At 54.9% G+C, this 140,310-nt stretch overlaps 4 protein-coding genes across 7 annotated transcripts in view; 3 read left to right on the forward strand and 1 right to left on the reverse strand.

Moving 5' to 3' along the window:
• Window positions 1-1,105: 1,105 nt before the first annotated feature.
• Window positions 1,106-2,409, forward strand: POU4F3 (POU class 4 homeobox 3; the record flags this gene model as incomplete). Its single annotated transcript, XM_084268624.1, has 2 exons — window positions 1,106-1,225; window positions 1,507-2,409. 2 exons carry the CDS (start codon window positions 1,106-1,108, stop codon window positions 2,407-2,409), a joined length of 1,023 nt encoding a protein of 340 aa, XP_084124750.1.
• A 12,547-nt stretch (window positions 2,410-14,956) lies between these two features.
• On the forward strand, window positions 14,957-46,622 carry TCERG1 (transcription elongation regulator 1). 4 transcript variants are annotated; one of them, XM_084268809.1, is made up of 20 exons: window positions 14,957-15,022; window positions 17,130-17,355; window positions 20,692-20,844; window positions 21,039-21,288; window positions 23,793-24,035; window positions 28,889-29,089; window positions 30,325-30,440; window positions 31,552-31,637; window positions 32,978-33,138; window positions 33,609-33,675; window positions 34,705-34,840; window positions 35,774-35,863; window positions 36,242-36,360; window positions 38,301-38,451; window positions 42,398-42,562; window positions 43,073-43,255; window positions 43,706-43,885; window positions 44,744-44,827; window positions 45,051-45,151; window positions 45,536-46,622. In XM_084268809.1, exons 2-20 carry the CDS (start codon window positions 17,131-17,133, stop codon window positions 45,735-45,737), a joined length of 2,913 nt encoding a protein of 970 aa, XP_084124935.1. In that variant the 5' UTR covers window positions 14,957-15,022; window position 17,130; the 3' UTR covers window positions 45,738-46,622. The 4 variants fall into 4 exon arrangements, with proteins under 4 accessions (XP_084124935.1, XP_084124937.1, XP_084124934.1 ...); XM_084268811.1 differs by lacking the exon at window positions 14,957-15,022 and adding an exon at window positions 27,557-27,619 and having other exon boundaries at window positions 31,549-31,637; XM_084268808.1 differs by lacking the exon at window positions 14,957-15,022 and having other exon boundaries at window positions 31,549-31,637.
• Window positions 46,623-48,881: 2,259 nt separating this feature from the next.
• Window positions 48,882-115,539, reverse strand: PPP2R2B (protein phosphatase 2 regulatory subunit Bbeta). Its single transcript, XM_084268729.1, has 9 exons — window positions 115,355-115,539; window positions 64,700-64,797; window positions 63,678-63,843; window positions 62,057-62,169; window positions 53,595-53,772; window positions 52,318-52,482; window positions 50,233-50,402; window positions 49,667-49,758; window positions 48,882-49,226 (listed from the first exon to the last, which is right to left on the reverse strand). Exons 1-9 carry the CDS (start codon window positions 115,428-115,430, stop codon window positions 48,947-48,949), a joined length of 1,338 nt encoding a protein of 445 aa, XP_084124855.1. The 5' UTR covers window positions 115,431-115,539; the 3' UTR covers window positions 48,882-48,946.
• Window positions 115,540-129,599: 14,060 nt separating this feature from the next.
• Window positions 129,600-140,310, forward strand: part of STK32A (serine/threonine kinase 32A) — a gene marked incomplete at both ends in the record, with an annotated part of 17,998 nt that continues 7,287 nt past the window's right edge. The window contains 5 exons of the mRNA XM_084268919.1: window positions 129,600-129,651; window positions 131,184-131,239; window positions 132,310-132,461; window positions 132,889-133,062; window positions 135,965-136,002. Of these exons, the coding sequence (XP_084125045.1) occupies window positions 129,600-129,651; window positions 131,184-131,239; window positions 132,310-132,461; window positions 132,889-133,062; window positions 135,965-136,002 (472 nt within the window). The remainder of the gene's footprint in view (window positions 129,652-131,183; window positions 131,240-132,309; window positions 132,462-132,888; window positions 133,063-135,964; window positions 136,003-140,310) is intronic.

Below are 140,310 nucleotides of genomic sequence, written 5' to 3' on the forward strand. Positions count from 1 at the left end.
GTCCCACCAGCTCAGCCTGCGCCCTGCACCCCGCGGGGAGGGGGCAGCTCTCCAAGCTGTGCCAGACTGGGAGTCTGTCCTTCGGGAGGGACTCCCTTGGCGCTGCATTGCCACCTGCCTTGAGACACAGAGGCGAGGTGCGAGTGTCTTTGGTGCGTGTTTCGTGGCCGAACGGTGTTTTGCGGCACAGGTACCGCTCCGTTCCTCTGGCCACCACATCACAGCCAGGAAACCGAGAGCAGCTCCTCCGGCTCTCTCTCTGCTTCTGTTTTATTTACATTTCTTGGGAAATTTAATTATAGGGGTAGAATTTATTGTTGTTTAACACACAACTTCCCAGCACCGAGCTTTGCTGGCAGCCCTGCCCGCAGCCCCCACCAGCAGATGGGTTTTCCTTCCCAGTCCCATCCCAGCGCATCCCGGCCGGGCGGATGCCCACAGACCCAGGGCTCGGCCCTGCTGCTCTGCTTTCAGCGGGGGTTCCCCCGAGTCAGGCGTGCGGGAAGGATCCCAGCGTGACGGTCAGCCTGGGCGCTGCCCGGTTTAACCCCCGGTGGTTCGGGGGAGCCGGGGCGCTGCCTGCTTTCCCCCGTCCCACCGGGGCGGTGCCGCAGGGTCCGTCAGTCGGGCAGGAGCCACGAGGGCCGTTTTCCCTTCGATGCAGCGCGGCTCGTTTGGGTCCCGACGGTGCGTCCCGCCGCCCCGAGCGCGATGCTGGGGGGCGGCGCTGGGCCGGGCCGGACCGCTGCCCGTGTCCGGAGTGTCCTGCCCGTATTCTGCCCATGCTCTGCCCGTGTCCTGCGTGTCTTGCCCGTGTCCTGCCTGTGTCCTGCCCATCCTGCCCGTGTTCTGCCCACCCTGCCCATCCTTCCCGTGCCCTGCGTGTCCTGCCCGTGCCCTGCCCGCGGCTCCCGGGGCTCAGCACGCGTGCGCGGGCCCGTTGCTGGCAGGCAGCGTGTAAGATGAGTGAAGAAGCGGGGTGGGGGGGGCGAGCGGGCGCGCAGGGGAAGCTCTGCCATCGAAAATCGCTCACTCGGGCAGTGGCGAGGCAGAGAGACAACCCCGAGCCCATGTCCGGGGCTGCCTACCTGCGCGGCGCGCAGAGATGATGGCCACGAACGCCAAGCAGCCGTTCACCGTGCCCGCCGCCCTCCAGGAGCCCAAGTTCTCCAGCCTGCACTCCGGCGCGGAGGCGATGCGCAGAGTTTGCCTCCCGGCCCCGCAGGTATGTAGATGAAGCGTAATTACTGCTTTAAGGCACATTTTCTGACAGGCACCGGCTTAATGTTTTTTTCATGTCGCCAGAACAATCGCGCGTCTCGGAACCTCTCTCCCCCCTCTCCCGCTCCCGTCTCTGATCCGCACGTCTGCGCGAGCAGCGCTGCCGCCTTCGTATTAATTTTTATGACCTGAGCTCCGAGGAGGAACCGCGGTGCCGGGGCAGGTTTTTCATCCGGCGATGACAGTATTCCCCACTGACTCCGCCATGCGCGTTCTTGCTCGCAGCTGCAGGGCAATATATTCGGGAGCTTTGATGAGAGCCTGCTGGCCCGCGCGGAGGCTCTGGCGGCCGTCGACATCGTCCCGCACGCCAAGGGCCACCAGCACCAGCACCACCAGCACCACCAGCACCACCAGCACCCCTTCAAGCCGGACGCCACCTACCCCGCCATGAGCGGCGTGCCCTGCGCCGCCGCCGCGCTCCCGCACCCCGCCGCCCTCGCCGCCCACCCGCACCCGCTCCCGCACCCGGCGCTGGACGGCGGCGACCTGCTGGAGCACCTCTCGCCCTCGCTGGCCGTCGGCGGGCTGGCCGAGCCGCCCGCGCTGCCCGCGCCGCTGCCGCCGCACCCGCTGGCCGCCGCGGGCCCCCTGCCCGTGGGCGTGGGTCCCCCGGGGGGCCCGGCGCCGCCGCCCGCCGCGCCCGAGGCGGAGTCGGACCCGCGGGAGCTGGAGGCCTTCGCCGAGCGCTTCAAGCAGCGGCGCGTCCGGCTCGGGGTGACCCAGGCCGACGTGGGGGCGGCGCTGGCGGCGCTGAAGCTGCCGGGGGTGGGCTCGCTCAGCCAGAGCACGATCTGCCGCTTCGAGTCGCTGACGCTGTCGCACAACAACATGACGGCGCTGCGGCCGGTGCTGCAGGCCTGGCTGGAGGGCGCCGAGGCCGCGCACCGCGACCGCGCCGCCGGCCCCGAGCTGCTGGCGGGCGCCGAGCGCAAGCGCAAGCGGACCTCGATCGCCGCGCCCGAGAAGCGCTCGCTGGAGGCGTACTTCGCGCTGCAGCCGCGGCCCTCCTCCGAGAAGATCGCCGCCATCGCCGAGAAGCTGGACCTCAAGAAGAACGTGGTGCGCGTCTGGTTCTGCAACCAGCGCCAGAAGCAGAAGCGCATGAAGTACTCGGCGGTGCACTGACGGCGCCCGCACCCGCCGCACCCGCCGCACCCGCCGCCCCGGCCCAACGGCGCGGCTGCTGAGGCATCCCGGGACGGGACGGCACGGGCCCGACCCCCGCACCCCGCCGAGGCACCGCGGCCCCGCAGCCGGTGGCGCCGGCCCGTCCTGGGGGGCGGGGGGAGTGGGGGGCCGCCGCGCGTTCCCCGGCTCCGTTCCGCGGCGGGGAGAGCCGCTCTGGGAGCAAGCCCCGGGCAGAGCCGCCGGGCCGGGCTCGGGCCTGGTCCCCTCCGTCGGTCCGTCGGCCCCCCCGCCCCTTCCCGCCGCGCAGAGCTCGGGGCGGGCGCCGCTCCCCCTCTCCCCCCAGCCCCCGTCGGGAATAAAGCTTTATTTTTCAACCCGAAGGGACCTGTCTGTCCGCGCCGGCAGCACCACCGAAAATACTTGCGAGCGCAGAACCAACGAAAAGCCGCCTGCGGGGCGTCCCCCCCCGGAAACGGGGCCAGGCTTCGCCCCGCCGGCCCCCCCGGCACCCGCCGCGCCGCCGCCCCGGCCCCGCTCCGCGCCCGCGCACCGCGGCGGAGGGTAACGCGGCGGCCGAGCCCTTCCCGCCCATCGGACGGAAACCAACAACCCCCCAAGCAGACCCGTCGCGGGTTCGTTTCTAATGCTGTTTAAAAGGGGAAAAGGCTTTTATTTACCATTCCCAGAAGCACCTTAACGATTAAAAATTAATGATCGAAGCGCGAGCCTCCTCTGAATATTTCGCTTCGGCATTTCAATGAGTGACAAACATCAAACCGGGTCCCACCCTCCCCCCGGCGGGGAAGGACCTTACGGAGCCAGCCTTTCACCGCGGGTCTCCGCTCCCTCGCTCCGCGCTTTTCCAATCGGCCCCAATGATTTTTTTCCCCAATCAAATGCCCTTTAATAATAAATGCCCTTATGCCATCGCATTATATTGTGGGCTCTGAAAATTTAAAATACCGGTGATGCAATATTAATCGCCCGCCGTGGTATAAAAGGGGCAGAAGGCAGCTCGGGCGGCTCCTTCTCCGCTGCCCGCTCGGGCTCCGGCAGACGCTCTCGGCCGCACGGCCCCGGTGCCGCCGGGCGCGGGGCTCTGGGAGGGCGGCTTCAACCAGCGGCCAGGTAAGAGGCGAGCTCCCCGCCTCCCAGCCCAGCTGCGGCCGCACGAGGAGGGAGCGGGGCTGGGGTCCGCTGGTGCCCGGCGGAGGGGCCGCGGCCGGTGCCGAGCCGCTCGCCCGGGATGCGCGGACCGCCGGGACCCGCTGCCGCCTCGGCTCGTTGTCGGGCCCGGCCGAGAGGCCCCGTCGCCGGTCGAGAGGCAGCTCCAGCCCGCCGGGAACGGCGCGGAGGCGGCGTCGGTACCGCCGGCCCCGCTCCCCGCCGGGAAGCAGCGGCGGGAGTCGGGGGCGGGGGGGGGGGCGGAAGCGAGCGGGGGCTCCTGCGGGAGCGGCGGGGCCGGGGGCCGGTGCACACCGGTGGGCAACGAGCTGCTCCTGCGGGGCTCGCCCGGTGGGTCCGCAACCGCGTCCGGGGGTGTCCCCTCGGTGACATCCCGGGTGTCCCGTCTGGCACACCGCACGCAGAGGCGGAGAGAGCCCCGCTCCGAGCAGCCGGAGCGCCGGGCGGCGCCGGGGCGGCGGGGCAGGGCGCACGCCGCTTCTTGGGGCTTCACGGTGCGACGGCAACGAGCCGAGCCCCTCGCCGCTGCCCTGGGACCGGAGGAGCCCCTCCCGGTGTGCTCTAAGCCGGCTTAGGCTGCGCTTCGCTCAGCGTTGTCCCCCGAGACAGCCCCGCGGCTGCCGGGGCCGTACCCTCCTGCCCCGTCTCGTCCGGAGAACGCAGCCCCCACCGCCCCACAAAGCCAACGCAGAGGCTGGTCTGGCTGCAGTCGGGCGCTGCGAAGTGTTTCTGACTGCTGCTTTAAACAGCAAGATCTGTCTTACGGTGCCGGGGCTTTTGTTGGAGGGCTGGGGGCCGGCAGGTCTCTGGGACCTGGGGCCGTTAATTCCTTACCAGCCCCAAATCCAAACTCAAACCCACGTCCTGCAAGTAAACCAAGAAACATGGGCCACACCTGCTGATAAACTGAATTCCCTTTTGGGGACAGCCAGGGGTACAGGGAAAGGGGAACCTGTGGAACCCAGAGACGGGCAGGGGATGCCAGGAGAGCTGCCTGCACGTGCAGAGGTGCAGCAGGCAACCCCCTGCCTCTGCTTTCTGAATCACTAACAATTGATCATTTCTTTCTTCTCCCCCCCCCCCATTCCGTGCCTGTTCCTTAATATCCTGCTCTCTGTCTCCCAGGGACGGCGCACAGGAGATGAAAGCGCAGAAAACCAAAGAAGCCATTGGCACTGCTCACTCAATTGATTTTTACACAAAATTTGCCTTCATGCACGAAGGATGGAAAAATGATCCCATTAATAATGAATAACGCAAACAAACGCAGGGAGGAAATCAATAGAAGCACATCTGACACCACGGGAGCTGCGGGGGGCGGGGAGCTGTGTGGGACGGGAAGGGGGGCTGGGGGGCGAGGGCCTCGGGACAGGGCACGCGGGGACACCGGCGCTGGTGGCTGGGGGGTGTTGGGGCTGGGGGGACAAAGCAGCAGGGAGCGGGTCCCAGCTTGCCCGGAGGGGGGAAAGGCACCCACATCCCGTGGGAGCTGCAGGTGCCCACCGAGGATCCCGGCTGCTCCTGCGAACTGCAGAGCAGCACACGAACCCTCGGGGTGGCCGTGGCGGGTGGAGGCAGCTGCTGCCAAGCAGAGCACAACCTGGAGCTGGGGCTGTGGTTATTTCCCAGAGAAAACTGCTGATTTTCAGCTGCACAAATCCGAATTTCCAGCCCTTTTTCCTTCCGCTCTCCCCCCACCACAAGGTTTCACTGCTCCCAAGGTTCTCCATCCGTGGGAGACAGGGCTGGTCTGGGATCAAAGATGTTCCTGAGGAAAGCAGCTTCCACGGGTCCCGTGCTGAGCCCAGCGCCCACCTCGGCTCCAGGACCCCGACACGGGGCTGCAGTTCACATGGCTGGAGCCAGGATCGGCATCTGCACCTCGAGATGTGGGATGTCAGGGTGGGATCCCACCACGGCGCTGGGGCCAGAGGACTGGGAGTCCCAGCAGCCCAGGCAGCCCAGCCCAGCCCAGCTCAGAGCAGCTCCAGGACAGTCACCCGCATCAGATCCATGCACCCTGCGAAGGGAGCTCCCCCTGGGCAGCCTGGCCGGTCCCTGCTGCCCCCACCACTGTGGCCCATCGTCACCCCACTGTCACCTCCATCACCCACTGGTGCAGCTGGACCAGCCCGGCAGGCAAAGGGCGAGTGGCCACGGGCTCTGGGGGGCTTTTACAGCAGAGACCAGAGCTCTGTGGGGGCTCGGACCCGAAGGAAACGCGAAGCAGAGGGGATGCACTCCAGCTGTGCAGCCTCCCCAGCTATTTTCAGAACAGACTCTTTTAAAGCAATTAAGCGAGTTTGTCTTTAACGATGCCAGTTGTGCTTTGCAGCTTGCCTGGAAGTGTTAGACCCGAATTCATCCCACCACCGAGCCATGGTTTCCACTCTGTTTCCCTCAAGAAGCTGGGAGCTGCACGGGGAGGTACATGTCACTGTGTTTGCAACAGAGCAGAGCGATGCACAGAGGGAAATGAAACGCTTTGACTGCTTTTAAATCCAAAGAGAATTAGAAATGTGCAATAACACCACGTAAATCTAGATCAGCTGCTGTAAAACAGCCCTGAGGAGCTAAATGACTTCAACCTGCGTGGTGGGAAAGACACTCCTCATCACAGAGTGTAAAGCAGAGCCGGTCCCAGAACTGCTGAACTCCCCCATCCCACTCGCAGGAGGGGAGTTGGTGGGTGCTCCGAGCCAGCTCGGTGCCCGGCTGCCACCGTGCATGGACCAGGAAGGCCAGTGCTGGGCTCAGACCAGGGACTGTGGCCACAGCATGGGCTGGCTGCATGGAAAGGACCTGTGGTCACTGCAGATGTGCTGCCTTTGCCGTCAGGGCCCTGCTGAGGATTAATTAGATGCTTCTGGGACACAAATGTAGGAGAGAGAAATTCAGGGCCAAGTAGCAGTTAGCAGGTGCCCTGCTGTGCCACCGGGGAGAGCGAGGGTCCCCACAGCCCTTCTGTGTAGCAGGAAATGCCACGGGGCTGGATGCCGAGGGCGGGGGGCTCTGGGCAGCGCCGGGGCAGCGGCTGGGGCACCTGGGCTCTGCCCTCCCCGTCGGGGATGCTCCAGTGCCTCCAGCACGTGTCTCTGAGGTTTAAAGCATTTCGTGTTCTCCTTCTCTCCAGGTGCCCGAGGAGCCGATGGCCGGCACAAGCCGGGTCACCAGCCCTCTGGGGAGCCTGGGGGGCGAGCGGGGGGCAGCATCCAGCGCTGTGCTGCTCCCGGGACCAGACCCCAGCACCGCCCCCCACCCTGCCTGCTCTGGGGCTGCAGAGCCTGGCCCAGCGTGGGTTATTATTTATACATGATGGAGGAGCGTGCTCTCTCCATTTACTCACTGTCATAACGCAGGGGCTGGGAGGGAAACCGAGCCATCACCCGCCGAAGGAGCAAAGCATTTGGGCGGTGTGAGGGCACTAAATAATTCATCACCTGTTTGAAAGTGCAGCGTTTTGTAATTCCAGTGGAACCACCCCGGTCTGGCTCCCCACAGCCTGCGCTCGCAGGGGATGCTCCCACCAGGCAGGTGAGCGGAGCCGCTCTCTCCAGGGCAGGGGGGAGAAGCTGGTTAATCACACTGTCAGCAGTTACATGCTTTTTAAACTTGCATGAGTTTGGAGATCAAAATGGAGAGGAGATGTAGGGCAGGTGGATTTGCAGGGAGCCCTTTGATTTCTCTCCTCCTGAGGCAGCTGTGCCTCTGCGGGTTTAACCGGAGCCCTTGTTTACAGAGGGCGCGCTCTGCTGCCAGATCCCAAAAGCACTGGGGATGCTGAGGACAGAGGACTGCCATACTGGGGACACACATCCCCCGTCCCTGCTCTGGCAGGTGCCTGGGTGAGAAGCACCCTAGGACCTGGCTCAGCTCCCCCAGCATCCCAGCATCCCCAAACTGGGAGGGTGCAGTGGTGGTGGTGGGTGTGACAGCAGGGGCCACCTTGGGACCCCGTCGCTATTGCCCTCAGAGCTGCCTTTGCCCCTGCCAGTGTGAGCCAGCATCTTCTGCTGCAGAGCGTGCTCAGGAAAGCAGGCGCTTCCCAGAAGGAGAAGGGGGAATGGGCACTGCAGGGCTGGTGTGTGACCCTGCCGTGCTGATCCCCCTGGCAGCATGGGAAGCTGTCCCGTGATGCTCTGCACCCACAGGAGCACTGGGGGGCTGCTCCCATGCTGCTGGGGGGATGCTCCTTGGTCTGCCCAGGTGCAGAACCCCGGCCTCGCAGCCAGGGCTCCCACCAGCTGCATGTTTGTGCCTTGACATTGAGCAGCAGGAGCCATTCTTTGGCCAGAGGAGCAGCAGGATGGGGCTGGCACGGGGAGCACGGGGAGTATGCAGCCAGGGTCTGGTCTCCAGCAAGCACCACTCCCCAGGACACCCCTGCAGCACACGGCTGGGCTCTGCCAGGGCTTTGATGTCTTCAGGCTTGGCTGTGCTACAGGTGCTGGGAGGGGATAAGGAAGGATGGTGGCTGGTCACGCTGCTCACATGCGCAGCGAGCAGGGCCACGCGTGGAGCTGAGCAGTTCTGGCTCGCAGAGAGCATCCCTTTCATCTCCTGGAAATGCTGCTCCGGAGCTCCCTGCGGGACAGCGCTGCAGAGCTCTGTGTACTGGCACAGCACCAGCTGCCTGGAAGGATGCTGGGCCTGGAAGGCAAGTGCACCGAGACATCGGGAAGTGGTCTGGGGGGGGTTGCACCTTGAAGCCTCACCGAGCGCCCCGGGTCAGGTGTCATTTGCTGCAGTGTTCCTGGCAGAGCTCTCCTTTCCCTGGGGCACCAGCCCCTCCCCGCGGCTCCTCTGGAGCAGCCTGGAGCCAGCACCAGCAGGTCCCTGAGCGGAGCCTGAGCCCTGTGTCAGCCCTGGCTCCTCCGGCTGGTTTCTCTCAGAACCTGGTCCCAGTGGGGTGCCGGTCACGCTGCCCTGGGCGAGGGGCTGAGCCCAGCCCCAGCCCCAGCCCGCTCTGATGGAGCCAGGTTCCTCCAGCAGCTCTGTGAGCAGGAACAGACCGTGCTGAGGGTCTGAGTTAGACAGAGGGTTAAAGTTTGATACCCAGCTGTTTGTGAAGACCTCTGTTTCTCCCCAGATGCCAGAGCAGATCAGTCTGCCAGTGTTACCACCGAGTTACAGCCTGAGTGCAGTTCTCTACTGACAAAAAAGAAGCAGAGCTCAGAGAAGCCCCTTGAGGTGATGCCCTGAGGACATATAAACACATCTGAACCAACATCCCAACCCGGGTGTGCTGCTTGGCCGGTTTTACCCCCACAACACCCCAGCCGGCCGATGGCTGCGCAGAGGCACAGGCACCTGCGCCCACTCTCCCTGCAACATGGACCCTCCAGAGGTGCCTGGCTGCCTGTGGAGAGGGTCTCCTCCTGCCCAGCTCCTGCCCCTCCACCCCTCACCTTCCTCAGCTGGTCCCCTCTCCCCAAGCACCCTGTCCCTGCACAGCAGAGGAGGGAGCACATGGCTCTCCTGGGGGTAGCGATGGGATGGGAGGTTGGGGTGATTCCGACTGGGCAGCAGGGTTGGGGTGGAGATGGAGGGGGGCTGGGTGTCTCTGAGGGGGCACCAGGGAGAAGTTTTGACCAAGTGCTGGTGCTGCCAGCAGGGTTGAAATGCCTCAACCCAAAATAACTGGAGCCTAAAGTCAGAAGGAAACATTTAGGGAAAATTTTGACCTTTCTCTAAGCACTGGACTTTCCAAAGAGAGATGTTGTGCTTTTTTCAGTAGCTTTTTAAGGGGGAGGCAGTGCAGACACCTGAAATATTTTGGACAGAGCAAGCGTTGTCCTAGTCAGAGGATGCTGGGGTGGGAGGAGTTGTTTGCTCCCTCCTTTAATGGGGAACCCTGAAGTGTTGTGAATTCGGGGTCAGCCCAGGCCAGGCAGTTTGGAGGAGCAGAGAGGCGGTGCCGCCCGCAGCCCCGTCCCCCCGCCAGCGGGCACGTGAGCCAGTCATGTAGTATTAGCGGCTCCACGTTGCAGACGGGCTGGGTGCCACGTGCAGGCACGTTAACATGGAAAACACATTAGCCCCCGCCGAGGAAACCTGAGCAAACTGGCCTGGAGACGGGGCGCGCTGGGACTGCGCATCGGGGCCGCGCCCGGGATGCCGCGGCGCAGCGGGTTCAGCGCAGGCCCAGGCAGCCACGCGAACACGGGCGGCACGGATCCCCTCACCCCACGGCCCTGCGCTTCAGCCCCCAAGCAGGGGCTGCTGTGGGTGGCTGTGGGTGCCATGGCCCTGGCCTCTGCCAGCCCCACGGACACCGTCCCGGTGGCTCTGTGACCCTCCCAGAGCGCAGCGGGAGCGGGAGAGCACGTCCGCCCTGTCCCTCGGCAGCAGCTCCTGTCCTAGAACCACCTCGTTAAATATTAACCCGGAGCTGGAGCATCTCTGGTCTCCCCGGGAGGAGGCACTTCTCCTTCCCCCGACACCCCTCATGCGTGCTTGCACAAGGCTGGCACGTGCCCGCCCCAGCCTGCAGTCCCACTGGGAAGGGCCACGGGGCCACTGCCAGGCTGTCCCTTTGGCTGACCCTGCGGTGACTGCCCATGGCCACCCTGACCCTGTTCTCCTGGGGTGGCTCTGGGGAGCTTCACGGGGGCACTTCTGAGGTTGGGCAGCCCCCAGTCAGCACCCTCTGCCAAATCGTGCCTGGACCCTGGGCTCTGCTCCCTGCAGCACACTCCCTGTGCTCTGAGGCTGGGAGGGAAGCAGCCTGCAGGAGACACCGGGCTGGAGAAGGCGCGTGGGGCCAAGCAGAAGTCACTGTCAGGAGCAGGAGGAGCAGAGCAGCATGCAGGGCATCTCCGTGTCCATGTAACCCCCCAGCCATGCCAGCCTAGAGCCCAGGCCTGCGCCCCAGCCAGGGGACAGAGCTGCTCGGCAGCAGGGCACCACGCTCGGCTCTGCCGTGGGGACACTCCGGGGACTGGGGCCCTCCGTCCTCCCCCGGGGCATCGCCTGGCAGCAGCTGGTCCCAAAACCGTGTGGGTCCAGCAAGGCTACAGCAGCGGGAGCAGCAGCAGAGGAAACGAGAGAGCAGCAGCACCTAGACACATCAATAATGCATTGAATGCCAGCAGCAAGGAAGGGAGAGAGGGACCAGGAGCAGGAGAAGGGAATATCACAGAGCTTTTTAATGGTCTTTTCCTATTAGTGTCACTGTGTGGCTGCTCCAGGCAGGGGAGGTCTCCTTGGACACCCCCAGAATCTCGGGCAGGGGCTGAGCCTCAGCAGTGGCTGATGGAGGCCACGGGTCTCCCATGCTTTCAGGACCCATGGGGACGGGTGGCAGAGCCCCGGCCAAGGAGCTGTGGGAGCTGGCTGAGCTGGGCTGCTCCTGCTGGGGATCAGCATCTCCAAGGGATGCCCAGACCCAGCGCTGCGTTCCCTCTGCCAGAGCCGTGCCGTGCTTTTCCTGAGGCTGGCAGTTGGACTGGGCTGGGATCTGGATGATCCCGGGGCCGGGTCCCTGCTGGGACCTTCCCTCCCCGGGGACCTGCCCCAGGCCCTGAGCATCCCTGGGGCGGTCAAGCAGGAGGCTGGGCAGGGGGCTGGGGAAGCGAAGCTCTGCTGCCCGGTGCCAGCTCGGGGTCCGACACGGGACCCGGGGGTCTCCCTGGCAGATGCTGGCACTGCAGCAGCCAGCAGGCCCTGCAGACAGCCCAGGGCAAAATTTTTAATTCAGCAACACACTTCAGCCTGAAATCTGAACAAAATTAAGGAGTGACAAGATGTCAGCGTCTCCGAGACTGCACAACAGAGCAGCTCACGGCAGCCACATGGCCCAGGGTGCTGGGCAGGGGCAGCTCTGGGGGTTGTGTGGGGCACCTGCCCTCCCGGGAGCCCATGGCAGCTCCAGGGCTGTGACAGTCTCTGCTGGAGGAAGCCAAAGGTCAGTGCCACAACTCGGGACCTGTGGAGCCTGGGCAGATTTGGGAGGGAGGACCAAGCGTGGCATGTCAGGCATCCTCCACGTATGCCTGGCACAGAGCTGGACCACGTAAGAAGAAGCCCCGTAGAACTCTGGGAGGTCTCAGGTTTGCTGTTTAAGAGTTGCCTTGGAGAAGGGTGGGGCAGCTCCGCACTGCTGTGCGGCAGAGCAGAGCCAGCAGCTTCCCAGCCAGCCTGGGGCAGCCAGCCTGGGGCAGGGGCTGAGGGGAGAGGGGAGCCCAGGCACTGCGGGGCTCTGGCTGTGGGGCTCCGACAAGCTCCCTGACACCCGGCCGGCCTGAAAGACCTCACACGTGTGCTGTGGCACCAGCAGCCCCAGGAGTGCAGTGGTCAGTGCTGGCTGGGGTCTCCCCTGGGGGGATCTGCCCCCCAACCACGGCCAGCGGTTGCAGATGCCCAGCTCCATGTCCTCTCCCCCTGCAGAGCTGAGACAGGCACTTTGGATCTCACCATCGGGGCAGAGCCAGTGGTTGGTTAGGCTACCAGCTCCTTCCCACGGCTCCTCGGAGGGGCCACGGCAGCAGGAGGACCCCCAGCCCCCCGAGCTGCTGCCGCCTGGGTTTGGGTCCAGGCCAGGCTGGGGCACGTGCACACTTGGGGAGCTCCAGCCACCCGCCGAGCTGTCAAAACCCCTCCCAGCAGCAGCTTCAAGCAAAACACATGAATAAAGAAACTGAGCAGCTAAATCAAAGCGTGTGGGAATCTCTAGCACAGCTCCATCAAGAGGTCCCTCAGTACTGCTGATTATTTTTATTATTTAAGAAAAGACAGCTCTTTCTTTGACAGGAAGAGAGGAATGGGAAAAGAGGGATCACAAAATCAAAGCAGTTAGAGATGGGAAGATGGCTCAGCAAGGCTCAGCATCCTCCCTGCAGCTGGAGGGCAGAGATGTGGCCCTGCAGCAGCGGGGGGAGATCTGCTTCCCTCTTGTTCTGGGTTTTCTCCTTGTGAAACGTGCCATTCGGGTGCAGGAGACTTCTCAACAGAATATTTTGTGTCTCATTAAGTCTCAGGCGCAGCAGCAGCGTCACAGCAGAGCTCCCCGTCTCCACAGTGGGTTACTGCAGGCGTCACCCATAACTGGGGGTGTTCTCAGAGTTCACCTCAAGAGCCAGGGCTGCCGAGGCTTTCAGGGGAGTAACGTGATCTCCCACGGGCGCCCAGCACGTCAGTTCCACAGGCATGACACATTTTACACAGTGAGGCTGAGGGAGCCCTGGGACAGGCTGCCCAGGGGTGTGGAGTCTCCATCTCTGGAGAGATTCCAGCCCCGTCTGGACACCCCCCTGTGCAATATGAGCTGGGGAGCTGCTTGGGCAGGGGGTTGGACCCGATGATCTCTCCAGGTCCCTTCCCACCCCTGTGATCCTGTGATTGTGCGATAAGCTGAGGGCAGCGCTGGGGAGCGTGCTTCCCCACACTGTGTGATTTCTCCTGTCTGTTACTCAGACCTGGTGAGTCCTCTGCTCATCACCTGCCAGCCCGGCCAGCCCCAAGTCACGTCCCAGGGGATCCTGCCTGGCTGGGGCTGCGGGCCTGGCCCTGCTGTGGCTGTCTCCCTGGGGGTCCTCTGCCCCCAACGGGGCTCCCATCTCCCCAGGGCAGTGAGAACCCACTCGTGTCCTGCTGCAAACAGTCCCACAAGCACTCTCCAGTTCCTGACCAGCCGAGCGCTTCATCCATCTCCTGCTCCGTGCCAGCCCGGACCCCCCTGGGCCGGCAGCCCCCCGCAGGCGTCTGGCCACCTGGCAGACACGGGGGGCCAGGGAGGACCGGGGCTGGGCTGGGCAGGGCAGGGCTGGTGGGCTGGGCAGGGCTGGGCTGGACTAGGCTGAGCTGGGCTGGTGGGCTGGGCAGGGCTGGGCTGGGCTGGGCTGGGCTGGGCGGGGCTGGGCTGGGGCTGGGCAGGGCTGGGGCTGGGCAGGGCAGGGTTGGGCAGGGCAGGGCTGGGCTGGGCAGGGCTGGGCTGGGCTGGGGCTGGGCAGGGCTGGGCTGGGCAGGGCAGGGCTGGGCTGGACTAGGCTGAGCTGGGCTGGTGGGCTGGGCAGGGCTGGGCTGGGCTGGGCTGGGCTGGGCTGGGCTGGGCAGGGCTGGGCTGGGCAGGGCAGGGCTGGGCTGGGCTGGGCTGGGCTGAGCTGGGCGCCTCCCGCGGGCGCTGGGCGGGTCGCCCCGGGCGCCACCGCAGTAAATCAACCCCGGCAGCGGGAAGCAGCCGCCGCCGCCGGAGCCAGGGCTTCACGGGCACGGCTGCGTCTCCAAGGGGCTCCCGCCAGCGCGCCGTGCCTGCCGGACGCCTTTTACCGGCCTCGGGGCTTCGGTGGCGGCGCGGGGGCAGCCGCAGGACGTGGTCCCGGCCTGGCGCCCGCCGGCACACCCACGGCCGGCTGGCCGGGCAGGGCCGCCGCCCCCAGCGCCCGCAGAGCGCGGCCCGGGCACAGCCCACGGCGGGCGCTCGGCCGGCAGCGGAGGAGGGCGGCCCGTCCCGGGACCCCTCCCGCCGCCAGGGACCCAGCGGCCAAGGCTGCGGCGGCGCCGGGGAACAGCCGGGGGCTGCCCGGGGCCCTTCAAGAGCCCTTGGGAGCCTCTCGGAACCGCCCGGGACCGCGCGGGGCGTGCTGGGACCCCGGGAGCGCTCTGGACACCGCTGCACTGCCGGAGACCCCGGGAGGCCCCTCGGGGCCGCGTGGGAGCGCTCGGGACTCCTGGGGAACGGCCGGGACGGGCGACCCCGACCCCGACCCCGACCCCGACCCCGGCCCCGGCCCCGGCCCCGGCCCCGGCCCCGGCCCGGGCGCTGGGCAGCGCCGCCCCGCTAGCGGCAGAGCGCTATTACCGAGCCCGCGCCAGCTCCCCATTGGCCGCCGGCCCCCCGCTCTGCGCCTGCTCATTGGCTGCCGCCCGCTAACGCTGGCTCCCGGGCGGTCGCCCCACCCTCACGCCCCGCCGCTGAGCGCTGCCCGAGCCCCGCCCCGGGTGGTGCAACGGGGCGGGACTCTTCTGATTCGGCTTCTCTGGTTGGGAGCTTGCAGCCGGCTGCGGGTTCTGATTGGCGCACGGGGTTCCGCCCGCTGATTGGACGTAGCTCCCGTCCCTTTCACACTCCCGCCCCCCCTCCCCTCCTCCCCATTTACGGCCTTTTCCCTCTTACGCGAGGCCAGTTCCGTTTCCTTCCCCGGGTCGCGCCTCACCTCACGCCCGCGCTCAGCCAATCCGGGCGCGCCTGCCTACCCCTATTCAAATCCGGCGGGCTCAGCAGCCAATCCCCGGGCGCGCCCGCTCCCCCGCGTCCCCTGACCGACGTGCGCCTCAGCCAATGAGGAGCGGCGGGGCCTGGCCGGGGCGGCAGCGGCGCTTGCGAGGCGGCGATGGCGGAGCGGGGCGGCGGCGGTGGGAGTGCTGGGGCCGGCGGCGGCGAGGGGGAGGCGGCAGCGGCGGCGGAGCGCTACGGCAGCGACCTCAGGTAAGGCGCGGCTGCGGCCCTAGGCTCTCCGGGGTGGTGGAAGCGGCGGCCGGAGCGGCCCCGGCCCCCGGCTCGCCCGCCGCGGCCTTCTCGCGGCCCCGCGCCGGGGCCGCGAGAAGGCCGCGGCGGGCGAGCCGGGGGCCGGGGCCGCTCCGGCCGCCTCCGTCTTCCGCCCCCGTGTTCTCTCGGGCCCCTCTGGGTGTCCCAGCCGCCTGGAGAGCTTCCGTGGAGCTGCAGGGGAGGCGTCCCCCGTGCCACGCTCCCGCCGGGCAGCGCTCGCCCCGCGCCGGTTGTAGGCCGGGTCGCTGCCGGCTGCCCCTCGGCTGCTCGTAACCTTTACGTCTCCTTCGGGGTTTGGAGTCGTTTTCTCTTCGGATCGTGTAACATCTCACCGCGTTTGGCTAAAGAGTTACGGGGAGAGAGGGACGCTGAGTTGGTACGCGGTCTTGGGGAGGCCGCAGCCCGGGTGCTGGGTCCAGTTCTGGGCTCCTCACCGTAAGAAGGACGATGAGGGCCTGGAGTGAGTCCAGAGAAGGGCAGCCAGGCTGGGGAAGGGGCTGGAGGGCGGCAAACCTTCCCAGAAGCGGCTGAGGGAGCTGGGGGTGTTCACCCTGGGGAAGAGGAGGCTGAGGGGAGACCTTCTCCCCACCTCCACTGCCCTGCCAGGAGGGTGCAGAGAGGTGGGCGATGGTCTCTTCAGCCAGGGGACAGGAGATGGGACAAGGGGCAATGGGCTCAAGCTGTGCCAGGACATGGTCAGCTCAGATGTGAGGGAAAAGTTCTTCCCTGGATGAGTTGTCAGAACCTGGAAAAGGCTGTCCCGGGAGGGGGCTGAGTCACCATCACTGGATAGGTTGGTAGGTGGATGATTGGTAGATCAGGTACTTACAGATATGGTTTAGCATAGGACAGGGACGGCTGGACTCGATCTTAAAGGTCTTTTCCAACCTGGTCATTCTGTGGTTGTGCCAGTACTGGTATTGCACTGGCACTAAGTGGTGGGCAAAATTGTTTCCCTGAGAGCAGCAGGAGAGCGTTTGCTTGTTCTGAAGGTGAATGCTTTTTTTTCTCCCCTCTGTATATACACACTTACGAGGCTCCCCATGTAGAGGGTCTGGTGGCACAGTGGGCTTAGTGCAATGGCTGGAGTTCAGATCACAGAATCACAGGGGTTGGAAGGGACCTCCAGAGCCCATGGGGTCCAACCCCCTGCCCAAGCAGGGTCCCTAGGACAGGGCACACAGGTCGGTGTCCAGACAGGGCTGGAATCTCTCCAGGGAAGGAGACTCCACACCCCCTGGGCAGCCTGTCCCAGGGCTCGCTCACCGGGAAGAAGTTCTTCCCCAAATTGGTGCTGAACTCCCTGTGCTGCAACTTGAGGCCATCGCCCCTTGTCCTGTCCCTACAGACACTGAGAAGAGGCTGGCCATGTCCCCCTGTGACCCACACTTCAGATATTGACAACCATTGATCAGATTCCCTCTCAGGCTCCTTTTCTCAAGGCCAAACAGACCCAGTTTCTTCAGCCTTTCCTCACAGGGGAGATGCTCCAGGACCTTCATCCCCTTCGTACTGCTCCGCTGGACTCTCTCCTGGAGAGATCCCTGTCTTTTTTTATACCAGGGAGTCCAGAACTGGACACAGTACTCCAGGTGGGGCCTGACCAGGGCAGATCCTACCACCAGTCACAAGCATGGAGGATGCAGACAGTCCTGACAGATGCTCGAGCTGGAGAAACATTAAAACCCTCGGCAGGGCTGACAGTCCCTGTGTGAGCAGCCGACATGCAGATGGGAGCCAGTTGTGGGCCGTGTTAAAGGAGCTTTGGCAAAGCTGGTTGTGGTCCCACAACCCCTGGCTGCCCTGATCCCAGCTGTAGGTTGCTCATTTCCACGGGTAAAAATTAGCATTGAGGTCTGATAAACTTGAATTGCGAAGGGGCAAAACCCCTGCTGAGGCAGTTGCAGGCTGAACTTTGCTTACCCACCCCTGGCATTTTTCCCCACCCTTTCAATTTTTATTTAGAGTTTTTCCCTGTTTGTTGTAAAAATCCGTTTTCCTGCAGCAGGTGGAAATAAACTGTGTTTCCCTTTGGCCTTGCCCGCAGGATGGCGCAGCAGCAAGCTCTGAGATTCCGTGGCCCGGCTCCCCCGCCGAACGCAGTGATGAGAGGCCCCCCGCCCCTCATGCGGCCGCCTCCGCCTTTCGGGATGATGCGAGGGCCCCCGCCGCCCCCTCGCCCCCCTTTCGGGCGGCCCCCGTTCGATCCAAACATGCCCCCGATGCCGCCTCCGGGGGGGATTCCTCCGCCCATGGGGCCTCCCCATTTACAGGTAACGGATGGGGATGCCCTTGCTTTGCTGAGTTGGGATCCAGGGGGTTTTCTTGTTTGTTGTCACGTGTGGAAATGATAAGAGGAGGGACAGTAAAACAGCAAAAAAAAGATGTCAGGGCATGATGAAGCTGTGAGGCTTGTTCATGGTTTATAAAACCTGTGCCTACCTGTGGTATGTAAACACAACTTGCGTTGGGCTCCTCGAGGCAGTTCTAGATGAACTGTGCTGTGAGGCTGCACTCACCAGCAGAGCTTTACTGAAACCTGGCTTGGTGCTGGTGCCCTGTGGCGGTGCAGAGCGCAGGATCCGGCTGCGCTCGGGTTCCTGAGCGCCTTGGAGCGGGCACGAGGAGTGCACACCAGTCTCCTGGGGCTGTCCTCCTTCAGCCTGCGCTCCCTTGGTGAGGTAATGCAGGGAAGGTGCAGCTGAATTCCACACAGATTCTAGTGTGAGCCTGCTGCTGCTTGGAGGGGTTTGTGGTTACCGATCACCTAGGGGTTGGTTAGGTGGGTAGTAGCAGCTGTGAGTAGATACATCATTGGTGATGAGCTGCGTTTCGTTTCAGTGCTGTGGCCAGGAGAGCACGTTGTTAGTAGTGCACCAGGAGTTGTCAGCACACTGACAAAGGGAAACTTGGCATTTGGGGAAAAACCAAAGAGTAGTGTCAGTATCTGACTGGAGCAGGCGGCCTCTGTGCTGACTGAAGTTTTCTCTTGGCAGAGGGAGAAGGCTTGTTATCACAAGTGGTATGGGTGGGAAGGGACTTCAAAGCCCCCCCAGTACTCCCTTTGCCATGGGCAGGGATGCTCTCCACCAGCCCAGGGTGCCTGAAGCCCCATCCGATCTGGCCTTGAACCCTGCCAGGGATCCTGGGGCAGCCCCAGCTCCTCTGTTGTTGGAGGTGGTGGTGTTCTTTAAACTTGCAGCGTTCATAGCCCCCACAGCCTGCTGGGCACAAGTGAGGTGGGTTTCTGTCTGTATCTGAAGTGGTGTCCATGCAAGTTGTGTCCCTGCTCTTCAGAGGCTCTGATAATTTGAAAGGTACAACACGTCTGGGAATGAGAAACGTATCATTTTAGTGGTGGTGCTGGGCAGTGCCCTCGCTCTGTGGGACTGCAGGCGGCCTCTGAGGAGGTGAAGGTGGTTTAAATTTGCTGTGTTAGAGTGGTGACAGCTTTAGTGGTGTGAAATGTCCTGTAAAAGGCAGGGATGAGGGCAAGGCGTGGGAAAGAACCTGCCAACATGGGTTATTTCATGGTATTTCAGGCCCCACTTCACGTATGGGTTTTGGTCGCAGGGCTCCAGGAGCTCTTATCCGGCTGCTCAGCGCAGGTTGTTTGGCAGTGTTGCTCTGCAGAGAGCTCGGTGTGGAATGGGGGAGCAAAGAAGTGAGAGGAGGAGCAAGGGCCCAAGCTGGACTCATCTGAAACAACCTGACATCAAACTGCAGCTTCACTTTGTGTACTGTTGTCATCCCAGGCGTGGTGTTTCAAGAAGAAATCAGTGTGTGTTACAGTAGCAGTTCCTGAGCACAAAGCGTGTGCTGCACAGGGGGCAGCTATTCATCTCATGGAGACATCCTCAGCTGATCAGAAGCCCTGTGGAACCGCAGACTGAAACAGTGTGTTTGAGGGACAGGAACGGCCCCAGTCACCTCATTAAGTGTCATCTTTTTGCTCTGTTCAGTACCAGGGCTGGTGTGTTCTGTGGTGTGTCTTCATGTTCAAGACAATTTCCCCCTACTGCACCTTTTGTTCTGGTGCTCTGTGATCCCCTTTTCCCTCCTGGTGTGACACTGGGGTGCCCTATGCTACCTTGGGAGCAGTGAAGGGTGTCAGAGCGCGCAGTGGAGCCCAGACTGAGGGGAGAACCCCACCTTGCTCCCTTCTTGCAGTTTCACCAGTCAGCCAGAGTTAATGTGAAGCCCTGAGCCTGGCTGCTGATAGGCTTCCTGGGTTTAGATTCTGAACATGCGTGAGCCCTGAGCTGTTCCGTCACGGCTGTTTTGTCATGCCATGCAGCAAGTCTCTCTCCTGCAGCTCATTACTGCCCAGGTCTGAATTTTTCATGCCGTGCCAGCGCTGCGCTCTGCTGTGTGCCACATGTTTGGGCTCAGCTGCTGGTTCTGCTTGTGCTGCAAGGGGAGACACGATGGTGCACGGGCCAGCGCTGGAAGTGGAGGAGGGGTCTGCTTGGAGTGGAGCTGAGGGGCAGCTGGCTGTGCCCCTGGCACCCCCTCCTCGCTCCTGCCCTGGAGCCCCCTAAGCCCTTTGGGGGAAGCTGCAACAGTGGGCAAGAGGTGAGCTGTACTGGGTTCCTCTCAGGAGAAGATGCTGGACGAGCTGTGGGGAGGGAGGGAAGGCTGCAGTGACCTCCATGGCTTTTGCTGTGTCTGCAGGGCTGGGTTTCCTGCTCCGGGCCAGCTTCATCAGAGCTCCAGTCTGCCTGCTCTGGGGTGTCAGCTAGTGCAGCACAAGCTCTTTCTTACCAGGAGCTGCCTTGGTGCAGCTGTTGTGAACAGAAAGTCCTTTGCATCATGAGTTCAGCTGGAGCTGGAGTGATGGAGTTAATTAGGTCACTTGTAGGTGTATGCAGGAGAAGTTAAATAACTTGGTGGATTTCGCTGACTTTCTCTGTAGTGGGGGAGCATTCACCCTGCTTGTTGGGCAATGGAAACTGCAAATAGACAAGGAGAATAAAAACTTAAGGTGCCTTGCCTTGGAGAGCAGGGCAGTTCTGGATTTCCTATGGCAGTGCAATAATGAACATTAATTTGATGTTGTTTTTAATTTTATCTTTAATTAACACTTGTTAGAATTCTCGTTAATGGGCAATCAAGAAGTATAGTGGATTGTAAGAAAATCCACTGCTTTGCTGTGCCAATAAGTTGTATGATTGCTTGTAATTGTTTCTACTGCTTCACTGGGAGGGTCATTGTGTGACTGTTCTGTGGTCACTGCCCACAGTCTGAGTGGCAGTTACTACTCAAACAGCTCTTCCATTCTTTCTCCTTGCACTGGGGTATTTTTGCTCTTCCTGGGGAGGAGTTTTCTCTCGCCCCACTTCTTTTCATGCTACTTTTTTCTGGTGCACTGTATTTATGCCAGCATCCCGAGGTGAAGTGCTCGCTGCAGCTGCTCTGCCGTGGGTGGTGGCTTGTCAGGAGGCATTCTCAGAGCTGGTAGTGCTGGGTGGCTGAAGAAGCTCTCAGGAGCTCTTAGGTTAACCTTCCGACAGTTGTGCTGCCTGCTGGTGCTCTAACAAAGGAAAACTCTGCTCGAAAATGGTGTTGTTGTTGTTATAATCACCATTGTTGTTGTTATATACCTTTAGAGACCGCCGTTTATGCCTCCTCCCATGGGTAGCATGCCACCGCCTCCTGGCATGATGTTCCCTCCAGGAATGCCGCCTGTCACTGCCCCAGGAACACCAGCAATGCCCCCGGCTGAGGAGATCTGGGTAGAAAACAAAACTCCAGACGGCAAGGTGAGATGGGCACCAGAAACAGCCAGAAACAGGCCTTGGCTGCTCCTGCGAGCACCTTGTCACACGCAGTCTTGCTCTGTGGTAAATCCTGCGCTCTCCTCTGTCCTCTGGTTCTGGAACAGGAGGCGCTGGGCCACTCTCAGGCGCTGCTCTGCAGACGGGCAGCGTCTGACCGTGCCGCTCTCTGCTCGCAGGTGTATTTCTATAACGCGCGCACCCGCGAGTCGGCCTGGACGAAGCCGGACGGGGTCAAAGTCATCCAGCAGTCGGAGCTGACGCCCATGCTGGCTGCACAGGCACAGGCGCAGGCACAGGCAGTTGGTGCCTCCACACCCACCACCAGTAGCCCTGCGTCTGCGGCGTCTCCGTCCACGTCCTCGAGTACTCAGTCATCCACAACCTCCACCACAACCACAGCCACTTCGGTTTCCCAGACGATTTCCAGTGAGTACCTGAGGGTTTCTTTGGTGGTGGGGAGCAGGTGGTGGGGATGCAGCTTTGGGAGTTACTGCAGCAGAAACTTGCTGTTTGGGGGGAAGTTCTTTCAACACTAAGCAGAGGATGGGTTTAAAGTACAATATTTAATCCAGAAGAACTTTGCACGTGAACTATTTTTCTTATTTTTTAATCTTCCCCAAAGTGAAAGACTTCAGGAGATTAATACCAGATCAGCTCCTTTCCTGTAGGTCTTTGAATAGTTTTCTTCTGCTGTTATCACATCATCTCAAAGCTATTATGCATGCATTTCCTTTTGGCTGTAAATAGATTGTTTCTGAAAGTTACCTCACGGAAGAAGTTATTTGAGCTCAGAGTTACAGTTGTAGCAATTTCTTCCCTGTTTCCAAAATGGTATCTGTTGCTTTGAGAGGCTGGATCTTGGAGGGCTGCTCCTGGGCTGCAGGGATGTGGTTGATGGCAGAGCAGAGCTCCTTCTGGTGTGTGACTTTTAGTGTTATTCTTCTGACTAAGCCTCCCAAGTTCCCAGGTGCTAGTTGCACAGAAAAGGGAGAGGAGAGTCCTTGGAGCTATTACCGTTTGCTCAAGAGCTTTGAATAATAGTCTGAAGGCTCCTGTTGTTTCCATGGGCCCAGCCTTTGCTTGTAAGGGGGTTTTTTGAGGAAGCCTCAAGGGGAAATGGGACTGAATTTAGGCAACATGCACAGAATGCGTGTTTATACATAGTAACTGCATATAAGGTAAATGGTATGAGCTATACTGTCCTGTGCATATGTATGCTACCAGGGGCCTCCAGTGCAGCATCTGTAGAGATGTGCCTTGTGCTGCTTGCAGGTGAGCAGGCAGTGAGTGAGATGGGCTGGCGGGAGCAGGTCGGGTGGTGTCACCACCGCACGCAAAGCACGGTGCTGCTCATCAGGAGCACTGTTGTTTGGCAGCCTGGGGCACAGTAGCTGCACTGGCAGAGACAGGCGCTCTTCTAACTCCATCTGTAGAGTAGAGTTGCAGCCCCTGGATTTATTTCATCTTTTCCCTGTAGCGGGTGAGACGGGTCAAGCTTAACTCGCCCCCTGACCAACCTTTGGAGATCTGTGTGTGAAAGGGAGTCAGATTAGAGCAACCCTCAAATTAGGCCTTCAGGTAGCGCTGGAGGGAAGACAGATCATTAGAGCAGCAAATGATTTGTATCACTCAAAGCATTTTAGGGCCTTTGCTTAACTTGAAAGGTAGCATAGTACTGCGAATTACGGTCTACTCTGATTTGCTGAGTAGCAAGAACCAGGAGCTGAATGCTAGCTTCCAGCTAACCCAGGCTTTGGAGAACTGATCCTGACTCCTGGAGTAGCACCTCCTGCACCTTCTCGGAAGCAGAATTTCCTCATACTGAATGCTGAGAGTCTGTTCCACTTCTACCTGTTCTACCTGCTAAACTTTGTCTTTGCTTTCAAGAACTGTTACTGTTGGTGTCTGTGCCGAGGTGATAAATATTTATTTAGTTTAAAATAATTTTGTAAAAAAAGCCTGTGACTTCTGGCTGAATTTTGCTCCTGTCTAGGACTGATTTGACTTAGGCCTTAAAATAAATCACATACTGACTGTCTCCTCTGTTTCCCTGAATATTAGTGAATGCTGAGAACTTTCTGAAACAGTTAACAACAGTATTATTTAAATATGCAAATCCTGGTGTGTTCCTGGGAATGCTGTTAGTCATTAAACAATGCACAGTATGCCCATATGTAATACAGTCCTAAGCTGGTGTGGTTTCTTTTTAATGATCTCATTACTACAACAGATTCCCCACCCCCAAATCTTACGGTGTGAGTTTGCAAGGCTGGTCAGTGAGTTTCATCAGCCTTGTCCCTGGTTCTGTTGGGTAGCACCTGGAGATGCAGCACTGCTTGTTCTGGGTCACGCTGCGAGGATCACTGGTGTGCTGCTGGTGTGTTTTCCCACTGGGAGGCACTGAAGACCAGCAAAGTTCTTGCAGCTTCTGAACAGAAGTACTTTCCTTGCCCTGGCTTGTTTACACACTTTGTAATTGCTGTTTCCCCAGTCTTGGCTCACACCTCAGCAAAGGTAGTTTCAGAGGGGCTGCTGTCCTGCTCCGGGCACTGCCGCTGTTCCAGGGCAGAGCCCCTGTGTGTTGGGAGGAAGAATGACCTTTTCCCATTTGAAACTCTGTAACTCTCCCATTCTGCTTTTCCCATCAGGCATACAGCAGCTCTGTCTGTCCTCTGGTGCACCCTTGCTGCTGCTAGGAGACTTGTCAGGCATAAAGAATGGGACAAAGTAAAATCCAAAATTGACTTTCTTTGTGAATGTTTCATGTTACAGAGCAGGCAAAGGGGTTTTTGGTCACAGAGTGTCTTCCTGCTGATGGAATCTGAGCATATCTGCTTGTGTAATGTCTTGGGAAACAGAGAGCCAGTATGTTTGCAGCAAATATATTGTAGTGTCTGAGATACAAGGTGTTCTTTGTTTTTCTTTATCAGCACCTACCACACAAGACCAGACCCCGAGTTCGGGTGTTTCAGTTGCCACACCATCAGTCAGTGTTTCAACCTCTGCTCCTTCTGCTACACCTGTGCAGACTGTACCCCAGCCAGTCCCACAGACATTGCCTCCTGCAGTTCCTCATGCAGTGCCTCAACCAACTGCAGCAATTCCTGCTTTTCCGCCAGTAATGGTACCTCCATTTCGTGTCCCCCTTCCTGGCATGCCTATTCCACTTCCAGGTAAATTGGCAAACTGTAATTGTCTTGTCTGCTACATGTCCATGTTGTCGATTTGTTTGCACTCATGTGTCCACTGTGTATGGAACTTGCCTGAATCCTCTCCGCTCAGAGTACTTTTGAAAGAATTCAGGGTTAGCAGACAGACTTTTTAATTAACAAAGAACGTGACATTTTTTGACTTCCAGTTCTTTGATACACATTTCAGCTGCATTAAAACCTGTCAACCTTTTTCTTTTAGATGGTAGGAAGGTACAAGAATGGCACTAACTGCTTTGTCATCTCAAGGCACGTGTCTATCTTGACCTACTCAAAAAAACCTCCTGGACACAATCCATATGTGACTGCTAATTGCTATAATTTTTTTCTACTTGCTTGATTCAGACCTTAAGTCTTGTGCATAAGTACTTGGATTATAGCCAAAGGAAATTAAAAGGAAATATTATATTTATGAGCAAAAAAAAAAAATACTGTTTAAATGCATCACCCTTGAATGATGTGAAGTGTTTCCAGTTCTCTTGGTTTGCTGCTCAGGCACGATGCTGAGCACACACACAAAACATTGAGGTTTAAACTGAGGACTGTAAGGAAGGCGTTGGAGATGCTAGGGTGTTACAGGCTGTCGGTGTGAGGTCTGCTGAGAGGAAATCTTAGAGGCAGCCCACTGGTTCCAGGGTAAATCTATCATCCTAAGCTTTTGTGAAATACTTGGGTGCTGCAGGGGTCCTCCTGAGAGGTGGCAAAAGCCACTGATTGCTTAAATACCGTGTTGGTTTGCATGGGTAGAGCAGAGTTCCTGTTCCAGTGCAGTAGTAACTCAGGTGTCCTCAGTGGGCAGGAGCTGATGATTTCCTGCTGCACAGGAAGGTTGGAGGCTGCAGTCAGATCAGAGTTAGGCTCTGATCAAGAGTTACAAAGCTGCAGCTCTGGGCAGCATCCTCGTGCACTGGGCTCTACAAGCTGAGTGAGGTGACTCCCCTGCTGTCCTCATAACAGCTCATACGAAGGGAGGCCTCTGCCTTCCCTCGCCTCAGCTGGGTGAGAAGCCATCCTTCAGAATGCTTCTTTGATAAAGGATATAGGCATCAGCATAGTTAGCATGGGTATTAGTATGAACCAGAAGACAGGACCAGTTTTTAGTTGCTTCTGCTTTTAGGACAGTCTCCTGAAATAACAGGGAAGGTGCTTGGGCTGTAATGTGCTCACAGGAAATCGCAGCACTGTGACCTTTGCTTTGAGACAGGGCCATGCTGTTTGAGGTGGGGCAAAGCGTGGGTGAAGGACAGAGGGTGCATTCTGCTACCTCTGTGTTTGTGGGTTTGGAGGAACAATGATAAGGGTTGAGCCTTGAAGGTGGTCAGCTGAATATTCCTGACTGCCATTTCTGATGCTGCCAGCGAGGCATCAACTGAGCAGGGTGCCAGTGAAATGGCACTGCAGGGTGTGCTTGGCTTGGGCTCCCTTAAGCTCTCAGTCACAGAGTTCTGGGGTAGTGTGATACAGAAGGGAAGAGCAAGAACACCAATCTTGTTCTTAAACTCATTTTTGAGAAGTATTTTTTTCAGAACTTCCCTGGTAGCAAGTCTTAGATCTGGCCTCTCGTGAGAGCCAGAGGAGCCTTTTGGGTGGAACCCACGGGTACATAGGAAGGATACAGAGCAGCAAAGTGCCTGCTTCTGCTAATGAGTCTTCATTTGTCATTTTGCCTGATTACAGAGTACAATCAGTCTACTTTCAGCTAGTTCTAGCTTGAATTGGTTGTAATAGTTTATCAACACTGTAAGAGAAAAGGAAACCTTTAAAATACTTTACAGAAACAAGAAACAGAAGTCGAAATTCCTTCATGGCAGTGAAAGGTGAAGTCAGAAAGGCTTCTGGAGCTGCCCTGTGTAGGTGTTTGGGGCTTTCAGCACGATCTGCACTGGCAGCCACGTTGCTCTCACCTTACAGAGACCGAACAATACCCTTGTCGAGTGATTTCAGAGTTGATCTCTGTATTACACTGTAGTAATACAGAACAGTGGAAGAGCTGATTAGCGGTATCTCCTAATCTGAGATCTTAAAAAGTAAGTCTGCTTTCTCTTAATTCATATGTTTAAAGTCAGTTGTATGTTTGAGAATTAACTGGGCAGAGGAACCAGCTTGGGTATTTGCTACGTCTTATCTGCGCTGCAGTACCTGTCCTTCCAGCGGTCCCGCAGATGGCATTATTTATACTGACCCAGCTCTAAGACATGCTGTAACTTCCTTAACAAAACGAATTTTCAGATTAATTTTCAAGTACATAACATGAACCCTCCCAGAACTCAGGCAAACACTTCATTCAGTGCTGTTTGAGTCAATGTTTTTGTGTCTCAATTCATACTTTTTTTTACAAAACTAGCTTTGGATTCTTTCATTGAAATTATGATTAAAGAGCATTACAGTTCTGTCTTAAATATTCTTTAAAAATAAATTGGCAGCATTTTAGTAATGAAGAAAAATAGAAATTACTTTGATTGTAAACACAGGGGTTTAATTTCACTTTGTGCTGGAGTATTTCCAACCTCAAGTGATGGAATTGAAGTTTCTGAAGTATTTCAGTTTGAGTGTCCAGACTGGACCAGTGTAGAGACAACCCCCACAGTTTCCTTCTGCACCCTAAAATGAAGGTTTTCGGAAGTGCATCCCCTTGCCCCTGTCTAACTTCCTGCTGAATTTTGCATCTAACTGAAGAGGATGAGATGCTCTCCTCTTTGTGGCCTTTCTGTCATTCCTTAATGAGCTGGAGAGAGAACAGTGCATGAGGCTACCTTTTTGAGGGCTAGTTGTGCTGCTTCTGGAGCCGTTTTTGGCTCATGACATTCCCAGTGACAAAACCTGACGCAGACACTGGCTGCCACCAACCCAGTGCAGCTTTGTGTACCCCTGTCTGCAGCTTCACTGCTTCAATTTCTCCCCTGTCCCCTTCTCCACTCCAGCCTTGCCATAGTGACTCTCATCACTTCAGTGTTCCCTCTGGGTTGAATTTGGCTTTCACCCCGCCACGCCTTGCTAACCTGACCCGTTTAAGTCTGTCCTCCTCCTCTTACCACGGCAGGCTGACAGGAGCCCAGGCCGTTAGTTTGGCTTCACCACTGCTCCCCGATGCAGCTCTGGGAGCAGAGGCTGCTGGTGGGGCACAGCACCATCAAACAGGGTATTTTCCCCTGGTACCACCCTACAAAGAGAGCAGAGTTCCCCTTTGAATGAACTTAAACCCCTGAGTCTTCTTTGAAATGCGTTTTAATTACACCCCAATCATTTGCTGAAACAGCTGGTTTAACGTAGGCAGAAACTGTCGCTGCAGCTTAAAATCAGCTTTATATTTGATCTGGCATAAAATGTTGGAGCAAAACTGATGGAGGTTTTCTTGCTGGGAGGCTCCCCCTTTGCCAGCTGAAGTGGCATTCCAAATTGTGTCAGGAGACCTGTAGCAGCCAGACCCCCGTGGTAGCTGACACGCCATGGCAGCTTTCCAACATGCTTGCTTGTCCCTTTTACAGGTGTAGCAATGATGCAAATAGTCAGCTGCCCGTATGTAAAGACAGTCGCTACCACCAAGACCGGTAATTTTCAAACCCATCTTAGTTCGTTTTGTCTGTAAGTTGGCATGGTAGTGAATGTTGTTGTTTATCTTTCATTTATTTATTTGCTTCCCCAAGTGAATGAATATATATACTTTATTTTCAAAACCAGTATAAATGCAAATATCTCATTTGGCCAGGAAACAACTTTCCCAATGAACTGTTAGTGTTAGCTTATTTGATGCCAAAAGCCCAGTCCAGTTTTCTGTAATCATTGAGTTCTGTAGTTACTGTGAATCTCTTCATGCCCATACTTCTTAGTTATTAGTTTCTTGTGTGTGGATTTTTGTTTTCCTACCTCCACATGTGTAGTGACATGGTTGTGCTGGCATGTTGGTGTGTGTGTACGTGCGTCTTAGCATCGATTTTCATTTTCAAATTGTAAGAAAAGCCACTTCCTGAGTCTGAATTACAGCAGTGTGTGCTTTCCCCTTCTGGAAAACACTACACCCTGTTCATAGGAACGTTAAAGGCTCAAAACTTGTTCTAGCCCTGTCCAATTTGGCTTTTCCTAGAACTTGTCATTCAAAAGATCCTCAGCTTATCCGTTTTGTTGGGATGAGTAGAGAAATAAGGGGACAGTGTAGCACTCTGGCTTGCTTTGGGGTTTTACCTGCCATTCTGCTTCTGCATGGGAATCAAATGTCTTTTCCAATCGGTCTCCTGTACTAAACCAAACTGTCACATGATCGGATATTATTCCATGCTCATCAGTTTCCATCCAAGGGTCTGAATTAACCTTAACTTCTTTTAAGTCAGGATTTAAGATTTCTCAGAGTTCTGCTCCATATTGTATGGCTCAAATTCAAGCCAGTGTTTTTCAAGCCACTCTTCTTGTTCAAGGGCAGTGGGATTGTCTATTGAAATGACAGCATGATTAAACACTGGAGCAGATTTTTAAAAATCTTAAGTATTTGCTATGGCGATCTAATAAAGACTTTTTTTAATAAACAGAGCACTTAATTTTGAAATATTAAAGCAAATGTCTAAAAGCTAACAGGCTTTGTGCTGTACAGAATTGCACATTAATGAGAAGGCTGTCTGATTTGCCTGGTAGTACAGGCATTGCTGATTGTAAAGCACAAGGAGGAAGTTTGATAATGATGCATTGCTTTCCACTTTAGTTCTCAAAACAGTCTTTGTGTTTATTTACATAGGTTGAGTATTTGTAAACAAAGTCAGTAACCTGCTAGGATTTGTGTTGTCACTTACTGTTTTCTTTCCTCTTTCCCTTTCCCCTCCTGTGTGCAGGTGTCTTGCCAGGCATGGCTCCCCCCATCGTCCCCATGATCCACCCCCAGGTGGCTATTGCTGCCTCCCCCGCTACCTTGGCTGGAGCCACTGCCGTCTCCGAGTGGACAGAGTACAAAACAGCTGATGGAAAGACCTACTATTACAACAACAGGACTTTGGAGTCAACCTGGGAAAAACCCCAAGAACTGAAAGAAAAAGGTACTTTATTTTTTGGTAAATAGATGTATACTAGCCAAAATTCCATAGGCTGTTAATGGCTGTGTCTGAAAATGTGAACGAGAATATTTCTAATCCTTTATTTCCCTTAAGAATATTTTGAAATCCTGATTATAAGTATCTATTTGAGTTGCTGTTGAGTCTGAAAGTTACAGTCTGATTGTTTCCCTCTCTATTGTAAGAGTATTTGGTTCTGGAGTTGCTTCCAAATCCCGGGACACCTGGGTAAATGCGTGTTTCCGCTCCAGTAGAAAGTAAGTACTTCATGTACTCACGTCTTTGGGGAGACCCCAGTTGTAGATAGACAGTGAGGGGAAAACCCAGTTATTCTCAAGACTGTAAAGCAGGGAGAATGAAGATCATTGAAATGCTAAATTTTGGAGCCTCAAAATCTCAATATAGAAACAGATTTGGGATATGAGAAAACTGGAAATTAGTTCCCCCTGTCCACACCCCTGAGTCGTACCGTAGCCTGTGTTTGTCTGAACCCAGTCTGTCCATGGGTGGTGTTACATGGGTGTTATTCCTTGGAAATGAGGAAGGAAAGGCAAAAAATCCTGGGGCTTTTATTCAGTTTATAAATTAGGAAGACAAATCCAGTTGGACCTTGTACTGTCTCATGAATTTTTCCGTGACAAGAAATCTTTGTTGAGTAAAATTCAGAACCCTCCCACAGTTAGTGGGTTTAGTACCCATCTTTCTAGTAATCCAGGTTAAAATTAAAGGTGGTCTTTTTACTGAGTTGAAATCATCCAAGACAGCAGAGTTCAATTTTTCTTAGTAAAGATGATAGATTTTAAAATTCAAGAGGCTACAGAGCAATCCTCAGAGGATTCTCCAGAATTTTCTCTGATATTTTTTTTGTCAACAGCATTTTAAACCTGAAAGTAGCCCTCAGCACTGCACTCTTGGTTGCAGCTGCTGGCTGGTGGTTTTATTGGTGTTTCAGCTATTGCTGTTGGTATGCTTAGTTGGCTCTTTCCTATAAGGGGCTACGTCACAGGATTTTTCAGTCCCAAGTTGATCTTGGTGCAGGAGATAATGACATTTTTATACACAGACACTGTAAAGCCCAAGAAGGACCAAAAGTGGTGAAAATACATGAAAAACAAGCTTTGTTTTGCCATTGTGTTTGGAAAACCATATTGATAAATAATGCTGTTGTGGTTCTATAATGGTTTCTTAATCATACTAAGGGAAATTCTGTCTTTATTTAGAAAAAATGGAGGAGAAGATTAAGGAACCAATTAAAGAACCTACGGAGGAGCCTTTACCAATGGAGACAGAAGAAGAAGAGCCAAAAGAAGAACCTATAAAAGAACTTATAAAGGAGGTAAAAGACCTTGCAAACCACGTAGTCAGTATCAGCACTTTGAATCCTACATTAACAGGTGTGGATGCATCTGTAGACCAGGCATATTGACAGGGGACATGGTTAGGAATTGAGTTCTGATGATCCTGGGGTGACTGAAAGCCTTCCTTTTGGGGGTCTTAGCTTTTTTTTCCCTTTTTACATAATGGACAAAGGACATTTAAAAGAAAAATACAGAGTGAGTTAAGAAATTAGCAAGAACATGGGGAAAAAAGCTAGGTAATTACATAGATGAGTGTTCTGCTGATGATTTTAAGGTGCTCAGAGGAATTAAACTTGTCCTGACTGTTCTAAATCTTTAAATGAACAGCTTTTTCTTGATTTCTTTACTTCACTTGGAACAGTTTTGAAGCAAAGCTCACGTGTTCTCCATGCACTGTAACCTGTGAGTTGCCTCTTAGGAGGATGCATCCTAGAAAATGTCTGTAGTGTTTATGCTGCAGTAAACACAATTAAACCTTGCTCTCATAAGGCACTTTGTCGTGCTGAGGAAGTGCTTCAGGAAGGTGCTGGGTAACAGTTGGAGCTTTTGTATGGATTCCTGTGAACTTCAGTGTAGCTCAGTAGGCAAAAGCACAGAATTCATGTGTGGGTTTTACTGCCAGTCTGCCCTGTTCACTGGTGAGAGAGCTGCTGGTTTGCTTATCTCTGTCACAAATGTTACTGCAGATTTTGGACTGGCTTGTTCTATGTCTCACTTTCAAGGATTAATTTTAGGAAAATAAATAATTATCTGACTTTCTTTGTGAGAAACTTCACCCTCACCCCTGTGTTCATGCCTTGATTCAGGGGTTCCTGCAGATCTGGGAAGGCATTTGGAGCAGCTTTCATTGTGGTCAAAGCTAAGCAAACACTCTGAGATTTCTGAATTGACATTTTTTGGAGAGCAGCTACTGTCCACATGTTGGAATTCCAGGGCTCCCGTTCTAAGCAGGGGTGAAGCCTCACTGAGCTGTTTGTTAGCATTGTTCCAGAATGCACTGTCTGACGTAAAACAGGTTAATTACTTTATTACAAATAATGAGCTAGCTGTCATTGCCTGAATCCCATAACTTGTTTTTCCCTTGAGGAGCCTAAAGAGGAAGAAATGACTGAAGAAGAAAAAGCCGCTCAGAAGGCCAAGCCGGTTGCAACCACTCCAATCCCAGGAACCCCCTGGTAGGTACCGGTTTCCCTACAGCCTGGTGCTGCCGGGGAGGTTGCTGCTGGGTAGGTAGAACAGGGAGTAGTCTGTGAGGATCCTGTTCTTGGTGCCCTTCTGTCTCAGTGACGTTGGGTTCCTCCAGCCAGCACGGTGCCGGCACACAGTGCTCAGCACGGGGTCCCTAGCCTTCCACACGCTACCTGCAGTCCCTGAAGGATGCTGCCAGTACAGATTTCACCTCCCAGCCCCCATTGCCCACCACTCACGTACCAGATGCTGGCTGAACATCTCCTCTGTGGAGCCAGTGGGGCGCCTGCTGGCCAGAGCAACCCTTCTTTTTCTCTTCTCTTTTCCTTGGCACAGCTGCTCACCAGGTGCCTCTGTGTATAATGTCGTGATGAGGTTACTCTTGCTGTCATACAGTTAAGTCATCTGTGTCTTTATAGAATCACAGAGTCCTGTGGTTGGAAGAGACCTTTAAGTTCCCGAGCGCAGCCGGTAACCTCACACTGCCCAGCCCACTGCTCACCACTGTCCCCAAGCACCACGTCTACACATCCCTCAGTCCCCTCAAGGATGGTGACACCCCACCCTGCCCTGGGCAGCCTGGTCCAGTGCCTGATGACCCTTTGGGTGAAGACACTTCCCAACCTAAACCTCACTGCTGCAATAAGGCTGTGACCTCTTGTCCTATTGCTTCTTACCTGGGAGAGAGACCAACCCCCACATCACTACACCCTTCCTTCCAGGGAGCTACAGAGAGTGAGCAGGTCTCCCCTCTGCCTCCTTTCCTCCAGGCTAAATCCCCCAGTTCCCTCAGCTGCTCCTCACAAGATTTGGATGACCAACTTAAAAATCCTACTGATGGGAAAAAGATATTATTTGAATTTTTGCTATTTAGCCATTGATGCTTTAAAAATTATTATTACTGTTTGGTATTTAAACCTGCCTCTCTTCAAATTTTCTTTGTGTTTTTTCCATCCCATCACTTACAAAACTCTGACAAGATCATAGGTTGCTTTTTCTCCTATTCTGCGGGCCTCTGAAGGGATGAGGACTGTTTTATCTCAAAATCTGGTTCTTGCTGTCTAAAACATTTTCCTAGAGAAGGACTGAGGATACTGCAGCTCCTGATCAATAGCATTTTAAAAGTGACATTTCCAATCTGCTAGCAGAGCAGAGGAGTAATTCAGTGTCCCGTGGGGATGCAGGAATGCCTAGTAGCTGTGCAGTAAACCTGACCTGGATCTATCTGTGAGCGTTAGGCTTGCTGCGGGCCTGGGATCTGGTACGAGGTAATGGAGTGAACAAGGGCAAAGATGATGCAGGACCTTGTGTCTGACTTGCTTCCTAGGTGTGTGGTGTGGACTGGCGATGAGCGTGTTTTCTTCTACAACCCTACCACTCGTCTCTCTATGTGGGACCGACCGGACGACCTCATTGGAAGAGCTGATGTGGACAAGATTATTCAAGAACCTCCTCACAAAAAAGGAATGGAAGAAGGAAAAAAACTCAGTAAGAGCAATCTTATTGCCTTCTTAAGTAGTCTGGATATAATTTATCACTTATTTTGTGTTGACTTCCAAAGCTAGTAACATTTAAAGAAGAGAAATGTGAGGCCATACTGAAAAATGTCTGTAGCTTTGGAATTTAAGAGATGAGACTTCTTTCTGCCACGAGTTGTAGTAAATGATCCTGGGGCAACATGTGGCCGTGGTATTTGGAGAGCAAAGTGCAAGTAGGGTAGTCAGGAGATCCAGATCTGCTCTGTTCGGCTGTTTGGACTGAGGATTTTCCCCCTGCAAATCAAGGGTCAGTGTGTGTCATTTGAAAACTGAAGTTGGCCACAAGTCCGTTAGTCTGCCACCAAACCCCTGTGTCCTTGTCAGAATACAGCATCGCTGCACACGTCGTCTGGGTTTGGCACAAGGTTTGGGACTTAATCTCTGCATAAAAATCTGAAGTGGTGTTGATGTCTGTTGCAGTGAGAGAAGAGCATGAATCTACAGAGGAAGCGAACGAAGACGAGCCCATTAAAATCAAAAAGCGCAAGTAAGTTTGTGTCAGTGCTGAGTGGGCTGTGGATGTAAAATGACGGAGCTTTTCATCCCAGCGGCATCCCTGCTGCTGTGTTCTGCAGAGCAGCAACAGTGGTGGGACTGGTGAACACAATCATCAGCTTCCTGCTCGTTTGCTTTGGCAGCTCAAGAATTTGATGTTTCTCTGAGGTAGCTGAGATTCATTTATAGAGGAAACAGCATCTCCTTTGGAAATTATTTGAAATGGGAACAAATGGTCTGAGTTACTCAATGAATCCAAGGAATATTTTCAGTGCAGTTTACCTTTAAGGAGTTTACTCCTGTCACTTGTTTATCCAGCTTGGTAATTTCTGTCCATAAGGTTTTGTTGCCAGAAACCCAGCCATCTAGATTTTGCTCTGGTTTCACTCTGTCGGAAAGGTGTAAGGGTTTTGCTTAGGTCTGTTTTGTCTATTGGAAGTGATACATGTCACTTCACTCTGAATTGCATGCGCACCCCATTTTAAAAGCAGCTTTACCCTTGTGGTTTGTGTACTGGTAGGGATGATTGTAAAGTCCTTAGCAGTTAGGGCTCTTAGTAAACAGCCATCACCAAACAGCAGGCTTCTTTCCAGCAGTGCTTCCCTGGGTGCCAGGACACACAGGCGCGGTACAGCGCTTCCTGCTGTAACGATGGAAGGTGTTCTCCATTGGAACTGCTCCTGTAGCCACAGTCTTCTCCCAGGGCCTCACAGTCATGATCAGGGGGTAAGAACAGAAGTACAGTTAGTCTAAAATCTGTGCCAGATTTTTTGGGCCAGACCACTGAACACAGCCCGTTCCAGCTTCTGGGGGTCGTGTGTTGGCACTGAAGTTACTGAGAGTGCCCTGGTTCTCGAGCTGGGTCAGCATGAAAGTGTCGTGCCAAGCCTCAGAGGACAGCGTTCGTGGTTGTCAGCCTGCACTTCCCAGGCAGGTGGTTCTGTCCCGCTGTCGTTCAGTCCTGCCCTGCACCACTGCCCTGTTAGTTCTCAAGTTAAGCTCTGTGCTTGATGTTTTTCAGGAAAGATGATAACAAAGACATTGATTCGGAGAAGGAGGCTGCCATGGAAGCCGAAATCAAAGCTGCTCGCGAGAGAGCCATTGTCCCTCTGGAGGCTCGGATGAAGCAGTTCAAGGACATGCTGCTAGAGAGAGGGGTCAGGAACCAGCCTGTCTGTGTGTCTGTGTGTGGGGAGGGGAGGGAGGGAAAGACGGGGTGGCACAGGCGGATTCAGAACCTACCTATGGTGCCTTGGCATAAGCAAAACAGTCTCATCCTTCCTCTGATCAATGGATGTGTTTGGTACAAGACTCTGTGTGTCAAAGGATTTTACAATTATTGCAACATTTTTATTTCTAAGTAACTGAAATTAATCAGTATCAAGACTACTTTTTTTACTTTTTTCCCAAGTGAAGTTATTACCTAATTGAAAGCTGCCATTGAAAATAAATAGGGGACAGAACTGGACACATCCTTAATGTTTTTGGAAATGTTCCTACATGAGAAAAACAGTAAGTTCCACTTGTACCCTTAAATGGCAAACTTCTTGCTTTCAGTTAACTAACTTTGAAATCTGCTTGACACCAACCAGTTTTGATAATAAATTGGGCTATTAGAACATAAATTTATACACTAACTTTAAAAAATGAAAGTGGTTCCAGCTGCCTGTGCAGCTTTTGTTTATTTTAATAACTGGATTTTGTGGGATAGTTTTAATAAAACTTACTTAAGATGAGCTCAAATGTGGTTAAATCAATCTCTCTTGTAGCAGAACTGTTCACACTCACAACATTTAGAAAGGGCTTAGAGCAGGCATGGGATAACAAAGAGTCTCCAGGCTTTCTTCTGATGTGCTTTTTATTTTAATGTCACACTGTCAGTGATTAGGTGTGTGTTAGAACTACTTTTCAGAGCCAGTTAGTGTTGGAACTTGCTGTGGTAGTCTCCACCACCTGTTAGTGGTGATGCTTCAGGATGAGTTTGTTTCATCAGGTGGCCCGATGTTTTTTTCAAGCAAAACTGCACCATTTCTGTCTATTGGAGGAAATATAACCACTGGTTAAAATCTGACTTTTTCTTTTCATTAAAGGTCTCTGCTTTTTCAACGTGGGAGAAAGAGCTACACAAGATAGTTTTTGATCCTCGTTACTTACTTCTCAACCCAAAAGAAAGAAAACAGGTAAAGCAGAAGTGGAACTTACTCCCCATCCAGGCACAGCTACCACAGACTTTATATCGACATGTGCAGTCTACTGGTTTGGCTCCTGCTAACCTAACAAACTAACCAGTGTTGCAAGGGATTTTTCTTATGGTTAGGGCTTGTCTGGAGACAGAAGAAGCCAGCAAGAAAAGAAGTGAGTTCATAGCAGTGAGTGTATAGCGGATTGGGGTAATTTGCATATCCAAATACAAAGTGTCCCTGACCCTTCTTTCTACCTCCTCTGTGTTTGCTCTGTGGTGAGAGGAAAGGATATAGGAGAAAATGAAAGAAATGGGGTTTTCCCTCCCTCTTGCATAGAGGTTACGTGCCTCAGGGGTGTGACTGGTGTTTCTGTAGGTCTTTGATCAGTATGTGAAAACCCGAGCAGAAGAGGAGCGCAAGGAGAAGAAGAACAAAATCATGCAGGCCAAGGAGGACTTCAAGAAAATGATGGAAGAAGCAAAGATTAATCCAAGGTAGGAGCTGCTTGCTTGTTCGTAAGCATAAACTGTATTAGCACAATGTTGGGTGGGTTTAGGTAGATTAATCTAGTTCAGAATGGACAAAGAGGAGAAAAATCATCAGATACTGTTGTCATTTTCTTTTGTCTGCTTCTATTCACCTAACCCATGGAGTAATAGAACTTGTGATATATAACAATGTACGCATTTTAAGTCTGTCTGAAGAAGCACCCAGCTTGCTGTCTGGGCTGCAGGAGGCCTCCTGATCCACCACTGGCTTTCTTTAATAGCCCTGCTTCTTCCTGAGTGCATCAGCAGCCTCTGGGAAGTACCTGGGAGGTCTCCTCGGTTTGGAGGGGCCAAAGGGGTGTTTTTCTGGTGACAAAGTCTGTTGTTAATAAGGTGGCAGAATGTTCTGGTTGCTTTAATACAGGAAGGAGTGCATCCCCCTGAGGTCAGACCTGCTTGCAGTGGTACTGGCGAGGTGATGACAGTGTGTGTACCAACGTTCCAGTTTGTGTGGCTAGAATTGTTTGTTTCACAGCTTTCTCACATAGAGTTCAGGAAATATGTGCTTATGTCATCAGATGAGCTCTAAAGCGTTCTCTTTCAGCATCTCTTGGCTTATCTGGCATTAATTCTTCTACAGTGAAATAACAACTCATTTGTTTCACTTCAGCTTTATTTTTTTCCAGTGACCTGATCTGGAAATCTGGTGGGAGCCAGTGTTATGTTAACTTCTCAGTTACTTCAACTCTGATAATCACTCTCACTTAGAACACCTACCTGGTCATTACAAAGGTAGTTGTTTGGGCAGTTGTAGGCTGGGAAGAACGGAGGCATGGAAATATTTTAAGCAGAAGTTCATTGGTGATAATTCAGACCCAACATGGACTGTTATCTTAGCTTTAGTATCCTCAGACTCCAGGATGTGTCAGGACTGACTCTTACCTGGTTATGGGGTGGGGTGGGAAGGAGCTGAAGTATTGTCCTGTTTAATCTTATCCTTTGTCTTCTGGTTTCAGTGTTTGTCTAAAGATATTGCTGTACTTCTGTGAGTGCCAGACTGTTTTTATCATCTCTCTCTCAGTCCAACATGCTCAAGAGTTGGTGTTCCACTTCACTTAAACAGCTCTTGTTCTTCAATATAGCTGTACATTCACCTTCTAATCTTTTTGAATAAGCTACCAAATTTTCTTCTTGTTTCAATTTACCCTACAGCAACAGTAGGCTGGATTTTCCAAGTCTAATTATTTCCATGCTGTGATGAAAGCATTCGTATGATTTAAGTGTCTCACGTATTCTTGGGGCCAGATTTGCATCAGAGCTTGGAAAAAGCACAGTAGTGTTTTTTTTCGAGGTAAGTGGCAGGACTGTACCCACTGCACAGGTTGGAATCTGGCCCTGGAGGTGAGAGAATGGTCAGGGAGAGGCTGTGGGGAGCGTGGGTCGAAAGCCCACAGCGTTGGGAGTCTTCCAGCTCCGTGCAGCTTAGGACGGGGCCACATGGTGCTCGCTGCAGGAGGAGGGCTGACTCAGCCAGGCTTCTGCTGTGAACAATGCCAAAAGCCCATTTTCTTGGTGAACTCTTAGCGTGGTTTGGCTGCAAGTGAATGTGCCCAGACAGAGTGGTGGCTGAACTGCTCACCCACACAAAGAAGGGCTGTGTAGATGAGGCTTTCTTCCATTTCTCTTGGCTGCATTGCAGTCCCGCTTCCTACCCTGCGCTCTCTGCAGGTAGCTGTGTTCACACAAACACTCCCACCCCGCAAGCCTGACAGTACCTGAACCTGATGCCTTCCTGTGTAGTTCACTGATGGAGTGTTTCTATAGTGAGACCATGGGATGTTCCTTTTTGGTTTTGGCATGTATTGTAGCAGAAGTAGCTCTCTGCTGAGCCTGTCCCCCAGCAAAGACAGCTCTGCCAAATGAGTTCGCTTGCCATTTTGTTGCAGAACTACTTTTAGTGAATTTGCAGCCAAGCATGCTAAAGACTCCAGGTTCAAGGCAATTGAAAAGATGAAAGATCGAGAGGCCTTGTTTAATGAGTTTATCACAGCGGCAAGAAAGAAGGAGAAAGAAGACTCGAAGACCAGAGGCGAGAAGGTAAGACGGCTTTTCCTCGTTCCAGCAGTGTGTGTGGTGTGAGTCTGCCTGAGACGGGACGAGGCCAGTGCTTGGCTCCCCGGGAGCCCTCCCAGATGTGGTCCTTCTCTTGCTTAGGGGTGTACAATGTCCCTTTGCTCTTTCTGAACCACCCGGTGTAAGTTTGCAGGTACAGTGACTCTTGGAGCTTTGATTCGTGGGGCTGAGTTCACTTAGACGGGCTTTTGATTTTGGGGTGGGGTTTGTTTCTGTTGTATACTTAACTGAACAATCCCTGGGTTTGTGGGGGCTTTTTGAAAGTTTCCTTATCTGGAAGCATTAAGAGGAAAAGGATTCTTGTCCTGTTTGGCTGGAAGCCCCAGAACTGGCCATTGCCCCTCTCAGTGGAGGCACCAAGAATTTGAAATTCTCTGTAGGATACTGCGTTTACATTTCAAACAGCTTCCCTGTCTTCTCTTCCCATCTAAAGCTAGCTTTAGTGACTTTTTAATCTCTTGGTAAATATATCTTACGTATAAACTGCTACTCATTAGAATTAAAGGTCAGCTATTAAAGATTAATGAGTTCCAAATGTCACTTGACCGCGCTGCCAGTGGTAGGAGCAGGCTTGGGCTGCTGGGGAGGCATCGTCAAACACTGGCATCAGACTGCGCAGCCACTACCCCAACGTCCCGGTGTGTGGTGTGAGTGGAGAAGGGCACCTCTGAAGCATAACCATTTCTTGACATTTTAAAGGCTGCAATATGTGGTTTGGGGTGTGGAGTCACTGCACATTCCACCTGCTAAGAGTGTGTGCAGGAGAGAAACATGGATTAACAGGATTGGGTTTGAGGACAGTCTGGCTGGGGAGCAGCCAGTGTGTTTTCTGTGGGCACTGCTCTAGTTCAATTCCTGCTCCATGTTTGGCAATGCCCACTTACTGCTGATACTGTCAATAAATGATTGTGCCTTCAGAGGAGAAGGGATGCTGTTCAAACTAGGCTTCTACGTGCTGTGTGTCGATGTTGAGCGTGGGGTTTAAAGCATCCCTGCAGCTCGGGGCGGGTCGAGACGTGCAGTGGTTCCTTGTTCTGCTCTTGCATGATTGTTCTAAAGCTGGGAAGTTAAGAACAGCGATTGTGTTTGTTTGCTTTTGAATAATGTTTTTTTTTTCTCCAAAAGCCTTTTGTAACCATTTTATGTATTCTGTTTTATAACAAGTGGATAGACTTTACAGTTATGTGCTGTGCGGCCTGTCAATCAGTTCAGTCTGACAGCTGTCAATCACTGACACGCAAATATTATGGGATTCCCTAGTGAGGAAAGAATTGGTATCTCTGTGTGGTGCCTTTAGCCTCCCGCAGTTCCGGTACTTTACATTTTTTTAGTTTTTTTCCTTGTGAAGTGATGAGAGTTGTACCTGCAATGTGTTAACTGCCAAAAAAAAAGCCTTCTAAATACACCTGAGATATTTTCAGTCTTATTTTCCTTTGATTTTGAAAGTGCTTAAAACATAAAAGAAAATTTAAGGCATTTAACCTGAAGCTTTCTCAGTCTGTCTTAAAAGTCCAAAATCTATTTAAGGATGATCAACTTGACAGAAATCTCTAACGTAAGGGTTCCAGTTACACAGTGTTGGGATTTGACTTTGTGGAGCTGCGGCTTGTTGGAGCAGCCAGCTCTTCAGGTGGTGGGTTTTATCCCTGCAGCTAAATCCAGTGAGCCCAGTGGGTTTGAGGGGATCAGGGAGGACCAAGGCGCTCATGTGCTGTCCTGGCTGAAGAGCCTGATGTCACTTGATGCAGACCTCCCACAAGTTCACCTGCCAGCAGCCTGCAGCCCGCTGTGCTGGTGTCTGTCTCACCAGTCATCTATCCTGTCAGGCCCTCAGCACTTCTCTTACACAGCATTCTTCCTAGCTGAGCTGGCTCCTGTGTGTAGCTAACGCTAAGCTCGCAGCACCCTGGAGCTGTGCTCTGAAAAGCTTAGTCCTTGGTGAGGCTTTTTGACTCAAGTTTTGGAGAAGTTTTCACTTTTTGTCTTTTATTTCCCCAATTGGAAACCCAATTGCACAGCTTGCTGTCCCTGCCTGCCAGGTGGCTGGGGCTGGACCCATGCTTTGAGAGCATTGGGGTCAGGACACATCACTCATTGTGGCATGGTGCCTGTCCCAGGGAGCTGCAGCAGATGTCCCAGCTCCCTGGGACAGTCACCATGCCATGTGCCATTCTTCCTGCAGGCTCTGGTGCTGTGGTGCTGGGCTCAAGTGCTGTATCACCCGTTCCACAACATGCCCAGCACCGCTGCGGGATGCAGCTTTTATCCCACACAACACCTGTGAGCTGCACAGAACCTCCAGTGCACCCTTACTTTACAGACTTCTGTAGTAACATCTGGGAATTCCTTGATTTTTAACAAGTATTTCGAATGCCATGGCTTAGAAAGCTTCATCTTTGGTACTGCATGCATGTTTTAAGATGTGTTGAAACGACATTCGTAATTGTACAGTGAATAAACGGTTTGCTTAGCGTTTTGTTCAGATACCTTAAGAACAAGTGATAGAGCTGTAGATGTAGAGCAACGTCCCACTGACACTAACCAGCTGTTTGCTAATCCCTGCTTACTATCTTAATATCACCTCTGATGAGGTAGTAAGAAAAACTGCCTATAAAGCCTTTTATGTTTATGTATTGATACTGTGAAGAGCTCAGATTATTGGGGTGCAAGGCTGCAGAGCATCAGTTCTGCTCCTCCCTCCTGTCCTTGTGCCCTGTAACTAAACACGCTGTGAGAGGATGAGGATGCAGCTCGCCTGCCCCTCCGCTCGCTTCCCCCAAGAACCTCAGTGCTTTGCAGCTAAACTGCTTTGGCTGGGTTTCCTTTAAAGGCACAAGGTAGGGAGATAAGTAGCCAAAAATTGAATAGCCAGCGCCCCTCTTCGGCTTGTGGGGGTTAATTAGTGTGCCATGAAGACAGACTCTGTGCTGTGGAGCGGTAGGGCTTGGGATGCTGCGAAGGCAGCGTGCTCCGTCCTGCCTCTGCATCCCTGGAGCCGTCCCCTGGCACCCCACCCCTCACCTCGGCTTCGGGGAGGTGGAGGCTTAAATGCCAGACTGACCCCTGAGGCATGAGGCAGTGCAAATAAAGAGAGAGCATACCCAGTGCCTGCAGTGCAGCAGGAAGAGGAAGGTGTCTGCCCCAGGAAAAGGCGGTGCAGTAAAGGCACAGTAGCTGCTCTCCCAACTTCTGGTTCTGGGAGTTGGGGTGAGAGGTGCTGCTGCTTGTCCCGATAAAAACCACTAACATGACTGAGCCTCTGCCAGCCCTTTGGATGGCTGTTGTCATGGCAGTGATGTGCCCCTTCTCATTGAAAAAGTAGGCTAAAACATTTCCTTGAACGTTGGTATATGTGTGTATCCACCTTAAGTGTAATTTGCTTAATTGCCATTCCTTGTTGGTGAGATCCATCTTAGACATTGCTCTCCCTCAGCAGATCCAAGTACTTCCCTATGTTCACCCACACTTGGAGCATGAATCCATGAATACTCAATTTGTCTAGAGCCCAGTATAACACTGCCCAGCCTCTGTGGTGTTACTGTCCCAGTGCTGTAATGGGGAAGCAGTACTTGTTACTTTGAGAGATAAATATATCAAAAAGCTTAAATCGGAGCAAAATAATAAAAACTCTCTTGATGAATCATTCTTTAAAGAACATAGTTCATCTTGGATGTAGCAGATCTTGTTAATGTATCTGCTTTAGCAAAATTGTCCCAAGGGGAAGGGAATTTTAGACACAGTTGTGCCTGAATTCAGAGTTGTAATGATTTCTCTGAATTGCCATGGTATGTAATGTTAGTGTGCTTCCCTCTGTCGGAGGTAAGTTGACTCCTTTTTTCATAAGAGCAAACTGTTGGGTATCAAGGTGTCTTTCTCAAGCACTGTCTTTCTGTTTCTGTCTGTAAATTAGATCAAAATGGACTTCTTTGAGCTGCTGGCTAATCACCACCTGGACAGTCAGTCTCGCTGGAGCAAAGTGAAGGACAAAGTAGAGACTGACCCCCGATACAAAGCGGTGGATAGCTCCTCGCAGAGGGAAGACCTTTTTAAACAGTACATAGAAAAGATAGCTAAGGTATGTGTGAGCTTGGGTGTTCTGGTCGTGTTGCTGTTAGGGTGAGGTGACTGGCTAGAGGATGGAAAAGATGGGCTGCAGTTCCACACTGGGTAGGGTTCTACACCACAGTTACTGGGGAATATCTGTGGTTCACACACTGTCCCTTCCCTGGTTCTTCTCTTAATCCAGTTTCCTTCCAGGCAGTTTAGTGCCTGGGATGTTAAACTGGGCCAACAAGTAGGGATAGTGCTCTCCCTCTGCCCCCCTGTGCACAAGCACTGTGCTCTGGAGAGGAGTTGTGCTGTGGTCAGCGTTGTGACCAAACCTCTCTCCCCACCACCTCAACCCTGTCCTGCTTCAGCAGAGCTGTGGAAGCCAAACTTTGTGTCCCTTAGATCTCAGATCAGCTGGGTGTGTTTTGTTCCACGAGGCCTTTGGCTGATAAGCCTTTCATTAGGCAGCTCAGTAAAATAGACTGTGCAAGGTGTGTGGTGTTTCTGTTGAGAAAGGCTTGTTCTTGTGTTTCAGAACTTGGATTCTGAGAAAGAAAAGGAGCTGGAGAGACAGGCTCGCATCGAGGCGAGCTTGCGGGAGCGGGAGCGGGAGGTGCAGAAGGCTCGCTCGGAGCAGACCAAGGAGATCGACAGGGAGCGGGAGCAGCACAAACGGGAGGAGGCCATACAGAACTTCAAAGCGCTTCTGTCTGACATGGTGAGGCGTGGACACGCTTTCCCAGCACTCTTCTTCTACTTGTTGGGTGATGTAAAAGCTTCTGGGCACTTGTAGTTAAGTTTATATGGAAACAGAATTCTGCCACCTTCCCCTCGCTGCCCTCCTGTCCCTAGTGGGAGGGTTGGGGTGCCTGGAGGAGAAGGCTTTGTGTTTGGGTTCCTGTTCTGGTGCCTTGCCCAGGGAGTTACTGGACAGCATTATCATTGCTGCATCTCTGGAGTCTGGAGGTGCTGGCACGTTTTCAGGCATGTTCCCATAAACTTCTGCCTGTGGAGCAGTAGGACAAGTCGTCTTGCTTCTGTGTTCTCATCCTTGTGCTTCAAACCCAGCGCCTTTGTCTCACTGTTACCTTGAAACAAGAGAGATAAATCATAAATGTCAGTGACCTGTAGAAAAGATGTTTTCAAAAGTAATCCTGTTCTGGCTCAGGTGCGTTCTTCAGACGTGTCGTGGTCTGATACCAGGAGGACTCTACGCAAAGATCACCGATGGGAGTCTGGCTCCTTGTTAGAAAGAGAAGAGAAAGAGAAGCTCTTTAATGAGCACATTGAAGCACTTACCAAAAAGAAGAGGGAACACTTTAGGCAACTTCTGGATGAGACTTCAGCGGTAAGAGCTGCACACCTTCAATCTCCGTGTCTTTGCCAGCCCAGTGTGAGCTCTTTTTGCACTCTCTGTCATGCAGTCTGATGTCTTTGGGTTTGTTTCTAGGGCCCCTTTCCCTCACCACAATCTTTCCTTCTTCGAAACAGCATTGTGCACTGTGCTCCCTTACCTGTCTGAGTGCTGTTTGGTTTGACACACACTTTGCCTGCATTTAAGCGGTTAATCGCTGATCTCTCTATCTCCTGCAGGATGTTCTGTTTCTTCACCACTGAGCTTTTGATGCTCTTTACTAGACGGTGTTTTGCTCTCTGAAATGTCCAGTGTGTTTGTTGTAACGAGTATCAGTGTGTAGCTGTGCCAGGTTCATCACTTTGATTTCTCCTGCTGTATCTCCTGCTGCTGAGCCTGTTGTCCCGTGTAATGCTGTGGAAGCCTGACACCAGTTCTGTGTACAGGGGGGTTAGTGAGCTTTGCTGTCTTTTAGTTAAGGCTTGGCACATCCTTTAACCCAAAAGGGTTAACCTCTTTATTTAATGCCTGACATAGAATGAAATGTCAGAGACACAGCTCAGAAACAAGTTTTCTGCAGGTAATTTCTAATATGACATTTGTATCCATAAATATGGGCCAGGAAAAGCCTTTGGGGTGTAAATTATGACGATCTGAGAATGGCACCTCGGAGTACTGAAGACAAGTAAACACAAGGAGCCCATTACAAATACAAATGTAGCAGTATAGACGAAACCTGGCGCTTCACTGGACTCGGGGGATAATGAACACACCAGCTGTAGGAATACACACGTCCTGTATTCTTGGAATCTAATTTTCTTTTACTTTAACTATTTTTGCTTCTTTTGAAAGATAACTTTAACATCAACGTGGAAAGAAGTGAAAAAAATCATTAAGGAAGATCCGAGGTGCATTAAGTTCTCTTCGAGTGACAGGGTAAGCGGTTGATCACGTGCTGGCTGCGTGGCTGTGGAGGAAGGGAGTCCCTGGCTGTGGAGGGGTTCCTGCTTTAGTGATCACAGTGTTGCTGTTTACATAAGGGCTTTTTAAAAATTGAAAATGTAAAAGATACGGGAAAAATATAATTGATGTGTAATTATTGCTCATGCTGAGCATGTCACATACGTCATCCAGCGTTTCAGCTTCTCTTCTCTTTCAGAAAAAGCAAAGGGAGTTTGAGGAGTACATCAGAGACAAATACATCACTGCCAAAGCCGACTTCCGGACGCTGTTGAAAGAGACCAAATTCATAACGTACAGGTGGGTAGTGTCCTGTGCCACAGGACTCCTCTTTGGGGTTATTTTTGGTCTGTGCTAGGTGTCAGCATTTGTATAGATGGCAGGGTGCTGTGCAGAGCCCCTGCAGCCAGGTGCGAGTCTCCGTGGTGCTTCATTAGCCTAGCACAGACACAAGCAGCACGCTGCGTTTCCTGTGCGTGGAGCACTGCTGGTGTGCCGGCTCCTGACCCACAGCGGCATCTCTAGCTGAGGAGACAGCCAGGTCTCTGTGCCTGTCCCCTGCTTTGCCTCTCCCTGGGCTGTGGGCGGCTGCTCACAGCTCCTCGGGGTCAGAGTGCGGGATTCCCGGGAGTGCTGAGCACACCCTGGGCCACGCTTGGGGGTAACGCGTGCACCTGCTTTCAGATCCAAAAAGCTGATCCAGGAGTCAGATCAGCACCTGAAGGATGTAGAGAAGATACTACAGAACGACAAGCGCTACCTGGTACTCGACTGTGTACCAGAGGAGAGACGTAAGCTCATCGTGTCCTATGTAGACGACCTGGACCGCCGAGGCCCACCCCCACCTCCCACCGCGTCAGAGCCCACACGGCGAACAACAAAGTAGTTACAGGATCCTCCTAACCAAGGGTAACTCAACTCAAACGCTTGCATGAGCCATCTGTCAGGTCTATACATACACATTGCCGTGAATCCATTGCAGAACCATCTGAGGAGCAGAGGAAGAAGCAGCATTTGTGAACATGAAATGGTCTCTGGGGGCGGCGGGGGGGCCCAGCTCCAAGAAGTCCCTGTGCGGGGTGTTTCTGAGTCTCTGTGGGGTGGGACTGACAGGAACCTGCACGGGTGGGCTGTGTGGGGCCAGTTCAGCTCTGGAGCAGTGCCTGTGTGTGAGGGGTGGAGGCTGGGCGCTCCAGGCTTTGTCTCAGCAGCACTACACACCTGAGGTGATGGTGCCTGTGGCTGGAACCCCGCATGTGCTCCCCGCTGTCCCCTCTTGTCCTGGCGTAGGAGGGGAATTGCTGCCTGATAGTGTCAATGGAAGTGCAAGCCCCAGTTGCTTCCACCCTCGTAAATGGAGCTAAACCCTTGAAAGCCAGAGTTAGAACTGAGAGAGGAGAATCAGAGACCAGGCTACGCTTGTTCACAGGTTGCTTTGTTCCTTACCCAGTCCATGAATTAGAAGCAAAATCAGGTTGCTCTGTCCAAGTGCAGATTTGTCAGAATTTTTACTCAAAGTTGGAAACACTTGTGCAGTAACAGTGGTTACCAGAGCAGAACAGGACGGTTGTACAAACACATTTTTATTTACAATAAAGTGATCTTTACATACTTCTGGATTAGACTGTGGATTCTCCCTCTGGGCAATTCTTGTAAACTATACTCCTGTTTTGAATGTTAAACTTGTGTTTCTAAAGTTTAATTTTGAAATGTTGGGATTGTTCAGTTTATGTATTTGAACTACAATAAACCAACCCTTTTTATATATGGACTGTACAGGCCTCATCCTGCTTTTTGTTGGATTCTGTTGGACTTATGCCTCTGCGAGCAAAGTGCTGAAGCTGCATCACCTACATTCTTGGCTGTGTTTGGCAAAGGAGCACCTGTGGCACTCTGCAAGGTCGGGTTCTGCCTCAGCAGCAGCCTCGGGGGCAGCTTGGTGGGCACCAAGCAGAGCTATTTTCTAGCTTAGTTCCTTAGTCTCTTGTCTGAGCTGGTGGGATGGTGATGCTGAAGCATTTCCTGCTCTCTCTCCTGTAAGTATGTGGATCGCTTCCTGAGTTGAGGGGTGGGGAAGGGTTGATTCTTCCATGAGAAATCAGCACGAGCCCTCCCCACCTGGCCACCAAATGCATCCTGGGCTGCACAGGGCCACAGAGACATCAAACCACTGGGGTGGGCTCCACATCCCTGGCTTTCCAAACTGCTGCCCACACACTGCCCAGTCCCTGTGGATCACCCCTCGCCACGGTGCACCCAGCTGGTGGGGGGGGGGCTGTGCTCTTGCTCCCCCATCTCCAATGCACCCACCAGCCTGGGACCTGTACCCACAGTGAGGATGCAGAATCCCTGGGGGCTATAGGACACCCCCCAGTCACCCCTTGTTATGAGAGACCACCCCTGTCCCCAGCAGGCAAGAGGCAGGACAAGCAGCACACAGAGACACAGTTGGGACAACTTTACTTCTGAGGCTGGAGTGCAGGCTTGCTTTACAGGAACAGAAGAAGGTTTCTTTTAGAAAAATGCTTCAGTTACTCTTGCTATTTATTTTTTTTACCATTTCATTTTTTTAAAAAAAAAGTGACTCCTGAAAGCCATGATGGGTGGGAAAAGGCTGAGCCAGTGCACTTGGGTTTCCCTCTGCCCTCCCATGCCTCAGGGGTGCACAGCTGGGGCTCCCCGCAGCTCCTGTTGCCCCAGGCAGGGTCATCCCCCCCCTCAGATGACAGTGGGGATCCCAAGGGAGCTGTGGGCCCCGTGCCCACCGGCCCTGCAAGGATGTGGGCACAGGGGGATGCCCAGGGCTGTACAGCAGCGTCACCCTGAAGGAGCCACTTCCAAAGTGGCAGCTCTGATATTTTTAATTGACTCTATTGCCTCATTTGCTCTTTGCTGCAGGCGCAGTGGCCAGGTCAGTGGTACCACAGTGCTGCTGTGTTTTCCTCATTGAACAATTGCTCAAGTAAAAGAGTAACCTGCCCCATCACTGGGGCAGCAGGGTCAGCTGGGCCATGCAAGAGACAGAGTTACTGCTGCTATTATTATTATTATAATGATGACATAGGGCCAGAGCCAGCCTCTGGCTGAAGTGCTCAGGTGCTGACAGCACGATGTGGTTGGATTCTTTTTTAGAAGGGCATAAATTAGCAATGTACTTATCCTTTAGAAAAAAAGAATAAATAAATAAACTAGTTAAAAAAAAAAGAGAGAGAGAGAGAGCACCGGTTGAGTCAGACCATGCAAGAGCTCACAACAGAACAAGTGAAAATGACCAAAGCAGAAGACAAGAAAGGTGGAAGAAAAGCCCAGGGCCGGGTGGTTCCATCACTGCAGTTCGGAAGCATCGTATTGGTATTTCATATACCAAAAAAAGGCACCACAGTATCTACACAGCCAAATCCTCAGGAGTGTCTGGGGTGGGGGAGCCGGCAGCAGCCTGGCTACAGCAGCCCCAGCGTGGGGCGCAGCACAGCCCCACCTTCCAGCTTGTCCACTGCAACGCTGACCTGTGCTGGTTCAGGTTTGGTTTTGCTGTGTCTGTTGGTAAAAACACAAAATCATAACAAGAGACAAATACGGAACCGGGGAAAGGGACGACGACCTGACCTTGCAGTGCAACGGGGAGGGGGGACGGGGACAGGGACGTTCCTGGGCTGACATGTAAAACCATCAGAGCGGGGCTGTGGTAACTGAACCGCCGAGGGTGCGCCCCCCCCCCCCCCCCCCCCCCCCGCCCCCCGCACACCCTCCTGCTCCCAGTGCAGCAACCCCTGCCCCCACCCCCCCCACACCCATGGGTGTCAGCCCAGTGCTGCCTGGGCACAGCAAATGCCCAGCGCCACCCTGACCACCCCATGCTCCAGCTTCACTCTCAAGGCAGAACTACAGAGAAATGTGGTGTCTGCTGGGTGTGCCCACCGCCCTAGTGCCGGGTGCAGGAGGGCTCCTCCGCATGGCCGCTCCCTGCAGAACAGGAACTGCACAGGAGGAAGAAGGAAAAGGGGAGAGAAAAAAAGAAATCAATAAAAGAAACATTTGAAATCTTGTGTTTACTAGTATTCAGTACATGGGACTCCTAAAGAACAACTTGTCCTCCTAGTTAACCTTGTCCTGGAATATATACAGGTTATTTGTTGCTGCCACGGCGATGATATTCTCGGAGGGGTGCCAAGCTGTGTGCAGGATCTTTTTGCTAAAGTCCAGACTGTCCACGCTAATTTCGTCTTTCCTCCGCTTGCCGCCCACGCAGACCTTGCGGGGCTTGAGGATGGCGCGGGGTTTGCTGTTCTCCCGCGACGCCTCCAGCGTCACGTCCCGCTTGGTGTTGCGGTCGAACATGCGGAAGAAGTTGTTGTAGGAGCCGGTCATGATGACACTGTGGGGGGGGGGAAGGATGGGTCACCGCGCGCAGCACCGGCCCCCACCACCCCTACCCAGCCCTGCCACCCACCCCAGACTTGCCCAGCATGGGCAGCACAGGGCACGGCCGCTCATGCCCCATCCTGAGACAAAAGGCTCAGACTTGGCTCAGAAGCCACATGTCCTTCTCCTGCTGAGCCCAGGGAACAACACACACAGAGCTCAGGCCTTATGGCAGATTTAGCTGACCCAATGGTTTCCTCAGTCTCTCAGGGGCAGATTGCGGTGTGACAGGGCAGACTGGGTGTCCAGAGCCATATGGAGACCTGGACTCGATCTGGAATTGGGCTCAGGCCCAGTTGTACCTCCCATAGCCCATTCCTCAGCCCATCCTGCAGCCTGTCCCGCCAGGGCCGAGCTTGGCACCCACAGGGTGGGTGCCACCGCCCCACTCACCTGTCAGAGCCGTTCCAGACGCACTCGAACTTGTCGAAGATGCAGTCGTTCTCGTAGAGCGAGCACAGCTTGCTCCGCAGGTAGTCGTGAACCTGCGGGCAGGGAGGGACTTGGCATGAGGGCCCCGCACCGCGGCACTGCCTGACCCCCACACCAGTGGGCACACACCAGCCTGGTGCTCCTCAGGAGCTGCCAGACACGGCCCAGTCCCACACTCCCTGCATGTTATGGCGTGTCCTTGGCCACAGCTCCCTTTCCACTGGAAGAAGCAGCCCCAGCACCATGGCTTGGTGGCACCGAGACAGGTCCCCTGGCAGAGGGTGGCAAGGACCGCTCTGCCCAGCACCCGCTAACCAGCAAGGGCTGGAGCATCCCCTCTGCACCCACAGCCAGCGGGGATGGGGTACAGGTCAGACGCCGCTCGAGCCAGCACTGAGTCCTTCGCTGTCCTTCCCCCCCCTTCATGGCAGAGCACTCTGGCTGTCCCTGCCCCGCTGCTGCCAGCTCCACAGCACGGCTCGGGCAGGAGCACGGCCGTGCCCAGGGCTCCGGGTGCCCACACTCACCTGGTAGGTCTCGATGGGCCGGTTCTCCATGTTCAGGTCCCACACCTTGACGGTGAGATAGTCCCGGGTCATGATGTACCTCCCACTGTGGCTGAATTTGACATCGGAGATTGAGGAGATGATCTCAGAAAAAAATGACCGGTTACTTGGGTCTTCGGGCTCTTCAAAAACTGTGCAAGAGAACAGGAGAGGCACCACCATCAGCTGAGGCAGGAGCTCCCCTACCCCTGCCCAGGGACCTGCCCCCCTGCCCAAGCATGGCAGGATGCTCCTGGGAGGAGCAGGAATTGCTGGAGCCATGCTGCCACACGGCAAACAGGCTCTGCTGAGGCTCTGGAGACCTACAGTGAGCTGGGTGAGCGCTCCCCTCTTCTGGGTTTGGCTTAGACCACACAAATACCTGCGTTTTAAGGACCTGACTTGGCCCAGTTGGAGGTTCTTTGTTTTTATGGTGTGCAGGAAGCAGGAGGGATCATTGGAGACCAATCTATCAGCAGCAGCACAGACACAGAGCCCCACTCCCCTTTCTGCTCCTGAGAATCAATGTGCAGCGTAACCGAAAGTCAATGTAAATGTTTTATAGCTGCTGCAACCTACAGATTTAATCCTATCAGCCTCTGAATAAATCACAGTCTGAACGGTTTGAAGGAGACCGATGAAGCCCCAAATCAAATCTATTTACAAATTCGATTTCAAAGTAAAATCAGCCGGGCACGTGTGGCTTTACCAAAGCCACGCTCGAGATGTGTCAGAAGAGGTGACATCTGCCCAGCCTGCGCTCTCCACCTCTGCCGACAGCTCTCCTGCCCAGCAGGATCCCTGCTGCCGGGTAATGTGGGACAGCTCACACGGCTCCACGTTTCTTTGGGAGGAAGATGTGGTTCCCGACCCTCATCCCAGTGCTGAGGCTCCTCCACAAACCCCCTAAAGCAGCAGCAGCCGCCAGTGGCGCCGACCCACCGGTGCCAGAGCTGGGGATGTGATAGGAGGCAGCACTGTGCCCCAAGGCAGCGTGGCCAGCACAGCTCATCACTCAGCACGGTGCTGTGGCCAGCACACGCTGGCTCGGGTTCACCGTCCCTGCGTGGAACCCTGGGGCACCAACGCCCAGGAGTGTGTCAGGGGAATGCCTGCCACCAGCCCCTGGGACTCTGCACAACCTCTGCAGCGTGCCGGCTCACCAGGGACTGGCACTGGGAGCGGCAGGGGCTCAGTGGGACAGGGGTCTTGACACCGGGTGGTGCCACACGTCCCTGCAGCCCAGCAGAGCGGGCTCAGGACCAGAGCGGGTGTCTGGGCAGGGCGTGGGCAGGGAGGGAGCTATTTTTGCTTCCTGGCCAAAGGCTTTTGTGCAGCTTTGCTCCTGCTGCAGGAGCAGATCTGGGCTGCTGAGCTCATGGGAAGGATTTCTGAGCATTAACTCCGTTACGCAACATCCCTGTTTTCCCCTGATGCTGAGCAGGAGGGGTCCCCCTGCACCAGCCCCTCTGCTGCCGAGCCCGAGGCGCCAGGGGACCAGCAGCATCTCCAGCACACGCACCAAAATCAGCAACAAAGCAGAGCTCAAGCAGGGCTACCCCAAAACGGGTCTGGGACAGTGCTGCCCACCCCGGTATGGGGCTCTGGGCACACGGGCACTGCCAACGGGCACAACCTGTGTGACATCCTTACAACGCTGCTCTGCGCACCCACCGGTCTCCAGCAAAGAGCCAACGTCAGGCAGCGCTGCTGCCACAACAGAGGCAACACGACAAGAAGCAAGGCTGTCCCTTGGGGAAATCGTGCCCAGGAGTTCGCCAGGTACAACGTGCCCCCCATAAAGAGAGCGGGGAGCCCAGTGCCCTCAGGGGGACACAGCTGCAGGAACCCCAGCGAGGTTCCTGCCTTCCCAGAGCAGGGCTGCTCTTGCCAGTGTTACAGCCACTCCAAGATCCCGACGCCCTTTGACTTCCTGTGGTGATTTCTCTGTGCGCGGAGGGCACGGGGACAGGCAGACCTGAGCCCGGGTCAGCCCCCATGCTCCGTGTTTTGGGCTCTTTCCACCCAAAGTCGGACCCGTCCCGCCCCGTGGCCATGTGTACTCACACTTGGCGTGGCGGTCGCAGAGGGCGGAGGTGCGCATGTCGCACAGCCGGATGGTGCCTTTGCTGCTGCTGTAGACGAAGGTGTTGCAGTGATGGGGGTGGAACTCGGCGGCTGTGATCACCTCCGTCAGCTCCTCCATGTTGGCCGGCTTGATGTCCACGATGTCTGGCAAGGCGAGTCAAGGAGCCACAGGTGAGCTGGTACAGATACCCCCCTCCCACTGCCCCCTCCTGCGGAATCTGGGCATCCAGCTGCCCCCTCCAAGCAAACCAGGTGTCCCTGGAGAGCAGCACAGTCCTGGGACAGGACCGCAGCACCGAGCCAGGACCAGCCAGTCCCAGTGCAGGGCAAGGCCACCTCCCAACCTGTTTTCCGCTGAGCCGGGGACCGCAGCTCCAGCATGTCAGCCTGGAGCCCCCCTGCGCAGCTCAAGCTCCCCGGTCACAGGCCCACAACTGCTGCAATTCTCTCCAGCTGCCTGAACGCGCCCCATGCCCCGGGGATTTCTGAGCAGCAATGGCTGTATAAATACCCCGTGATTAGTGCCCCATCGTTATTATTTCTGATGCAGCTGTTACAAGGGTGACTGGCACGACCTCATTTACGCGGCTGTGACTGGCAGCCTGTCACCCCGCTGCCGGCTGTGATGGAGACGGCACCATTAGTACTTCTTCTCTCCACCTTCCCCAAGGCATCTGTCTCCTCCATCACCCGCAGACCCCCTCCCTCCTGCCACCCCGCGCAGATGCTGCAGGCGAGATTCAGAAGCGTGTCGCCTGCAGCAGGAGGCGGCTGTCATGGTGTCACCAGCTGATCCCTGTGTGGAGGGAGCAGCTTGGTGCCACAGCCGAACACACCCACTGGACTCAGCCCAGCATCCCACCAGCACAGCCCGGGCAGGGGTGAGAGGGGAGCGCCCTGGGAATGACACACAAGAACGGGGCCTTGGGTGCTTGGCAGCCAGGTGCAAGGACAACAGCACTGTGCCCAGGCCCGAGGGGCCCCCCGTGTCAACCCCGTGAGGGGGCTGGGGCATGAGGCCAGGTGCTGCATCACCGTCACCACAGATACAGGCACAGCACTGCTGCTTCCCACAGAGCCGAAACACACAGGGTCACCCCTCTGCCACCCACCTTCACCAGGACCCGTGTCCCATCCAGCTTCCTCATCCTGCCACTGGCGCTCGGTTGTGCCTGGGCTCAGAGGGCTCTTACACCTGCTCTTTGGCCACGGCACCCCCTTTACACCCCCCTTGTTCCTCTCACATCAAAGGATACTAAAGCTTTGATTGGTGATCTCAAAGTTCCACAGGTTTATCCTCAGGTCGTCTGCAGACATGTAGGTCTCGTAGTCGCTGTTGACAGAGATGGAGTTGATGTGGTAGGTGTGAGCATTGGCGAACACCCGCCGGGGGGTGGCCTCCACCATCAGGTCCATGGGCCGGAGCACTGGCACCTGCAGGACGGGAAGCAAACGTCAGCATCCAGGAACAGGGTCCAGCCATCCCACCCAGCACACGCCAGCGCCCGACATGGTGTCCCATCCAGATCTGCCTCCTGAGGGACTCTCATCACGGAACCCTGACGCCTTTCTACCTGTGTGAACTGAAGGACAAACAGGCGTTAAAGCCTCTCACATTTGGAAGAGGCACCAGCATGGTATGACAGCTGTGAGGCAGTGAGAGCCTCCTAAACCATGCCTGAGCCCCCAATGTGGCCCCCTTCTACCTTTGAAAAACCATAAACCCCACCTGTGCCGTGTCCCATCCCCGCTCGTGCCGTGTCCCATCCCGCAGGCCGGGACCCGACATTCCCAGTGCGTCTCTAACAGAAATACACTTCTCAAGAGCTGGGTCAGCACTGACTCTTCTCTTACCTTTCACACCCTTGTTTCCCAGAGAAGCGACAGAGTAAGAGATGCAAGATAGGGGAAAGGGAGCGCATAGGGTGGGGACGGATGTGGGGCAGGGACAGGGACATACCCATGTGCCTTTAGATTAAAGAGTGTAACTCCTGTGAACACGGGGGATGGAGAGACACGAGAGCAGCCTGTGCAAGGAGCCCTGTGAGTAGTAACTACAGGTAGAATGCACTTACGGCTGCTAATACACCAGTGAGGTGCAGCTCTGCTCCCTGCCTGCAGCAAGCTGCTCCCTCAAGCTACTTCATTACCTTGTGTATTATCTGCGTGCTGCCCGAAGAGATTTCCCCTGGCAGCGGAGGTGGGGACGGCAGCCTGACAGCCAGCTCGAGTGACACGAGCGCGCAGGGACTGCCAGCTCCGAGCCTGAGCTTAATGTGACGAGCCTGCCTGCTAATCCAGGCTGACACGGGCAATGATGCATCGCCTGCCGCTGCAGGACTCTGCGCAGCCATCTGGGGACGGCGGCTCGCATCCTCGCAGCGGTGACGGGAGCCGGGCTGTCACTCAGGCCGTGCACAGGGAAGGGGCTCAGCAGTTACGCCAGGCCTCGCGGGCCACAAAAATAACCAGCTAAGGTTTGGCACAGGATTTAACTCGGGGAGATGATGCTGCGTGGCCGGACCGCACCTCACAGTCAAACCCAGGCCAGTCCCCGGCCCTGCCCTGGTCCCTGGCAGGAGCCCTGCAGCGCAGCACGAAGCAACCAGGACACCCCAGGTGTGAGCCAGGCAGTGTGCCATCCGCAGCCTCCAGCGCCCGGCACAGTTCCCTACCCAGTTTCATACGGCAGCTACTCACAATCACAGAGCTAAGATGAACTCTCCAGCAGGAAATTTCTCCACATGCCACTTCAGAGCCAAGTTCTGGGAAGGTTTTGTAAGTCTGGAACTTGGGCTGTCACCAGGTAAAACCCCACGAGAGGCACGAACCGGGTCATCCCTGTGTGCTTCCTTAAGGAAGGAATTCTTTTATCTGCTAAAGCATCACAAATCTGCCCCGGAATATGGAAAGCAGCCAATGTCTGCAGCCCTTCCTTTGCCATGCTGCAGGGGGTTGCCTGAGGGTGTCAACCAGACCCACTAAACACTGACGGGAGTTCCAGTGGCAGGAGTGGCCAGCAGCCGGCGCTGGCTGGGGGATCTCCCCCCACGGCAGCAGAAGTCCTGCAGCAGAAGGCAAACCCCACCCGGGACTGGCAGGGAGGGCAGCTGCGGGTGCAGGCAGGGTGGTCCTAGGGAAGACCCCCAGACTGTCGCCCCGAGGCACCGGGACCAGGGCAGCGGCGGTCAGGGATGTCAGAGAAGGCTCTAAGGGACGGGCATCTGACACCACTGAAACTTGGTCTCTTGGGCGGTCTCTTTGAAGCACAGAGTCCAAGCTGGTGTCTGCCCCATGTGCCAGGTCCCCCAGCACTGCCACAGCAATACACAACAGCAGGGAGCTCCTCAGGGCACCCCTCCTTCAGCCACGGAGCCAACCTGCAGGCAGACTGGTATCATATAGACCCATTATTAAAGGGTAATTCAGTGTAACAAACCGCATCAAGTACATAGAAAGGCTGTCAAATAAAATAAACTGCTAATAAATTAAATTACTTCCTGTTTTCAGGAAGTGGGGGATGCCAGTCATTTTTCATTTAGAAGAAAATATGTCTTAATTTTTCTTCCTGCCTCCAGCAGGCACTCCCTGCAGTGGAGCCAGCTCCACGCAATCGAAGCACATGAAATGCTCAACTCCTCTCTCTGGCCTGGCCAGGGCTTCCCCTTCCCGAGCTGATGAGGCACCAATCCCCCCTCCAGCTGCAAAATCCATCTCCTCCTGCCCGGGGGTGGGGGCAGCTGCCGTGCCCCGGCCCCTTCCCACCGTGGGTGCTGCGCATCCTCCTGTCACCTCCCGCCACACAGCGAAGGACCACGACACAGGTACAGTGACATCAGCCACTGCTGCTGCTCTGCTCTGCCCCTTCCCATCAGGTTTCCCTCCTTCATCATCTGCCATGTCAGCTGTCTCCACACGCTCCCTGCTCCTGCGGGAAAGCTCCTGACTCATGGAGCTGTGACAGACACGGCCCCAAGAGATGCAGAGACCCAGCGTTCCTCCAGAAAACCCTGTCCCGTGCCCCGAGGTGCCCTACGGTCACAGTGCTCCCAGACCACAAGTCCCAGAAGAAGGGATGGAGGCCACAGCTCCTGGGACAACGTGAGCACACAGCTGAGCACGAGTCCCGCTCCTGCCTGCCCCTGCTCCTCACAGCGCTGCCGGGTGCGTGCTTTGCCCCGCAGCCCGGTGCGGCCCCTGCGCGCTGGCAGGAGCTGGCAGGAGCTGGCCAAAATGGATTAGTCACAGCCCAAACCCAGATTAACCCCAGCCTCAGGTCTGCAAGAAGGAAGATGTAATCCAGCTCCTGGCAAAGCAAAGAGCAGAGCTAGCTGCTTGGGGATGAACCTGGCCCTTCATCCGCTCCAGCAGCCGAGCTCCCCTGAATGGCTCCCCGGGGTTTATTTCTTACCTCCAAGGCCATTCCCTGGAGCTGAGAGCCAAATGCTGCCTGCAGATTAACATTTCTGCAGACAAGACACACATCAAGCGCTATGTTCATGGCAGACTGACAATTCCCTGCTCCTTGGGGTTTTGCCTCGTTGCACCTTCCCCTGTGAAGCGTGGAAGGAACCGTCCTGTGGGAGGATGAACCCCGATCTCATTACCTGCCTGTGCAGCCGACCGAGCTCCTGGTTTCATCTCTTTTCCCCTGACATTTCCCTGGCAAGCCCCACTCGAACACCGGTCCTTGCTGCCCGCTCCTGTCCCTTTCCTCACACCCAAAGGCAGACACGGCCCATCCACCAGCTCGTGTGCAGGGCCCAAAGGAGCCATTTGTCCCAGCAGGGTCTGGGGCCCTGCAGTGCTGGAGCCGCAGCGTGTGCTCCTGGCACAGCCAGAGCCACATCCAGCCCCTCAATGACCACTCCACCACGGAGGATGCTGCATGCAGACCGCAGGGCGCTGGCACCGTCAGGCACTCAGCACCTGCCCATGGGGCAGGAGAGGGACAAGGTGTGACACCGGAGCAGCTGTGTGCCAAAACCTCATGGCACCAAGGGAGCGGGCAAAGGTGGCAGGTCCCTGCCCCATGTGCTCCCTGGAGCCCCCAGCCCTGTTGCAGGGCAGAAGCGGGGCTACCGTCCGTCTGCCCCCACATCGGCACCCAGCAGGAGCCAACCAGGGCCACTCATGGGCAGAGGGTCCCAGCTGTGATGGGGCCAGGGTGTGGGAGCTGAGTTAAATCCCTCAGGTTGGTCAGTGTGGGACATCAGTGAGGGTCACCAACACAAACACCCACGCCCCAAAAACAGGGCCAGTTCACAATGGGTGTTCAGCAGAAGGCTGAGCACCGACTGCAAGTGTCGCTCCACACACAGCCCCAATCAGTCCAGATTTCCAACTCTTTGTGTATTTTTACAACATGAAAAGGGTTTTTTTTGTTTGTAACTGAGAATTCGTCCTAGTTCAGCTATTACACGCCAGGACTGCTCCCACCATCTGCACCCCAGCTCTGAAAGAAGTCTGCAGAAGCCTCAAAGAACGAACAGAAGACGATGCTTATTTGCAGTTAAAAATCCTGACATTGTCCTGCCAACCGCCTCCAAATCACATCCCCTCACAGACTGTTTGCGAAGACACCCCTCAGCTGAGGAAGAGCCGATGCCAGCACAGCCCCACCAGGCCGTTCGGGCACGTTCCCCACTGTTCCAGGGGCAGCGTGGGGATCGCAGCTGCAGCACCACACCAGCCCCAAGCCCCCCAGCCCGCCTGGGATTCTGCCCCGCATGGCACCTCTACAGCACCTCTGGGCACAGGCACCGGCGCTGCCATCGCTGTGGGAAGAGATGGGAGAAATACCTGAGAGGTCAGTGCTGGGCACCAGCGTTTCAGGGAGAGCTGACAAGCATTAAAAGGATAATGAGTTTGCACCAGAAAAGAAAGAATTCAACTCATGACCTGGGAAAAGCAGAGAGGAGAAAAGCGTCAGCAAAGCAGCTCCTCCAGTGTGGTGGTGAGCACAGTGCCCGTGCTGGGGGCCAGGATACCCAGAGGGGCTTTGAGCCCAGCTTGTGTGCAGGCACCACACATTGAGCTGCTCTAGGGCAACGTGACTAATGAAAACGGGAAAATCCTTCTTTCTTTCTTAATTTCTGTGGCAACGGTTTGATGATGATCGTTCCACATTGGTTAGTTCTGCCGCGTGCATTTTATGGCCCCACAAGCCATGCGGCTCACAGTTCCTCGTCATTTAAATGATAATGGTTTGGAGAACACAGAGAAGGGAAAGCAGCATCTCTGTGCTGTGGCAGAGAGGCAGCAGCAGAGCAGTTCTTCAAAGTGTCCCCCACCTCTGTCCCCCTGCTGCAACCCAGCCCCACTCCAGGGCTGCCCGTCAGGCACTGTGGGAACGCAGCACGGTGTCCCCAGGAAACCACACCAGGGACCAGGAGACCCCGGAGCTTCGGCAAAACCAGAGATATAAAACCAGAGACCTCCCAGAGAGCCCCGACCAAAGCCCTGTCAGGCCCAGGGAGTGCTGTTGCTCCAGAGCCCTGGTCCAGCTCAGGAAGGCACAGAACATCCTCCTGCCCAGCAGACCAGGAGGTGGGAGGGCATCCCTGGGCACTTCGGACCAGGGCCATACCATCAGCACAGCCTGCCAAGATCAGCCCCTCTCGGTCGGGGAGCAGTTCCAGAGCTGCCCCTCCGCAGGCTGCTCCCCCAGCTTTGTGCAGTGATGGCACAGACAGTGTCTGGCTGCACTCAGCACCCACCACTCAGCATCTGCCTCCTGCAGCATCCTCCCACAGAGGAGTCAGTACCGGTGGGGACACACATGTAGGCGTCTCACCGCTGCACAGGATCAAAGTAAGCCCATTCTCTGTCTGCAAAGATTTAAGCCCTGGATAATATTTGGGTTAATTACTTCCCCCAAACATCCCAGGTTGTAGCTAGGGCTGTACATCAGCACGCAAGACTCGCAGAGGGCTGAACCAGGCTGAAGGCCTGTAGCTGTCACACTGGGGGCTGTCCAAGTAAGTGGAGCTTAAATGACAGCAAACACCCTGCTTTACAGTCTGAGCAGAGTTAAGTACTCCTTTTGCAGTATGTGGGTTAGGAACTCCTTAGGGAACAACGATCATTAAGCATCTTTAAAGTGGCATGCTGAATGGCTAGGAGATTGCACCAAGGTGGGTTAAAGACCCTTTTTGCTTGTCTGTAGTTGAAAATTAAACTGTGGATGGATGTGCCTTTACTCCAAGGTGTGAGCATCACAGGACAATTATACACCAAAGATACACCAAGCTGCAGCGGAATGGTTACAGCTATGTAAATATCCATCTAAGTAAAACCATCAAAACATGAGATCAAACTGGGGCTGGCAGAAGACTCCTCAATCTTCTGTCCTCAGGGACAGCAGGCATCACACAGGCAGACACTAATCCCCCAACGCTGAGCACTTACATGTGTTTTACCTCTCCCTGCTGTCATCAGCCGTGCGTTCCTGCCGGGCTGCTCGCCAGGAGCAGGGACTCGCAGCACCTACCTCACAACACGGTGGAGGATGCTGAGGGAGGAAGCAGCCCTGTGGCACCGAGCTGCTGCCAGGATAAATGGACCGAAAGCACAACGAACTCTTGAGGCAGACACAGAGCTCCAGCAAACAGTGCCCACTATTCAGAAGGACTTTCTGCAGGCAGAAATCACAGCTCCCTCCTTCCCCAACAACCTCCATCAGCTGCTGTCTCCATCCCCCCCAAACCATGCAGGGGTGAGCAGGGATGTGGCAGGGGAGTTCGGGGTGGGATGGGCTGGCTGCCCCTGCCCACACACAACCCTGTACATTGCAGGTCTGGCCCATGTCCATGGGAAGCCCCCAGCACTGCACTGCCCAGGGCCAGACCCCACTCCAGCCACACTGACAGCACCTCTGCAGCCCTGCCTCTCCTTGGGCTGAGCGCTTGCAGAAACACCTGGGGTGATGTTCGGCTCCACTGCAGCACTGTGGGCTCCAATTCAAGCTCCAGGATGTGGTCAAATGCAATCAGCTCATGCCCACAATCAATAGCAAAGATAAGCACGGTGATTGTTTATTTACTTCCTTAACCACGTCCCCTGAGCCCAGCCCAGGCATCCTTATCCTCACCACAGGCCCCAACCCATCAATTCGTGTTGGAAAAGAGACACAGGGGTCACACCCCCGACTCCTGACTTGCTTTGCTTCCCCCAGGAATTCCGTGTTCTTAACGAATACACCAGATATAAACCCAAACCCACCAGACACAAACCCAAACCGACCCTCAGGAGCTGCTCCCTTGAGCATGCTGACTGTCTCTTTGCTGCCCTGTGGCTTCCAGCAGCGTGCTGGGGTGCTCAGGGGGTCCCTGCACATGGGACTGACCCTGACTCAGCAAAGGGGCTGAGAGGGCCCATCTGGGTGAAATCCTGCCTGCCCCATGTGTCCTCAGCAAGCCCAGGGCTCTCCTAGCGTGTTCAGCCAGAAAGAGGAAAGCTGGAGACACCCCTCTACACCCCTACAGCACCGTCTATGGGGCACCTGCCTCCCCCTGCACAGGGTCAATACCCCACCCCAACACCAGCTGTCTGGGTAACCACAAATGAGGTGGGAAACACTGCCTGACACACACACCACAGATACAACTATACACAAAATCACGTTTTCTTGTTCTGTAAAGAAAAATGCCAGCCAGCTGCCCAGAGCAACTTGGCATGGCTACAGGAATGAGCTACCTGACTGGGGTCCAACAGCTCTGCAGCGCAGTCAGTGCCCACAGAAGCGAGCCATGGGCAGTCACAGCCACACCTCCACATGCAGAAATGTAACACCACCCCCCCCCCACCCCACCACACCACAACCCTCCCTACCTCCCGAGCCCTCAGAATGCCAACTCTGGCAGCACGTTGGTAATTCGCACGTTGGTTCATCACATCCCTGGCGTTTCCTGGCCTGGGGGTTAAAGGCATCACTGCCTGTTCCTGCTCTGGTATCAGGTGGGGAGTGCAGCTCGTCCCCGCAGCAGAGGGGTGCCCCGCTCACGGCTGGAGCCCACACGCTGGGGTACCTCTGATTGAACAAACAGGACGCTGCCTCAGGCCAGAGCCAGCTCTTTAAATGCAAATTAAAGATCATAACCAGCTACCCCAGGGCAGCATGGGGGGCACATCTGTGAGCGTTGCTCGTGCCCTCAGTCTCGGGGCGGCAAAGCCATGCCCAGCAGCCAGGCACTGCCTTACCCACGTGTCTCCCCTTGCCAGCCTTCCCAGGATGGCAGCTTAATGGGGTCTGAGCATCCATCCCCCCGCAGTAAATGGAAAACGTAGCCCCAGGTGCTTGCAGCTGATTCGGGAGGGCGGTTTTAATCTCCTTACGCTGGGAGAAAAACTCATTTAGAGAAGGTACTTACAGTCCTGCTCCCGCAGCAGAAGTTGTGCAGCAAGAAGGGAGGGCTCATTAACTGCCTCCTCACCAGCACGGGCACACAGGGTGCAGCAGCACCGCGGCTCCGGCACCCGGCACGAGACAAAACGAGGTGCACATGGCACCCCTGCCCAGAGCTGGCACAGCCCCAGAACCGCTCCACTCCTTCCCACGCCCAACTGGCCTGGGAAACACAGAGCACCTGCCCATCCTCCCACATCAACATGCCACGTCCTGCCAGCATTACCAGTGCTGTGGTGACACCGCTGGGGACCGTCACAGGAGAGCCCAAAGCGAAAGGCTGCTTGGCAGCCTCAGTCCCTCCGCACTCACCCGCAACATGGTGATCATGGAGGGGTCTCGGAGACGGCCATCCTCATCCTTCAGGTTGTATCCCTCTGGCCTCTTGTCCCGCTCGCTGACCTTCCACAGCTTCACAGTCTTATCTGGGGGCAGGAGAGAGAGGGGAGCATTAGGGCTGGCTGCTCCCACCCACTCGAGGCCATGGCAGTGGGTGTATCCGTCAAGGTCTGCTGCATCCCTGCCTGCAGCCAGGGGAGACAGATGCAGAAGAGGGACCTGTCACCACTGCACCCTGTCCCCAAAGCCCCAGCTCTCCTGTCCCTGATGGAGACACAGGGACACGTCTGAACCAAATGACTGGATTAAGCAGAAGGTAACAGGAGGAGCAATTTCCCAGGGCTCAGAGGCTGAGCTGCCCCCTGGGGAGGTGATGAGGTGCTGGTAGCTCAGGGTGGCTGACCCCGAGGCCTGGGTGATGGGCTGGCTCTGCTCCTCCCTGCCTTCAAGGTGTGCCTTCACTTCAAGGTGCCCTGCCTTCACTTGTGTGCAGTGAAACGGTGCCTGCAACACCTGGAAACCCACCCTGACCTTTCACTCCCAGCCACCATGCAGAGCACAGCATCTGCAGGGACTGGAGGCAGCTCCTAGCCCCTCCCAGCCCCCCGTCCCCTCCTGGCATCCCACCCACCCTGGGTCATGGAGCCCAGGAATGGATCCCCAGGAGCGTGTGGGTTTGTTCTGAGTGATGGTGTTTCCCTTCCTCTCTCTGCACAGACACTCTATCAGTAGTTTATCATCACTTCCACTGCGTTTCATACACAACCATATCATCCATCTTCATTTTCTCCTTTACATGCCAATTCCAATGGAGTGCCATTAATTTTGGGTTTATTAACCCACTTTACTTCAGGGGGCTTCTGTGTCTAATGTTCACTGAATAAGGATGAGAAGGAACAGCCTAACACAGGAGTGTTTCCAAAAGAATCACTCTGATAACCTGCTGGCATACCAACACCCTCCCAAATGGAAAGATAATATCCCTGTTAATCAAAAAACTATTTAAAAACTCAATTAACAGAACATTATGCTCTATAATTAATCTTCATTGCATTTCAATGATTCTCTCCCCAAATGAGTTTAGTAAGTCTTTGAATTTTATTACAATGATCAATAGAGTCAATTCTATAATACAAAGTAAGTTGGTTACGGAAGATAATTAGACCCCTCCTCTTCCCCTGAAGTAATTAAGTCACATCCATCTTAAGGTCCCATTCATCCCAAGTAATATTCCTGGATTCTCCTGGTATTTATCTTCACATAACATGGAACTGCAGAGCTGATGGCAGCTGCAAATTGAAACAAATCAGCTGCAGGTTTCTATTTAAATAAAGAAAAGTTTAAAAAAAGAAATTCCCAAGATCAAAAAAAAAACCCTCCATAAGAAAAGTTGTCTGTGGGGGAAAGGAGTCCCTCCCTTGCAGGGAAAGGACAAACCGATGCTGTGGCACAAGGACAGCCCCTCGTGCACGGGAACTGAGCCCAGCCAGTCTGGGACCTGCTCCTGCGCTTCCTGACCAGAGCCCAGAGGTTTGGCCACATGTTTCTCCTGAAGAAACACCACAGGGATGCCCACGGAGCCCTGACCACGTACCGTTGGTGGAGAGTAGGAAATAGGCCGCGTTCTGCTGCGGGAGCCATCGTATCTTGTTGATCTTCTCCTCAATCTCCAAGCTCTTCAGGTAATCGAACTCCGGCTCGTGGCTCTGGAAGGTGCTGTAGACATTGTACTCTCCCCTGCGATGGGGCTGGTTCTTGCTCTGCAGGAAGGGGAACAGTGGTCAGGGCACATCTTCTGTGGACTCTGGCTCCCCGAGGTTCGGAAGCGACTGGGGTACTGAGTCACGTCAACAAAACGCAGGTCTGAAGCCAAGGCACAGCCTCTCCTGGACAGACAGCTCGCAGACAGAGGGGACAGCAGGAACAGAGTGGGAATGGAATGAGAATGGAGTGGGAACAGAGCGGGAACAGACCGGGAATGGAGCAGGAATACATTGGGAATGGAGCCTGTGGCACACGGCTCCGCAGTAGGATCTGAACACAATACACCCAGTGTGAGGACAGGAGCCTTCACATTCAAGAAGCACCGGGATAATGCGGGATGAGAAGTGAAACACAGCTGGAAGGTTGATAGAGTGTCTGTGTGGGACCTCTGGCCATCAGTTCTCTCCAGCAGAGCCAGAAACCATTGTGGGGTTGTAACTTTGAGAAAGATTTTAAACCGCCATCAAACTCCCCAAGAGAGTTTGTTAAATTTCCTGGGGTGGAGCGTGTCTGAAGAGAAACACGACTGTTCCACCCACCCCTGCCCTCGGGCCTTTCGGCGGTGCGGGAGGGTTTCTGGGTGGTTGGAGCCATGGGACAGACACTTGCTCCAATGTGCGGCCTGATCCGAGCTGCCCCGGCTGCAACCAGCGCGAAAGGCCGCAGGAGGCCCAGTGTGGCCCGGGGCATGTTTACAGCACACAGGCCAGCCCTGCCCACGGCAACGGCTGCTTTTCTGCATGGCGTCTGCCAGGAGAGACCTCAGGTTGGGAGTGACACGGAGGGATTAGGAACCAGCAGGAAGCTTTGCTTAAAAGGCTAGACCAGCATTTTGCACTGGCTGACACTTACCTCCTGCTCCCGCTGAAATATCACGACGCGGCCCCCCTTGTCCCCTGTGGCGAGTAATTCTCCGGTGTGGTTGAATTCTACTGTGGAGATGATGTCAGCTGTAGAGAAGACAAAGGCGATTCGTGTAAGGCAGGCTGGCTCCGCACCGCTCCCGGCACAGCCACTGCCCCTCTGAGCTCTGCACCAGCCTCTGGTTTGGTACCGTTATTAACAGCAACCGCAGCACCGGGCCTCTGCCAGCCCCATCCCAGCCCCGCTCCGCACCCCCACCCCAACGGCCCAACTTGGTGTCTCCATCTCCTCACCATGCTGTGCCCAGCGCAGCCTGAGGACTGCTGCCAGCAGCTGGGCTGTGGAGCTAGGTGGTATGGGAGGTGGTACAGCAGAGTTCACCTTGTCACGGCACCATACAGCACATCTTGTCTTGGCTCAACTTGGTGCTGCCCAGCCTGGCTCCACACACTCTCCACACACCTTGGGGAGCCCCCTCCAGCACTCTGGGCAATGCGATCGATCTGGGATCCCGGGAGGGCTCCGTGCTGCCCATCCCTGGCTGCCCCGCAGCCTTTGCTCCCACCCTTGTGCCCCTCCGATGCCTGGGATCGGGGTTTGCCCCCACCCGTGGAGAGGGAGCGGGCAGATGGTGCTCCCCACCCCACAGAGCAGCCTGGGCAGCCACAGCACCGCTGCCACTCTTCTCTGCCTGTTGCCACATGTCCCATCATCCATCAGGGTAAATCACAGTGACACCTTCAGCCCTCTGCCACCCCACAGCCACCCTGCCCCCATCACTGCCCATCCCCACAACCAAACTGCCATCACCAGGAGGCAAAGCCCCTGCACAGGGGGCTGGGCTGTGCACCAGGTACTGAACACTCCCAGCCCTGTAACTTGTGACCCTGTGTTAATCTCCAGCGTTTGCCCTTGGGGCCAAGCAAGCAGAGAGCTGCTAATGACTGGATTTACTGGGCCTGTTTTTAGAAGAATGTCAGAGGTTAATTCCAGAGCAGTTACTGCCCCCCTGGTGCTCACCCGCTGCTGGGAAGAGCACCAGAGCTGGGAGAAGCAGCGTGGGTGCAAGGTGGATTCTGCAGAATGGCAGCCATGCTGCTGCCAACCTGCTGGACTCACCACGGCATCTGAGACCCTGCAGAATCAGAAACCAACCTGCGATTTCCAGGCAAGGAGGCCGGGTCTAATGGAGAGAAGCAGCAGCTCAGCCTGAAAAGCCAAGCCCAAAGCTGCCTGCACCCTCACAGGTCACTGCACCCACAGCTGCGGGCAGGTGCTGCAGCCAAAGCCAAACATGCTCAAGCACCAAGAAACTGTGTTTGGAACCACATTGAGCTCCACAGCTTGGGCTGAGCCCAGTTCCAGCACAGGTTCTCATTCCTGGCTCAGGTGACCCCCATCCCGCTAAGCATCACTCAATGTCCTCAGCCCAGCATTGGCACAGGTGTCACACAGGGATTGTGCTGGGGACAGGCTGGAGCCGCAGCAGCAGCCGGGGAGCTGCAGAGGCCGTGGCCAGACACCGCATGCTCAGCAGTACCCGTCTCTCCTAAAATCGCTTGGTTGAAAATGTACCTGGCCTGTGCTACTTCGTGTTCTCCATCTCCTGCTGCTGGGTTTGGGTCATTCACTTTTCAATGAATTAAAAATAACTCCGTGCTGCAGCGAGACATTTTTCAGACAGTGTCTGATACCTGATGCATCACGTCGTCACCCCAGATGAGACACAGGGGATGGGTGCTTCAAGGGTCCTCATGCCCCCAGCACCCGTTTGTTCAGCCCCTGTGGGGAAGGGGGATGAATTCCACCAAACCTCTCGGCCCCTGGACCGGCTGTTCGCTCATACCCACTGTCAGCATCTCAGACAAGGATAAGGAGAGGGCCTGGCCAACACCACGCCTCACACCTTAGGAACAACCCAGAACACCTCTCATGAGCAAAAGGACTCGACACCACCCAAGACCCACCACCATGGCAGGAGCATCACCCCTGCACCATGGGCTGGGTTCTGGCCCCTCTCCCCATCTCTGGGCACCGACAGGTCAGGATTTGTGCCGGAAACATCCGAGGGCGAAGTGGATGAGCCCTTCCCTGGCTACGGCTCAGGAGCACAGGGCAGCACTGGAGCCTGACAAAGGCCTCCCTGGACAAACTGGGGCTCCTCCAGCACCGACTGGTCAGTCACGGGTGGCTGTCTGCTCACCCCCCCGGAGGGGCACGGCAGGGTGATTATTAATTAAAACCCCTATGTATTCACACTGAAATGATCAATAATTTACGCCCCTTTCCTATGGTTCCTCCAGCAGGTTTGTGACAACAGAAAGGAAAAAGCTTCTCCCTTTTTTTGCTTTTTCATTTCCTTCATCACCTCCTACACGCTTAGTGCCCCGAATCTGGGAATTTAAAGAAAACAGTTTCCATGGAGACCCTCCCCTCCACCAGCACCACCCATCCTCCCTCCCTTCGGCATCGCTGCTCCTTCACGCTTTCCTGCTAAAAATACCCAGGACTGGATTTGATTTCCGCCATGGCCATACAGTTTTATCAGAAAAATGGGAAATTTAGAATGCACATACACCCTCCACAGAAGGAGAAAAGGCGTGCTCCTGGCAAGGAACGGGGAAACAAGCCCTTATTAAACCAAACAGAGACAAAAACAGGGGGCTGCAGCCGGTGCACCCCCAGAGCAGCCTGACCCGCAGCGGGGAGCTGCTTGCGCTGCCGCCCCTCTCCTCTTGCCCACTAACACAGGGCCCCAGCTGTCCCATCCCCGCTCCTGGCACACCCCAGGCACCACGTCCTGCCTGTCCCAGCATCACCCATGGCTCCACATGGAAGGGCCCTGACACCGCCCGTCCCAGCGAGGGACCACAGGGTCACCACACCTGTCCCACCACACGTGCCAGGAGCTTTGTGGGCCACCCCAGGGACTCAGACGCTTCCCAGTGTCACCTCTTGGGCAGACATCCCAGAGACACGTCCCATGATGGGAGCCCCTCAGAAGCTCCAAGAGCAGTGCAGGCAGTGCCGGCTGCAGTAGGAGCAGGACCCAGCCCCGCGTCCCTCCAGTGCAGCTGCCAGCCCGTGGCAGAGCCAGACCCACCATCTCCACCCCACTGGCAGAGCAACGAGCTCACCCTGAGACTTGGGCACAGCTTCCTTCCCTGCCCGTGAGTGATGGTGAGGAGACAAACTATAGGGACTCAGGGCCCCTGGGCGCACAGGGCGGGCTGCAGAGGAAAGCCTGGGCAAGGCTGCGGAGCTGCAAGGGGCAGGGAAGTGCCCCCCATGTCCCACACAGCGAGTCACTGGTCACGTGGGGCTGAGCCCGGGCCATCAGTCCTCCCCCAAACCGTGTGGTCCATGACAGGTGGCAGGGGAACAGCAGAGGTTAAACCGCGATCTAATGGCACGAAAATCACAGGCGATAGATCTGCATTGATTTTTCCCCGCTGAGGTGAATGATAGCCTGGCAAACAGAAATCAATTCCACTGCATTAAACCCAGTAAGGATCTGGTGTCACAGTTAAACTCCCCGAAACACCATTGCTCGCCAGCACCGCAGCACAGGGGCCTGCGGGACCCCTCTGTCCCCGTCCCAGGCAGGGAGGCCAGGCTCCGCAGACACACACCGTGGCTGAGCACCCTCAGCCCTGCACAAAGCCCAGGCCCACTCCTCGGCCCCTCCGTGTGTTTGGGGGCTCAGGCTGGAATCACATCTCACAGTCAGAGCTCCCAGCACCTTCAGGAGGGCTGGGTGTGCTGCTGAGGGGCTGCTTGGGTGCGACGCCTTGTCACGGTGGCACGATGCTGCAGAGCTAGCAGCAGCTGCCACTCTTCCCCAAAATGGAACAGCTCTCCTAGATTTAAGTGCTAAAAATACCAGCCCTTGTTACAGCAAAGAATAATTTAGTGCTACCAACCCAGACGAAAGAAACTCCCATCTGGTCACTTCCCGGCACATCCCCCAGCGCCTAAACCGATGAACAGGTTCACGTCTCTCCCACTGTCCTCACAAGGTTTAATCCACTGTCCTGGCCGGAGATGAGAGCTCAGGAGGAAGTAACCATGGGGTAAATGTGTTTACCATGAGGGGGCCCAGGGAGCAGCAGCCAGGCTGCCCTGTTCCTGGCAGAGCCCGCGGAGGAACAGCACAGGCAGCCCCACTCGCCTGCGCCACGAGCTCTCTCTGGCTGTGGACCTGCACGTGCAAGGGAACACTCCTCCGTCTGCATTAAGATGCACAACTCATTAGCTCTTGGATTAATGACAATTTTTAATTGGTCAGGCTCTGAAAACCTTATAGAGCTGTTATACATCACACCTGTGATGGCGGAACAGCATGTTAATCAAGACAATTAGCGTGGGACCCAGGGAATCTCTCTACTTGTGCAAATAATCCCTCTCACTTGGAGGAGAAGCAGCAGCTGCTTTGCAGGAGACCCAGATCACTGTGCTGCCTGCGGAGCGGGTGCTGCCTGGCCAGGAGGCACCAGCCTCAGGGACCAGCTCTCGCACCCACGAAGACCCCCCAGCCAAGCAGTGGAACGGACTGTGCCTTACGTGAGTGCCTGTGGCCCCTCCGGGCAGCAGGAAGCAGCGAGAGCCACTGCTGGGGCCTGTTTCCAGCACCCAGCTGGTCCCAGAGACAGACCTGAACGCCGATGTGTGCAGGGGGAGGGCTGCCCTGCCCACCCGCCAAGAGCAAACGCGTGAGCATCTCTGTGCAGTGGGTAAGATTTAGAGATGCCGCCTTGATATCCTCACCCAGGGCTCGTCCAGCCGGTAGCACGCTGCAGACAGTGACAACACATGCTCTACCGAGTGCAGCAGTTTCTAAACCCCACACCCAATTGCACAATGACTAAAATCCATCATTTCCTCCTCTCTCTACTGCTCCTTCCCAGGTTATTCCCCTTGCACACACACCCTAAGTACAGCCTGCTGTTTCTGCTGTTAAAGGTGACCAGTGGCCCTGTGCCTGGGACAGGAGATGGCCTGAGAGCGGCTTGTCCCCACCCATGGCCGGTGCTGGCACCTCCCCGCTGTGCCCTGGACACACGCTGGGTGCCTGCAGCGAGCTGCTGGGTGCTGCCAGGAGCATCCTGGGCACCTCATCCGACTGCACCCTGTGCCTTGGCTCACTACAGGATTTACGTTGCCGTCCTTCTGCCAAGAGACAAGACAGAAAACCTCCTCGGTACGGCCGATGTGGGCTGAGCAACAGCAGCAGAAAATCCAAGTCTGCCTGCAAAAATACACTCTTAAAATAGACTTTGCAAAAAGCACCTGAGCACGGCTCATGTCCCCAGCCTTCCACACAGCGTCGTGACATCGCCGGGCACTCCACAGGCCTCGGGCTCTCACCAGGGCTGACACGGGATCCTCCGTGGGTGTAAAGAGACAGTGCAGCGAGGGATTGGGGTCCCAAATACATTCCAAAAACATGCAGTTTACAGTGACCCTCTGGCTGGTGAAACTGAACAGGCGACGCAGGGAACACGAATGACAGTAGCACACAGCAACCACCCTGTATTTCAGAGATCTGTCTCTTCGGGGTGAACACTCAGACTACTTCCGAGCAAGACCCGCACCATGGTGGCCATCACAGCCACGGCCCCAGCTGTCAGTGTGTCTGTGTCTCCTCAGGACATTGCCTGGCAAACCCAGGAAACACCAAACGTGTGTTCGGCTGTTAAATCACCATAACAGGGAAGGGGTCAGTGCGCAGACACCAGGGCGGACGCTGTGCCAAAACACACAGCGTGCCATACAGTCTGTCTTTCTGGTCATCTTCTGGAGCCATCTGTTCACTTACCAACAAAACGGTGGATTTAAAAAAAAATTTTAATTAGAAGCACCCAAATGTCAGCAAAGTGAGTAAAATTTGGAAGCAGCAAGCTTTCCTCTCGTACAGAGCAGCTGTTCGCAGCTTACAACCAAAATTTGCTATCATCTCGCACTGATGCCACTGCCTGTGTCATCGCTCCATGCGGTGCCCCAGGACAAGCACCAGGCTGAGCTCTGGTGCCGCTCAGATCTCCTCTGGAAGGGAGTTTCCCTCAGGATTCAGAGAGGAGCACCACGGGCAGAGACAGGCTCTAGGAAGGATCACAAACACGGAGACAGTGACGGTTTTACCAGTGGGTGAACCCAGGCACATGATGACAAGGTGAGCTGCTGCTGCAGGCCCTAAGCCATCCCACGTCTGGGCTGCTCGGCTCAGAGATTTCCTGGTGTTTCCTCCTCCCCAGTGACTTCTCAGCAAAGTGAAGCTCCTGCAGCTCCTGGGAGGTTTCCCACAAGGTCCTGCCTTGCCAGCTGAGAAACAGATGATGTCCAGCGGTCCCATCAAACCTGACCGTGCTGTGACCACCTGCCCGCAGCCCCCTCCAAGTCTGTCAGAACAGGGCTCCCCCACCACAAGGTCCAAAGACCTTCTGGCCAGTCGAGCAGCTTCTCGTGCTTCAAACTCCACAGACGGTCACTGTGCCACCTGCCTTGACATGACAGGTATCTGCAGTGCTGAACATGGCACGGCTCTCAGGTGCATGCAGCATCTCAAGACCCCCCGGATAGCCATCACAATGCTTCAGTTCCTCTCCAGCTTGGAGGCGAGATGCTCCACTTCCATCTCCCCTGCAGCTCCTGGGACCAGACCTGCCCTCACCAAAATAGCACTGCCAGCCACACAGACACACATTCTTGCTCGTCAGTGCACTGGGCATGGCAGCCCTCATGGCCCACATCACGTGCAGCCCCAGGATACTCCCTCTCCACAGCTGAAACACCATAGCGAGGGTGATGCAGCTCAGGATACACTTTAGAAAGCTAACACAGCACCTGCGGGAGCAGGAGAAGTCTATTGCCAGGGGTACCTGGTGTACGTGCGGTCAGACGTGCCCACAAGAGCACCTCAGGCTGCCTTGTGCGGGGATGGCCGGTGGGCAGCGCAGGGGAGACAAGTCAGAGGGTCAGCGGTGAGACGCAGACGGGCCCGGCACACACCGGCAACGGGAGGAGGCCAGCGGAGGTAACACCTGCACAGAGCCGCTGAGCCTCCTCAGCAGGACCTGCCCTCAGAGAAACGCCCCCGTGGGAGCCACAGCCTTTGGAGAGCCCTGACTTGGGGACGAAGGTGCTTCCAATCCCAAGCCTGCCTTTGGGGAAGGCAAACATCCCAAAGCCATGTACAGAAAGGCCCTGGCATCTGCTGCACAGATCTGAATTTAATCAGCTAAAGATGGCTTAATCCAACATCTGGGGCTAGATGGAGTATCAGGGCATTGCAGAGGATTTATTTCCTGTTGGGCTCAAGCTGCTGCAGCACAGGGGTCCCAGGTGGTGCTGCTCAAAGTGCGGGGCTGTACCTGTCCCATTGCAGCTGCCTGGCCCATGGAAACACGGTGGGGGCCCTGGCACAGGGTGCCCAGAGAAGCTGGTGCTGCCCCGGGATCCCTGGCAGGGTTCAAGGCTGGGCTGGGGGGGTGTCCCTGCCCGTGGCAGAGGGCACTGGGGGGTCTAAGGGCCCTGCCCACCCACACCACTCTAGGATTGTATGAAACCGGGCATTGCAATCTGACATCGTCCACCACAGTGCTGCTGCCTCTGTCCTAATCCAGTACCATGTCCTGCAGGTCCCTGCGCTCATCCTCCCACCTGTGGCCCATCGACACCCACCATCGCCCTCCCAGGTGCCTTCGGGGACGGGTGCTGCTCAGGGTCCTGCCTCTGCGTCGTACCCCATTCCCACAGACTTGCGACCGAGCCGCTCCCCCAGCCAGTGCCCGTTGTCGGGCTGCTCAGGCTCTGCCAGCACAGGGCTCAGTGACAACACCTTCCACTGCTCCCCCTCCTTGCCCAGTGCACAAACCCCATCTCAGCCCAGGGAAAGCTGTCAGAGCCCCCACACGGGGCCAGTCCTCAGCACACGCCCTGGCTGGTAAGCAAGGACAGGAGGAAGCACTTGGTTTGTCAACTGCAAGTGTAAATACCAAATATTTATCTTTGAAACTGATGGGGAATTTCACAGCCCTTCTCCTGCCTGACGTAAAGACCGAGTGCACTGCTGAACACCTCCTCCTGCCTGCCAGAAGAACTACCCCTGCTTGTGGGAGTGACAAACCACCACTGAACCTGAGACAGAGAGGTCAGTCAGGCTGCTCTGGGGATCTGCTCGGGTGTGATAACGAGAATGCATCTGTAACGCCTGAGAACTGAAATATTTAAGCTTAAAGATGTTCACAGTGGGATCCTGGCTGGGCTGCTGATCATCATCTGCAAGGAATGGACACGCAGGGCACTGACAGGCGCGTCAGGAGCACAGGACAAGAGGCCCCACTGAGCACCCCAGGGCAAAGCCTCTTCCTGGCACAATCTAACCCGTTCATTTTCACAATGAGTTAAGTGTGCAAACGGACAGGACACAGAGAGCTGGAGGAGTAACTGTCCTCTGGAGAGCCAGGAGCTCCTGAGAGCCCTACCTGTCTGCAGAGGTGCACCTCATCCCTCATCGGCCGGGCTGGTGCTGAGTCAACAGCTTCCCCACCACCCCAGCTCCTTCTCCCCCTGTCCCCAGCCGACCCACTGGCTCGATGTGCATTCAAGGATGTGCCACCACGAACTGCTCACGTCTGTTCTCCAGGTGACAGGCTGCCCAGCGAGGCTGTGGAGTCTCTGGAGACATTCCAACCTGCCTGGACCTGTTCCTGTGGGATTCAGTCTGGGTGACCCTGCTCTGGAAGGGGCTTTCGAGGTCCCTTCCAACCCCTGACACTCTGTGGTTCTGTGACCAGTTCAGGCCAAGCCCAAGCCCGCAGAGCACCAGGCTGCAAGGCACCTTGCCACACCAGCCACAAAGCTCTGTCTTTGCATGCCAAAAATCCCCACTACTGTCCCCCAGCTTTTCTTTTTTAATTAACCATTCTACCTTGGATTTTGTTCTCTTGGAAGGAAAATTTATTTGGATTTATTTTAATCTATCTCCAGTGGAAACAGGCAGAGAAACCTTGCTTGTTATCAGGAAATAAACTTTGGGATGTAATAAGCTTCCAAATGGAAGCAGGGACATTCATTAGATCAAATGAAAACCCTCTCCTAGTCATGTGGGATTTAATTAAGTTGATTCTGACAGGGAATTAAAGGTCTTTGCTGGGAGCTCTGTGGCTGGTGTCGGAGCTGTATCACTGACACTAAACATAGCGCTTCGAGGCACTATGAGGGCAAAATATTTTGGACAAAACTTAGACTGAGATAGTCTGGACACTGCTCATCTGCTCCAGTGCAGGACCCAGAGCTGCAGCTCAACCTGGTTGTTCCTAGCAAGGCCTTACTGTTCCCAGATTAACACAGCACAATTAATCAGAGTGCATGGAAAACTGATCTGTTTATCCTGAAATTAGCAGCAAATGCAGAGACGAATGACCTGCAACAGGCAGGGCGAGCAGTGGCAGAAGCTGCTGCTGCCTCAGGCATGCTGACTGCTCTCTGACCATCCTTGTGCACCCAAACACCGATGCTGGCCCTGGTCCTGGTACACATGTCCACAGAACCGGGCTCCTCAGCTGCTGTGCCAGCGACACCACAGCTCCAGGGGCCAGGGGCGGCCTCAAGCTGGGCCCCCATTGCCCCCCACACCCATCCCCATCACCTCATTCCCCCAGCCCAGCGCTGGGGAAGTGGACAACAGCCCCAGGCAGGCACCGGTTACTGCCCGGTCTGCAGGGTCACACTGGCAGCATTCAGGCACGCAGAAGATAAAAGCTAATGAATAATTTCCAGGCTGGCCAGAGCCTACTGCCAGCTCATCCCTCTCTGCCCCGCTGCGGCTCCAGGACGCGCCAGACCTCAGCACCAGCCAATTTATGGTGCAGGCCAAATCACCGTGATTAAACAGTCTGTCACAGCACTGCCAGTGACACCACCAGGCTTCACCTGTGTCTCTGAATTCTACAGCCCCATAATTCCCCAAGCCTTGTCACATGAGAAGATGGAGAGCCATTTCTGTTCTATTGTCCATGTTTCCTCTGAACAAAGCTCTGGTTAGCAGTGAAGGCTGTGACAGTGTGTGTGTGACACTCATATATCAGAGGTGAACGGTGCAGCACCACAAGCACCAGCATCTTGAACACAAGCCTGTGACTGACATGAGAGGAGTGGGAAAAAGGGCTCTGCTCCAGCCCAAGGGCTGCCTGGTGCGTCCACACACGCAGGGTCAACACTGAGCAGGCACCACCACACAGCTCTAACACCCCACTGCAAAGACAGGGATAAGCACTATGTTCTCTTACAGACCATCTTCAAGGCTCTGCAGACTTCCATCTGCTGTGAGAGTGAGGTACCACATCACTATTGCTCCTATGTTGGCAATGAGAAGGAGGTTAGCAGAGGTGACCAGATGTTACTAGATGTTAGACAACACTGCTTTTACACGCTATCCATGGCCTGTCCGATGCTTATCCGAAGCCAGGGAATGGTCTCCCCTCTCCTCGCACTCCAGTTCACCAAGTCAATCTGAGTAGGGCCATGCAGAACAGATTAAGCCCTGCTTTAAACCCGAGCGGCTTTGGGTCAGAGCTCCCCACCCAAACACCACAGCATCACCCACCTCCAGTGACATCGAGCGTCGCTGCCAGCCCAGTCAAGCTCTTCAAGCCTGACAGTAATGCTAATGAATTTGGGAAGAACTCTGCTACAGAGAGGCATCGGTACCACAAAAGACACCCACCCTGGGTGGGAGAACAGCATCCAAACACGGCATTTGACATCAGTTCAGCAAGGAGGGTCAGCAGCAGATGACATGCTGTCAGCACATCATCCTCCTCACACCAGTTTGTTGCCCACCCAGTGCAGCCTGCATCAGATGTAACTGTGCAGACAGGAGAGTTGGGGAATCAAAACCACCTTCATGTCCTGGGTCAATGCTCCGGGCAGAGCCTCAGGCTGCTGCTGTGGCCCTCTGCATGTGGGGCCAGACAGTGCTCCATCCCCAGGACGGGCAGCACTGTCCAGGGACAGAGAAGGGGCCGCATCACTCCCCAGGAATCGTGACTGCAGGATTCCCAACTGCTGACACGGTCCCTTCGCACGTGCCCAGGCGACAGCCAAGGGTAACGATGCAGATTTTAGCGATTGTGCTGGGGAAGGAAAATCTGGGGATGACATTCAGGATGGGAACCACAAACAGCACTGCGGGTTGTGAGCACATTTCAGCTCCTTCAGAAGGGGAAGGAGTGAAAATACTAATTAACCTCAGTTGTCGGAAGAAGGCCCTGCAAGAACGTGGCTCAGAACGGGTCACAAATCATAAAATAATAATAATAATAAAAAAGCCACAATGCTCTGGGGACATTAAGCGATTAAAGGGAGTTGTTATTTGGCTGATTTTCACACTTCATTAGCATATGCATAATTTAACAAGCGAACGTGCTGAGGGCTGGCAAGACATGAGACCCACCTTCTTGAAACACCAACTGCAAACTGGGACAGCCACCATTTTTTTCAATCACAATGGAAAAGCCACAGAGATCCATCCCAGGCCTTCAACAGAGCAACCGATGTTCAGGGACCGGGGACCAAGTGCAGCGTGGTGACAGAACGGTGGGGGAAAGTGGAGAAGCCCTTTGGACCGAGGCTGTAAGGGGGCCCAGGCACCCTGGCCTGCATGGCTGGGAGCGATGGCACAGCAGTTTAATGTGGAATTAGCTAAATCTAGGTGAGAACTGACTTTCTACCAAAACCAGACTGCGACACCGACTGCCCAGGCTTCCCCCATGGATTAATTGCTACTAGTCGTTAACAGCCTGTCAGTGCTGAGCAAGCGGGGTCCTGGCCCCAGCTGCGTAGACTCTGTGGGGCCCAGGGGCTCCTGCAGCCCCAAGTGGGACTGTGTGGGATGGTGAGAAAGGGAGACTCGACTTACTGAGACTACAAGTGGAGGAGCAAAGGACAGTTTGGATGGTGCAGGGATAAATAAGCCTTCTGCAAAAACCACTCTCACCCCTTCCCCCCGCAATCTGCAGCAGCCACATTTCCAACCACCGTTCCGGACTGTAATTTCTCCATATTTTAACAGATGTTCTGTTTATGAAACTGCAAGAGGATTTAGGACTTATGAATAATGCCATGAGGTCTGGGAGATGTTTCTTTACATGATTAACTGACCACAGGCCGTTAGTTGTACAACAGCGATGCTCAATGATCCACAGGCACTGATTTATTCAGACCCTGCCTATCGTAATGGTTGACATCTCCCTGGTGCCCTTTGTTAGCATCCACACCACGATGGGAGGGATGCAGATCATGAGAGCAAGTCCCCGTTGCTCTCCATGACACTGCGTTGGGTAGGGCAGAACTGATCGTCAGGAGACCCAAGGTCATGGTGAGGGGAACCTCACAACTGGCACACCAGGCTTCACAACTGAAAGGGTACAGGCTTTCAGGGTACCCGCAGCACTCGGCTTACTGGGGCATTTCTGTATATTCCGTTTACATATGTGATTATCAGTTCAACAACACTTGCTGCAAAGACAACAGGGCAATCTCCCTGTGACCCCATCACTTGCTCAGGGCAACTGGTCCCAGTCCCGTGGCCATCACGGCTTGTCCCACACAGTGAGAGCCCATCGCACTGCCCAACACGCCAGCAGCAGCCTTGTCCTTGCTAACAAGCCATGGGAGCAGCGATGGTCCCAGTGGACAGGCCATCTTCCAAGTACAAAGCAAGGCACAGCTGACCCTTTGAGCTACGAGTCTCTGGGGTGAACAGTGTCTGCCCAGTGCTGCCGAGCAAATCAACTGGGGGAAGCAAATAACATCCTCATCATGTCATGTCCGAACACTCCCTGGCTTGATTTTAAGCGGTCTAAGTTCCAGGAAAGGCAAAGTTAAGGGCTGCTGGAGAGGTTATTCTTAGTCTGATGTTCACTCTTAATAAACGAACAAGAAATTTTATGGCTATGAAAGAACTTTGGGTTACTCCATCAAACAAAATGCAGCGATGCTTGGATGGTCCTTAATGGGGTTTTAGTTTTGTTTTGCTGCACATAAATAATCACAAGTGAGGATACGGTACCTTGAAGGTGAACTTAAGAGTATGAGCAAAGCTACAGTGAGAGTAATAAATTATGCAAAAGTGTTTGTGCTTGGAATGCCAGTGTTTCAAGGTGATGCAAAAGGCACATTTTGAGCCTCTTCTGAAACCCCAAAGAAGCCTTGGGACCGAACCATATGGTTCAAGTCAGCTACCCATAGCAAGGTTAATGCTCCCAACAGCCAGCCAGGATTTGGTCAATTAGTTTATTAATGTGTTTACGCAAACACAGAGAAAAAGAGTTGGGGAAAGTCTTCTCGATTTCCCTCTGCCAAACTTACTGCTGACTGGGGCTGAGAAAGCACCAGCCTAACCCAGTTAAACCCAAGGACCTCGAGCATCTGTCCCGAATGCCCTGGCAGGCAGAGCTGCTGACCCCATCAGATGGACAGGGCTTGAGCATCAAGCCAGGGGTCAAAGGGAACAGGCAAAACTGTCCCTTCCAACCTTGGACCAAGGTCCAAGAAGAGGCTCAAAATGTGCCTTTTGCATCACCTTGAAACACTGGCATTCCAACATGGGCCAAGTCTTCAGCAGAAAGCTGCCTTATCAGCTACAGATTATTATTATTGTTATTGTTGTTATTATTATTATTATTATTACTACTACTACTACATATCCTTGTCTGAGGACAAGGAATATCTCGCTGTACGAATTGCTCCTGCTTTGGGAGCAGACCCTTTCCACTTGGATAAAGGTGCCTATGAACAGCAGTGTTGCTGCCTGCTCGGGCTGTCGGTCGGTTTTACACGCTCTGAGAAGATTAACTTTATTCCTAGTGAAGAATTTAATTACAGGAAGTGATTAGCCAAGTGCTGCCAGTCAATACAGCTGCAGCCGAGACGCTCGGGAGCGAGCGCGTGTTCTCGAGGGGTGACATCGCAGTGGAGCCGCCTGGGTTTCAAGCGACACCACCAAGACCTGGGTCTCCACAGGCCAATTACAACATGCTGACTCCAGCAACATTCAGCAGGGCTGGAAAAGGGGGAAACCAATAAAAAGACAGCAGGAGACTGGAGCTCCATTTTAAAACACGGGAATAACATCCTTTTACAGGCGCCTTGTTTTCTAATGGCAACGCTGCAAAAATCAATGGCTTTTGGAAAGGAAAAGAAACACACAGAGTAAACTGCTCGCAAGCCCTGCCAGCCACAGAACAATGCTTGCTGATAAATATAAATATAAATATTATTTTCCCCATCTTTTTTGGGGGGATGGGACAAAAGAATGCTTCAAATATTCCCCAACTGCTTTACCATTTTCCTTGCAGGTTAATAATTGCACCAGCAGCTATTCACGAAGCATGAAAATACCGTGATTAAATGTACCTAAAATAGCCTTCCAGCCTCCAAATAGCACTGCCAGGAGCGTAACAAAAGCTAAATCCGACAGCCTAAGCAGGCTGTCTGTTAGCATCCTCACACGGGAGGTAGCAAGTGCAGTGGTTAAAACAAGCTTCTATTTCAAGGTACCATCATGCAGAGACCACTTCACCCGCACCGAGAAACTCTGTGGAGAAGGACAGGGGAAGGAGCCCCCTCAGCAGCTCTGCACCGTGTCGGGCTGGCTGGGCACCCTCGGCCCCAAGCACCCGCAGAGTGACCGGGCATTTCAGCCCCACTGCAGAGAGGGGTGTGTGCAAGGACAGCTGAGGCAGCCGCGCAGCCACCTAACCCCCCCCCCCAGCAACTTCACAGAACCCAAGTCTTCCCAAGCACTCTGCCAAGGCAGGATTCTTCCCAACAAGCTACTCCCAGAAGCTCCACCTGGATGAGCCCGTGTCATCACCCATCAGGAGCATCCTCCCCTGCCTGGGCTGCACTCCCACGCTCTCATGCTGCCCTCACTGGAAAGTCGCATCTGTCAGCGGACGGCAAAGCGTTTGCAGAGCCTGTATCTGCACTGGAGTGTCTGTGTTACCATCCCCAAATGCTACCACCAACCACCACACAGAGCTCCTGGGCACCAGGAGACACAGCACCAATGGGCCTTGGGGCTGACTTTGTAAACAGCACTGAAAATCCCTCCTCTCCCTGCTGCTGGTCTATCCTAACCAGGCAGAAGGGATGGGCTTTGGCAAAGGGTATCCAGCCCCTGAAAGAGGGGAACTCACATGGATGACATCACATCATTGTGTTAATTACACACATCTCTTCAGAGCCTCACACATGCACTGAGAAGGTACCACTGCACCCAGGAGGCCACCGGCCCGGTGGGTGCTGCCTGCAGCCGCCTCTGAGCTCAGCGCACTGTGCCTCAGCATGGGGCGCTCCCGGCAGGGCAGTTTCATCTGAAGCCCTGAGACTGCATATGCAGAGGGAAAAAAGCCATCTTTTTCTAGCAAATCCCAGTCCACCAGATTTCATCACCTTGTCAATAGCTTCACACATTGTCAGAAACAGGCTGATAGGAAGGAAGAGGTTTGGTGAGGCAGCAGCTCCCGAAAGATAGAGCACAGAGTGCCACTGACATCGGGAACTCGGCTGCACGGCCACACCAGGGCACAGCTCCGGTCAGGAGCCCTTCGCCCTGCCGGCATCGCTACCCTGGGGCCCACAAGGCACGAAATGATGCAGGCGGCTGCGGTGGCTCCCGGTGCTGGCCAGTCACCGTGGCAGTCACTCCTTGAGCCCAAGCCATGGTACAGAAACACACAAAGGCTTTGGGCAGGATGCTTTGTGCCCCCGGCAAAGGGCAGAGACCCCAGCCTGACGGACACAGGAGCCTCCTGTGCATGGGACACGAGCATCCCTAAGGAGACACCTCCCTCCAACAAGCGTAAGGAGAGGTAACACAGATCTCAAAACAACCTCGGGTCTAACAGTGAGCCTGTCTGGAGGGAAGGCAGAACTCTCTTCAGTTAAAGAGACAAAGCCTTCACAAAACCCCAGCGCCTCGCTGGCTCCCCAGGCTGCCTGGGTCCCTGGCAAGGGGAAGCACACCAGATGCGAGCACAGTTTGCAGCAATTCCTGGTGGTTTCTCTCTAAACAGAGCTCAGTGCAGTCCCTCCCCGGCCCCCTGAATGCTCCTTTGCCCTCCCACCTCGTCCCACAGGCGAGACACCCGGCAGAAAGGGACAGACAGCTTCTGTGTGGGAGAGATGCAGCTCTCCCTTGAGCTGAGGTGAGCTGCCCCAGGAGATGGCAGGAAAGGCAACAGCTCCAAGTCATCCCCAGCCAACGTCCTCCAGCAACAGATGAGCTGCAGAGCAACAGTTGTCCCATCCCGGTGCCACACAGGATATCAGGGCTGCACAGCCAGAGGCGCCAGGACACGGAGCTCGTGTCCATCTGTGACCGACCAACTGCGCTGGGGACACGGCACTGTGTCGGCAGCCACGCCAGCGAGGAGGGGACGTGCTGGCTGGGACCGCTGGGACCGGTGCTAACGGGCAGCCTTCACAGGGAAGCCAAGGGCGGCGTTGGGCCCCGAGAGCCTGACTTACTGTGAGCCTAATTGTCTTAAGGACCACACAGCACTCCGCTTTATTTGTAATGAGGTTTAGGCTTCAGAAGCTGAGAATCCCATCTGCAAGAGCAGACTGCTGCAGGATTGAGCTATTAATAGCCGCGGGTACACACTTACTTCCAGCTGAGGGACACGAGGGGGGAGGAGACAACCAGATGGAGATAATGCATCAGGGTGACACAAAGCCAAAAAAAGGATGATCCACTTCCCCACATCCTCACAGGCGTCACGGGCTTGCGGCAGGCAGCAAAGTGTCGCATGCGATTAACTCATAAACAGCCTAATTAGAAGTTGTTCCATTAGATCAAACATCCAAACATGACATGGCTTCGCTGCCTCCTCCCCAGAGCCCCGTACAGACCCAGTGACACCCGGCCTCAGCTCGAGCTCCAAAGCAGGCCCTGGCCTGGCAGTACCCAGAGGGCAGAGCCGGCGAGCGCTGCTGTGAGGCACGAGTGAGAGGCCCATCGCGCCGTGACACCCGCGAGCGGAGCAGCACTGGGACAGAGCCAGGCGCTGTCACAGACCTGGTGAGGATTCCCCAGTGCCCACCTCTGGTACCGACCCCGCAGACCAGCACCTTGCTGACAGCCAGTGTTCAACTCCCATCGTCTGGGGGAGGAACGGGTTTGGCTCTGCTGGCACCAGGGACGGCCTGGGGCTGATCCCTGCGCCCATCGTCTGGGTGAGCTAAACCTGTGACTGACACAAGGATTGGCCTCTGACCTTTTTCTTAAGCCCAACAGCTGAAAAATAATGTTTCCTCATTGCTTCCATTGCTGACAAAACCCTCAATAACGGGTTACAAGCTGGAGGGGCTCCACCAGTAGCACCAAGCTGCTGGATTTCACAGGACTCCTACTGACAATATTACACCAAGGTGTCCAACAACAGATGAAATGGGATCCATGACCAAACTGCTCTGGTGGCAGGGAAACTCAGTCCCAGCTGGTTGGGGAGAGCAGCTCCAGTGGTGCTTTGCAGGGTGTGATGGGCCAGCAGCGTCACAACCTATGCGGCACAGGGCCAGGCTGGCTGAGAGGCGGCTTCCCCCTGCCCTTCTCCCTCACTGGACAGTCAGTGTGTCCAGAGACTCCTCACAGCAGCCGTGCCACCCCCTCCTACTGCCCAGACCCCTGGCTGCAGGGGGTTGGAGCAGAGCACCAACCTGAGAGCACTGTTCAGTGTGTTTTCCAGCCTAGCGAAACTCCTGGGGCTCACAGGACCCCGTTGCTGCACTGGTCCAGCCATGCTCTGCACATGGCCATGCCTGAGCAGACTGAGATCATGCTGGGTCTGGTGGCTGCATGGACCCAGAGATCATGGCTACGGCTGAGGTGGTGGGAGACCTTCACCAAAGCAGCCACAACTCAGTAGTTTGTCGCTCTTTGGAGACATGCAGATCCCCTTTCACTCACGGGCCTCCAACACAATGACTTCTTGCAGAGATGTCTGCGAAGCCTTTGATGGGCCCATGCGATGGGACTCTGGCTTCTGCCAAGAAGCCAGGCAAACAGCCCAAGCCAGCCCTGGATACCTCCATTATTTGTGTCCTCCAGCTGAGAGCATCACTCCAAAATGACCGTCACAGCCAGAGGCAATCACCAGCTGACATCTGGCACAGCTTCCTGCTAGCCAGAGATTTCCAGCAGGGAACCAGTTTCAGAGTAACTCGCTAACGCCGTTATTGTAATTAAGGGTCTGTCAGCCTACTGCAGCCAAGGCCAAGCTTATTGTGGCTCTGAGAAGCCACTGCTCTAACTCCAGCTCTCCTGTTCCTGCTGACACCCACGTTCAGCCTCCAGCAGCAGACTGCATCTCCTGCTCCGAAACAGCAAGGGTCAGGAGTCACACCACACACCCGACTCTGCAGGACACCGACCACACCAGGCGGGGACAGAGCAGGGTCCCCAAGGAAGAATGGGTCATTTTCTTGCAGGCTGCTGCCAAACAGCCCCACGCCTGCACCCCACAGCTCTCAAGGCATCTTTGCAGGGCCGCCATACCCCGATAACACCGCACTTAGTGATGGGCACTCTTCCTGGCCATAGGCTTTTACAGGACCTGCACCACCAACACCAGTATACAGCACCGGAGTACAAGCACTTGGTGTCCTGCACCATGCACCTGGGCAGGAGCCAGGTGCTGAACAAGCTACAGGCTACAGCCCCCCCTCCCCATGCTGGTCGGCATCTGGCACCCATCAGTCTGAGCTCTTCATCTGTAAGTGGGGCAGGGTGAGGGACCGGCTCCTCTGCTCTGCCCTGACCTCCCCTGCTTCTCACTGGGCAGAATTTACTCCGCCTGCAAGAGAAGCAAACCGTCACCCCAGCTCACGCTGCTCATCAGCCACCGACGGCCACGAGACTGGCTGCAGAAGCGAATTGCTGGTACCTGGTACCCGGGGTTTGCTCAACGCCTGCCTTCATCAGGCCTTCCGCAGGGCCTTCTCCTTTGCTCACCAAGCTCAAGGGGGATGCCTCCCGACTCACTGCCGAGACCCACTGCTCATTTCGGGACAGCCTGGTGACACAGCAGCGTGTGTGCAGGGACCCGAATGCTGGCACAGGTCACACACTGACAACAGGGACACGTTTATCTTGCTGTCCATGTCACTGAGGACTTTTATACCGAGAATGAAAACACCAACAAGCAGCTTCGAAAACCAGTGGTCTGGAAGTGTAGAAAGGCTGGGAAAGAGCAGAGCCAGGCTGCCACACCATGGGCTGGGCACTCCGAAGTGCCTGCGCCTGGGTCCAGGGCTTCTCCCACTGCCGTGCTTCTTGGGGAGCTTGGTACCAGCATCACGGATGGTTTTGATACCCCTGCACTACAATGAGCTGCAGATAAAACCAGGCAGCCAACAGAATTTTTAAATTAAACCACAAAACTATTTAAAATCCCCTCTGAGGAAGTTATCACAGGGTTAACACCCACTCTGGCTCCAGATAATACAGCAGCAATAAACGGTAATGTGCACTATGGAAGATGATTTATTTTTGCTGAGCAGGCACGGCATCTATAAATCTCAGGACTCTTAACATTTAAAGTTGTTATTCCAATGACAAAATAGACATGAGGGAGATAACAGTCTTTATCTCCATTAATGTTTTATTGCTATTCTGAGAATATGGATACGGACGGATCCAAGGGTAGGAAAATCACAGCGATTTGTTTGCGCGCTCGGGAAGCCAAGATAATGGTCGTGCTTTACGACTGCACGAGGGGATGGACTGAGCTGCAGGACAGAGGAGATGGAAACGGGAGATCAGGTGCTTGTTTTGGTTTCTGGTTCCCATTTCGGCCACCTTCCCATTGACTCCTGGAGAGCCGGCCCATCGCGCTGCTGAGTGGCTGACTCGCTGCATGTGAACAAGCCAGGAAACAGTTTTGGATGGAAACACAAAGGCTGCAGAGGATTCTGTGCAGCACAGACAAGCAGCATTGCAATGGAGGCAGGGGATATGTAGGCTGCCTGGAAACAACCTCCTGCTCTCTCCCCAGCCCTGCCGCTGGACTCGGGCAATTCCTGCAGCCCCAACCAGGCTGCAGGACAAAGCTCCTGACCTGCTTGGCATTTTTCTTTCCTCCCAAGGCATGTATTGCACCTCAGAGTACTACAGCATCCTTTGTAAGCTGACCCTGCCAGGCTGGGGAAGGGGCTACAGGGCAGCAAACCTTTCCAGGAGCGGCTGAGGGAGCTGGGGGTGTTCAGCCTGGAGAAGAGGAGGCTGAGGGGAGACCTTCTCCCCACCTTCACTGACCTGACAGAAGGGTGCAGAGAGGTGGGCGATGATCTCTTCAGCCAGGGGACAGGAGATGGGACAAGGGGAAATGGCCTCAAGCTGTGCCAGGACACGGTCAGCTCAGATGTGAGGCAGTTCTTCCCTGAAAGAGTTGTGGGGCTGTGGAACAGGCTGCCCAGGGAGGGAGCCGAGTCACCCACCCTGGATGTATTCAGAAGATGGGTAGATGAGGATATGGGTTAGTAGAGGACAGGAATGGTTGGACTTGATCTCAAAGGTCTTTTCCAACCTGGTGGTTCTACGATTAAGTGCAGTGAGGGCTTGATTGCAGGAGCCAAAAGCACCAGCACACGCTCAGTGGGTCTCACACAGACCCACGGCCAGTGCGGCACCGGGAGGGGCAGCTGCTCTGGGACCTGCACAGGTGCCTGGCTGGGCATCGGACAGGGGATGAGGCACAGGCACCACCCCACACACAGGGACAGGCAGCGTGATGCTCTGCCAGCCAGCGCTCACCACGGAAGCCCGGGTGGGAGGCTGGCCACTGGATGGATTCAGAGCACTGAAGGACATAGGACAAGCTTGAACTTGACAAGGGGAAGCAAAAAGTCTGCCCTGCTCGTGGAAAACACCCAGGTTGTAGAGAAGCCTCAGCAAACAGGTCCAGCTGTCCCAAAGGGTGCTGCCTCAGGTCACCTTCCTCTGCCTGTGCCATGCAAGCAGAGGGGCTGCTGCTCGCTTGGGCCATCGGCCACAAGCTGCTGAGGGACAAGCCAACATTCATCCCAGCTCATTCACTGCTGGGTGCAACTGCAGACCTGCTGGGCATGACACAAGGACATCAAGGATGACAACAGCACCCAGGACTCCCTTTTCTCACCCCACACCCAGCAATGTCCCACTAATCCGTGTCTGCACTTCCAGAGCGACGCCAGTGCCAGCAGCACGGTGCAGGAGGAGCGGTACCACTCCCCACACCGGCCACCAGTGCAGCTGCTACAGGAGAACAAAACCGCTCAATCAAAGTGCCTTCAAATGTTTCCCCTCAAGAAATCAGGCTCACAATGCACCAGGAGAAAAACAACAACCGGTGCTGGAACAACTGCTCTGAATGGAGACATTGACTCTAATGGCTCAATTACGCCTTTATTGGGGGTGGCAGGGACACAAGCTGTGCACGGCGCTTCTGACAGCCTACGGACAACGCGCCGACTGTTTGCACATCTGGGCTCGGGTGCCCGGGAGCTGGGGTGGGGTGGCCATGGTTGCACCTTTCCCAGAGCGCTGGAGCCAGGCGCAGTGTGCTTGTGCCAGTCCAGCTTTGCCATGCCCCAGCTCCCCGACTCCAGGGCATGGCCAATCCCTAACTCACAGGACACTGGGAGGGCTGCGAGGAGCTCAGTGCCGCTGCACAGGGCTGCTGGGGGTCTGGGAGTCACAGCAGCGCTACACAGACAGGCAGAGACAAGAAGCCGGTGGGTGTCCTGGTGTGCACCCCCCAGCTCCGGGCAGACCGGCCGCGCAGCAGCTCTTCCATCACTGGGCACCCCGGATCCCTGCTCCAGCCCCACGGCACCCTCACGCTCCCTGCAGTCCCGGAGCCCTGCACAGCCCCGACTGCAGCTGGGGCTTTGTGCCTGCTCAGCACATCGGCATAAGCGCCTCCAGCTCCCAGCCGCACAGCCGCGATCGGGAGGAGCAGGGAGGGAGCAGCTGCTATTTTTAACCTGCCTGATCAGCATCCTGCCACCACAACAGCCTCGGCTCCTCTGCGGGTGTCACCTCTGCGCGAGCCAGCACACACCTCTCGCCATGGTTACAGGAGGCACAGCCCACACCAGAGGCGTTTCCAGCATCCCCGGCAGCTGGGGCTTCCACTCTCCAAGGATCTCCTCCAGCAACCTTCACGCCCACAGATGACCCCCAACAGAGCCCCGTGGCAGAGGTACAGCTCTGCCTGAAGCCCAAGTGCTCAGGGTAGCCACTGCTCACCGGGTCTGTCCAGGCATCTGCCATGAAGCCAACGGCCTGTCAACTTCCATTGACAGCTCCTGGGCAAGGAGGCAGCAGGGGTTTGGCAGAGCCCCCCAGACCTTGTTCACACAGGGACCACCAGAACCCTGCCCAGGAGCGAGGCCATCATGGGCCAAATCAATAGTGCGCCCAGCCCAGTGTCCCATCTCTAGCAGACAGGGGCAGATGTGCACAAACTGGGCTGACACACAACACACTTCCCAATATTCTCCCACCCTCCCGTTAATGACTCTCAGCTCAGGGGCCTCCTGAACCAGAGGTGCTCCTTGGGGTGCAGTAAATCTTGACAGCTTCCACGACCTTGTCATGTCTCTTCTTGCAGACACTAAGAGATGCCAAGGGATGGCTATCCCATGGGCAAGCTTCCCAAGGCTGCTCCCTTCAAACAACTGCTGCTCTGACAGACTCCACCAGAGCTCCCTGAGCCTCTGCCACGACACGCAGCCCCACACACCCCCCGACAGCTGCAGGACAGAGCAGGACAATGCTTCACATCCTCTGCCAGCCTTCCTGCAGCCAGCAGCACAGGCACAAAAGGGTGCTCTGACCTGGAAAGTTCACCCCAGGTACCCAGCAAGCCCTCTGATGAGACACCACCAGTATACAGAGACTCGGCATCACTGCGGGGCTGGCTGAGGAGCTGGCACGTCCCTGAGGAGGCACAAAACAGAGGTAGGCACAGACAGGACGCATGGGCACAGGGAAAGCTGCCATGTTACCCCTGGGGCCTCCAACACAGCTTCAGTGTCCCAGTGTCCCATCGGGAAAGCCGAGGATCAGGCTGTCCTGCGCCAGCATGCCAGAGCTCACCCACTGCTGCGGGACCTCAGCCTGACCCACTGGTCCCCAGAGCAGAGGAGCCTCTGCTGCAACTGGGGCACTGCTGGGCTCAGAGCCAGACCACCCCATGGTGCTGCTGGCACTGGGGGGAAGCAGGTTCCAACTGGTCCTTGCACAGATACGTGGGGAGGGTGATGCCAAGTCCTGTCCCTTGCAGGTGGGCGTGAGCCCTGCAGATGCCATCACCAGTGACCGGGCGCTGTCACGGCCCATCTGCGGGGGGTCAGAGTCACATCATTACCTGCTCCCAGCCCTCTCGGTAATCCCCAGATTACTGAGTCCCCAGGCACATCTATTCTCTCATTAATCCCTGGATTAAAGTATCCCCAAGTCGGCTTTGACGCAGTGCACTACAAACGGCTGTGTTACACTGCTCCCCTCCCAGTGATCCTGGGATTAGAAGGAGATGTGTCCGTAGGTCCTTCCCACCCAGATGGAGCACAAGCCCGGGGAGAAGGAGGGACATCTAAACATAGCTCATGGATATAAATAAAAAGCATAAAGGATGGGACCGTGTTTTGTAATCAATGTACTTATGTGATAAAACAACAACTTCAAGGAGGTTCCCGGATTAAACAAATCCCAATCCAGATGATCCCCAAACAGCAGCTCACATTGCTCAGGACAACAAAAATACCCAACAGCTCCCACCCTGAGCCCAGTGCTGGGGAGCACCTCACTTCATGGGGACTGCACCAGTGTGGAAAGAGCCAGTGCCACTGCCACGGAGAGCTCTGGGCACACCGACCCAGGAAGCAGAAAGGGTGTCAGGGACCCAGTGCAGCACAACCCTCGCTGAAGGGTACACAGAGCCCCCAGCTTCTTCTGAAACCCTGTGTGTGTAAGGACCGGGGTCCTGGGGCAGGTGGAGGGAGGGGTGGGAAGCCCCTGGGCAGTGGTCACACAACCAGCTAGCCAAGGACATCAGTCACCAACGGGTCAGGTGTTACCCACGTGATGGCTTCCACCTCCCCAAAAGAGAACAGAAGAGCCTGAGCTCGTCCTCTGCCGTACACAGCTGAAGAGGTCCCACAGCAGGGACTGGTGAGGCCACATCCCCGCATCGGGGCAGAGGGCGACTGGCACCAGAGCTGTTTCCCACAGCGGGGATCAGGGCAGGATGGCAACAGCTGAGGCGGGCAGGGGGGTACAGCTGGGAGTGACAGGATTAACCTAGGACAAGGAAATGAAGGCTTAAAACAGCAGATCCCTCCACAGTCACATCTATTGGGTTTGGGAAACGCCCCTTGAGGAGATCAGAGACTGGCTGGGCCCCAGACAGTGTCCCAGGAAAAGGGGGCACATCAGGGAGCTGCCGAGCAACAGCCAGGGAGAGGCTACAAGGTAGCATCAGACAGGGTATGGACAGAGCTGGAGAGGACAGTCCTGTCCCCACAGGCCAGGCGCCCGAGGGGAGATGTGCACAGCGGCCCCATGGGCTGGGTCACTATTGTGCTCATCAGGGCAGGGAGGGCAGGAAGGACCTCATGCCATTCCTCCTTTGCTGGAGGCGTTTCCCTGGAGAGGATCAGATTTGGCAACACAACAAAGGTCACACCCACAGCCCAGGGAGATGGGGCAAACTGCTGGAAAAGGGCCAGCTGGGAGGCGGGTGTGAAGGGCCCCTCAACATCTCTGGCCAGCACGTGAATGTGGAAGCTGCCCAAACCCTCTGTATTGAGACAGTCTCAACTTCTACTTGCGACCAGGCGCTCAGCAGCACAGCAAATGAAGATGGATTTAAGGGCAGAACCAACCTATCACATTTCCTGAAACCCTCCAGGGGAGACCTGCAGCTCCAGGGCAGCACGGGAGGTCTGGGCCAGCAAACAGCCCCGGACATTGTCCTGGAACCACCCACTCGTCTCCATGCGGGCTGAACTCCTTGACTCCAGACAGGCACAGCACCTCAGCAGCTTCACAGCCCCCGGCAACTCAGGGTGAATCAGCACAACGGCTGCACCCCTCCAGCAGCACTGCTGAGCCCCACGCAAGGGCTGCTGAAGTACCATTCTCACCCCACACCACCATCTGAAATCACTTCAGGCTCATCTCTTGTCTCCATCCTTCTGCACCAGGAAAACCGAGTTCCCAGCAGGTCACGACAGAGCTGCTGCAGCTGCTGTTTGTAACGCAGCAATGGCAAATCCATCCTCCCATGGACCTCAGCACAAGGCGACTGGCGAGTACCAGCCCCGTCCCCATCACACCACTGGCTCCTGCCATCCCGCCCAGCAGGAACATCCCCCACCCATGTGCTGGCAGACCTGCTGGGAGGGGGCCAGCGTGGCCCCCACGTGTCTGCCTGACACCCAGACCTATTGGAGCCAGGGCTGCCCCACAGCCTCACCTCCCCTGCTTCGGGGGGTGTCGACAGCGAGCCCTTATGTTTCAGCTACACAGAACCAACACCAACTTGTACACCGTCATTTCCTGGGGCTCGTAAGGAACCCAAAGCTTTCCACTGCTGGATTAAGCCAATAGTTCTCCCTCTAGATAAACCCTCCTTCAGCCATCTGCCAAAGCCATAGAATTCCCAAAGTCTGGCCCTACGCTGCTTCCTCTAGAGCCTTAGCAGAATGAAGCAGAAAGGGAAAGCCTCTTTGGCTCCTAATTAGGCTATTTATTAATAAGCCCGTTCAGACTCTCTGGTGTGGAGTCTGTTTTTTCTGAAGTTTCACCTACGGGGTCAGCGCTGCCGGGAGCGATGGGGTGGGGCCGGGGGTGGCTTCACTTGGCAGCAGCTGCATTCTCCTGAAGTGAGGGAGCACAGGGAGGATGTGACAGAGCCGACGTGAAGTCAGCAGCTCTCGGGCTGTCAGGAGCGGCAGCGGGGGCAGCCGCTGCTCCGTGCCCGTCCCTCCGCCGGTGCAGCCTGTCTCTTTGTGGCAGCGTTATGTGCAGTCTGCGGCTTGGCTCCCCGTGCCTGAGCTGAACATGGCCACATCGTCTCCTCCGCTCCCGAGCCATGACGGGAATCGTGCTCACAGGCACCCAGCTTGCCGGGGATACGGCATTACGCATGTCTGGCAGGTTGGCATCCCCACGCCTCTGCGACGCACAGGTCGGCACACACATGTCTTCCCGCAGGGAACGGCAGGAAAAACACCCCCGGGACAACTATTTCATTCCCGCAGCCAGACCCGCACTCGTGTCCATCACGGCTCCCATCCTCCCGGCCAGCGGCAGTCACAGGCGCCTGTGGAAGCCACCGGCGCGGTCACAGCCCAGCGAAGCCAATTCCCATCCCCGCAGCTCCCGAGAGCCCCGCAGCCTCCAACACCGCCCGACCCCGCAGGGCAGCGGCCCCGCTCCGCCGGGGAAGGGGCGGACGACGGGCCCGGGCTCCCCGCGGCCGCACCGGGCATCAGAGAAGCCCGCCGGCGGGTCCCCGGAGGGGCTCGGCGGGGATAGGGACGGGCTCGGCGCCGATCCGCCTCAGTCCCCGACACGGCGGGAGGTGCGGGGCTCCGGCCGCCGCGGGGGCGGGGGGGCCGCGCCGCGCTGCCAGGGCGCTGCTGCGGGCGGCTCTGGGTCCTCCGGCGCGGCAGCGGCAGCGGCGAGCCGCGTACCGAGCGGAGCGGCTGCCCCGCCGAGGGACCGGCCCGGCCGAGCGCGGCGGCCGCAGCGTGCGGGGGGCCAGAGCCCGCAGTCCCGGCTCGGGGGAGCCCGGCGCGGCGGGAGGGCAGCGGGGATTCAGCTGAGTCACCGGAGCCGGCGGCGATCCGCACGGCGCAGCCCGCGCGGACCCTCCGCGACCCCCGCACCGCGGGGCTGCCCAGCCCAGCCCAGCCCGGCGCGGAGCGGTGACCCAGCCCCGGCCCCAGCAGCGTCCTCGCCGGCGCGGCCGAGGGCGCGGGGAGCCGCGGGCGATGCGGGCGGATGCCGGGGCCGGCGGGGGCTGACGCGGGGCCGCCCCCACCTGCTGCGAGCAGGGGCCGCCGCCGCCGCGACGCTCGCTCACCTTCCGTGGCATAGCTGTGGTCTCGCAGGAAACTGCTGCTGATCTTGCGGGTCTCAACGTCCTCCTCCATTGACGGCGGGCTGGCGGGCGCGGGGCGTCAGCAGCCGCAGCCGCGGATCCATCATCCCCCCCCGCGCCCTGCTCCGCGGCGGCCGGCCGCGAAATGCGGCGGCGGTGGGGGGGCGCAGGGGCGGCGGAGCCCGCTGGCTCCTCCCATACGGCACGGCTCGGCAACGCGCCCCGCCCGCCCCGTCGGGCACGGCGCGTCCCGGGCGGGAGGAGCCCGGCGCTGCCCCTGCCCCGGGGATGCTCTTGCCGAGCGGATGCTCCTGCCCCGGGGGGCACCTTTTCCCCCGAGGTAGCGCCTGCCTGGAAGAGTGCTGCTCCCCGACCCGCCCACCCCGAACACAAGACCGCAGCTGGCGCCTATCACCAGGCCCTTTTATTGGCAGGAAAAGAGCCACAGTATGTAAACTCTGAGTGTCCCGGGACAGGGGATGCAGCTGCGGCCATGGGGGCAGCCGTGCCAGCAGTGACAAGGAGGTGTGTGCCCACGGGTAACTCAGCCAGGCTTGTCCTGTCTCAGCTCGGTAACACAGGGACACTCAGGGTCTGCTGCAGAGCTTGGTGCCCACCCTGGCAGTGCACAGCTCTGCCCTGGCACAGGAGCTGTCATGACAGCCCAGTACCACGTGAATGGGGAGCGTTATTGTTACTGGAACCAGAGGGGAAATAAGGGGGGAATGGAGGGGAAGAGAAATGCAGATGCTGGATAACACTGCATACAGTGGTGTGCTGCAGCTCCATCTCTGACTGTGGTATCATAATTAAAATCTCATTGGCAAGGTGCAAGATTTCACAGCCTACAGTATTATACTGCTGAGACCACACTGGCTCCCTGAGAGCTGCTTTTCTCAGGGAAGCACAGGAGCAGGAAAGCACAAGGACTCCAGTACACCCAGTATGTATGACTTGTGGACAGGGTGCTCCATGCTGCTATGGCACACCTTTTGGAGGAGCATGTGGGTCCTCTCAGATGGGAGGCACGAGGGGAAGAGCTCCTTCTGCCCTGTGTTGTGACCTTGGGAGGACAGGTTCTCAGGCTCTTGGCCAGCGCCTGCCCCTGTGGAGGTTGACACAAGGCGCTGGAAAGCTGCACACTGCAGAACTCTGCCACTTACTAATAAATAGCTTCAAGGGTTTGTCAGTCAACCACATCCCATCACAGGCCATTCAGGAGTATGGGGATTACTGATGAAACACATCGGAAGCATTCATCAGACAGGCATGAGCCTGAAGTGTCTGTGCCCAAAGCCTCACTCTGCAATGAGAGTTCCTTGCTGTCATCACCAAGCACACATTTAAGATAAGCAAGCACAGGGCATTCACAGCTGATTCTGCTCTTGGGTGAGGGGCAAGACACACCTGCCAGTCTGAATTCACGCACTGATGAGGCACGAGACATGGCTGTGGCTTCATGGCACATCACAGAGATGTATTTACCAAAGCTCTCTTGCAAGCTGCCCTGGAGGCACCCAGGGGCACCCTTCCCCAACCAGACCCTTTTATGGGAAAGTGATGCCAGGTGGGGTGGAAACAGCCCAGGGTAACTCAGCTCACCTGGGCTGGCTGCTTGGGGGTGGGGGGCTTGACTCTGGCCTGGCCAGAGCCAGGACACAGGCTGGGAGCAGTCTCAGCAGTAGGACTATGCTTCAAGACAACTTCTGTGCTGCTGGCAGCTCCCTGCACCGGGGCCAGACCAAACTCGGCACAGAGGGACTCAGCACGACAGCTGGCTCTGCGCTCATGGCTCCTGTCTCCAGAGGAAAGTGAGTGCAGACAGACCACAGGGAGTGAGAAAAGGGAAAGGGGTAAAAACCAAAGCGCAGCAACACGCCGGGGAACCAGAGCGCCCTGCCTACCCCCTGCTCTTCTGTGCAGGCTTGTGCTTGTTGATGCCAGGCAGGATGCAGGAGTGGCCTCACTGCAGTGCTCCCAACTGCCATCCTCCCCCCAGCTCTCCAGTGATAAGCCTCAGCAGTGCCCAGCTGGACAGTGAGCCCCTGCAATGCTCACAAGCATTATTTAAGACAAATCCCCCCTTTCCTTCCAGCAGGCTCCATCTTCAGTGTATTTCCACTTCAACAAGTGCCAAGTCCTTTCTCCTGTATTAACTAGAAAAATGATTCTCCCTGTTGTGCAAGAATTATGATCACACATCCATAAGTCCTGCAAAGTTTCCCCATACGCTGTATCACTTGAACACATCCAGAGCCACCTGTTTGTTATGCAACACACGTAGGAGCTGCACCATGAAATCCATTTATTCGCAGCTTTTTAAAGTCCAGGAACCAGCCTTCACAATAACTAAAAGCATTAGCTGTCCTAAGCAGGAACCCATTTGCAGATTAAATTCACCAAAGGTCAGCTGTAGCTGTCGCTGTTTCCCAGGCCCCCAGGTGCCTACCAGGTTACATCCCTTGACACCTCCCCAAGAGCCGGGACACTTTACACACCATCGATTTCTGCTTCAGTTACAATAGGTTTAAGAGCCCCTGTGTGCAGGTGTTTGTGGGACCTTAGCAGTGTGTTAAAATAATTGAATCAAACCTCTGATTTTATGCTGGGCACAAAACTTCCTCCACCTCATTTCTTTTACCTTCACATCCACGAGCACCAGATGTATTTTCCTAATTACCAGCCTGCATTAGAACACCAGCCTTATTTTTTAACTGTTAAATACATTATCAGATCACAAAGTCTCTTTTAAACTTGTAAGAGTGGTTTCTATTGATTGCTTAAGCGCTCGTTAGCACAGTGCAGCACTGCCTGGCTGGACAATGCCGAGCTCAGCTGTGCGGAGGAGCTCTGGTGACAGCACATGGACACAGCTCCACTGCCCTGACCTGGGGCTGGGCCTGGCCATGGGCATCCCCACGGCCCCTCCAGCACGCACAGACAGACAGAGGTGCTGTGCAGCATCCCTGCGTGCTGGCAACAGACAGGCCGAGCTCCGCACCGCGCTCAGCAGACACTCCCTGAGGAACACAGCAGCAGGCAGAGGGTGTGGGGGAGGAAGAGAGGCACTAACTGTGCCCAGGGGAGAGTGCAGTGGGGATAAACACTTAACTGCAAGTGTTTGGGAAAGAAACACCATCCTTCCCAGCAGTGCCCCTCAACATCGATCAGAAGCCATGGCAACCGTTGTGCTGATCCCTTCTTCCTACCTGCTGCAACCCCTCACCCAGCCCTGGCCTTTGAGGGGCCACTGTCACTCAGAGAACACAGCTGACCCCATGTCCCTGTTTTCTTTAGTGGGAAAGATGTTTTCTCCTGAGGAGTGCTGGGAAGCTCACCAGGCAAAGGAGACACCACAGCTGGTGGCCATCGCAACCTGTGCCAGCCAGGTTTGCCCAAGCACAGCGCAGGTGAGTGCTGTGACTGAGCCCATCCCCATGTGGGATGGAAACTGGCTGGTGTGACCCACTCCACACCTCACACCAGTCAGCACCTGATGTTTGATCCAGGTGATGGTCACAGCATAAAATTAACATTGTAAGAGGGAGAGCACTTAAAGCTCTTGTACAATTCATATATACTATAAATGGCTTGCAGATGCCAGTAGACAGACCACTTCAAACCCAAGAAGCTAATTAAGCAGCAAAAATGGGGTAATTACACTCCTATTGTCCATGTAATCAGTGTCAGGTTGGTGGCTGGCCATCCTATTTTTAAGGGATAACCCCACAGGGAAAGGGGCCATCCCAGAGCAGACCCCAATATGGAGGCACTACAGGAACCCAGAGCTCCCAGTGCTGAGCACAGCCGACATGAGGTGAGGTGTTCCTGCAGTGCTGACCTACCACAGACATGCAGGGGTCCAGCCGCTGTTGAAATTGGGGTCTAGGGGCTGACAGCTCCCTGCCCTCAGCCAGAGCTGAGCTGCAGGCCAGGCCTCACCCCAGAGGTGCCAACACAAGGCTGCCTGGGGCACTTGGTGCTGGACTGGCAGGATTTGTTGCCCAGCGGCACACAAGGAAGATGTGAGTGTGTGAATCCTGCTTTCAGACACAGCCCTGAGCCCATGGGCATTCCTGGCTCTGCGGTCCTCATCCTTCCCCCTGCAAGGCTCAGGCAGCACAGACCCCAGCACGACAACATGCTGTTCCAACAGCACAAGGGAACATCACCTGACTGAGCAAGTCCTGGTCTGGGCACTGGAGGGAACACCAGGGTGACTCAGGAATTAAGGTCTCTCGATGTGAACACGTTGCCATCAGTAGCCAGCGCCTGTGCCCGTCACCCTGTGGCTGAGCAGGCTGCATGGCCCCACAGAAGCTCCATCAGCAGCCTTCTGAGCTTTATCACTCCCCAGTGCCTCCGAAGTCCCAGCCACACCAACCTTTATTAGCACAACTGCAGGAAGACCAGGAATTCACCAAGAGACACTGAGCCAAGAAACCAGTGAGGGCAGGTCAGACACAGCGGGTGAGCTGCAGCCTCTCCGTTACAAGTGACAGCACGAGGGTCAGGACCCCGGGGCAGGAAAGGGAAGAATCAGTTCATTGAATGCAAAGCAGACCAAGGCTTCTGCCTCCCAAAGGTCGCGTAATAAATTGATCTACTTGGCCTTCACCCCTGCTACATGCAGTCACTGGTACTGGTACAAGCTGTACGTGATTAACGGCACACCAGTAACGAGCACTGCCACTCACTGGCCCAGCTTGGGGAATAGCTGCTCTCCAAGTGCTTTCTTCCAGACATTCAGCCTGGCTGACCAGGTCTCATCACCCCTTCCCATTCCCTCTCTCTCCCTAAGTCACTTAAACCAGGCTCCCTTTGCACAGGCACTGCTGGTGCCCCTTCTTCACACAGCAACTGCAGCCGCTGCTTCTTGCATGTCTTCTGAGCCAGACCTCTGCTCTTACCTCACACGTGCCCAGCAGCTGCAGGGAGCAAGTGGGATACTTCCTTCCAGCACCAAGGGACACTGAGGGCGCTCAGGCAGCATCAGGCTTTGCACGAGCGAGTGTGTCTGTGCACAACTCTTCACATGCTGCACATGGGGTAGGGAAAGGTCATGCCAGCACAGAGCTCCCAATGCACCACGCGGACCAGTCGCTGCCACGGGCATCCAGTGCGACCACCAAACCCTGGCAGCTCCCATGGCAGCTCCCTTCGGAAGGAGGAACGTCTGTGTGTGATAAATGTGTGATCAGGGCTTCCAGATGTGTCCTCTGCTCTTCCAAGAGACAACCACAACAGTCAGCAGAGCTAACGATGAGCTCGACCTCATCCCGCATGTCCAGCCTGGGATGTGTACGTACACCAGGTAAGCAATAACAACTTCTCAACCATGTCTTCAGGTATTGCCTTTGTATTGCTTCATCATGTTCTCTGGATACATAGTGGTTACTGGTGCTTTTATCCACCCCCAAGACCCTCACACACGCCCAAGCCTGAGTTCATAGGGAAATGTTTCTCACCTGAGAAACGTATCATTTCTCAGGTCAGGCCTCAGCACAGGAGTTTGATTCCCCCTGCGGCCTGTCAGAACCCAAACCACCCTTCTGTGTACCAGCTCACCCCCCTAATGCAGCTGACACAGTAACTGCAGCTGTGATGCCAACACAGAGCCTCAGGAAGAACTCCCTATGGACAATTCCTTCCTTTACTCTACAGATGATCCGCCCAGAACACCCTCAGCTCCCCTCTGTCATTAGGAAGCTGCGTTACCGCTCAATGCGCTGCTGCACACCGATACCCCAAAGCACTGAACTACATGAGGGTCCAAGACTCCAACGTCCTTTAAAGGATACAGCGTGAAGGGTTTGTCACATGTTCCTCACATCAGAGATATAATTAGCTTAAATGCTTACACAGTAAATAGGATTTGCTGTTTCTGAAGATTAAGGCCACACGTTACAGCCCCAGCGCATCAGGGTCGGTGTGTGGAAAGGAACAAGGTTTTGTCTGACCACACGACAGGAACCATGCTGCCAACAAGGGCTGGGGCTGGGGTTAGCTCTTCCCTTGGTTTCAGCTGGCACAACAAACTCCTCTGCTCACAGCTGGAGAGCCAAGACCTCCCTGGCTCTGGCTGGGCTCCTGAAGGGCCACCACGGACCCCATGCGGGAGGTCTCTGGGCACGTGGAGCACTATATATAGACTATAATACACCAACACCGGCTCCCTGCCCTGAGCGCTCACAGCCTGCTCCAGAGAAACCCCCCACACGGACAAAGAGGATGCAAGGCGACACTGAAGCATCGTTCATGGCTGCAGGAAGCCTCCACTGGGTGAGTACAGCCAGGGAGCACAGAGGGGAAACAGGCAGCATGCCGCCTCTCTGATTCCACAGCTGACTTGTTTGCAGTCAGTGAAGCAAACAACCCTGCCACTGAGCCACACAGAGACAAATCCCAACGTGGTTTTGTATTAGGTTAGGTCACCAGGTAGAAGGGGGAACACATGAAGTGGTGTTGAGGTGGACAGATGTTGTAGTTACACCTCAAGCTATCGGTGTGTCTCCAGCTGTGCACCCCTCAAGGGAACCGGTCCTCACCGCTGTCACTCTCCCACTTGAAAAGATTTTGGTCAGCAAGCCAAAGCAAAAACCAATCCCAGGGAGCAGAGAGGACAGTCACACACCAGAGTGCCAAAAAACACTGAGCTCCAAGCCTGGAGAGCTGTCAAGCAGCCAACAGTCCATCCAGCATCCAGCCACCACACAGCATCACCATCCCACCAGTGGGACGAGGCCTCCCTCCTCTGCGACATGCAGTCTGTGCTCATCTACACCGATTCCCACTGCTGGAATTCTCCAGGGGGAAGGATGGGGTGTGAGTATCGTATGAAGACATGAATGGGGTGGACGAACCCCGTGGGCAGGGCAAATGGCTTGGGACAGCAGCCAGGGCTGTGCTTTCCTCCCTCTGAGGAGCAGCCAACCTCAAACAAAACATCAGACCAGTTGTGCTGCTGGGGAAGAGCTGCGAGGTACCCGAAAAACACCCAGGCACCATGGGGAGCCTCAGGAGCCTGCAAGACTTCCCACAGCACTGCCATTGTAAAACTAATATTTACATATCATCTACCTCATGTCATTTGGAAAAACAAACCTGGAAAACTGTTAATTAATAAAAGATATCACATCTTATTAATGTTCATAGAGTAATTACAAAAACCACAAATCCATCTGTTAAGCAGTCAGCAAACAAGACGAATGGCTGTGTTATGTTAAACAGATTAGGGAATGCCTGAGGGAAGGAAACCTAATAGCCCGACCAGAGTCAAGAATGGAGCAGCAGCTCCGTCCAGCACCCAGGTTACAAACAGACATAGATGTGTACTCACACACATCCCTGCCTCCTCCTGAGCCACCACATGAGCCATGACCTCAGCAAGGCATTGCACATCAAGGTATAGACCAAAGCATGGTGATGTGATCATCAGGATTTTATTGCCCTTAAAGAAAAATTGCTTCCTCAGCCAGGCAGCCAGCCCCCCAAGATGAGACTGGAGGAATATGCAAAGCAACATGAAATCCAATTGCCTCATCCATATGGGAATCCAGTCCCTTTAACCCAATTCAAACACAACTGATTTAATTCTTGTCATGTTTTTGAGGGGCTTCTGGATGTTTAAAGAAAGAAACATTTGTGCATGGAGAATAATTGATTCATCAGCAGGAGCATCATCAATCCATCAGGGTGTTGTGGATGCACAGACCTGAGGCGTGAGGCTGCAACCACCCATTCCTCACACAACACATGGAGCTGAATACTGACTGGCCTGTGCCCTACTGTGACCCCTCACTGAAACAAGCATTGCATTAATTAAAAAGGCATTTGAATAGGGTGTTGCACGTGATCCCCTAAGTTCACACAGGTCAGCAGGTCCCTCCCCAGCCCCGCACACTGCACTGCCACCGAGGGGTGCCTGCGACAAGGGGCTGCACACCCCGTTCCCCCCATTCCCACCAGCCTGGCCCGAGCACCTCCTACACCTCATCCCCCTCAGCCCTTCTGTTTCAGCCTGGCCCTCAGACCAGGGTTGGCCATTATCCTCCAACCCCAGAGTCTGCTTTAAATCGACTCCCACACTTTCAGCTGTAACTTCTGCCAACAGACCATGGAGAAGAGCCCCGAGCTCCATCCCTGAGACCCAAGTTTATGGGAAGGAAACACCAAGGGTGTGACAGCAGTGTTCCCCTCGCTCCCACCCTCACATGATCTGTGTCAGAGAAACACAGCCATGACATTCTGCCAAAAACAGTCCCCGTCGCCTTCCCAGCCCCACGCACGTGAGATCTCAACAGGGTGAATTTTCTGGCTTTCCAGGTTGGACAGCATGGAGAGCAATGTCAAGCACAGCCAGCCTGCGATGCCTTTCCTCCCCTCAAGGTCAACGACCCTTGAAAAACTGCAGTCAGCAAAAAAAGAAGACAAAGATTTGAGGGCAACCCAAGCAGCAGAGGAGTGTAAACTGAGTCATCTGCAGCACCTAGCTGTGTGTGCTGCACCTCAGGATCCAACACCCCTGAAGGAGATGGGGGCTGTTTGCCTCCCCGGTGCGGGGAGGATGAAGAGGGCACAGGAACCCCCCTGGAGCTACATGGTGGGTCCGGGCAGCCCCCGCTCATCCCCACACTGGGCCAAGCCTCACTCTGTGCTCTGCGCCAGCCCGTGCGCCAGAACTGCCACTGTGGTCCAGCCCCCTCCTGAAAACCAGCATCTCAGCAAATCCAGATGCTATCCCCAAGCCTCAGTCCCCCAGACACTTGGAAGAACCCACAGGGTCCCGATCTAGTGATGGGGGCTGCCCCACCATGCAGCAGTGCCCATGCCCACCAGGACACCATGGGCAGCAGCCTAGGAGCACATCTGCCTCTTGGCTCTCCAAGCAGCAAACACTTTTGCCTCTTGCTTTGAGGTTGCCCCTGTTTTTAATCAGCTGCATCATTTGTTTTCATCTCCAATTCTTCTGTCGCCTTCAGATTAACTGTGTGGATGGAGAGAAGCCTGAGCTGCAACCAGGTTAAACAGCCAAGTCAATTGCCTCTTTCAATGGAGTAACACCTGACCCTGTGGCAGCAGGTCAAAACATGCACCCTGATGGTTTCTCTCTATGGGTTCACATGGTGGGTTTGTTGCCATCCACTTGTGAGATGCTGACACTTCAGTTTCAGCTGAGAAATGTTGAATTTAAAGGCAGAATCAAGGCAAAAATAAGAGGGAAACCTTCTCATCAGCTCACTCTGCTCCATGCGTTGGTTTTGTTGTGAAATTTCCACTTCAGGGTTACTAAGAAACTGGATTGAAGAGAAATAACACGAGTGTGTGTGCGTGTCCTGGCAGGTCTGCAGACGTGAGCCTGTCTGGGCGTGGGTGTGCGCGGGGATCCCGCCGCTCGGGAAGGAGCCTCCGGTGAAGCTGCGGGGTGAGCTCCCTCTGCAGCCACACAGAGCTCACTCCTGGGCCAACACCCTTCTCAGCGAGCATCGCCTGGTCACTGGTGCCGGCGGGGTGACGCGGGTCACACTGACACCGGCAGACACAGGGCTGGGGATGTCAGCAGCTGCCTCCCCCCCACCCCCGCCTCTGCCAGACCCTGTCCCAGCCGCGCCACCTGCGGCACGTCCTCAGCACATCCAAACCTCCTCCATGGCCGATGCGCTGCACATCGCTGCTGCCATCACGTCCTCAGCACATCCAAACCTCCTCCATGGCCGATGCGCTGCACACCGCTGCTGCCATCAGTCAGCACACCGTGACAGCCCCACAGCCTTTCGGTCTTTGTAGCTCCCAATAGCAACACACCTTACCAGTATAAACCTTGCTTGGCCGGTGCAATGGGAACACAGTGCTGACTGGTTTCTACTTACACACAAAAGGCAAGACGTTTACACAGCTAAATCAAAGCAGCCCAGACCCACAGACAGGTATCCAGGTAACCGAGGTGCCGGGGTCCCCAGGCAGGAGAAGGAAGAAAATAAACCAATTTCATTAATTGTTCAAAGAACTCAGGAGAATCTGCAGCTAGCCAAGAGAAGTATTTAAAATAAAGGAACTCCTCAGAGACCCAAGTCTGTCTCCTAACAGGAGGGACAGACACGCTAGCAGTAATTCCCTCCTCCACCACACCCTCCCCTGGAACACTGCCCTGCTCCCATGCCAGCTCCTTGCTGCACTTCTGCCAAAGAGCTGATGTGCCATCCTCATGCACACAGGAACATCCTGGTACATGCAGAGGGCCAGGCGACCGAGTTTGTCTTCCCTGGATGAACAGAACAGCTCCTGCCCAGTGCAGTAGCACATGGGATGTGCTTTCCATATTGCAGCTCTTCCATAGCACCTCTGGGTTCTGTGGGGTTTTTATCGACTTTCTAACAGAGACACACTCACTGCAGAAACCTCATCCTCTGCAACATCCACAGCAGCCAGCGATGCTTTGCCAGGGACGGCCTCAGACACAGCCCCTGTGGTGCTTCCCCCATCACCTGAAGGGTTCCCTGGGCTGCGCTCAAGCCAAACGCTCCCCTCAACAATCACATGTGGACCCAGGGCTGCAGTGCATCCAGTGCACACTGAAGCCCCTCCCCAGGCTGCACCTCATGCTGGGTTAAGGGATGAGCTCAGACACATGTGGGCAGCATCCTCAGGGCACGGGGCACCAGCCACAACCTGTGCTGCACAGACTGGGAGCAACAGCCCTGGAGCAGTGAAAAGCCACAGCTGTGCTTGTTGTGCTGCCAAAGGAATGCTCAGGGATGGTGAACTACTGCCCTGCCATCCCCTCACTGCTCCTCGGGATCTCTCACCATTTCCACCAATTTCTAGGGAAAAGCAGAGGCAACTGAATGCAGCTGTCACCAAATGGCTTTAAATGAACAACCCAACAGCCAGATATGTCCCTCTGAAAAACTGGGATGTAAGCATGACAGATTTGTGCTGACTCCCATCTCACTGTATGCAGCACTTCCCAGGGTGGAGCTGCCAGAAAGCATATCCCTCCGTGCCCGGGAGAGAGCAAGAGAGATGTCTGGCTGATCTCATGCACCAGGCTCCCCAGGGAATGAGGGCTCCACACTAAGGGCCCTCTTCAGCCTCCTCCCTCTCTTCCCCTGCTCATCTGTGCGCTGCAGACAGCAACAAGCATCAGACAGCAGCAGATGGTGGGGTGGACACAGCCCACGGGCTCCGCAGCACAGGGCATGATCCAGCCGGGTGGCCAGGGCAGCTCTCGGGGGTCCTGTGTCTCCATTGCAGGATCCTGCGGTAGGAAACACACTCCCCAAGAGCTCCAAAGCCCACTTGAGGCTCCACTGCCTGGGAAGCAGCTTCCCAGCACTGGGAGATGCATACGTGACAAGGTACAAGACCGCATGAGGGTGAAGATGCACACACAGGCACAGGACGGATCTGGCTTGCTGGCAGAGGCAGTCATGAAGCCCCAGGTGTCCCCACTTCACAGGAGCACCCAAAACCACAGGTGCCAAACCACACCAGTCTCCTCTTTCAGCTGCAGACTGCAATCCAGTGTGCCCTGTCCCGAGGCAGGAGGTGTGTTAACAGACAGAATAAGGAGCTTCTCAGCCCAATAAAGGGTCTCACCTGTTACAAATCAGAGTCAGTCTGCCTTCTCTGGCCAGCAAGAGCAGAGATTAAGAGCTGATGAGCCTCTCACTTATGTTTCAGACAGCTGGGACTTCATAATGCAGCACTAAATAAATACTCCAGTCCAGACTAACAGAGCAAAAGGAATCAACAGGGCAACAGACCAGCCCTGGACAGGGATAAGCCGGCATCAGAGGCACCAGGTCCTGGACTCAGCCCCACTTCCCATCCCTTTCCTGTCCCCTCCTTGAGGTCCTCAGGTAACACACAGCACAACACCAACACATCGTGCAGGTCCCTTAACGTTTAAACCACTTTGAGATGTGATGCTCTTGTGCAACACTCCACAGAAAGGGGAAAAAGCAGCCAGCAGCACTGGAAATGAGTCTGTGCAGGGACAAAAGCTGATTAAGTACACAGGAGTTTGTAAGAACTCACTAATGTAAGTGATTAATTATACTGCTGATTACGCGCTGCCCAGACAAGAGGTGGCCTACAACCACAGCCAGCTGACCACTCAAATCAGATGCTGGAAAAGGGAAAAAATGAAAAAAGAAAAGAGTGCTGAGCTGTATACTGGAAAATGTATCACTAAATGCCATGAACTCACATTTGAAAGGAACTGCTGATTGGGAATAAATCCACCATATGGCTTTACAAAGCTGAAAGAGCATTTATTTCCCAAACAGAGCAAGATCAGCCTCTGACAGCCTGTTTTCCTTTTATAATCCACATTAGAAAATTATTTAGAGCACAGTATCAAACAATTTGTTGGGCTGCCATCAAGTAGTGGCTGGTGCAGCACAAGGCTGTCACGGTGAGAGTAAGGCCCTGCCTACAGCCATCCCACCTGCACAGCTCCACAGCAACACCCAAACATTTAAGGGATTTCTGAGGCTTTGTGGCAACTTTCCTTCAGCAAAGCTGCCTGCAGGGAAGAGAAAGGTTAAACCTCAGACCATTGCTTTTGTGAGCACTGCCCTGAGTCGATGCAGGTGGACTTGGGGCCCTTTGTGCCCTCGCCCAGCCTGGCAGCTTGTGACATTGCCCTGCAGGTCCAGTGCAGAAAGCAAACCCAGAGAAGCTGCAGGCTTCTGTTTACCACCTGGTCTGCCAACCCAGGACCACAGCTACACACACCTCCAGGTCTGGTTAGAGTGGCTGGGTTGTGCCCATGGTGCTGGGGAAAACATGTGCCCAAGAGCGGATTCGGAATCCCCCCCACACAGAGGTGAAGCTGTCCGTGGTGGGGAGAATAAACAGAGGCAATATCCCTGCTCTTTCTTACAGGTAGGTCACCCTGGCCATGCTCCTCACCCTGCCTTCCCCAAAAGCACTTGGAACAGCTCCATTTCAAGCCATCCCCAGAACACCAGTTCTGCTCTGAAGCTCCCAGCCAGCTGCTCTCCCTCTCTCCCACTCAAGCATTTCTAGCTGTGCGACCCTGCAACCTCAATCAGGTCTCTTCAGAGTAGGAGGGATGACAGAAGATACCTTTGTGCTGATTTAAGCACTAACTAAATATAGATGACATGGGAACACTGGCAAGCTACAGCTGAACCCATCTGTAGTGAGTGAAATATAGTCACTCAGCGGAAGTATCTCTAGAGCCTTGGAAACACACTCTTAATTCGGCTCTTTCTTTTGCTGGCGCTGGTCTGACAGGCAGAATTGCAGGAAGCCTTGGCACGGGGCAGCCTGGAGACCGAGGGTCGCACCGGGGCTGCTGCTCAGCACGGGGCGGGGCGGGCGCATCCTCCCGCACAGACCGGGGAGGAGAGCATCAATCCTCCACACTCCTTCGATGACAGGACGGGACACCCACAGTTTAAAAGACTTTTGATTTAAAAACCCCACCAAACCCTCAGCAAGAGCTGTCGTTACCAGAGCAGAGGGCGGTTTCTGCTGCCGGGGGTCGCGGGCAGGGCGTGCTGCCCGCTGCGGCACCCCGAGGCCGGCGGCACCGAAGCCGGATCCCACCGCGCGTCTCCCGCAGCCGAACCGCGCTGCTGCGGGGCAGGCGGCAGGAAGGCGTCAGAGCGGCCGGTGCCCCAAAGCGCCCAATGCACCCCGAGAGCCCCGCCGGGAGGACCCCGCCCGGCGAGCGCGCACCGGCTGCGACACCGGCAGCGACAGCGCCGCCGCCCGGCAGCCGGCGGGAGCGCACCCGGCCCGGCAGAGCCGGCAGCAGCCGCCAGCCCGTTACCCAACGGCACTGAGCGCCGCGGATCTTTCGGGCTGGAAAAGACCTTTAAGATCATCAGGTCCAACCGCCGCCCAGCGCTAAGCCGCGTCCCAGGCACCGCACGCCCCCGACTCCACCAGCAACAGTGACTCGCCCCCTGCTCTTCTTCCACGTACAGCCAACACCACCCCGGCACATCCTCTCGTGCCACACAGAACAAGGGCACCTTGTCAGCGGCACATGGGACACATGTCAGTGCCCCGTTGGCCTCACAGGGGAGCGTGGCCATCTCCCCGGACCCTCCATCACTCCACACAGACACCGAGAGCAGCAAGGGGTGCTGCCTGTTACCAGCACCCAGCTTCTGCTTCTCCTCATCCCCTTCAGGGATACAACCAGAGCAGAGCCAGCACTGCTCAGAGGCAACAGGTTTACAGGAGAAGGAATATTGACTCATGCAGGGAAAAACCAAAAAAATCAAAACACAGCAGCTTGTCTCCATCAAACAAGTCATAGCTCTTCTCCTGTCCCTTTCTTCTTTTATTTGTTAAGAGGTAATATGCAGCTTCAGAGCCACAGACCACACTTCAGAAGAAAGCACGTTTCAGAGAAGGAGCTGTTTAAGCAAACACACAACTCTGACCACCACTCCAACCATCACCTCTCCTGGCAGACCAACATTTCAATCACATTTTCATTAGAACTTTCAGAGCTCCAAACTCAGCAGAATTGTCCCCTGCCCAAGGTTTGTTCCCACTTACTACAGTGAACGCTGTGGTCAGGGATTTTCCCATCCCCTGCCTTCCCACATGGAGAGGGAGTTGCTAAAAAGCAAAACTCAGGAAGACAGACTGGCCCCATTTTCCTTCACCAGAGATGTATTTGACCCTCACAGCACCCTTGTTCCATGTCCATAATCACCAGCGCAAAGACACCTCCAGGGTCTCGACAAGTCCTGTGGGACTGCCCACAGCCCACCCAAAGGGAACCAAAGGCCAAACCTTTGGTTCAACTGTGTTTACTCAGAGAGCTCAGAAGGGTCCCAGCAGGATAGGAAGATTAATTCCTTTCAAATAGCAGCTCAGTGTCGTGCCCAGGAGAATTGAAAACTAAATTCAATCCCACTCTCTACCCAATAGCTTTGGGAGAACACAAATGAGGTCATGTGTTAGCCTGGGAAATTAGTGCAAATGCACACACTGCTGTAATAATAAAGCTGGTCACCAACACGGGCCTGGGAGCTGCCAGGCTTTTTTTAAACCCCATGTCAGCACAGTCGTATCATTCATGGCTGTAAACCTAACGCAGTGTACCATCACCTGAGGGAGCCTGGCCACAATATAGAACCACTTACACTACAGAGCTTGTGTACAGAAACAAACCACTTCTACCCTGCATCAAGAGGTTTAGAAGCGCCACTGGCTAGAATTAAAAAATCCCCCCCCCAGCTGATGGGAGCAGCACATGCAGCTTGGGCCCCATCCTCACCTGTACCAGCTTTCGGCAGCGCCCACAACTGGCACCAGCTCCGAGCCCCACGTAGGCACAGCAACTGGAACTGCTCCTCCAGCCCGAGCAGCTCGGCATCACGCAGAGGATCTCTCCTGTCAGGGCACAGCTCCTATCCTCAGGAAACAAGGGAGGCTCACGTGGAAGACGTGCTGACGATCCACAGGGACCTGGAGCAATCCTGGCTGCAGCAGAGCTGAGGCAGGAGTGAGGGCTGCCTGGCTGCGGGGCAGCTGAGGAGGGGATGCTGCATGGCTGGGGGCTGCCAGCACAGCTGGAAGAGGCTCCCTGCCACCAGCCCAGCGACTGACCCCGCTCCACCAGCTGCCTGATGGGCCCAAACTGGCCATGGTCAAAGCAGCCTCCCCTGCTCACAGACTGCAGCCAGGCTCTTCTGGAGCCAAGGACATGAACAGCAGCTCTTTAGGTATCTCCAGTGGCTTCCAGTGGCTGGGCACTGGTACCAGGGAGCATCGCCCCAGCACCAGAGCCACCCCTCCTGGGGACACCAGGAGCTGGAGCCTGCGATCGAGCAACAAAGCAGAGGAATCATCCAGAGTGATCCCTCCCTCTCACCTTGGACTCTGCCCTTACAGACAAAATTTAGCGTATCCTTAAGCAGAGAGACTCCAAGCTGTGTTTTTAACTAAACAAAAACATCTTTCAAAGCGGATTGTACATTTTTTCCTCAGAAGTGCTCTGAGAGCATCACCATTCAGGCAGAAACACAGATCTCATCATCACCGTTCTGTGGCAAAAACTACACTGAAAGAGTGTAATTGCAAGAAGAAAGCTCTCTCTCTGACAGCTGAAACAGCTTTCTGCCTCTTTTATAAACTCCTGAAGCTAGAAGAGAGCAAAATAAAACCCTCTACATATACAGATGAACAATGAAACATTTTTTCCCAGAAAAGCCTTAAATGGACATCTTGAGGAAAAAATGCAAAGGAAATGGAATTAGTGCCACCCAGGAAAGATACTCCCAGCTCCTGAGTTACCCCAACAAAACTGCAGGTGCACCAACCATCCCTAAGAGAGAACTCCAACCCATCTGCACTCCGATGCACCCGAGGGGCAGGAACCGAGCCCGGCAGCCGCAGAGCCGGGCACCTGCCACGCGGCCCCCGCGCTGCCCCTCACACCCCGTCCGGGCAAACTTCACCATTCCCCCCACGCCGGCAACACAGGGACCTGCCTGCAGCTCTCCCCCAACCCAGCCTGGCACCCTGGGGAGCTGGGCAGTGCTCTGCCTCCCGCCCCTCCCAGGAGTGAAGGAAGAGGTAGGGATGTAGCAGAAACAAGGCCCCGAGCTCACTGGCAGGGAAAGCAGCTTTATGTGCCATGCTTCGTTTGGACCCTGTGCCAGGCACTTCAGATAGGGAATCTGCCTTTTTTCCTGGAAACAATCCTCCTCTTTGTGGCTGCCCAAAATTACCCTCACTGACTGTTCTGGGAAGAGCAGACAGGGCAGCCGGATCCCTGCCTGCAGTGCACGTCCTGAGAAAGGCAAGAACTGAGATCAGAGCAGGTCTGATGTTCGGCACTAAAAGCAGAGGCTGATGCAGCATTCAGGCTGAGGAACCAAAGAACAGCTAAATCAGGAAATGCAATTATTGTAGAAAGCTCAATCCTAACTCAGTGTTCTCCTCCATCAGCCTTAAACTAACGGCCTCTCTTCCTCTAGTTACAGACTATCAGCTACACCAGACTATATTTGCATACTTACACAACCCTACCATACCTCTGATGCACGTACCATTTAGTAGTATTAACAGGGCTCCAAACCTCATTTGTGTGGGTTTCAACCCACGGTGAATCAGGACTTCAGTGACCTCCCAACTCCAGTGCCTGAGTAACTGGGGCAAAGCCACAGGAGTGACTCACCAGAGAAATAAACCCACCCGTGGTCAGCACAGAAGGGGCAAGATTGAGAGGCTGGAGCTAAGCATAAGGGCCAGCAAAGCAAGATCTTCAAGAAAAGGACAGGAAATTGGCCATTGTGTGTTCTCTCCAGGCCAAGGACTTCGGGTGCGGGGGCCCTGGGAGCTCCCAGCACCACAGCTGGATTTGCCCTGCAAAGCATCGTGCCCAGAGCAACTGCAGCCAGAGCTGGGGTCCCTGCACCCCACTTCAACGCTGCATCTTGGGCTTCACCACACACCTCAAACAGCTCCCAAGCAGACTTCCCTTCACTTCCTTAACTGGCCTGTTCCACAGCAAGAGGCCAAGCCCAGACGGGCTTTCTGCAGCCATCCACAGAGCCACCGCTGCCTGGAGTGGAGGAGGGAAGAACTGTTTTTCTCTTACTTGCATCACTCAAAACTATTGCAGAGGCCAAGGGCTCAGCCCGGGGGCACCCCAGGGCAAAGCGCTTGGGTTTAAGGTGCCCCCAGCTGAGCTTTCATGTTAAACACCCCTAAAAAGGTAACACTCCAGCTTAGGGGCACCTTCCAGCTGAGCTTTAAAATTGTCTCAAACAAGCGATTAAACATCCCAGCCCTTGTATCACCTCCACTGGAGCCTCAGAAGTGGTAAGGCAAAGCCCAGGCACACACCAAGAGATGCAGGGAAATGGAAAACTGTAAAAGGCATCAGGAAAAAGCAAAAGGCAGCTACCTCAGGGCTACTACAACACCAGAACTGCTCCGCTCCAGCCCTTCTGAGCCAGGAAACTATTCACATGAATGCTCTGGGAATTAGTCTAACTTCAACATCCTTTATTTGAAAGGAAAGTCAAATTGTGGTCTTGCAAGGACCCCAAATCTGGTGAGCTATTCAGGAAGGTATTAACCTGGTTAAAGATTTCATTACTTGGTTTTAGTGAAAAAAATAATTTGGAGCTAAGAGTCAGTGTCAGTAACACACTCATCACCCAGCAGTGCTTGCTGCTTACCTCACCACTGAGAAATTAATAAGCCAGGCACGGGACAGCCGGAACGCCCAGTATCAATGAACTAAAGGTGAAGGTATTCCTGAAGCAATGGATTAACTTCCTTACAGTAATCACATTAAATTAACCAACTTACCCACAGGCCTCAGACAGAGCCACAGACTGGTGTGAGTGGGCAGGACCCCTGAGTGCCCCAGTGGCCCCCTGACACGGGGGGACACACCCCCCAGCTCCATCCAGCTTGGCCTTGAACCCGGCCAGAGATCCCAGGGCCTCCCCAGGTGGTATTTCTGTCCTGGATCCACCCTCACTCTCCCCTCTGAAGCCATAACCCTTGGTGCTATCACTACATGCCCTCTCAAACAGCCCCGCTCCAGCTTTCAAACACACCAAAGCAGAGGTCAGAACCTTTTCTAGCTCAGCCTTTGTTGGAATACCAACACCGAAGACAGGAGCCTGTGATTCTGTGAGCCATGCTTGTCTTCGTGTGCCTGTACAAACCGGGATGAGGAGCAGAGCCTGGGGGGTCTGGAGACATGGGAGCTGCTGTCATCTATCAAGCAGCAGAGATCACAGCTAGTCCATCCTCTACCTTGCTCTCTGCAGTCTGTAATTTGGAAGGACACAATTTCTGACACACATTCTGTTCAAACTGCTGGCAGGACAGGCTGAAAGGGCTGGCAGGGGAGCACTCACTGCCACCGACCCAACTCATGTTGGTGCAGCACCAGGAACTGCTGGCATGGGGCTGATAGCTATGGGTCATCGCAGCAGTCCCTCGGGATGACTCCGGCTGGCTCTGCCCTCTCCCAGGGGACAAGGAGGGCTCTCTGCCTGGCAGCAGGGTGGAGCAGGGCTGATGCCCACCCTTGCCACAGACAGTCCCTGCCCTGTGCCTCTGCTGCAGCTGCAGCTCAGGCAGCGCTGTGGGCACGGCTGCCAGCCGCTCCGCACCCGCCCCCAAAGAAATGTCCATTTGCAAACACTCAATATTTACCCCATTGATTTCTTAAAAATCTATTAAACAGCCTTTTCCTTTCTTTCCTCTGCTCAGCTGAGCCCCACGCTGCTCCCCAGGGCAGCGCCCACCCAGCTCCAAAGGCCTGCGCAGGGTCTCCGAGGCCACTGCTGCCAGCACAACGCATGCAGTGCCCACAGAGGCAGACACAGGAGGGTCCCAGCATGGTGGCTCAGCACAACAGCAGCTCAGCACCATGGCAGGTCCCTCCAGAGCACCGAGCCTGCCCCCGGGAGCCCAGCCACTGCCACACTCAGCCCTGCTCCAGCCCAGAAGCCTGGCCCAGCCCCACTGACTGTGGGCAGCTGCAGCAGATGTACGCACCCACAGAACCAACCCAGCCACATCAGAGAGAATTCCCAGTCCTGGGCATGCTTTTTAATGCACCTACCCTACGTGCTAATGCTGAAAGACGTGCTGAGCAGTGAGAATTCTCCCAAGAGGGAAAGAAAGCAGGGAAAAGGTGAACAGCTTGGCTTTAAAATAAAGTTGAGGAGGGTGGAGGTGAGGAAGGCTGACAGCCCTTAATAAGCCCCCATTTTTCACGGTCTGGGGTGCTTCCCAACACAGTCATGACCAACCACCTCCTCCAGCACAGAAATCACTGTGTCAGCCAGTTCCTCTGCAGCACGTGGAAACCTCCCTGCAGCAGAGGGCACAGCTGCCGAGCAGGGCAGCCTGACAGACATCCACAGCCTGACAGACATCCCCTGGCAGCACCACAGCTCAGGCCCCACAGAGCCAGCCCATCCCATGGCTGCCCTGCATCCAGGACACAGCCCCTGCTCTGCTTGGGACAGATGAGTCCCAGTGCCCTCCCTGTGTCCCTGCAAGGGGCAGGCACAAAGGCCCAGCAGGAGCAACAGGAGGTTGGGAAAGCTTCGCTTCCAAGGACAGGCTCAGATGGGAATTAGAAACAAGGTAGAGCTGTTGCAGAGCAATTCTGGAGCGGGATCATGTGCAGAGTTTTGTTAGAGTTAACTGGGCACAAGCCCTGATACCAACAAAGACAGCAATTTATCATCCTCTGAGGCCAGAGACACATTTGACAAGAACCTGTTAAGTATCTGCTTCATTTGAGCCTGCTGCAGCTGAGAGGCATCTAGGAGACCTGCTCAGCTCTTACCAGCCCTCCAGCCACCCACTGCTTCTCTGACTGCATGTTTCCATGCTAGCTGCAATAAATACCACTTAAAAAAGCTTGTCAGTTAAATCTTGGGAGAAGCAATAAGGCATAATGACTTTCTCCTGTACACCTAATCTCCTCTCATTCAAAAACCTCAAGTCAATTTATTAATTTATTTATTGCTAAATTAGAAAAGCCCAGAGACCAGCTGGATAGGAGTAAGATTCCAGACCAAATCTGGCATGGATGAAGCTCTCTTGTAAGGATCCCTGCTGCCAACAAGCACAGTCAATCCTGCTAGATGACTCCCAAGGGACTTTTCAATGCTATGGGTTTTTGACTCCCTCCAAAATGCCACCATGAGATCTCCCCCTGTTTCCTTCCAGCCTTGACCCGATGCCTCAGTTTTGGAGGCGCGTGTGCAATACCCATCTGCCCTGCCAGCAGCCTCGCTGAGCACAGACTGCAGTAGGTGAAGCATCAACACCAGCACCTCCCAGGAAAGTCAGCACTCCTGGCAGAAGCTCCAGATGCTCAGCCAGGAGTGCAGCCGTGGCAATAACATAATAGGCAGCTGAGATGTTAATGAATGAGACCCAGACCCAGACCGTGGCCTGGGGTAATTGTACAGCCAGCCCTTTGTTTTCCACTTCTGCAGCTGCAATCCAAACGTTCCTGTGCTCCCCCAGCTTGCTGTTTTCCAGCATGAGTCACACATCTGAGCGTGTTCCTGCTCCCACATCTGCACCCACAGCAGCTGGGATGCAGCACAGCAGGTTCAGAGCCCCTCCCAGCAGCAGCTCCTCCCTGGCCATGTTGCTGCACAGACCCACTGCACCCACCACACGCTGTCTCAGTTTGGGGTACGCTGCATGTAGAATGTTTCCTTCTACCTCTCTGCTTCCTATGTGCCATTCAACAAATACAGTGTTCTAGACCTTCAGCCTAACTTGATGTCAACCAAATCTGGAAGCTGTTGGCCTCTCAGATGAACAACAAAGATAAAGATTTATTTACTAAGCACATGAACAGATTTTAAAGATGGGAAAGAACTAAGAATCAATTACAGTATCCAAAATAACTCATACTTCTGCAGGACCACCCTTAAAACCCTGCTCAGAAAACTGCACAGAGATACACTTCTGTTCAAATTCTGGAAGAAAAACAGATGCATGACTCAGTCTGGCCATTGTATGACCTCAGAGTGCTCACTTCCCACCTTTGTGCTTGTTTCCTCATCTGCAGGAAAGGGTATTGTTTTCTTAATTCAAATGCTTCCCCCCCCCCCCCAAAAAGACTACTTAGGTAAGGATTTAAATGATCTTTAAAAGTCTTGAGATGAACACGTTGCAGAAATTATTTTAAAAATTTACATTTTAAACCCCAGCCAGTTTATTTGATGTGTATTAATTCTGCAGCATTTTATTTTGTAAACATACATCCCAGCCCTGCCAGATGCTGCAGCCTATCCAGAGTTCTCAGCAAACCTGATACTGACACAGCCATACGTCTGTTCAGGCACCGCTCCCTCTGTCATCTCATCCTTTTCCAGCAAATAAGTGTTAAGGAGCCCACAGTGCACATCAGAAGATCCATCTGGATCAGTCTGTGGTGCACACAGCACCCAAGAACAAGGCAGGTAACTCGCTTGCATCTGAAGTCACAGGTCAGGAAAGGCTTCCCTACAGCAGCACTCCTCAGTCAGACCTGGTTCAGGGGTAGCGACCAGGGTCCCAGGGGTAGTACCATGAGCTCACGTGCTGCCAAACCGCTGGGGTTTGGTCAACAAGACACAAGCAAGTGTTCCTCCAGGCTGCTGAGCAGGACTGAATTCAAACTGCTCTGGCCCTTTCAGCCACTCTGGGGCAGAAGTCAGGCTCTTACCTGGCTTTCCTTCTCGGTTTGCTAGTGGTTTAAGTTCTTCAGATCTCCATTTCACCCTGAATTAATGATATACAACTCGTAACTGGTCCGAGGAGCAGTTTCGTACACGTGTCAGTCTTTAGATGTATTTGCAATGGAGAGGAACAGATAGCACACTGGTGTAGCAGCATTTCTTCAATTTACCTTTCTTTCCCCCCTCTCTCTAATCTCATATGACCTCCCCTAAACCAGAGAAGTCTGCTTCTCCACTGAATTACTTTCTCCAGCAGAACAATCCAAAAGTGACTTATTCTGAGTACCTTAAGGGACTCTGCCTTTGGACAAAGTCACAGTGAAAACAAGAGATCTTCAAAGGCATTTTCAAACAGAGAACCCCAGAGTTAAGTCTGAGTTACCTGCTGAGATAAAATTATCTGCTTTGAACTTCAGAGATTTTTTTTTTAATAAGTCCATACTGTTTTCTTGGACTGAAATGTAACATCTTGGGCAGTGGTTTAGCCTGGGGTGTCATCACCCACTGCCCAGTCCTTTCACTCCGTACCTTCAGCCTCAGGACATCCTCGGTCAAGGCACCAGGAGCCGAGGGAAGGTCCTGCCCACAGCGCTGCTCCTGAGCGCGGTGCGCACGGTGGGCAGGCTGAAGCCGGACGTTTGGAAGGGCAGCAGCCGTAAGCGCGCAGCCCAACGGCGCCTGCGGGGTTGTGCCCTCGCTTACGGGGGGGCTGGAGATTCAGCCCGTGCTCGGGCTCCCGTGAGAGGAGCGGGGCCGTGGAGCCCGGGCGAGGGAAGGATGCAGGCAGGCCGCGCAGGACCCCGCGGAGCTGTGCGGAAGGGGGGAACTCACGCACAGCTACCGCACACGCAGCCGCGCGGGACCGCCCGCGGGAGCCCCGCTGCCGTCCCGGGGAACGCGGACCCGGCGCCCCGTTCCTACCCCGGAACCGCGAAGTTCAGCCGCCGCTGAGCGCGTTTCGCTTCTCCCGAGGAGCCACCTCGCTGAGGCTTAAAAACCGGCTTCACCGCACGGGGCACCGGGAGCGGAGCTGCGGCTCTTCCCCGGGTGCGGGCGGACCGCAGGCCGCGCCGAGCCGCGGCCGCCGAACGCCGGCAGCACCGACACCGGCAGCCGCCTTGGGCCGGTCCCGCCGCGCGCTGCCCCGCGCTCCCCGCACCCCCCCGTCCCTCCCCGATGCCCCCGGGGCAGTCCCGGGCGCTGCCCGCGGGCCTGGCGCGGAGGGGCTTCCCCCGCCCTCCCAGCGCGGCGCGTACCTTCCGCATGGCAGCTGGCGGAGAGGATGCTGGGCGGTCTGAAGATGTACGGCAGATAGCGCGAGAAGCATTTCATCTTCCAAACACGGTTTTTTTTAAAAAAAAGGGAAATAAACCCGTACAAAGATAAAAAACACTTAAAAAACAGAAAAAAAAAAAAGAAAAAGAGGGAAACAGCGCGCCCCCTCCTCAATCCATGAGGGGTTCCCGGCGCCCGGGCAGCCTACGCGGCAGAGGCGGCGGGGGCTCGCTGCTGGGGCTGCCGGGCTGGGAGAGCCGGCCGGCCGGACCCCATGCCGCCGCCCCGGCCCCAGAGCGGAGCGCAGCGCTCCGGCCCGGCCGGCACCGCCGCTGCATCGGCTGAGGCGCGGCCGGGATTGCTGACTAAGCCCGTCCTGCCCGCGAACACACCCCCGGAGCGGCGCGCCGCGGCCGCCCGTCCGCGCAGGCAGGCGCAGACCCAGCGCCGGGCAGCGGCCGGGAAGGACGGGGGAAGGACGGGGGGGAGGTGGGGGGGGGCTCCGCGGCGCCGCAGCCCGCCCGACTCTCGGAAGCTCCGCGGGCCGCGCTGCGAGCCCAGGGAGCTTCCCGGGCCGGAGAACCGGCAGCGGCCTGCGGAGCGGCGCGTCCACGGGCTGGAGGAGCGGGAGGTACCTCACGGCTTGAGCCTCGCTGCGTCCCCAGCCCCGCACCGCATCCCGCACCGCGCCCCGCGGTCGGAGCGCCCCGGGCAGGCAGACGGCGTTTCAGTGCGGGGCAGCCAAAGGGCACCGGGGACGCACCGCAGCCCGCGGATCGGCAGCGCGGGGTGCTGCGCCATGGCAGAGCTCCGAGCTCGGGCTCCGCAACGCGCAGGGCAGCCGCAGCCCCTGACAAGCGGCAGATGGAGATCGGTATCGGCATCCCTAACACTCTTTCCATCGCGACCCCCTCCCCAGGGCAGGGCCGCTCACGGCCGAGCGCCCCCAGGCTCGCTCAGCCACAGCCCGTAACGGAGCTCAGCCGGTACCGGGTCGAGATGGGGCGGTGCAGTAAGCCGCGGATACCCGCACCCCGCTCTCCTGCCCGCACCTCCCGCTCTCCTGCCCGCACCTCCCGCTCTCCTGCCCGCACCTCCCGCTCTCCTGCCATCTCACTGCTCCACAGGCAAGTTTTTGGTTCAGGACAAACCACTCACCGCTCCTGCCCGGCGCTGCCCCGCGGGGAGCGCTGGGTCACCGCTGCTCAGCCTCATCACCCGCAGCCTTTCCCATTACCCAGCCGGGGGCAGCTGACACCGTGGCTGCATTTATACCAGAGATGCAGCACACCTGTGCCAGGGCAGGGAGACGCTTTCCATCTCACTCCAGGGCCTTTCTCTTTATTCAGAATGCATGTGCGTTGGAGGAGAAATCCAGCTCTGGGCTACAGGCATTCCAAAGGCTTCCTGCTTAGAGATCCTGGCTCCCTGGGATTGCATCACACAGCAGTGAAGGCTGGAGATGAAATACTGTTGTGTATCTCAAGTCCATCGCAGGAAACAAGATAGGAAATAAAGAGACAGTATTTTATAAAGCACTCTTGGTGGAAAGTCACTCTGTGTCTCTGTGTGACTCACAATGAGATTATTTAATAAACTGTCCTGGAAATGTAAACAACTGTCTCTGAAGCAAATGCTGCTGTTTAACTGCACCCAGGTTTGCCTGAGAAAGCGATGAGTGTCACCTCCAGTTGAAATCACAAAGTTAGGTGCAGTGTGCATAATTAAACCACCTCACTGACATGAAAACTGCAATTAATATCTCTAATGATTGCAGCTGCTCAGCTAACGCTTTCCCAAGAGTGTGCAACAAAACCTGGAAAAGAATGTGGATTTCCAAGCAGCTGGTTCAGCTAATTAAATCTGGAGCCGTGATGCCTTTAGAGAAGGGTAGGACCAGCCCTAGGTTAGGCCAGGTGGGAACAGCTCCGGAGAAAACATTCACCCCACCCCACACATCCCACTGCAGCCCAGATCCTCATGGTCTCAGCACTGGGCTTGTGTGACTCACTCTGCTAGCAGAGAGCTGGAAGTTTATCCCACCACTGGAACTGAGTGGATGGGCATAGCTGACCTGCCTGCTGAAGGGAGAGGAAAGCTGCTCCAAGACCAGTCCATCCCACAGCTGTCCAGGCTCAGCTTTCTTTGGCCCTGGAGATTTGCCCCAGTTCCACTTACAAGAGCATCCCTGCAGCTTCAGGATGAGGACTATATTTCTCTCCTCCTTTATGCCTGTTTAACTATTTATACGGCTTCCCAGTAGGTTCTGCCTCTGCCAGCATCACCTCCCGAAGGATGTAGATAAAGATGACGGGGACTTGGAGGTTTCGTGAGCCTGCAGAATAAATGCTGCCCCTACAGAACTGTGCAGCCACTTGCTTCATTCAGCCTTAGCCAGGAACTCAGGAGTCAGCTTGAAACAGAAGCTGTACCTGGGACATACTTGTAGGACTGAAGCCTGCGAACACCGTGTCTCTCTCCCACCCTGTGTCAGGATGTTTTAGATTCCATTGTGCATGGCAGATTTTTTTTTTCCACTTAGAAATAGACATGAACATTCCCTAAGAAACAGATTAATTTGACCTCATTAAGATCATCTGCAAAACCCCCACAGCCCACCAAGTTTTCTTTTATTTTAATTTAAATATTTATACTCAGTTTTTTATGTTCCATTAATAAAATGAGTTTCACTTTACATGCAAGAATGGGAATATATATTTGAGCTTAATTAGCAAGCCACCCTAAAAGGAAAGTAGCACGTGGGAACCCCAGCCAGGCTGAGAGCCTGGAGACCATCACTCACCACGAGATCTTTGATTTGGAGTTGCTGGTTATGCATTTGGGTGTCGTGTCAAGCAGAGGTGTGCGCAAGCAGACAGACAGACAGACAGACAGACAGACAGACAATCTGGGACCCCTGGAAGGGACTGTTGGTCATGGTGCTGGCTGGGAGCTGGTGATGGTCCAACTGCAGAGTATTCCCGACACCAGGCAGAGCCTGGGACTTCATCGGGATGTTACTGTCTATGTGACATTCCTGTTTGATATCTTTACACCTGACTAATTAACATGGCCGGGGTTAAGCATCTCCTCAGGCTGCCCCGTCCCCCTCGCCCTGCAGCTCCTCAGGCTGCCCCTGGCCATGATTTGTGTGAGGTGCCCTTCAGCAGGCACTCGGGCAGCTTCCCATGGCCCTGGCAGTGGTGCACCACAGAGCTTGAGGCTCCAGAGCATCTCTTACCCTGGCACAAACCTGGGTGCTACACTAGACAGTGATTTATCTCTCTATCATAATAAGGTGAGATCCCTAAAACTTGTTTCCCACTCGTAGGAATGAAATACAGTTCCAAGCACTGTGGCACCACAGCAGCAACATCACTTACGTCATATTTAGCATAAGCCAGTATTTGTCAGAGCAGCTGAAAGATGTCCCAGGCCCCATCTATGCATAAGAGAGCTCATTGATTCATGGAGCTGTGTGAAGGACCCGTTACAGCCCTGGTTTCATCAGGACAAGGGCTGCACACCCTGGTGCCATGCTCCAAGGGAAGCACTCAGCAGGGAAAGGATTGGGAAAAGTTGTGTGTATCTCTGCAGCTTTACATGTGCGTGGAAAAGAGCGAGTGTTTTATCAGATAACTGAGACAGAATTGTTCTTGGCCACATCTTAAGTATTGTTTGCAAGCCAGTGACAATCCATGCTGGCTGAGGAGGCAAGCTCTTCCACTGAAAGGTGCAGAATGTTGTACATGTAACAGTCACATCACCTCTCACCTGACTCCCAGCTGTCTCCCAGACAGACACGTGGGAGTGCACTGTGGAAGTGCAGGCACTGGGATGTATTTGAACTCCAGATACAGGAATGAACACAGAGCTGTGCTTGTGCTGCCCAGAAACAGGATCCAACTGATTCCAGTCAGAGATGTTACGGTGCGAGAGGCTGTCTCTCAGTTCCCTGAAAAATCCTGTAAACAACCCCCGAAACCCAACAGGAAATCTATTTCAAAAACTATTGATATGATTAAGCCATGAAGCCTTCCAATGAATTTTCTAGATCAATCGCTCGCTTGCGAGACTCCTCTCTTTCAAATGCCTGAGTACATAATGAGGGCAGGAATGAGGGGACTGTAACAGCAGCAGCGTGCGAGCAGCCCCCGCACGCCGACGAGGCACCATGCACCCGACAACAAGCTCTTTTTGATCACAGCAACAAAAGGAAACACAATCTTACCTTCTGCCACCCCAACATCTATAGTTCCTTTGACTTGGCCGAAGCACCACAGCACATCCTGCATGAGGTTTCCAAACCCTGCCAGGGAAACATGCAGAAAGACGATGAGACACGGTCATGGTTGTGTTTGGCTTGTCCCCTTTTAAACAAACACAGATCTCTGCAATCCCTGCAGGAAGCTGGCTGTTTGCTCACCTGGTATCATCCTCCCATGCAGAGTGCAGAGTTAGCACTGCCGGGCTGGCAGCATCACACCCGCCTTATGAATCGCCGCCTGTGTGTCTGCTCCGTACCATGGAGGGGCTATTCCCAGGCGGAGCAGCCGGAGTCAGTCCCGCTCCATCCCTGGCAGCACCAGAGCAGTCAGGAGGCCTCGCAGCCACGGCCTTTGTCACAGCCTCTCTTCACCAGAATACTAATGCCCCAGCCATCCCCAGCACCGGCAGAGGGAGCGAACACAGGGAAAGAGAACAGCTCTCCCTACCACGATTCTTCTCCCAGCCTGCGGCCGGCGTTGCTGCCAAGTGCTGGGCAGTGAACCTGGGCAGGATGAAGCTGCTCCACAGCACGTCGTAGCATTATCATCAACGTTTGCCTGGAGTCAGGAGTGCAGTGCCGTTGCTTTAAAAGAACACTACAGGCATTTCCACCACAAGGCATGTTGTTAAGCTGCCACTCGAACGCGCTTCTGCTGCAGCAATGCTCTGTGCTCAGCCGCTCTGGGAGAAGCCAGGATGTCATCTTCCTGGCAGCTCAGCAGAATTTCCTTTCTCTAATGCCACTGCCACCGTAGCACAGAGCCTGCTGCCTCAGAGGACAAATTGCCTCCTTTTATCCGAACACAAGCTCTATCTCCAAGCCACTTCCAGAGGTGAAGGAGGCGGCAGGAGGACAGGACAGACTGTCTGACCCGGGTGAAACGGGAAACAGGAGTGTTCTGCTGCCAGCAGAGGCGATCCTGGAATCGGTAACTGGGTCACTGCAGCAGGTCAGACCTGTCTCTTCCCTGCAAAAGAAAAGGAGAACATGGGGCTGGGAGGTGACATGTTGCTGGGGACGTGACTGAGGTAACGGGACTATCCCATGGCCTACCCACAAGACCCTGTGAGACTGCTGCCTGGTTCCACTTAAATCATGATGAGTTTGTTTGTACTGATACAGGTCACTATATATCATGTATATATATATCTTAAAGGTAAGATAATAATCTTCAATACATCATAGATACAAAGTAGCCCCTCACTTCACCGTGTGGCAGCTGTTATCGAGGAACACTGTTCCGAGGGACCAGCTGCGGGTGTGTCGAGCGAAGATGCGCTGTGGATTTGGTTGCTCTGGACCAGGGTGTGAGTGTGAGCGGGTCTGAGCAGGTACCGGGGTGTCAGTCTGAGCAGGTACCAGGGTGCTGAGTGTGAGCAGGTACCGGGGTGTGAGTGTGAGCAGGTACTGGGGTGCTGAGTGTGAGCAGGTACCGGGGTGTGCATGTGAGCAGGTACCGAGGTGTGAGTGTGAGCAGGTACTGGGGTGCTGAGTGTGAGCAGGTACCGGGGTGTGAGTGTGAGCAGGTACCGGGGTGCTGAGTGTGAGCAGGTACTGGGGTGCTGAGTGTGAGCAGGTACCGGGGTGCTGAGTGTGAGCAGGTACCAGGGTGTCAGTCTGAGCAGGTACTGGGGTGTGAGTGTGAGCAGGTACTGGGGTGCTGAGTGTGAGCAGGTACTGGGGTGTGAGTGTGAGCAGGTACCGGGGTGTGAGTGTGAGCAGGTACCGGGGTGTGAGCAGGTACCGGGGTGCTGAGTGTGAGCAGGTACTGGGGTGCTGAGTGTGAGCAGGTACTGGGGTGTGAGTGTGAGCAGGTACTGGGGTGCTGAGTGTGAGCAGGTACCGGGGTGTGAGTGTGAGCAGGTACCGGGGTGCTGAGTGTGAGCAGGTACCGGGGTGTCAGTCTGAGCAGGTACTGGGGTGTGAGTGTGAGCAGGTACTGGGGTGCTGAGTGTGAGCAGGTACCGGGGTGTGTGTGTGAGCAGGTACCAGGGTGCTGAGTGTGAGCAGGTACCAGGGTGTGAGTCTGAGCAGGTACCAGGGTGCTGAGTGTGAGCAGGTAATGGGGTGCTGTGTGTGAGCAGGTACCGGGGTGTGAGTCTGAGCAGGTACTGGGGTGCTGAGTGTGAGCAGGTACTGGGGTGCTAAGCATGAGCAGGTGTGAGCACACACACACACACACACACACACACACACACGCTCTAGGAGCTGCCAGGGTCTCAGTCAGGGCTGCTGCCTCACCTCAACTTCCCCTCCTGAGGACCCCCCAGGCTTGTTGAAGCCTTTAGTCCCCTCAGACACCCCCCGCTGCAGCTGTGTTAACACCAGACTGAGGCCTGGCGGGGAGGGGGGGAACGTCTGGTGTTTTTAATAACACTCAGTTACCAGTGTTTTGTAAGGATTTCTGTGCTTATAAACACATCTGTCCCGTTGTGTACAATCGTTTTGAAGATGCTGCAGCCAGCCTTGTGTCTGATGATATTTCCTCCCTGTTTTCAGCGTTTCTCAGGAACAGCTGCTGCTGAAGACATTCACGAAGAGATTTTGGCAGTGGGAATGTGAAGTTGGACATTAAACTCTTCAACATACTGAGCACCCACAAAAGAAAAGCCAATTATATATGAGGTGTGAAAAGATCTATGTATATGGCCATGGGACTTCTTCCTAAGGTCTCATCAAAACCTGCCCTGCTCTAGTTTAAAAACATTGTCCCTCATCCAATTTCTACATGCCCTGCAAACAACAACAGCCCCTCCCCAGCTTTCCTGTGGGTACTTCAGGTACTGGAAGGTCTTCCCTGAGCCTCCTCCAAGCTGAACATGCTCAACTCTCTCTGCAGGAGAGGAGCTCCAGCCTCCTGACCATGCCCAAGAGCAGCTTGTTCCTTGTGCTGAGGGCTCCAGAGCAGGGGAAGCGCTACAGAATCACCTCTCTTCTCTGAAGCTGCTGGCCAGACTTCTTGTGATGCAGTGCAGAAAATGAGGTGTTTCTGCCCGGTTTCGAACCGAGGACCTTTCGCGTGTGAGGCGAACGTGATAACCACTACACTACAGAAACGCTGCTGCGGCTGCTGTGGTGGCTCCGGAGCGGGGCCGGTGTCCAGCCGCGGGGCCCGGCGCACTCGGGCGGCTGCCGAGGCGTCCCGGCTGTGCACGCTGCGGGGACCCGGCCGTGGGGCGGGTCCCTGATCCGGAGCACAGCGGGGGCCGTTCCGGCTGAACCCCGGGGCGTGAACACCTCGTGTTTGTATCAACTCAGGCAGCCGCGCAGAGGGTTAAAGAAGGAAGGAGATGGAGATCACTTAGCAAGGTGATTATGCAAAATAACCCCCACCCCTAAAAATTAAGAAGAGGGATTGTTTCTGTCGTGAAGGTGACTGAGCAGAGCTGGCTGGTGCCGTACGGGCCCCTCGCTCTTCCAGGGGAGACCCGGCTGCAGGCAGCTCGCTTTGACAGTGCAGCTTCCCCACCTTAAAGGAAACATTCTCCTGACAATGAGAAGCATGAGAACACTGGACCAGCATCCCACCTCCGTGCTGCAGTCAACAGGGGTTGCTCCAGTCCCTTCCACCACAGCGGGAACGCTTGAGTGTGTCCTTCCTTCCTTGGCGCTGCCTCTCTGAGGGCCTGGAGGGGATGTTTGCACAGGGTTTGGAAGAGCTGCGAGCTGTGCACACGGTGAGCAGAGCCAGATGGTTTCCACTTTGGGCTGCAGCAGCTGGCGGTGTGAAGGTCCTGTCCTTCGTGGGCTCTGGACGCCTCTGGCACACCGGGGAGGTAAAGGGGCACCTTGCAACACTGTCCTGCTTGCGGGAGGTCGCATGGCGTATCCCTGACCCAGGGCCAGAGACACGAGGAGTCCCTGCTATCATGGTATCCAGGATGCTATGTCAACTTCCCCATCTGCCAGATTGTTTTATACTTCCTTCCTTTCCAGGTAGAGCTAACGCCCCTAACAGAGGGGAAATTCCCATTCCCAGCTCCTCTCAGCTGTGGGAGGGAGGTGGATATTTTACTTCCCAGCCATGGACCATTTGGATTTTTAAGGATAAAGGCAGAAATTCTGTCTGTCAAATATAAACTAAAAAAAAAAACCTGGAAAACCTAACAGTGCTTTTCATCACTTGGCTTGTCCATCTCCACCTAGAGCTTTCCAAATGACCCTGGCACTGTTTCACAGGATGCACTGAACACAAGGATCTTTTTGTGCACTGTCACGCTTGAAGAAGCATCCTTGGGGAAGGAGTCTCCTCTCATGCTTTTCCCTAAGCAAATCTCATCTCTCAGGACATTAAAGGGCCCTTCAGAGGAATAACATCATTCCCAGCAGCTCCCAGGAGGGTCTGATGAATAGTTAATAAAACTTTTCTCTTTTTTTTTTAATTAAGTGGCAGCAATTTGGTGCTTCACCCCCTGAGCCCCTTGCAGAGCCGGGGCCCTGGGCTGGGCGGGCTGGGGGGCACGGAAGGGTTTCCGCAGCTGGCGGGGGGGGGGGGGCGGGGGGGGCGGGGGGGGCGGCAGCATTTTCTTTGTGGCAGGAGCCGCTCGGAGGGACCGGCGATCCGCCTCTCCTCCATTAGAAGGCACCAGAGATCTACCGCGGCCTCGCGTGTCAGCAGCCGGGGAAGGCTGGATGTGCTGCCGCAGATGAGGGGTGCCTTGGTGAGCCCCAGTAGCTCTCGTGCAGGCAGCCCCAGAGACCCCCTGCACCTCGGGATCTCCCTTCTGCTTCCCACGCTGATGTGTCACCTCCTCCTCCTCCGTTCCCAGAGGGGTCCTTGTGCGGGGAGGCTGCGGTGGGACAGGGTATCTGCTGCAGGCTCACATCCCCATCTCCTCCTGGTGTTGCTGCCCTTGGGTCCCCCTGCTACAGGTGTTGGTTTTCCTGTAAGAAACCCGAGGAGAAGCCGTACAAAGTGTCAGATTTAAAGCACATTTTGGACACGTAGCTCATAGGGACACAGAGGCCAGTCAGTAGCTCCTTTTCCCTTCCAGGCAGGCAGAGCTCTGCACCCACCTGGATGTGATGCCCACACGTTCCATACAGTAGGAATTCTTCAGCACCTCCCCTAAATTTTGAAGTTGGGCAAAGGGGTGTTGGTGGGCAGGAGGGGAGGCTGTGAGTGTGGCTGTGGGCAGCAGAGGAGGACTGCAGATCAGTGTTCCCCGGCTGCCCCTGATTTGTGCCACACATCGGTAGCCTGTCGCACAGGTAAGTGAAGGAGTTCAGTAAATGGGTGTCTGCTTTTGGTCCCTTTTTCTATCCCCTCTAAAAAATTCCTCTACCTGGGACATGCCTCCTGTTCCTGAGCTGAGCGGGAAACCTCCATTTCTTAAGATAAACCAGGGGGGAAGTTTTACTGAGGTTTTTTAGTGTGCCCCCTCCCCATCACAGACCAAACAAGCCCCCTCTGGGGGGGGGGGGGGGGGACGGGGGGGGACACACGACACACGGACGGATGGACAGACACACAACTGCCACGGAGAATCAACCCCACACCAGCTTCAGGTAGAGGCGCTGGGTGGTGTTTCCCTGTTTCCCATGGTGGATGGGCAGCAGAGCTTGATGTGGAAGAGCTGCCTTCTGCTCTCATTTGCTGCTGCTTCAGCCTGTGCCTGAATTTGGCTTTAATTGTTTCTGTCAACATACAGAGATGCTGAAACTCTCCAGAGAGCAGCTCTGAGTCAATGCTCCTGTAACATTTTCACTTGTGATGCCACTGACTGTGCTGGTTCTGCCCTGGGTTCTATCTCTCATTGAAAATAAAATCTTATGAATAATGTTTGGAAAATAATTCCAATGACTTCAGGTAAAAATTTCCAAATTTCTTTTAAATTGCTAATGTGGAAGGATAAAATAGAAAGGATCCTCAACCTGGGAAGTTTTAGTCTGTTCAGGAAAAGCTGCTTTGAACATGCAAAAGAGTGCAGGTGGGTGCTCTGGAAGTGAAGTCTGACCTTGGGCAGGGAAGGGAATCTCGGCCTCTTCCCGTTGGTGGAACTGCAGATAAATCATGACACGTTACCTGCAGCAGGAGGGTGTTATCCTGCCCAAGATGCTTCTGCTTCAGCCACTGCTGCTTCTGTGTGGTACCTGCTGGACCCCTGCCCTCACTGTGGGGCTGTGCAGCTCATCTCCCAGGGATGGGGGTCAGGTACTCATGGCGAGCTGGACTCTGTGCCCAGCCCTGGTGAGTGTCCTGGGCTGGGGGGTGAGGACGGGTGCCCCTGGCCCAGCCCTGCAGCAAACCTGTCCTCTTTCTTCTGCACCCTGCCCGTTTTACATACCATTTGGCTTGGTGCATTTGACTGAAATTCAGATAGTTTTAGGGGAACTCGAGCTGTGTTTCAGCTTGTTTGTAGTTCCCCAAGTAATACATGAACAGGGCTAACGTTGGATTCTAACTCTGACTTCCAGCTGTCCTGGTGCAAGGGCAGCTGTCCCTGGGAGCCCCAGGAGTCCGAGCCTGCTCCTGGCACTCAGGAGTGAGAGGACAAGCCGGTGTCCAAAGAACATTGGCAATGGGCTGGGAAATGCAGTGTCTGGGGGTTGGAAGAGCTGTGCACGCTGCCTTTTCAGGGCATCGTTTCAAATCGGAGGAGCCTGGGCAGAGGAGCTGACGTGCCCCCCAGGACCGGGCGCTGCACAGCGCAGAGTAACGGGGGCTGGTGGGAGGTGGGCAGTGGGCACAGCCGGGGCTCAGTTACCCGCTGGGCTCAGCGTTGCGGGGGGCTGGGGGGTTCCGGGGCCCGACACGCCGGCAATAAACATCTCCGCCGTCAGAGGGGTCCGGGGAGGGGGTAAAGCCCGGCTGGCAGGCAAAAGGGAGCGGGTGGGGAGCGCCGGGGTCGGCAGGCGGGTTCCCGTTGCGGCAGCGCGTCCCCGAGCGGGGCTTCTGCAGCCGGGAGCCGCCGCTCGGTTCCCGCCGGGCAGAGCCGGGCCCGGGCCCTTCCTGCGCGGGGGCTGCGGCCGCCCAGGGGCGACGGGGACGGGCGTCCCGGCCGCGGCGCTTCCCGGCTCCTCCCCTCTTCCCCCCCCCCCGCCCCATCCCCGCCGCAGGTCGCTGCCTGCGCGGCCAGGCGGCTGCTCGGTGCCGCCCGCAGCCCCTGCGCTGCCCTCCCGAGGTCGGTGCCTGTCCCGGCGGCTCTGTCTCAGCCGTGCCGCCCGCAGAAGCATCTCCCGGCGCGGCGGAGGAGGGTGAGGTGGCGCCGAGGGACCGGCTCTGCCCTTCCCGAACTTCGCCGCGGCCGAGCTCAGAACAGCTTGTCCGAGGGACGGGGCAGCGCCTGTGCCGCGGTGTTACCGGCCGGGGCAGCGCTCGGGCGGCGGAGAGGGCGCGGGAGAGGTTGGGGTGTCCCCCGGGTTCGCCGTCCTCCCCGAGGAAGCTGGGCAGTCGCCCATCGGGTCATTCCAACCGTGCATCGAGCCGCTCGCCCCGCGGGCAGACACCGACCCCCTTCCTCGGCCCCGCGGAGCCCTGAGACCGCGCTCCGGCCGCGGCTTCTCCGCCGCGTTGCTTTTGCCTGTATCTGCTGGGGATAAAACACGCTCGGCGACGTGAAGGTGTGCTGCCCGGAGCCCGGGCATCCCCAGCGGCTGCTTTCGCACACGGCAAAGCTCTGCCGCGGCTCCTGGACCGACTGAGAAGACCTCGGGACCACCCGTGGGAGTTGGGGGTGCAGGCGTTATCAGCCTGGGCGTGAGGAGAGCGATGGCTTTCGTCGTGCTGTGACTGCAGTGTGAAGCAGGACCCTGTGGTCACCGCACCCGGCTGCGCTTCATACAGGTACAAACGCTAGTAATTACTACTGAAGCTTAACTTCAAGGAATACCGGCACTCCTTCCTCACAGCTTTTGTGTGCCCATCTATTGTCAAAAACAAATTAAACTACGGGCTCCTGTACAAGAAAGGTTCCTTGAGCAGCTGCCCTGAGTTGACACCAGTGAGATCACTGCGATGCGAACCTGGTTTATGGCTATTGCATCGGAGGTGTGTTTGTCCTCCGGAGAGTACGTTTCGGGCTCGAAAGGAGGTGCTGGTGTGGCTTTTGTTTCAGACTGAAGGCTCGGTCTGTTCCCTTCAGAGCCACCGGTAAGGACCATGAACACTTGCTGCTTCATTCGTTTTATTGTTGGATCTTGTTTCAGTTCTCTGAGGTGAGAAATCAGATTTCAGGGGTTTAACAGTTTGCACGGAGTGGTTTTGTCCTTGTGAGGAGTGTGAGCTCCCCTGCTCTTTGCTGGGTGTAGGGAGGTCTGTGAACCGCAGCATCGGCGGGGGTGGGTGGCAGTTGCCGAGAGGGTGCCGGGTGTGCTGGCTCTGCTCTGCTCTGGGTGCATCGTGGTGGTGCTGGGAGAGGCTGTGGGGGTGCTGGGAGACCCTGGCACCTGGTGCCTGGGGAGGATGGATGGCGTTGCAATTGGCCATCATCGCTGGCAGCTGCTGCTGCTCGATCCACAGCTGGATTCCCAGGATTGTCATACTGGGCATGACTCTTACATCACTGCATCCTGAATATTGGGGTTGCTTTTAAACCTCAGGCAAACTTTGGCATTGCTTTAGCATAGTCACCCTGACTATGAGGTTAGAGCTGAGCTCCTGGTTGAGAGGTGGAGGTGAAGCTCTGGAGAGGACCCTGGTGTGCTGGTGTGGGGAACCCTCCTCTGCAGCTCGTGGCTGCCCCAGAAATCCTCTTTTCTCCAACTTTTATTGTTGTCGTTGTTGTTGTTTGGGTTCTTTCTTTATGGTTCCTCCCTCTTGTGCTTCAGCAGCAGTTTTGGTACTTTACAGTAAGAAAGAGAAGGTGCTCAGTACCTGTGTTTCCAGAGTCCAGATCTGAGAGAAATGAGTAAGGCAGCACGGCATCCTTAAAGCCTCAGTGGAAACAGGGGTGCTCTGGGGAGCAGTCCAGGCTGGACAAAACCCAGATTCTGCTGCTCCTTCATTTTACCCTTCTAGGGGTTTGTACTTCCAATGAGAAATTTACCCCATCTCACAGTGTTGTCACTATCAATGTCAGCAGATAAAGGAGCCTTGCATGTAAATGCTTTAAAAAGAAAACTGCTGCTGTACCCATACAAGACTGTTTGAGCTTTCTTGAGTGCCCCTAAACTACAGGGAATTGAATGCTCCACCATGCACACGTGTGTGTGAGAATTGGAAAATTACAGCCTGTCCTGGCTGCTGATGGGCAGACCTGTCACTCCGCAGAGTGAGAGAAAAGCAGCTGCTGCAGCCAGCACGGAGCCCTGAATCACAACGGGGACATTTTTGTTCATATCCAGAAAATGTCTTGAAGGAACCAAGTGGTAACCACACCTTGATTTTCCATTCCTTATTTCAGTTTAAAAACACAACCAGGTATGATTTTTGTCCCAAATTAAAGATTTCTGTAACAGCTTAAATCAAGTGGTTGACACTTTGAATTTATCCTTATATGCACTGTTACACTCTCATGTGGCATAAGTAGTCAAATGCCTTTCTGGACTTACAGAGCTGAGTCACTGTGCCCATTTATTTGGGTATTCATGATTAGGTGTGCTTTATCATTTCCAAATCAGATGTAACATTGCTGAAGCTCCTGAATACAATGTATTGGGTGATACAGCAAACCTGAGCCAGACCCTCAGACCTGCTGGTCTGTTTCTAGGTGTCCCTCAGTGGGCAGCAGCCCTGCTCCAGGTCACAAGGACATGATGGTATTGGGATTCTCTATCATCTTCATTATAAAGTGCTTTTCCATGGGTGCTCAGTTTTGCCTCCATAGCAGTGAATATCCAGCTGCAAAATGCTCCTTGGTGCAGCCTGATAATGATTTCTTGCCTCCTGCCCTCTCCAGGATGTGCCAGCAGAACATCACCCAGCTCTACCAGCAGTGACGGTCCTGGAGGCACCAGCCTCGAGGGTGGAAACCTGACAGAGAAGCTGAGAGAGCAGAGCCTGGGCTGAGCTCATCATGGGGGCAAACACGTCCAGCAAGTCGCCATCCCTGGGTGAAAATGAAGACGGTAAGAACTGCTGCCTGGAGCTGCAAAGCCCACCAGCCTAGGGACTGTGATCCTGTGAGCCACGCCAGCTCCCGCGCCGGGGTGCAGACACCCGGTGTCTTGGTTCATCACTGGTGCATTGGGGTGCACAGCAGCAGAAGCAGCAGCAGTGAGCCCGTGGTCTCCTGCAGAGCTCTGGTGGTCCCTCCACCTCTGGTCCCTGTGTCTGGGCACAGGGGGAGCAGCTGTTGGCAGGGCTTTGGTGTGGAGTGTCTCAGGTCACTGCCAGACACTTCAGAGGTGGGAAGTTTGTTCTGGAGATCACAGCACTGGGTACGAAGCGTGGTGGGAAGGTAGCTGGAGTGTTGCATGTTCCCATCCCAGCTTTGTGCTCGGTGGCTGGAGTGGTGAGTGTTCCCATCCCAGCTTTGGGCTCAGTGGGAAGGCCCCTGGGGGAGACCTGGTCACAGCAGCAGTGGAGCTTCCTGGTGACTGCCCATCCAGGCAGCTCTGGGACACCAGCATGTGGGCCTGACACCTGGGAAGGGCTGGGAGCAGCACCAGAGGCCAGTGCCTCATGATCTGCCCCCATCGCAGAGCCCAGTGCCTGGGACCAGAGACCCCTCTCCCCACCATCATGGGCCGTGTTTACAGCACATGGCTCCTGCGGGCACCCTCTGCACAGCGGGCAGGGAGGGCTTCATTCCCTCTCAATTTCCCTGCGGGTGATAAGCATCTTCACACCCCCTCTGCAGGTATCCACCCACCACCCACCTCACAGACAGCCTGAGTGGTAAACAGATCTAGTTAGACTCAATCGTTACCAACTGGTATTTAGCTCTGACCTTTCCCTGCTCTTATTCCACATTCAGAAAAAGCTCCTGGGCCTAAAAACTGGTCTTTTTTTTCAAGTGCTATAGCTGGAAACCATAAAGTATGGTTAGATTGTGGTACCCTGCTTTACAAGATGATGGCAATGAAAAGGACAGTTTTGTAATGGGGTGCTCCTGTCCTGTGACATTACTCTGAGAGCAGGTCACTGTGTGGGTGTCACGCTCCCGGCCAAGCGCATGGTGCCTGTTTTCAGCCTTTTTCTGGAGTAATCTTGGGCAGTGGGTTATAAGGCTGAGGCAGTGTGATGACCTTCAAGCATCATCTTTTTATTGAACAAAACCCCACCTGCCTGGTTAGTATCTTTGGAAAACGCCTCTGGTCTGCTCAGTGCCTAGGACGAAGCACAGGCAGCTTTTGCCCTGGCTGAGCAGCAGCACTTGGTGGGTGTGTGGGGCCCTTTGGGTTACCCCACAAACCACACTCCATCCTTGCGCCCCTCCCTGCCCCCCCATTCTCCAGCCAGGGGCTGGAAGGGAAGAGAAACACACTGAGCCTGTGAAACACCAGGCTGCAAACACCACCCATGCAGCCAGGAGCAGCAGGAAGCTGCCAGGGTGTCCCTGGGCTTTCTCAGCTCTTAGGGGGTAACAAAGAAGCAGAAGCAGGGGGCTGCACGGCTGCTCAGCGTTTGAGGTTTGGACATCTGCTCTTTCTTGCAGTCACCTTCGAGCACTTTGAAATCCTGCGAGCTATCGGGAAGGGCAGCTTTGGGAAGGTGAGTGCTGGGGAGCTGCTCACGTTTCCTTCGGGCAGCTGGGAATGGGACTGGGAGATGGGTGAGTCAGAGGCTCACGTGAGGGCGAGGGAATAACCGCGGCATTGTCAGCAGGGTTTGGCCTGAGCTTGAACTCCTGGTAACCAGAAGGAATTGCAGCCCGATTCCTCTTCCATTCCGTAGCCACAAATTGTATTACAGGAGATTAACATGAGATGCTGATAAATCAAATGACCTGAATTTCATTATGCTTCTGGACAAGCATTTTCTACGATTCCCAGGCAAAGCAACGCTGAGCATCACGATGCATCTTCATAAAGAACTGCAGTCAGCATCACAGGGCTGGTGATTTTTGAGGGGATGTTTCTGTGAAACACAGTGTTTGTTACAAACAGTCACAGGTCAGTTTTATTTCCATGCTGCTGTGGAAGTCCATGCTTGTCCATGCTGACTGGATTCCAGAAGGTTGTTTGCCAGTAGTGGGGGTGTCCTGGGTTCAGAGTGTGGCAGGGAGGTTTATTTGGTGGCAGAACAAAAAAAGGCTGGCTGAAACTTTGTGAATTCATCCCAATCTGGAAAGCCAGCCTGGTTTGTGGTGCAGTGTCACAGACTTTCCCTGGAGCAGTGTTTCTTTCTCGATTTGAGGAAGTGTAACCCTAGGGAGGGTTACAATTCAACCCCCAGTGCCCCGCAAATCAAGCCCAGGGTTCATGACCTGACCTATGGAGGAAGTGGGAATTCGGGTGCCACCCCCCCGTAACTCTGTGGTGGAATCAATTCTTCTGAGCAGTAACACAACCCGATTGGTGCCATGAAGTTAAACGGTGATTCATGTGAGGTTCCCTGTCTCCTGTCTTTGTGGTGATAAATCCCTTCACCTTCCCTCCCCCCTGGCCCCCCAGATTTGTTCTTTGACAACTGGGCGAGGGATCTGCTGGTGATGTCCAATGCTGCAGCGTCCGTGCGTGGGGCTGCGACTTGGCAGCATGGACTTCACTACAGCCACTGTTTTACCTGCCTAAATCTGCTGACACATCATCTCTGATCTACCCCTTGATTTGCTCGCTCAGGTCTGTGTTGTGCAGAAGAACGACACCAAGAAGATGTATGCCATGAAATACATGAATAAGCAAAAGTGCCTGGAGCGGAATGAAGTGAGAAACGTTTTCAAGGAGCTGCAGATCATGCAGGGCCTGGAGCACCCCTTCTTAGTTAATTTATGGTAAGCACCCCTTCTTATTTAATTTATGGGATGAATGCTCACAGGAGCTGTGCTGGGCTGCCAGACCTGTCCGCCTCCCTCCATGGCTGTTTGGGAAAGACGCTGCACTGGAGTAAAGGGTTTGAGTGGAGCTTTGGTTTAGAAGTGGCTGATAGCAACAAACCGGATATAGAAACACTGGGGCTCTGTCCTGGTCAGCCTGCTGGTACCTGTTCATACAGGCTGCACTGACATGGTTGTGGATCTGAAGCCAATTACTGTCTTCTCACTTGTTTTGAGAACATGGGCGGTAGGAGTTGGGTTGCAGTGGGAAATGGGGCACAGAAGGGTCATGAAACTATTGTTTACCAAGGGGAAAGGTTCCAAGAAATGATGAGTGTTCCCAGAGATACCACCTGTCTCTCTTTTTACTCTCCTGCCACTTCAGGTACTCGTTCCAGGACGAGGAAGACATGTTTATGGTTGTAGACCTGCTGCTCGGGGGTGACCTGCGTTACCACCTCCAGCAAAACGTGCGGTTCCAGGAAGGCACCGTGAAGCTCTTCATCTGCGAGCTGGCGCTGGCCCTGGACTACCTCCAGAGCAGGCACATCATCCACAGGTCAGCCGGGCACTGCAGGTGGGCTGCTGCTCCTAAATACAGGCAGGGCGGACGCACGTTCCCCTTTGTGTGAAGGGCAGAGGGGAGATGGAGCTAAAGGAAGCATCCCTCGTGTGTGTGCTCTGGGGTGGAACGCTCGGCTGCCCGCAGGTGCCGCATGCGACAGGGAGTCACTTCTCCCTCTGGGACAGCTCCGCTGCAGCATGTTTGATCTGCTGGCTGATCCTGCTATAGGCTCTCTAATAGGTTTAATTAGCTGTAGCTCATTACTGCCTGAGCTGGTCTGGGGGTGTAGGTGTCAGCGGTCAAAGCTCCCCCGCTGTGGCACTCGAAGGCCTCTCCCTCTGGCTCCCAGACTCTCCGTACCCACTGCAGGACGAGGGCTGGGAACAGGCACAGCTCTTCTCCGTGTCAGGCTGAGCTTCCTGGGGGCAGTGGGGGTTCCCTTTTGGCACCCAGAGTTTTCATGGCCAGTGAAAAAGGTTGAGCCCTTCCAGCAAAGATCTGGTAAATGCCAGAGGAGGCTGAGCTTTTCCCTGGCTGGATGGTCTGGCTCTAGACAGATGTGTGGCTGCCTTCCACTGGTGTGCCGAGTGGTGCAGGCCTCGGGGCCCAAGGTTTGACTTGGCAGCTGCTCATGGGGAGTATGACTAGGGAGGGACGAGCAGAGGGTGAGTGCAGCCGGGGAGAAGGCTGTCTCCTTTATTAACATCACTCCAGAGGAGCATTCCTGTGAGGTACAAAGCTTGGTGTGAGATGTGAAACTGAGAGGGCGCTGGCTGTTAGTGAGGGAAGGAACATGCCATTTGAGGGAAGATTAATGTGTATCTGCAGCGCTTGGCTGCCAGTTCTGAGACAGGAAAGCACAAAGGTGGATGCTTGCCATGCCTGTAGCACATCCCCCGCTGCTGTGGAGAGTCCCAGAAGGTTTTGCTCTGCTTGGGCTGGAGTCAGTCCCCCTCGAGAACAGCTCCCAAGCTCTCAGGACTCTCATCTATCCTGATGCTGGTTTCGGTTTGTGCCTGCATTTCTACCCTGATGCTCTGGATCTCAGCCGTCCTCGCTGCCCTGTATGGTTCCAGCAGGCACTGCTGTGGTCCGGGGCATGGAGCTGGCATGCAGCGATGCGGGGGGGGGTGGGAGGGGTGTGCTGCCCCTGCCCAGCACCTGCTCACTGGCACCAAATAATGGATGAGCATGAATTAAACATCGTGAAAGGCAGATGTGGCTGCTCAGTCCTCGGGTCGATCCTTGTGCTGTTGGTTTGGCTGGAGTGAGCAGAGTTGGGCACAGGGAGGAAATCCTTCTCCATTAGTAGTGTACTACAGTGGGTGTGGCGGTCGTAGGACCAAGGGGCTAGAGGTTCCTCACGACTCAATGCTGTAAGGAGTCTGTGCGAGGAGGAGACTGTCCCTCATTAACGGTGAAAGACGTGATAGCTGCAGGAGCACTGGGCGCCGGGGGCTGTGGTCAGCATCGCCGAGGGGTGCGCTGTTATCCTGCTGCGGCACAGGGGTGGGCACAAGGAGAGTGGCCAAAGGACAGAGCTCCCGGGACGTTCCAGAGGGTCCCTTGTGAATAAGCACACTTGCTATAGCCGAAGTTCGGGCTGTAATGTGTATTTCCAGCAGTGATACGTGTTTAAGGTGAATCAAGTACAGCAAAACTTGTACAGCAGCTTGCAAAACCTGCAAGTTACTTAATTAACACTGTAATGCAAGTTGTTTAATTAACACTAACCCAGTGGGACAATGCTAGATTGATATAGTGAGTCATCTGAGTCAATTATGCTGCAGCAACTGTAATTGGGAACATCAGGAGATGGGCGTGCAACTGCTTTTCTTTGCCTGAACTATGCTGCATAGAGGCAGCAGGCACAGGCTCAGGGCTCTGACTATTCCTACCTACAGGTAGAAGAGTGGGAAATACTCAGCAATACACAGCACAGGACCCCTCCTCTCTGCCAGACACCGAGCTCCTGCCCATCTGGCCCTCAGGCTCAGCCAGTGGCACGGTTTTGCTGCGCCTGAGACGTCCCCGTCCTGTCGCGATGAGGATGCCTGTCCCTGTTGTCACTGGGAGGGCACGGGGAAGGCAGCTGGTACTTACAACCCACCCAAGTGCTCTAGGTGAGCAGGTGCCAGAGAACCAGCCACCATTCTGCCATCACCAGGAACTTTGCCTTTCTCTCGCTCCAGGCAGCTAGGTGGATTCAGAGTGATCACAGTGACTGTGTTCTAAAGATGATGCTCACATTTAAACACGTTTAACCCTCCTGGGCTGGGGGAGCGCCGGGGGGTGAGGATTGCTCGCGTGGCCTTCTGCATCAGTGTCAGATGGCTGCGTGCCCGGCTCGTGTAATGAGCTCATTAAAAGCAGGTAATATCTTGTTGAGTCACTGGGGTGTGTACAGCAGGCTATCGGGTGTATACAGCAGGCTATCAGGTGTCTGCCTCTCCCCTCAGCACAGCGTGGTCCCCGTGGCACTGCTGTAGGTATTACCTTGTTGTTTGGGCTCTTTTAATTCGGGGATGAAACCTGTGGGAAACGCATTTGTTTCCAGAACAAAGATCCTGAAACCATTTTATTTTTACCGAGAGAAAGGGAACAGCTCTCAGATAGTACAGAAACAGGGGAGAGAGATGAAATGAAGCTCTGATGCCATGGGGACACAAGACAAGTGCTGACAGTCCAAGACACAGCAGTCTTTGCTGCCATAGCCCTGTGCCACCCTGCTCTTGCTGTTTGGCTGTTGTCCTGTGCCCAAACCAAACACTGCGGGAACATCAGAGCAAAGACACGTCCTAGGGCACGATGTCCCTTGGGAGCCTGGGCTTCCCCAGTGTCTGTAGCCCATGTCCTGTCCTGTTCTAATGCTCTCTCCTCTTCTGCCTTTTTTCAGAGACATCAAACCTGACAACATTTTACTGGACGAGCAGGGTAAGTGCCAGTCGCTTCTCCTGCACACGCACAAAGGCAGAGCCAGGAGCAGGACACAGGTTCAGTGCAGGGTCCTGCTCTTGTCTTCATTTTGCGTTGCTCTCGCTCCTTCAGTCCTGTTCACAATGGGACTGACCCTTCCTGCTCTGGTTGCTGTCTTTTGCTTTTTGGGCATCGTTGTCTTGTGCCCTCAGAGCACCGTGCGCCCTGCGATGCTGCGGTGTTAGGGGTGCCTTGGTGTTCGGCTGATGGCGTCCCTGGGATGTGTCGGCAGGGACACAGGCTCCTCTGTGCTGCTCGTGGTTGGTCCCATCCCACCAGAACTTGGTCTAAGACCCGTTTTGGCTCCTGCTTAAACCTTGTGACCGTTTGCATGGAAATGTGATTTGTGCATTTGTAAAACCTGACCCATAATTGGGGCTGTGTCGTGTGCTCACAAACACCATTACTTACAGTTGGGTAGGCAAGCTTCATTCAGGTATTTTGTTTTTCCTTGAGTGTTTGACATGGTGAGGGAGTGCTGAAGAGGATTTGGGGCCAGGTGTATTATAGATGTTGCTGTAATTTTTTTCTTTAGTCTTTTTCTCAGGCAAAACTCTCTCTATGTTCTTGCATTACTCTCCAGACACATTTTTTTGTCCTGGCAAAGCTCTCACAGAGAAGAGTTGTCTGGTATTTATTAGCTTTTAACTCATTAGAAAAACACTTTGTCATTAAACGGATTTTCAAAAAAATGTGAAACTGGGTGGTTGTGAGAAATCTTCATTAGCAACTGCAGCAAGGCACTGGGGGAGAGAGTCAGCGCAGGGCCAGGCGTATCTGAATCCATTATCACTTCAGAGGCTGCAAGGGAGATGCTGCAGCTCCCGAGGAATCGCCGTGACTGGCGTGTGTGAGTAGGGTTGCCTGGCAGCGCCCGAGCCCAGACTCTACCCATTTTGCATATGACCTCTGATTTCCAAGTGCTAGCTAATTTTTTATTTAGGAGCTGTCGGCAAAGCTGCTTCTGCCTCCAAGTGCAGCAGCCTCTTCCCTGCCTCACCCGGTGCTGCTCCATGACAGACCGATGCCCAGACCTCCTCCCTCCCGCTGGTGTTGGTCGGTACCATGTGGCCCTGGCCATCCTGGCCGGGCTTCCAGCGCTGCCCTGGCTCCTGGGCCGCCCTCCCAGCCAGCACGGTGTGGGGCTAGTGTGGGGCACGTGTGGTCGGTCCTCACCAGTGGGCACAGTGACCTGTGAGCATCTTCCAGGAACCGCCCGGTGCCCCATAGGACTGGGGAGTCTGGGGCTGCTCGAGGGGGAGCTGGGAGCTCCAGAGACATGGAATGTAGGTCAGCATTCCCTGCAGAGGGGAAAGATGTGGGGAAGCTCAGCTTGTCTCTGAGGTTGTGCTCAACTCAGCAGGATGTAACCTGCAAACTTCCGTAATGATGCTGCCATTTGGGGTGATTTTTGAGCCTATTCTCTGCTCCCTGTGATGCTTTAACTGTGGCAGAGGTTTCAGAGTTATTTTCTGTGGATGTACCCTTGACTTTAGTGTCCTTCTGACTATGACTTGTAGCACTTCTGTATCGATGGCAGCAAAGCTCTGTGCCCTCACACACAGAAAGCTTTGTGCAGGCACAGTTCAGTTTTTCCCTTGTCTCCAGAGCAGCTGATATTGTGGGATGTTTATTATCGTTTACCCTAGCAGATTGTTCTGGCTTTTCAGTATCTTTCCTCATGATATGGAGCTGCAGCTCCCCATTCCCTCTCCTCTCTCCTCACCAGGCTTTCACAACTCTCATCACAAAATATTTGCCATTTGTAACATCAATTTTTTATAAGCCTCTTGATTGAGAGCAGTCCCCTGAGAGTGGGAAGCACCTGAAGACCTTCAGCAATCAGACTTCAGTCCTTCAGTTGTAAGTGTCTTCTTGCCCCTAACTCTGCCCTGCAGCCCAGGTCCCTTTCCAGCTGTGGAGTCCCTTTCCAGCTGTGGCTCCTCCAGCCCTTCATGTTTACACGTTGCCAGGCGCCCGTCTCTGTCACGAACCCTGATACCCATCGTGCGGATGCTGATCCCATGTGTGCCGGGAGCTGGTTCAGGTTGTTGACAGTATGAATGCTTCTTGTGATACCACACGTTGAATGTGACAGTCCTGCTGCCGACTGTCACGGACTTGACACACGCATCATGCGCTGGCCTCTGTCACCCTGGTCAGTGACAGTCTGTACGATCACAGTAATTTCAGCTCAGAAATTAAAGTGGGCCATAAGTAAAGCAGAGTATCAGGCAAGTATCTTTCTGTGCAATAGGTAACGCAGTGGTTTGACATCAGAGATCTGGAGCAGGTCCTCAGCAGCTGACTACCCTCAGCAGTCATCACAAGCACAACGTGCTTCCCCCTTCAACGGCAGATCAGTGTCTTGGCTCAGTGACAGCACAGCTCACCTGGGGATGAAAGAATGTGGCAGATGGCTGCTTCCAGGAACTGGGACTCATTTGTCAGGAGTTATTGCCCAAGTCATTTATCTAATAAAATTGAAGAAAAGCTCAGTTTTATCTCCAGTGAAACCAAGAGTGGTTTTGAGAAGCCCTGTGAAGCTTTGTCAGTGCTATTCCTTGTACCACTGCTGAAAGGTTCTGGAGGGCAGCGCTAAAGCGGGTGAGCCTGTCCCAACACAGGCACTGCATGCATGGCCCATTTGCTCTCTAATCTCAGATGAGAACATCAGGGCACCATCCGTCTGAGCCTCCACACCCCACTCATGTCTCTGGCTTCATATTCCTTGAAAGGTTATCTGAGTGGAATCGGCAGAAGCCTCCTATGTTTCTGCACAAAAGATTCTCTAGAAAGGTGAAGGAATTTTGCAGTAACAGAATCTAATAAGAAAATTCTCTGCCGTAATGCAGAACCAGAGGCTCGATCTGCACGTGCCAGTTGGAGCAGCCAGGCTGAGCTTGGGAAGGACGCTGTGTCCGGAGCACAGCCCTGGCTGCAGTGAGAGATGCTGAGCAATCACAGAAACACATGCCTTAAAGTTTGACCCTAAAGCTCAGCAGCAATACCCAGCCCTCCCCTCTTGGTTACCAGTAGCTGCCATCACTGTTGCACTGTCCACTCTGGTCTGTAATGTCGCCGTTCAGCCTCGTCGTTCCATCCAGCGCCGACCTCCTCAGCCTCGTGGGCTTGGTCTGGTGATTTCCCAAGAGGGCTAGTTTATCTGGCTTGTGATTTATTTGAAGTGAATAATTTAAATGATGCATCCAGTGAAAGGCATGTTTGTGCTGGGAATACCAAATTCTCAATCAGTCTTTATGATTCATCTGTATGAAAACAGCTGCCCACCAAGTAGAACGAGAGCCAGAGGTGAAGGGAGCAGCAGTGCAAAGACATAGAGAATGTGCCCTGACAAGGGAGCTGCATGTCATTCTGCCAGTGTGGGCAGCATGGGGAGACGTGTGCTCTGAACAGGCTGGTCGGGTGCCCCCAGCAGTGCCCACAGCTCGCCAGAGGCACCTCAAGATTTCCCTTCTTCCTTCTTTCCACAGACCTCAAGTTTTCCTTCCTTCCTTCCTTCCTAGCCCCCTGAGCACTGCAGATTTAACCAGGAAACCTGCATCTCAGCGGGACTTGGAGAGCCCAGGGTGCAGCTCTGCAGTATTGAACAGACATGGGGGGGGGGGGGGCTTGGGGTGATTCAGTGATTTTAGGTGAAATAACAAATTTTGTTATTCCCCAGTTTTCCCAGCTTGATCCAGCACTTGCAGCAGGTAAAACTTGTGTTGCTCTTCTGTCTGTGGGCTGTGGCCAGTGGTAGAGATTCACTGGAATATTTCATGGTGTCCACACAAGACAGCAGGAGTGTTCTACCAAAGCACCAGCTTTTAGACATACAAAAGTGATGTTATTCTACTTGAACCCATGAGCAAAAGCAGCAGTGAGTTTCTTGCTGCCAAAGCTAATGACTGTCGTAGCATCTCTGCCAGCAGAAAGGCACTTTGATTTGATCTCTGTGGTTGGAGCGAACAGCAGCAGCTCAGCCACCCCCTGTTAGAGGAGGGTGATGAGTCTGCAAAACACCACCTCCCAAACTTCTGATAACAAGCCCAGCTCCCTCAGGGATGAGCAAGTTCAGTGCCTTGGGAGAAGCAGCCTGAGGTCAGGGAGAAGAAAGTGACTGTGCATTTCATGTGAAGAGTTAGGCTGAGCTAACCACAGGATTCAGAGACGTTCACTCCAGTGATGCCAGCCTGTGTAGATCCCGGTACCGCTGCCCGTGGCTGCCCTGCACACCCCTGTGAGTTCAGGAGATGGGGAATA

Source organism: Gallinula chloropus (assembly GCF_964237585.1).
Source record: "Gallinula chloropus genome assembly, chromosome: 10".
Lineage (NCBI taxonomy): Eukaryota > Metazoa > Chordata > Aves > Gruiformes > Rallidae > Gallinula > Gallinula chloropus.

Bases quoted from the DNA above. Each gene is read 5' to 3' on its own strand.
- TCERG1 (XM_084268811.1), top strand. From the start codon at position 17,131: ATGGCGCAGCAGCAAGCTCTGAGATTCCGTGGCCCGGCTCCCCCGCCG. The intron at 20,845-21,038 runs GTGAGATGGGCA...CTCTGCTCGCAG, and splicing joins ACAAAACTCCAGACGGCAAG to GTGTATTTCTATAACGCGCG. The intron at 30,441-31,548 runs GTAAAAGACCTT...TTTTCCCTTGAG, and splicing joins TAAAAGAACTTATAAAGGAG to GAGCCTAAAGAGGAAGAAAT.
- PPP2R2B (XM_084268729.1), bottom strand. From the start codon at position 115,430: ATGAAATGCTTCTCGCGCTATCTGCCGTACATCTTCAGACCGCCCAGC. The intron at 64,798-115,354 runs GTACGCGCCGCG...TCTTCTCTACAG, and splicing joins CGCCAGCTGCCATGCGGAAG to CTGACATCATCTCCACAGTA. The intron at 52,483-53,594 runs GTATCCTTTGAT...TCGCCTTGCCAG, and splicing joins GATCACCAATCAAAGCTTTA to ACATCGTGGACATCAAGCCG.